A 121,896-nucleotide genomic window follows, 5' to 3' on the forward strand; every position below is an offset into this window, starting at 1 on the left:
CTTGGTCAGGCTCACAGTCAACCAGTGGCCGTTCATCAGAATAAGAGACAGTTACAGGTAGAATAGTTTGTACTGGTTTCAAGTTTTTTATTATTGGGGAAGTTATTGTTTTACCAAGTGAGTTGTCAGCAGTGGGTATCTTGGAATTAAGGGGCTCCGTCTGTCAATCGCAGTCATCGAAGCCTGAAAAGGCATTGAATCTATTATCGACTTCCAGCGGGGTAAACGGCAACAAGTAGTCAATCCTCCCATTTCTATTTCTATGTCTCTTAAATGGTACAGTAACCCACCTGGATAGATTTTCGAAATTCACAGGATTGAATACATGCGTCCTATACGGTTTGTTAAGATGTATAGGAAAGTTAGTCTGCGGGTAAGATAGGGGCCCGGGCCTGTTATTGGAGTCACTAGAGGTCTTGGGTAAAAGTATGTCAATTCACAGGGAACAATTGAATTTCCAGCATTCCCTGGGGACCAATTTAGAATATATCTAACCGCTCCGGGGTCTCTAAAATTGATAACAATTAAGTCCCCCTTTATATCTTTTACTCTAGTTCCCAGCCATTGGAGTCGCCGGACATGCAGGATTTCACCATTAATGTTGTAAGGAAGTGGTCGATTTTGGCTAAGCCAATGCATAGTTTTGTTTTCTAACTGGAAGAACCCTTCCCTTTTCCCTTCTGGTAGTGTAGGGATACCCGTGAGGACAATCACAAAGGGTACCGCTTCAGGGGGTAATTCTACTTGGCGACCCCTGTGGTTACCTACTGGGACGGGGCTGGTACTTCCCCTATCGCCTCGGCTTTCTCCGATATAGGACTTTTTCTTATCTAACTTCTGTGCTAAACTAACACCAAGTGATGCTGATTTTTGGGCAGGTTTGGGTGGTTTTGCCCTAAGCTGTTCAGGATTTGTAGGCTTGTTGATTTTATTTACACCTTTATGGGCAACAGGAGTGGGAGATAGTACTATTGCTGGACAGGATAGTGCCGGCTTCGCAGGGTTCTTAGTTAACCCAGCAGTATTACCAATAGCCAGCTCTAAGTTCTCCAACCGTTGCTCAACCCTCTTCAACCTCTCTATTACAGGTAGAATAAAAGACCTAATTATGTGTTCCAGACTTTCCAAAGGAGCAAGCGACAGTGCTTCCCTAGGCGGATAATGTAGAGGGGTGGCTAGACCTGGTGAGGTTGGTACAGTAGTTATATCAACTTTTGGGGTAGATACAGTTGAAGTAGAGCCCTTTAAAGCTGGCCCAGTTGTTACAATGCCCTTCGAAGGTTTACCAAAATCAGAATGGCTAATCTTCGTTCTTGGCTGGTCACCACCCCTTTTTCTTCTTTTACTAGGTGGTGGGCCAAACACTTTAGGCGTCACAGTGTTCTTGGTCCTCTTCTTAGCAGTCCCAACTACTGGTAAAGATGGCTTAATTGTTCCATTAGATCCCATGGAAGAATTACTGTCAGGGAGAGATATGACATTCGTGTATAAATCAGTGGACACATCGGGTAAAGAGGAAGGTGTGTCGCGCAAGAGTATTGGCACATTATCAGTAGAAAGAGGGTCATCAAAGTCAGTGGGAGAGCTCACATCAGGTGAGAAAGTATGTTTAGAAAGGTCCACGGGAGGTCTCTTTTTCATACCTTCGACAGACCGTCGCCGTTCAACGCGGCGCTCGGCCAATACACTCTCCCTATCAACATCATGAGCAACCTTAGTAAAATAATTATCTAGAATACCTTTACTAGTTCCTCCTGTCTTCACCGGTAGGATTTTATCAATGTTCAGGGCCATGGTCCCACAGTCCAAGGATACAAACCAATAGTCCTCACAAAAGATGTTAGGGGATAAGCCCAGCCCAGCCTCTTCTGGCCTCTGACGGCCACAGACGGCCCGCCCTTTGCCCGGGCTTAGCCCCGGGCGCTCCAGCGTGCTCCCGCAATGCGGGGGATGACGCGCAAATTTATGCACCTCCAGACGCGTTGTCTTGCGTTTCGCGGCTTCCGGCCGCTAAGGCACTTGGGTAAGGTAGTTCCTTACACCCGCACTCTCCCCCCCACGGCGGCCGCGCTCTGTTGGAAATGAGCTGCAGCGGCAGGGGGAGAACGGGTGGTGCAAGGTGTCACAGCAGTCCCCTCAAATAGAGTATTTAGCCCACAGCAATGTCCTCTGTCGAATTCCTCCAATGATAATTTATAACGGGCCAGACAGCAAAAGAGATTTGATGTTCACCGCTCTGCCGGGGATGACGCGCAAATTTATGCGCCTCCAGACGCGTTGTCTTGCGTTTCGTGGCTTCCGGCCGCTAAGGCACTTGGGTAAGGTAGTTCCTTACACCCGCACTCTCCCCCCACGGCGGCCGCGCTCTGTTGGAAATGAGCTGCAGCGGCAGGGGAGAACGGGTGGTGCAAGCTGTCACAGCGATCCCCTCAAATAGAGTATTTAGCCCACAGAAATGTCCCCTGTCGAATTCCTCCAATGATAATTTATAACGGGCCAGACAGCAAAAGAGATTTGATGTTCCCCGCTCTGCCGGGGATGACGCGCAAATTTATGCGCCTCCAGACGCGTTGTCTTGCGTTTCGTGGCTTTCGGCCGCTAAGGCACTTGGGTAAGGTAGTTCCTTACACTCGCACTCTCCCCCCCCCACGGTGGCCGCGCTCTGTTGGAAATGAGCTGCAGCGGCAGGGGGAGAGTGGGTGGTGCAAGGTGTCACAGCGGTCCCCTCAAATAGAGTATTTTGCCCACAGCAATGTCCCCTGTCGAATTCCTCCAATGATAATTTATAACGGGCCAGACAGCAAAAGAGATTTGATGTTCCCCCGTAGCGAATAAATAGAAACAATAGAGAATGTCCATGGCAAGAGTGTCCCATCATCTGCACCAATCACAGGTCCCAAGGGTGCTGATAGTCCTCTGTCCCTGACTATTCCTCCTCTTTCTTCGCTGCTTGCAGCCAAGATAAGTTCTATTTTCTTCTGTTATGCTTAATCCTTTACTGTATTCATGCTGCTAGTTGTATGGTTGTTGTTTACTGGCGCTTGATGCGTTGTGCAGCCTGTAGTGTTGCCTCGGCGCTGTTTCCCTCACTGCTGCGCTTATGTTTATTTATTGTTTATTACGACCCTCGTTGCCGTTTCCTTCGCGGCGGGGGGTTGGCGCGCGCGTCTCTGTAGGTTGGACGCGCGCCCGCCGGTTGTCAGAGGTATTTTCTGCTTTTCCGATCATTCATGGCGTGTTTTCTTAACGAGGAAGTCGCCGCTCCTCGGCGTCTCGCTTTCAACCGTGAGAGCGTCGGAGCTCCCAAATGGCTCTGTCTGTTGCCTGCGGTTAGCCGCCAGAGGGCGCATGTGTGCGCGCCGCCTCGCGGCATGCTGCCAGGCTCAGCGCTGTCAGAAGCGCGCAGAGGTGCCTCGAGCAGCATCGCTGCGAGTGCCTGGTCTTGCCTGCCTGCTACACCCCTGACCTGAGTCTGTGTTTTCACTGACATTAGACAGTCTGGCTATATTTTACAGAAAAGGGGGTGGTGATGAACAGAGTGTCTGAATTAAGCAGACCACTCTTACCCAGTCCAAAGACCAGGGCTTGATCCATCACCGTTTTTTAGCTCACTGCACCATCCCAGCTCAGAACCTGCTACATGCAAATTAGTCTGTTCCTGTCCCAGTGCATGATGGGAACAGGGTAAACCAAACTACCAAGCCAATTCTTATACTGGGAAGGAAACAAGCTTCCGGGGACCGGTTTCTGGCATTTCAGCCGTCGTCGGCCCGGCTTGCTTGAATCCTGATGGTGCAATGAGCAAGGGACTCACATCTGAGTATACCCTTCCACGCTTATGGTGAAAAAAATGATTCAGAAAAGGGGGTGGTGATGAACAGAGTGTCTGAATTAAGCAGACCACTCTTACCCAGTCCAAAGACCAGGGCTTGATCCATCACCGTTTTTTAGCTCACTGCACCATCCCAGCTCAGAACCTGGCTACATGCAAGTTAGTCTGTTCCTGTCCCAGTGCATGATGGGAATAGGGCAAACCAAACTACCAAGCCAATTCTTATACTTTGAAGGAAACAAGCTTCCGGGGACCGGTTTCTAGCATTTCAGCCGTCGTCGGCCCGGCTTGCTTGAATCCTGATGGTGCAATGAGCAAGGGACTCACATCTGAGTATACCCTTCCACGCTTATGGTGGACAAAATGATTCAGAAAAGGGGGTGGTGATGAACAGAGTGTCTGAATTAAGCAGACCACTCTTACCCAGTCCAAAGACCAGGGCTTGATCCATCACCGTTTTTTAGCTCACTGCACCATCCCAGCTCAGAACCTGGCTACATGCAAATTAGTCTGTTCCTGTCCCAGTGCATGATGGGAACAGGGCAAACCAAACTACCAAGCCAATTCTTATACTGGGAAGGAAACAAGCTTCCGGGGACCGGTTTCTGGCATTTCAGCCGTCGTCGGCCTCGGCTTGCTTGAATCCTGATGGTGCAATGAGCAAGGGACTCACATCTGAGTATACCCTTCCACGCTTATGGTGGACAAAATGGTTCAGAAAAGGGGGTGGTGATGAACAGAGTGTCTGAATTAAGCAGACCACTCTTACCCAGTCCAAAGACCAGGGCTTGATCCATCACAGTTTTTTAGCTCACTGCACCATCCCAGCTCAGAACCTGGCTACATGCAAATTAGTCTGTTCCTGTCCCAGTGCATGATGGGAACAGGGCAAACCAAACTACCAAGCCAATTCTTATACTGGGAAGGAAACAAGCTTCCGGGGACCGGTTTCTGGCATTTCAGCCGTCGTCGGCCCGGCTTGCTTGAATCCTGATGGTGCAATGAGCAAGGGACTCACATCTGAGTATACCCTTCCACGCTTATGGTGGACAAAATGATTCAGAAAAGGGGGTGGTGATGAACAGAGTGTCTGAATTAAGCAGACCACTCTTACCCAGTCCAAAGACCAGGGCTTGATCCATCACCGTTTTTTAGCTCACTGCACCATCCCAGCTCAGAACCTGGCTACATGCAAATTAGTCTGTTCCTGTCCCAGTGCATGATGGGAACAGGGCAAACCAAACTACCAAGCCAATTCTTATACTTTGAAGGAAACAAGCTTCCGGGGACCGGTTTCTAGCATTTCAGCCGTCGTCGGCCCGGCTTGCTTGAATCCTGATGGTGCAATGAGCAAGGGACTCACATCTGAGTATACCCTTCCACGCTTATGGTGGACAAAATGATTCAGAAAAGGGGGTGGTGATGAACAGAGTGTCTGAATTAAGCAGACCACTCTTACCCAGTCCAAAGACCAGGGCTTGATCCATCACCGTTTTTTAGCTCACTGCACCATCCCAGCTCAGAACCTGGCTACATGCAAATTAGTCTGTTCCTGTCCCAGTGCATGATGGGAACAGGGCAAACCAAACTACCAAGCCAATTCTTATACTGGGAAGGAAACAAGCTTCCGGGGACCGGTTTCTGGCATTTCAGCCGTCGTCGGCCTCGGCTTGCTTGAATCCTGATGGTGCAATGAGCAAGGGACTCACATCTGAGTATACCCTTCCACGCTTATGGTGGACAAAATGGTTCAGAAAAGGGGGTGGTGATGAACAGAGTGTCTGAATTAAGCAGACCACTCTTACCCAGTCCAAAGACCAGGGCTTGATCCATCACAGTTTTTTAGCTCACTGCACCATCCCAGCTCAGAACCTGGCTACATGCAAATTAGTCTGTTCCTGTCCCAGTGCATGATGGGAACAGGGCAAACCAAACTACCAAGCCAATTCTTATACTGGGAAGGAAACAAGCTTCCGGGGACCGGTTTCTGGCATTTCAGCCGTCGTCGGCCCGGCTTGCTTGAATCCTGATGGTGCAATGAGCAAGGGACTCACATCTGAGTATACCCTTCCACGCTTATGGTGGACAAAATGATTCAGAAAAGGGGGTGGTGATGAACAGAGTGTCTGAATTAAGCAGACCACTCTTACCCAGTCCAAAGACCAGGGCTTGATCCATCACCGTTTTTTAGCTCACTGCACCATCCCAGCTCAGAACCTGGCTACATGCAAATTAGTCTGTTCCTGTCCCAGTGCATGATGGGAACAGGGCAAACCAAACTACCAAGCCAATTCTTATACTGGGAAGGAAACAAGCTTCCGGGGACCGGTTTCTGGCATTTCAGCCGTCGTCGACCCGGCTTGCTTGAATCCTGATGGTGCAATGAGCAAGGGACTCACATCTGAGTATACCCTTCCACGCTTATGGTGGCCAAAATGATTCAGAAAAGGGGGTAGTGATGAACAGAGTGTCTGAATTAAGCAGACCACTCTTACCCAGTCCAAAGACCAGGGCTTGATCCATCACCCTTTTTTAGCTCACTGCACAATCCCAGCTCAGAACCTGGCTACATGCAAATTAGTCTGTTCCTGTCCCAGTGCATGATGAGAACATGGCAAACCAAACTACCAAGCCAATTCTTATACTGGGAAGGAAACAAGCTTCCGGGGACCGGTTTCTGGCATTTCAGCCGTCGTCGGCCCGGCTTGCTTGAATCCTGATGGTGCAATGAGCAAGGGACTCACATCTGAGTATACCCTTCCACGCTTATGGTGAACAAAATGATTCAGAAAAGGGGGTGGTGATGAACAGAGTGTCTGAATTAAGCAGACCACTCTTACCCAGTCCAAAGACCAGGGCTTGATCCATCACCGTTTTTTAGCTCACTGCACCATCCCAGCTCAGAACCTGGCTACATGCAAGTTAGTCTGTTCCTGTCCCAGTGCATGATGGGAATAGGGCAAACCAAACTACCAAGCCAATTCTTATACTTTGAAGGAAACAAGCTTCCGGGGACCGGTTTCTAGCATTTCAGCCGTCGTCGGCCCGGCTTGCTTGAATCCTGATGGTGCAATGAGCAAGGGACTCACATCTGAGTATACCCTTCCACGCTTATGGTGGACAAAATGATTCAGAAAAGGGGGTGGTGATGAACAGAGTGTCTGAATTAAGCAGACCACTCTTACCCAGTCCAAAGACCAGGGCTTGATCCATCACCGTTTTTTAGCTCACTGCACCATCCCAGCTCAGAACCTGGCTACATGCAAATTAGTCTGTTCCTGTCCCAGTGCATGATGGGAACAGGGCAAACCAAACTACCAAGCCAATTCTTATACTGGGAAGGAAACAAGCTTCCGGGGACCGGTTTCTGGCATTTCAGCCGTCGTCGGCCCGGCTTGCTTGAATCCTGATGGTGCAATGAGCAAGGGACTCACATCTGAGTATACCCTTCCACGCTTATGGTGGACAAAATGGTTCAGAAAAGGGGGTGGTGATGAACAGAGTGTCTGAATTAAGCAGACCACTCTTACCCAGTCCAAAGACCAGGGCTTGATCCATCACAGTTTTTTAGCTCACTGCACCATCCCAGCTCAGAACCTGGCTACATGCAAATTAGTCTGTTCCTGTCCCAGTGCATGATGGGAACAGGGCAAACCAAACTACCAAGCCAATTCTTATACTGGGAAGGAAACAAGCTCCCGGGGACCGGTTTCTGGCATTTCAGCCGTCGTCGGCCCGGCTTGCTTGAATCCTGATGGTGCAATGAGCAAGGGACTCACATCTGAGTATACCCTTCCACGCTTATGGTGGACAAAATGATTCAGAAAAGGGGGTGGTGATGAACAGAGTGTCTGAATTAAGCAGACCACTCTTACCCAGTCCAAAGACCAGGGCTTGATCCATCACCGTTTTTTAGCTCACTGCACCATCCCAGCTCAGAACCTGGCTACATGCAAATTAGTCTGTTCCTGTCCCAGTGCATGATGGGAACAGGGCAAACCAAACTACCAAGCCAATTCTTATACTTTGAAGGAAACAAGCTTCCGGGGACCGGTTTCTAGCATTTCAGCCGTCGTCGGCCCGGCTTGCTTGAATCCTGATGGTGCAATGAGCAAGGGACTCACATCTGAGTATACCCTTCCACGCTTATGGTGGACAAAATGATTCAGAAAAGGGGGTGGTGATGAACAGAGTGTCTGAATTAAGCAGACCACTCTTACCCAGTCCAAAGACCAGGGCTTGATCCATCACCGTTTTTTAGCTCACTGCACCATCCCAGCTCAGAACCTGGCTACATGCAAATTAGTCTGTTCCTGTCCCAGTGCATGATGGGAACAGGGCAAACCAAACTACCAAGCCAATTCTTATACTGGGAAGGAAACAAGCTTCCGGGGACCGGTTTCTGGCATTTCAGCCGTCGTCGGCCTCGGCTTGCTTGAATCCTGATGGTGCAATGAGCAAGGGACTCACATCTGAGTATACCCTTCCACGCTTATGGTGGACAAAATGGTTCAGAAAAGGGGGTGGTGATGAACAGAGTGTCTGAATTAAGCAGACCACTCTTACCCAGTCCAAAGACCAGGGCTTGATCCATCACAGTTTTTTAGCTCACTGCACCATCCCAGCTCAGAACCTGGCTACATGCAAATTAGTCTGTTCCTGTCCCAGTGCATGATGGGAACAGGGCAAACCAAACTACCAAGCCAATTCTTATACTGGGAAGGAAACAAGCTTCCGGGGACCGGTTTCTGGCATTTCAGCCGTCGTCGGCCCGGCTTGCTTGAATCCTGATGGTGCAATGAGCAAGGGACTCACATCTGAGTATACCCTTCCACGCTTATGGTGGACAAAATGATTCAGAAAAGGGGGTGGTGATGAACAGAGTGTCTGAATTAAGCAGACCACTCTTACCCAGTCCAAAGACCAGGGCTTGATCCATCACCGTTTTTTAGCTCACTGCACCATCCCAGCTCAGAACCTGGCTACATGCAAATTAGTCTGTTCCTGTCCCAGTGCATGATGGGAACAGGGCAAACCAAACTACCAAGCCAATTCTTATACTGGGAAGGAAACAAGCTTCCGGGGACCGGTTTCTGGCATTTCAGCCGTCGTCGACCCGGCTTGCTTGAATCCTGATGGTGCAATGAGCAAGGGACTCACATCTGAGTATACCCTTCCACGCTTATGGTGGCCAAAATGATTCAGAAAAGGGGGTAGTGATGAACAGAGTGTCTGAATTAAGCAGACCACTCTTACCCAGTCCAAAGACCAGGGCTTGATCCATCACCCTTTTTTAGCTCACTGCACCATCCCAGCTCAGAACCTGGCTACATGCAAATTAGTCTGTTCCTGTCCCAGTGCATGATGAGAACATGGCAAACCAAACTACCAAGCCAATTCTTATACTGGGAAGGAAACAAGCTTCCGGGGACCGGTTTCTGGCATTTCAGCCGTCGTCGGCCCGGCTTGCTTGAATCCTGATGGTGCAATGAGCAAGGGACTCACATCTGAGTATACCCTTCCACGCTTATGGTGAACAAAATGATTCAGAAAAGGGGGTGGTGATGAACAGAGTGTCTGAATTAAGCAGACCACTCTTACCCAGTCCAAAGACCAGGGCTTGATCCATCACCGTTTTTTAGCTCACTGCACCATCCCAGCTCAGAACCTGGCTACATGCAAGTTAGTCTGTTCCAGTCCCAGTGCATGATGGGAATAGGGCAAACCAAACTACCAAGCCAATTCTTATACTTTGAAGGAAACAAGCTTCCGGGGACCGGTTTCTAGCATTTCAGCCGTCGTCGGCCCGGCTTGCTTGAATCCTGATGGTGCAATGAGCAAGGGACTCACATCTGAGTATACCCTTCCACGCTTATGGTGGACAAAATGGTTCAGAAAAGGGGGTGGTGATGAACAGAGTGTCTGAATTAAGCAGACCACTCTTACCCAGTCCAAAGACCAGGGCTTGATCCATCACAGTTTTTTAGCTCACTGCACCATTCCAGCTCAGAACCTGGCTACATGCAAATTAGTCTGTTCCTGTCCCAGTGCATGATGGGAACAGGGCAAACCAAACTACCAAGCCAATTCTTATACTGGGAAGGAAACAAGCTTCCGGGGACCGGTTTCTGGCATTTCAGCCGTCGTCGGCCCGGCTTGCTTGAATCCTGATGGTGCAATGAGCAAGGGACTCACATCTGAGTATACCCTTCCACGCTTATGGTGGACAAAATGATTCAGAAAAGGGGGTGGTGATGAACAGAGTGTCTGAATTAAGCAGACCACTCTTACCCAGTCCAAAGACCAGGGCTTGATCCATCACCGTTTTTTAGCTCACTGCACCATCCCAGCTCAGAACCTGGCTACATGCAAATTAGTCTGTTCCTGTCCCAGTGCATGATGGGAACAGGGCAAACCAAACTACCAAGCCAATTCTTATACTGGGAAGGAAACAAGCTTCCGGGGACCGGTTTCTGGCATTTCAGCCGTCGTCGGCCCGGCTTGCTTGAATCCTGATGGTGCAATGAGCAAGGGACTCACATCTGAGTATACCCTTCCACGCTTATGGTGGACAAAATGATTCAGAAAAGGGGGTGGTGATGAACAGAGTGTCTGAATTAAGCAGACCACTCTTACCCAGTCCAAAGACCAGGGCTTGATCCATCACCCTTTTTTAGCTCACTGCACCATCCCAGCTCAGAACCTGGCTACATGCAAATTAGTCTGTTCCTGTCCCAGTGCATGATGAGAACATGGCAAACCAAACTACCAAGCCAATTCTTATACTGGGAAGGAAACAAGCTTCCGGGGACCGGTTTCTGGCATTTCAGCCGTCGTCGGCCCGGCTTGCTTGAATCCTGATGGTGCAATGAGCAAAGGACTCACATCTGAGTATACCCTTCCACGCTTATGGTGGACAAAATGATTCAGAAAAGGGGGTGGTGATGAACAGAGTGTCTGAATTAAGCAGACCGCTCTTACCCAATCCAAAGACTAGGGCTTGATCCATCACCGTTTTTTAGCTCACTGCACCATCCCAGCTCGGAACCTGGCTACATGCAAATTAGTCTGTTCCTGTCCCAGTGCATAATGGGAACAGGGCAAACCAAACTACCAAGCCAATTCTTATACTGGGAAGGAAACAAGCTTCCGGGGACCGGTTTCTGGCATTTCAGCCGTCGTCGGCCCGGCTTGCTTGAATCCTGATGGTGCAATGAGCAAGGGATTATATTTTTAGCCCCCGTTGAACGCCTGAGTTTGTCTCCGGTCTGTATTCTGCCATTAGGCAGCGTGAGGCAGTTCCTGCCTGGGGGTCAGTTTCTCTTCAATAGAGCTTTATCTAACCCTCAGAGGTTATTGAACTCTTGAGTCTGTATTGTTCGCTGTGTCTGAAGGAACCCTTTGTTGGCAGGCTGCCCTACAGATTATTTGGCACCTGGGCTTTGGGGTCCCGAGCTTCAAGCCCACTCATAATTGCGAGCACTGCCCGTCCTAACTTCAGGCTGACACCCAGCCCCCTATACTTGAGATGCTCCACCTCTCTTGTGCTTTCTGTTGGTTTTTTGCATACCCTCCTACTCTTACTAACCTGTTACAGTACTTCCCTACCTCCTGACTATAATGGCAGGCTATCAGGAGTACTTCTACCAAGACGACCAGTGACTCTGTGGATACGTCCATATATATAAGGTGGTGGAGCAAGCTATGACGCCACCTAGAGGAGAGGTTGTCCAGTAAAATAGATCTAGCCTGTGACAGGCTCTCCATGGCCGCCCAGTCTCTTCCTGCTATTCCTTCTACTAGTGGCACACTGGCCGACTCCCAACCACCTCCACCCAAGCGCGCTAAGGTGTGGACTCAGATACCTTTGAATGTCTTAAGCGGGCTTTTCTGGCCAGCACTGCTGCTCCGGTTATCGCTGGGGATGAGGCCCAGGGTGATGATCTGGAACTCTCACGACCTTGGTGACCGGCCTTCCGCCCGCCCCGGCCGCTGAGGGGCAGAATGCTGCGCCCTCGAGGGGCAGAATCTCTGTGCAGATATGTTGAATCCGCACGATATCTTACACCCCCGGTCCTCCGACTGGGCCCCCTCGGACAAGGTTGCCCAATACGTGGCCAGACGGATCCGTTGCCCTTTTGAGCCTGCTACCCATAACTGTCTACGGGCAGAATGCCCTTGACTCTACCTGGAGGGCAAAGTAGCCACCACCCCCGACATTGACCCCGGAATGGCTACCTTCCTCCAGAAAATTGACTCTTCTCCCTTTTTCCCTTCTAAAGGTGGGGGGCCGTCTGGCGCATTTTTTCCCGGCATGGACTTCATCACGGGAGACGCCTGGGTGTTGCAAACCGTGCGGGGTTTTCACACAGAGTTTCAAGGAGATCCTACTCAGCCCGTGCCGCCTCGCCTGATTCGGTTTTCAGCGGCAGAGGCCAGGTTGGTCGACCGTGAGGTTCAGTCTCTGCTGGACAAGGGGGCGATCACGGAATCGCGGCCGCATCTGGGAGGTTTTCTCAGCAGCCTTTTTCTGGTGGACAAGCCAGATGGCGGCCAAAGACCGGTCATCAACTTGATTGAGTTCAATGCATGGCTGGTCTACCGGCATTTCAAGTTGGAGGGTATCGATCTACTCCGGGATATTCTGCGGCCCAATTACTGGATGGCGCGCCTCAACCTCAAGGACGCCTACCTTGTGATTCCGATCTTACAGCCCCATCGGTGGTGTCTTCAGTTCCGCTGGCAGGGCAGGGTGTACGAGTTGGCCACTCTTCCGTTCAGTCTATCCTCTGCCCCTTGGTGTTTTACCAAGGTTCTCAGACCGGCTATCGAACGGCTTCGGGGCTCGGGCATCCGTCTCATCGTCTATCTGGACAATATTCTCCTGATGGCGCAAGATCCTGTTTCCCTCTCTTGTCACCTCCAGACGGCCGTCAATCTTCTTCAGGGCCTCGGGTTCGTGATCAATGAGTCCAAATCCACTCTGGTGCCCTCTCAAAGAGTTGTTTTTCCCAGGTTTTCCATCGATTCCATGGAATACACCCTCAGCCTTCCCTCCCGGAAACTGACAAAGATCTGTCACGAGATTCGGAGGGCTCTCGTGCATCCTCAGATCTCGCTCAGGCAACTCGCTCGCATTGTGGGCCTTCTGTCGGCCTCCATCCAGGCTATTTTTCCGGGTCCACTCCATTACAGAGCCCTTCAACATCTCGAGGCTTCCCACTTGCACAAGGGCCTCTCGTATTCCCACAAGGTGGGTCTTTCTGCGGACGCCAAGGAAGAGCTCCGGTGGTGGCTATCCAACATTGAAGCCTGGAATGGTCGGGCCATTTTCGGTTCTGTGCCAGATATCATTATTGAGTCCGACGCGAGCAGATCCGGTTGAGGCGCGAGGAGTAGCGACTTCACAATGGGAGGTGTGTGGTCTCAGCAAGAGCAGCAGTTATACATCAACTGTCTAGAGCTGATGGCTGGGTCGTTTGTGATCCAGTGCTGGACCAAGGATTCGATCCGGTCTTGTGTCCTCCTCAAAATGGACAATGTCTCGGCGGTCCGGTATATAAACCGTCTCGGGGGCAAGCGCTCGAAGGCCCTCTCGGATCTAGCAGCAAACTTTTGGCAGCATTGCCTGGACCATCAAATCTCTGTTTCAGCTGAATATCTTCCCAGACAAGACAACCAGGTGGCGGACTTTCAGTCCCACCATTTCCATGACGTGAGTCTTTGGAGGCGTCACCCGGGAGTGTTTGCTGATCTCCAGGACCTTTGGGGACCATTCTCAGTGGATCTTTTTGCGTCCCGACTGGATCACCAGCTTCCACGATTCTTCAGTTGGAGGCCGGACCCTCTAGCGGAGAAGACAGGCGCGTTTCTACAGAACTGGCAGGAGGAGGTGGGTTATGCCTTTCCCCCGTTTGCCATGATTACCCAGGTCTCATCCCAGGTGCGGAAGCAGTGAGCGGATGTGGTCCTCATTTCGCCGATTTGGAGGTCGCAAGTTTGGTTTACGGTTCTTCTGGAACTTTCTTGGGATTTTCCAATCCCACTCCCCTGCTTTCCGACTCTCCTTCGCAGTCCGGAGGGAGTCCCTCATCCGTTGATCGAACAGGGGTCGCTGTCCCTCATGGCATGGTGGATTACAGGGGACGATGGGTGGTCCCGGGCCTTTCGGCAGCGGCTGAGAGGTTCATGGCCAAAGCATGGTTGGACAGCACAGTCAAGGGATATCGTTCATACTGGAGAAGATGGTGTCGTTGGTGTATGCGACGGGGTCTCGAACCCCGTGGCAGTAGATGTGACTTCCATCCTAAACTATTTGGCCTCTCTGAAGGAGGAAGGGTTGGCGTATAGCACCATCAATACCTTCCGTTCCTCCATTTCAGCTGGGCATACCGTTGTGGACGGCTCCCCAGTCGGAGAACATCCGTTGGTCTGTCGTCTCCTTTGTGGTATCCGCCTGTCTCTGCCTCCGGAACCGAGGTACTCCCAATTATGGGACGTCAACCGGGTCTTGAACGTTTTCTTGTCTTGGCAGCCGAACAGATTCCTATCTAGGGAGGAACTCTCGGCGAAGTTAGCCATGCTTCTTTGCTTGGTCTCTTGCAGATGAGTTTCCAATGTCAGGGCCCTGGACGTGTCCAGTAGGATTTTTACTCCTACAGGGGTTACCTTTACAATCCGTTGGCGCACAAAATGCGGAACAACATCGATATCCTATCCTGCCTTCTCAAATTCCCTGAAGTTGTGTGTTGTAGCTGTAAGGCGTACGAAGAAATGTCGGAGGAATTCAGGCCTCCGGGAGAGTGACAGCTCCTCATCGCGCTCAAGAACCTCACAAGGCAGTGTCCTCTCCCACAATTGCCCGTTGGGTCCGGTCGGTGATGGAGGAGGCTGGTATAGACCTCCGTCTGTTTGGGACACATTCTACTAGAGGAGCTATGGCATCCAAAGCTTTTACCCTGGGAGCTCGTCTGGAAGACATTCTGAATGCTGCAGATTGGTCTTCTGACTCTACCTTTAAGCGGTTTTACTTTAAACCGGTTATTGATATGGCTCAGTTGGTTTTGAGCAAGTTTTATACAAGCATAATCCTCGCCTCCGGTCCTGACATAGAATGGAAAATTTCCTAGCTCACATGACAAAAAGTTTCAATTCTATTAAGGACTCGGAGGCGAGGATTATCCCACCCAGGGTGCAAGATCCTTGCTAGATTCCCTCCCTCGTATTGGAGTAAGTAAGTCTGACTTTAGCTATTTGCTTTATGGTCATTCTCTTGTGTTGTTTGAGATGTTTTTTCCCACAGGGTTGATCCTCAGCCACTTCTGTTCCTTACCCTTTGCCTTTGCTCTTTGCAGGCAATTCCAACAAGCAGGATTCTTGAAGCTTCCTTGATGATTGACCGAGCGACGAAAGAGGAGGAATAGTCAGGGACAGAGGACTATCAGCACCCCGGGGACCTGTGATTGGTGCAGATGATGGGACACTCTTGCTATGGACATTCTCTATTGTTTCTGTTTATTCCCTATGGTTCATGGGAATAGTAGTTGTTTTTTACTTATCTACAAATGGCTGCTATTCAATAAAGTGAAGAAAGATTAGCATAATCCTCAACTCTTAGTCCTTAATAGAATTGAAACTTTCCGTCATGCTAGCTAGGACATTTTTCATTACTATCCACATCATACCACTGAACACCATACCACTTAATTCCTCTACACAAATCCACTCCACACCACACAATTCCACACCACACAATACCCCAACTAACAACTCCAATCGGACCCACATAATTCCAAAACACACAACATACATCAACTTCACTTCATAACACAAAAAGAAATAACATATACAACACCAATAACTCTAACTCCTTCTTTTTAGGTCGAGCCTAGCGTTGCAGCGCATGCGCTGCTCGCTTTGCGATGCAGTATTCAGTATAGCGTGGAAGCTTTGTGAAAGCTCCGGCCACTCTCCGCCCATCTTTTTCATTGGGTTGTGTCTTAAATGCTGCCTTCTGATTGGTTGTAGGCTTGTTAGTCCCCCCTTATGATATCCATGTCGTCATTTGTGTCCTTCCATGGCTACTGGCCCCTTTACTGCACAGACTACTTTCTTCCTGTGCCCCCCCTTCCTCAGTCCGATGCCTTCCCGCACGCCCCTTGCCCCCTCCCCTCTTCGTGCCTTGTCACCCGCACGCCCTCCCGTTTGCAATGCAATAGGTCTCACGTAAATGCAAGTCCTATTGCATTGCAAATGCTTGTGTCTGTTGCCTCCATCACGTTTCTGACAGATGCAGAATCGGAGCTGGAAAGTAACTGGAGATGCAGTAGAAACATACAAGGAAGTCCGGCACGTAAATGTTGCTATCTTAAAATTGACTATGCCCTATCAACCAAGGCTGCAAACACAAGTAGCAGCACAAGCAAACCCACTTTATCGAGTTTATACCTTAATTATTGAAATTATTGTGGCATTGTGTGAAGGCTCTCTCTTTACAAAAATTAATATCTTTTCTACAGAGTCCCGCATTAATTAAAAAAGTTAGTAACGTTCAAAGTTCCTTCTTCTGATTGTAAAGCCTGATAGGCATGCTATCAGGCATGCCAATCATCAACATTGTCTTGTTTCAAGAAGGAAGCCCGCCATTGACGAAGCTTCACATATACATGTGCATTGTTCTTTCCATGGGTATCGGTGGCTGCCTTTGAGTAGGTGGCAGCAAGATCTTTGACGGCAATGTCGCCCAGGGAGCAAAGAAATCGACGGAAGGGGAAGCGGGGTAGGGAAAGAGGAGTGCGAAACAGCAATTTTAGGTAAGCCGTCCAGATGGAGACCTCGCTCTGCACTGCAGTCGCAGGCCCATGCCATGCACACGCCCAACTCTGCCAGTTTCACTGCACTCAGATGAATGTATGTGGCATCAGAAGCCGAGAGCGTTTGCTATAAATGTTACTTTTACAGTGCGTAGGACCCAGTTTTCTGACTCAGAATTTCATTAGGTGTTTGGAACCATTCATTAATAGCCATATCTTTTGAGATGTGCCGTGAGCCACCGGACTGTTCGTTATTTGTTGAATGTCAAATCAAATTGAGACTGACTGTTGGAGGTATTTGATACGTTACTACCCTAAGCTTTAAAAGTGCTCTCGTAAAGCGATGCTTTTACTTTTGATATTTTTGGAAACTTTTCTGCTTTATGTTCTACCACGGAGCTTGCCTTAATTTAATATGCAGGGACGCCAAGCTAGATGTTCTAGCCCATGCCTACTTTCTACATAATTATTATTATTGTTTAAATCATCCAACCCGGGCCTCCTAGTGCCTCATTTAAGCAAGGTGCATGCTTCATTTAATATGCACAGTACTTCATTTTGTAGCACAGCGCCCGTGGTACACAGCCCGACTTCGAAGCCGCAGCCAGCTGCCTGGAGAGCAGGGCAAAAGCAGGAGGCTCATCTGCCACGTCCGCCCCGATAATAACCCCTCAACCACACCGGCAGAGTTAACATTACAGCTCTAGGCATGGAAGTAGCACTGGCGGAGGAGCAAAGCTCCTGTATATATGGGGTGCTGGCATCAGCTGATTGATGAGGCTAACAATGCAGCCTCTACTGTTAGCAGGGACCGGTATCAACCCCCCTCGCTCACTTTAGTTTGCAGGCATGCTGCCTATTATTTACAGCCACAAGAACACTGCCTCAGGATGTTGGAGGATGCCCTAAGGAACAACGCACAGGAAGCAGTTTCATACAGGTAAAGTTCCACTGGCCACTGTTTTCATGTTTATATTTTTGTCATCATGGCAGCAGCTTCATGGCCTGCTGCTTTCATGTTTATATTTATATAATCATAACAGCCGCTTCCCAGGCTGCCACTTTCATATTTATATCATCATAGCGATCGCTTCACGGGCCTCCGCTTTTGTGTTTGTCTTTCTGTCATCATGGTGCCCATTTCACAGGCTGCTATGGGAACTAGCATGCAGTTCCCTTTCATATTTGTTGCTGTAGATGAGTGTGAAGTTTGCTCACTGCTTACTTCAGGACTGTGTTCATATCATTACAATATGAAGCCTGTGCATATTCAATTAAGCAGGCGCTGTGCCCAAACGAGGATCTAGGGGGGCTGGGTTGGATGATTAAAAAAAGAAAAAAGGATGTAAGTGGGCGCTGGTCAAGCGTAGCGGGCCTGCATATTAAATTCTAAATAATTCTTCCAGATGTAGGTGCCCCATTATTTGCCCTTAAAAAAAAACGGAGCATCAGACAGATGATCACATCCACCAGGCCACCTGCTAAAAGGGACACTCAAAGTACGATATTTGGGGCAACCCCAGTTAAGGGTCATCGCAAATGCGGAACGTGCTCTGTTTGTGACCTGACCATGGAGGGCTCTCTCTTCACGGATGGCAATAAATTCTGGCGCCATGACGAACATACCTACTGCAAAACTAAATACACTGTTTATGCAATACAATGTCCCTGCAAGAAGCTGTACATCGGCAAGACGACGCAGGAGGTGCGCCAAAGAATTATCCAACATCGCTCAAGAATAAACAACAAAAACCTGACTGCAGTATTGGTTTCCCATTTTCTTCAATACAAACATTCCTCTAATGACATAAGATGGACTGTCCTTGCAACCATCAGAGGGGGCAGTGGGGACCCAGACGTACGCCTTTCCCAAAAAGAGGCGTACCTCATTCTGAAATTCGACACATCCAATTCGGGCCTCAATGAAATGTCTGAACTTGCCAACCTGTGAATTTTGAAATCTCTTGTCCTCCTGCCTAATCACGTTGAGCTGTGCGCTAGCTGTGCTGTCTCCCCTTTTTGTTCACCAACTTTGGTTTTTCCTTTTCTCTAAACACTGGGTTTAACACGGCTACGTAAGCCACCAGCGAGACAATGGAAGTAAGATAGACAATTATGTATTGAATGCACGCAGATACGACCATCAAAGTGTGCCAACAGGCGCTTGTGCTAACTATGATTGCTGACAAAAGTTTAATTTCTATCTCATTTGCCCCGTCTGTGGTTAAAAACGGCTTGGTTTGCCACCAGCGAGACAATGGCATCAAGATAGACAATTATGTATTGAAGGCACGCAGATGCGACCATCAAAGTGTGCCGACAGGCGCTTGTGTTAATTATGATTGCTGACAAAAAGTTCAATTTCTATCTCGTTTGCCCCGTCTTTTTTAATATAGCCCAGGCAGCTATGCGGCACATGCAGGCAGCGAAGTGATTGGCCATACCGCTTGACACGAGTCCCTTTTGTGCCTAGAATAACTTCCCCCCACAGTCCTTGCCTACGATACATTGCACATGCTGTAATCACCACAAATCGAATTGGGCCGAATATTTGTTCCGCTCTATTTACAGTAACCACAAGTACCAGCATTCCTAGCACTTGCCAATTGTCCTTTGTCCCTTTCCATTGTTCCAAAAAAACTTCCTTCCCATTTTCAAATAAACACCGGCGCGTTACACAGACCGGCTCACTATTCACGAGTGCTGTATCGGAAAAGGACTTCATCCTTATCACGAGTAAATGTCTCCTGTTTTCATTGACACGCTTCGAGTCTGCACCAAGAGCGCATAGGCTGCTTGACTCTAACGTGTTCCCTTTCCTTTATGTAGGGGTTCGCGGTTAAAGTGTACCCGCGTGTGCTCACGGATTAGTTTCCTGGGTCAGTCGTTCTCCTGCCTGAGCTTCCTCTGCAGGTAGGATTTGTTTCCTTAATGACAAGTCGCGCCCACATTCATTCTGGACTGTGTGACGCCAGGGGTGCTCATTTGTTTGCCTTCTACCTTTCTGTCAATTACAGCTTCCGCCACATGATAATGAATATGTGAGCCATCCTCGGTATTGAGTGCGCACCGCGTTGCGGTCACTGTGTCATTGATCCGCATTCTACCCAGCACAGGTACGCGCCCGAATTTTCCTTCCCATAACACGCCCATGTTGCTGGTGTTTGTATGCCGTGTTGTAAATACACCTTGTTTTGATTGTTTCCGCTTACCTTTCTAGAAACTCACCTTGACTTGCGGTAGACCTACACTCCTGGAGCCCTTGTGCTCGTTGTGCAGGTAAATTGCTGCCACACTTTTTTGTGTAGAGAGAGAGAGGATGCGTGTAGTGTTACCCTGTATAGTATTGACACCATCCCTTAACTCCCTTTCAGATAAGTCCTTACCCAGTCCCCGTCCTGAGGAGAACCAACAACATCTACGGTTCGAAACGCGTTGACACCCAGCCTGTGGCAAGATAGTAGGGTGCAGCTAGGGAGTAAATAACACCATCTCTGTGGGCCCTTGCTGTTAACCCCCAAAAAACACTCTATCACAGGTGCTGTGCGACAGGCAGGCAACTTCATTCCATCCTAGCTCCGCCTGTCCACTGGATTCTAGTTTATTGGACTGGTTGTTCTCCAAACGCATAAACAATGTGTTTTGTGTAAAGGTCTCCTTACTTTGCAATTGGTTTGAAATGTTATTCATTGTAGCAAAGTACTTTTTTGGTGTTATGATATTTTGATTGTTGATTTTTCACCTTCAGTGTTTGTATATTTGTATATTTGTATATATTGTATATACTGTACACACAACTGCTTGTTTTTGAACTGACTGTGCTGACAGAGTCTTTTTCCTTTATGCCATATGTGAATTCTATGAAACTTTATTGCAAATGAAAATAAATTCTTTTGGAATATAAAACCGCTGGCCACGCAGTACATTTGGGCTGCGTGTGTCAAGATTTTTTCTTGAAAATTTTCCTGATCAGCCACCTTGTTCTGTTATACCAATTGTTGAGATCCAGGCTGGTCAGTTGTAGGATCCATTACCTCCTTTTGGTTACAGTATTAAATTAAGCGGGCACCGTGATTTATGTTCTCTATGCAACAGTCTTGCCGACTCGTGCCACTTAGGCAGTGACGGCGTGAGCCATTCATTACGTTGCTGTGTTTTTCCCCGCTTTGCTGGGGCCACCTGTAGATCTCGAGAGTATTCCCACTCTGTGCTTAGAGGGGCACTGTTCTCAAATGCCAAGAAGAGGAAGGGATACCACTGCTTTGTCACTCCCCAGAGGAGTATTAGTATTAGCCACTGCAGCTGCACCGTGTTGTAAGAGGTGTGCGAACGGCGGCCCCAACCCCTATTGTTGATGATTCTGGACGTGTGGTGAGACCTTGCAGGAGGCCGCCGTTTCACCTTTTGGAAGATTCTCTGATAGCTGCCCTACAACACTGTGCGGGCACCAGAACCACAGACTAGGGCATTGCCGTAAAGAGTCTAACATGGGCACTGCGCCTCCTGCGCTTGGCACCGTAGGCCCCAGAGCTAATCTTGCTGCAAGGCAAAAATGTCTACCGTATGCAAGCTAGAAGGCGCAGAGATATAACCCTAGTGCCGGATAATCGTTTATGGCAATTTGTGTCCATCTTTTGTCATAAGTCATAAGGTTTTATTGAGTACACATGTCACCCAGAGGTGTCTTAAAGCGCTTGTGTGTCTTTTGCTGTCACATCTGGGATGGCTAATGGGTGCCAATGTGATTCATTTACCGGTTTGTTTCATAATCTGAGGCACTACATGACCTAAGCAATTGCTCCTCCTCTTTTGGATTCATATTGTGTTGTTTTTTGCACTATGAGGACACTGGGTGCCCTAGCAGTAGTTGTTTCATATGTGCAGTACCAGTGATATATGTCTTTTTATTCCTGCCTTGACCCTGATAACAGCTGCTGTCTCAACAATTGCCTCACAGGCATAGTGCCTCTGAATAGCCATACCTTTACTATACAGTTGCTATAAAAGCATATATTATGGTATAGTGTGCACTTTTTTATTTAAATAATAATTTCCCTGCAAACAGAAAAACATAAAGAGAAAACATTCTCATTTACAAAGTCAAAAGCTCCAACTCCTAAAATGCGAGACCTATTGCATTGCAAATGCTTGTTTTAAACTCCAAACACACAAATCTGGAGCTTAGCTCCTACATATTTCTTTTTTATCGCAAGTAAAAAAAAGCCATCCACACAGTTCCAGGCTACACAAATCCACACATCTCCAATCTACAACACAAATTTCGACACCAAACCCCATAATGCAACTCTACAACACAATTGAGTTTTCCTAGCCTTGGTGTCAGAAAGGCAAGATTTTATTAAAGACAAGGAGGCGAGTATTATGCAGTCTTTTCTTGCTGCTTATTAATAACAGCCAATCAAAAAAAACTACATTACCCAGAACATCTGAGTCAGAAACTACAAAGAAGGCCTCACAATAGAAACACCAACAGGACATCGAGTTAGCCGAATAATTATCCTGACTGAGAACAGCACATCCTTTTTTCTTGAAACAAGTTAGTCCAGGTGAGGTATGGTAAGAAAGAATAACACCGTGGTAAAAGAAAAAAAGAACAGTCAAAAAATCAACCAGGCATAAGAACATCAATTGAGGTTAAGTCCCATGGTAGATGAAAGATCCATATGGAATTGATCCCAAATACATCTAAGATGAAAGTCCAGATAGATCATGTGGAGGAGTAAGCACCAGAAGAGGGTGCCGGAACTGCAGAAAACAAAACAGTTTGGGTTAAAACGAGTGGTGGGATAATACTTGCCTCTGTGACTTTAATAAAATCTAGCCCTTCTGACACCAAGGCTAGGAAAATCTCAATTATATTACAAGAGCGGAGGCTCATATTATGCTTGTTCAAAGCACTGCAACAACAGAATCAGATACATGAGCAATAGGTTTACAATGACAGTTTTAAATTAATTAACATTTGATAAATCTGCAAATTTGAGGATGTCGTGCAAACTTGCACTGGCCCAAAAGGCAGGAGAAGCCATAGCGCCTCTGGCCGAATGGGCACCAAAGGAATCAATATCAATCCCTGCCAAGGACATGATCCACTTATCACAGAGGGCTAAAGAGGGGGAAGAAACAGGCTTATGGGGTTTCTGATAAGAATTTAAAAACTGATTAAAAGAGGGGGACCTCAAATCTGCAAAGCGTGAAACATAGGATTTTAGGCAGTTTCCAACACATAATTTAGGTTGAGAAGGGAAAAAAGGATAATGAACGGTGAACAAATTAGTCTTGGTACGCCTATGAACCTGAAAAGTAACACCATGAAGAGAATATTGAAAAGAGGACACATCCAAAGCTCTAACATCTGAAACACGTTTCACACAATAACATTGTTAATTTTGCAGATAAGTGTTCGAGAGAAAGAAACATATTATCTTGCCAGGCAACAAACAAATTCAATACCAAATTGACATCCCATAAACCCCTATACCTAGGTAGAGGAGGATTTACATAAAGTACTCCCTTTACCAGATGGCAAACCAAAGGGTGTTCTCCAATGGGTCTTCCATCGACTTGGATATGTTCAGCAAAAATGGCTGACCTACAGGTATTGATTGTGCGATAGGCTTTGCCTTGCAAAGCAAGGGAGGCTAAAAAATTGACCACAAGAGTTACATTCGCTGAAACAGGATATGAATTCCTCTCCAAACACCAGCTATTCCAGGCCAACCAGGCTGATTTATAGAGCCAGGACATGTCAGGGGCCAGGATTGTTGGATGAGGAGGATAGCTTTTTGCCAAATTCCTGGAGTTCTCCAGGAAGACCCAAAATCCTCCAAGCGATGAGAAAGAGGAATCCCTGCGGAATCATATTGTGTTGAAGACCCTTGGGATTGAGCAAGAAATTGGGAAAAAGAAGAAGCCAAACTGGGAAATGTGAAGAAAGTTCCAACAGAGTTTGAAACCAGGGCTGGGACTGCCAAAAGGGGGTTATTAGAACAAGAGAAGACGGTTGTCAATGAGCCTGAGCTAGAACTTGTGAAATTAGAAGAAAGGGACGGAAGGCATTGAGAAGAGAAAGGGGCCAAGACTGAAGAAAGACGTCTGTTGCAAGAGCTTGTGGATCTGGTCTCCAACTGAAAAAGACAGGTAGTTGGGAGTTGAGTCGGGAAGCAAAAGATCTATTGATATGGTGCCAAAGATGGAAGTAAGACGACTGAATATTGAAGGACGAAGTTGCCAATTGCTCGAGTCTTCCAGATGTCTGGAACACCAATCTACCACATCATTCAGATTTCCTGGAAGACAGACCGCTCTGACTGATATTTGACATTAAAGACAATATTCCCAAAGATGTTTGGCGAGATCCGACAAAATCTTGGACCTTGTTCCACACAGATGATTTATGTATTGGACCGCTGTCAAATTGTCCATGCGTAATAGAATTGCATATTTTGCTTTGTCTTTTGTAAATGACTGGATGGCAAAGGAACATGCAAGAATGTCTAAACTGTTTATGTGCAAGAATGAATCAAGAGGAGACCACGTACCTCCAGTCAAGAATTAACCGCATCTTGCATCCCATCCTGTCCAATTTGCATCGGATTCTAAGACAAGATCTGGGGCGGCAGCGAAAATCACTCTCCTGTTCCAAGCGTCTAAGTGGGTCAGCCACCAGAGAAGTTCTTCCTTGGACTCTGGATCTAAAGAAACAGGGTCTGAATAAGCAAGACCTCTGTGAATATGACGAATCTTTAATCTCTGAAGGGCCCGACGATATAGAGGGCCTGGAAATATTGCTTGAATTGAGGAAGCCAAGAGGCCCACCAGACTGCTAATGATTTGAGAGAGAAATGGGAGAGGGACAGAGAGTGTGACAAATTTCTTTTTTGATAAGATTCACCTTTTGGAGAGGCAGTTGTAGAACAGATTGGGAGGTATCTATTAGAATACAGAGAAACTCCAGTTGACGAGTAGGAGTTCATTCTGATTTTGGAACGTTGATGAGAAAACCGAGTCAAAGAACCAAGTCCTGACAAAACAGTAATAGCATTTCCCTATTTTGAGCCATGATCAAATAGTCATCAAGATAGACAATGATTATGATCCCTTGCACTCTGAGAAAGGATACTATGGGTTTGGGGGTCTTGGTGAAACACCAAGGGGCTGACGAAAGACCGAAGGCTAGAGCTTTGAAGTGGAAGAATGAAGTTCCCCTTTGGAAAAGAAGAAACTTTCTGTGGGAAGGATACATTGGAATAGAAAGGTAAGCATCTTGCAGATCTGGCCTGACTATCCACATATCCTGGAGGAGGATATCTCTGAGATGAAGAATGGTCTCCTTTTTTAAATGATGATAGACAATCAAATTGTTGAAAACCTTCAAATTTACGACTAGGCGAAATGTTTTGTTTTTCTTTTGCACTAAAAAGATGGTGCTGAGAAAGCCTGATAGATCGAAATCTGTTTGTTCTATAGCCTGCTTGGTTAGCAGAGAAGCGATTTCATCCTGAATTAAGAGTGATTGTTGTAGAGAAATAAGAAGAGGAAGGATAAGATGGGATTGGATTGGTTTTTGATAGAGCTCTATAAGATAGCCTTGCACCATCTGGAAGACCCAGGGATCTGACGTTAGAGACAACCGAGCTTTTAGACAAGTCGTTAATCTTCCTCCTATGGCCAGAATTTGAAAAGCTTACCTGAATATTGGTCTCCATTATTCCTGTATCCCCTGAAGTGGAAGCCTCTGGAGCTGCAAGGATAAAACTGGGGTTTGAACCCAGAGTGGGAAACAACACTTACAATGCAACTTTTACAACGCACTACCTTTACAACAAAACTTTTACAACGCAACATCCATTACAACGCATGCCATTACAACGCAACCATTACAATGCATGTCACTACAACGCATACCACTACAGCGCATGTCATTACAACGCAGTCATTACAACGCATACCTACACTATCCAACACTTACCCTACTGTTGCACCCCCTGGAGTTAGAATAGTAATTTTTACCCCTACACTATCCAATACTTACCCTACTGTTGCACCCCCTGGAGTTAGAATAGTAATTTTTACCCCCACACTATCCAACAATTACCCTACTGCTGCACCCCCCTGGAGTTAGAATAGTAATTTTTACCCCTACACTATCCAATACTTACCATACATGCAATGTAATGGTATGCGTTGTAATGGAATGCTTTGTAAAAGTAGTATGCGTTGTAGTGGAATGCGTTGTAAAGGTAGTTTCAAAGAATTTGTTGTAATGGCATCCGTTGTAATGGAATGCGTTGAAATGGATGTTGCGGTGTAAAAAATGCGTTGTAAAGGTATGCGTTGTAAAAGTATGCGTTGTAACAACATACATCCACCCAGAGTAGGTATCAACCTGGGACTGATGGTCGAAGGGATTGACCTCTTATGTTGTAACGGACAGCAAAGCGGCTACTGCCTTTGCCAACCCTGGCGAAAACTGGAGGAGAGAACATTTTTTAGGTGAAAGTTGGGCTTTGTCAATTGTGGCAAAAGTAGAAACATATTTGCCTAGTTTTTTTATGAAGGAATGTCCAAATAAAAGGCCATTAGTCAGAGGACCTTCTTCTTTGGTGGCCAGACTGCTGAGTTTAGGATCAATCTTCAGAAGAAGGCCTTTCCTCCTTTCCTGTGAAATATTGGCGTTACCCACAATGTATATATCCCTTTGAGCCCACTTGGATAAAGTATCTGAATCCACTTGAGTGCCCTCCATTTTAGCTTCTTCAGCTAAATCCAAAATCCTGGTGAGAGGACCCACCAAATCCAAAACACGATCTTGACAATTGGACAAGGCCCTGTTAACACCCTTCTTAGGGTCTTTGCCATAGTAGGTGAGAACCATTAACGTTTTAGGGTCAATAGCAGGAGTGGAAGTAACATTATTAGAAAGGGAAGGACGTGGGCATTCAGCCTTTAATTTATTTCGAGAAAACTTGTCAAGAGCATGGCGAATGTAAAAGGAAACGTAATCAGCCACATGCTCTGGGGGAAACCACTCAGTAGAGTTGGGATTGTGAATGAGGGAGGGGTCGAACATAGGTTCACCAAAATGATCAAGCAAATCATCAGACACTGAGTGAGCAATACCACTGTCAGAAGATGAACTTGTTCACCTTTTTACTGGAACCCATAAGATGTAGGATCTGAATATCCATCTAAATGTATCTTATTGGTGACATCATCGTCATCAGTGTCTTTTAGATGGGTAAGAAGTAAGTGAGAGGAAGGGAGCCCCGAAAAATAAACATCTCGGGTGGGAGGACCGGTAATAAGAGAAACACCTTTTTGAGTGACACCAGAGGTGACTGCACGTTTCTTACCTTTTTTAGAAGAAGAAAGCATTTTAGACAGGGATGCTTTTAAGAATTTTGAGGCATCTAACTTGGAAACACCAACAGTTTGTTGGGCAGAATCCTTAATAAAGGATTTAAAATTACCTTTAAATCCATGGGAGTCTTGTTCCTCAGACACAATCAATAAAATATAGAAATGGCCAAAGAAAAATAAATTAAACAAGAAAAAAGTCTGTTTGACTACAAAAACGACAACTAAAGGTTTAAACCCCAGAAAGAAGACTATGAGGTGTGGTTTGGTTAAGGGGTGTGTCAGAGACAGTTGCAATGTGCAAGGGGATGCTGCCCAAGCGTCTGAGGGAGTCGGGTGTGGTCGCAAGAAAAAAGAACAAGAAGCAAGCAGCGTTGGAGACGGCAGGCTGTGATGAGCTCAGAATGCAGGTAGCAGAACACAGAGCAATAATGGACATCGCACCAAAGAATGCGCGAGTGATGAAGACAAACAACTATTGCATGCTAGCACCAGGCACACACTAAAGGGACAGCCATAAAAATACAATAAATAAATAACGAGATAAAGTGTATTACAAAATAAAAGGAATTCCACAGTAATGATAGAAAAAATATACTTATCTAGACTGCGAGCAGCAAGAAAAGAGGATTTGATGTTCTCAGTCAGGATAATCATTAGGCTAAATCGACGTCCTATTGGTGTTTCTATTGTGAGATCATCTATGTAGTTTTTCACTCAGATGTTATGGGTAACGTGGTTTCTTTTTTGATTGGCTGCTATTAATAAACAGCAAGAGCAGACTGCATAATACGAGCTTTTGGACTTTAATGACACCATGGACGTCACCAATATGACCCAACTCTGCCATTCTCCTACCCATAACAAAGGTGCCACCCTCAATGCTATTATGACCATCCATGATCTGGCCTCCCTATCTAACATACTTCCGGTAGACTGGTCCGACCACTACCTAATCCTTTTTACCATGAAGAGACCCTTTCCTCGCCTCACCCCCATTATCACTTTACCAAAGAAACCGACACGCAACCTTCACCTCATTCCCCCTGGACAACTGGAATCCACAATTAAGAACCAATTGCTTCTTCCCCCACTCTCTGACAGCACCACCGATCTAACTAACCACTATAATAACTCCATTCGTGAAGCCCTCGATCAATTTGCTCCAATCAAATTCAAACAACAAAAAAAATTCCTCCTAAGGCTTGGTTTAATACTGAACTAAATACTCAAAGACGGACCCTTAGACACTCTGAAAGGGTCTGGAGGAACCATCTAACCACGGAGAATCTGGCTCTAGTTAGAGCTGCTAGAACCTAATACAAAAAAGATATCTTCAAGGAAAAAGCCTCCTTTCTCCGGACTCAGCTTGATCAGGCGAGAAACCGCCCTAAAGAACTCTTTAACATTGTCAAAAAACAAACTTCCACTGGCCCTCCCAAAATTTTAGCCTCTACCGATAGATGCGAAGAAATTGCAAGCTTCTTTACCAACAAAATCAACTTGATCGAACTATCCTTCTCTTCCCTCCCACTTTCACTCCAACCTCCCCCCATCCAACACACCCTCTCCACCACCTCTAACTCTTCTTCGTTCACTCTCTTACCTCCTCTCAATCCTTCCCAATCCCTCCCTGCTCCCTCCCAACCTGATCCCGTTCTGGAACAAAACCCCCCGACTAAAAGCAATGCCTCTTGGAGCGACTTTAGTCCAGTATCCGAATCTACGATCACTAGAATCATTAACAAACTCAAACCTTCCTCCCACTCCAAAGATCCTCTTCCCGCCCATCTGGTACAAGAACTTAATTCTATCATCGCACCTATATGGACCAAAATCATCAACTCCTCTCTTTCCACTGGCTGCGTCCCTGCCTCTCTCCAACTTGGTCAAATCACACCCATTCTAAAAAATGCCACAACCGACCCCAATGACCTCAACAACCTTCGCCCTATCTCAAACCTTCTATTCCTCTCTAAAGCCCTTGAGAAATGTGTCCTATTACAATTAGAAAAACACATCAGCACCTACAATCTCCTTGATATTTTCCAATCTGGCTTCAGAAAGAGATGTAGTACAGAAACTGCTATGATAAACATTACTGACGACATCCATCGTTCACTAGACAAAGGGGAATCCTCTATACTCATCCTCCTTGACCTCTCTTCTGCTTTTGATACTGTGCACCACCCCACCCTTCTCAACACTCTTAAAGTTTGATTTGGCCTTGAAGGTAATGTTATCAATTGGTTCACCTCATTCCTTAATAATAGATCACAACAAATCAAGCTCAACCACTTCCTCTCTCAACCCCAACCCGTCTCACTCGGCGTCCCCCAAGGATCCATCCTCTCCCCTACGCTATTCAATCTGTTTATGGAACCTCTCACTCTCATCCTCAAACAAGCTAATATCAGCTACCACCTCTACGCTGACGACACCCAACTATACTACAAGATCAATTCCCACAAAGACATACTTCACCTAAATAGCACCTTGACTAAAGTTCAAACCTGGTTCCATCAGAACCATCTAAAACTGAACCCGAAAAAAACTGAAACCATACTTTTCTCCCCCAAAAATAATTCCCTTCCCATCCAACTCTGGATCAATTACATCAAAGCTCTTAACTGTTCACTCTCCACTTCTAATTCTGTGAAATCCCTAGGCATCAGTATTGACCAGAACCTTAATCTCATCTCACACATTAAAAATACAGTAAAAAATGCTCTTTTCACCCTTCTCCACCTCAAGAAAATTGAACCATTTATTCCAGCAGTCGATTTCAAGCTTGTCGTACAATTGCTTGTCCTTTCTAGGATCGACTATGGTAACGCAACTCTGGGCGGCACCCCTAAAATCCATCTTGCCCCGATCAAATCTGTCCTCAATTTTGCTGCAAGACTCATCTCTGGCTGTAAAAAATTTGATCACATCTCCCCCGTCCTCAAGAACCTCAATTGGCTCCCAATAGAAGGAAGATCCATCTATAAGATCGCTTGCATCACACACAAAGCTCTCCACCAAAACACGCCTTCCTACCTTTCTACCAAACTTCACAAAGCAGGATGTTCCAGATCCCTGAGAAGCACTAACTCCTTTGTCCTCATCCCTCCTAGAATCAAATGTCAAAAGACCCAATCCCGTGCATTCTCTGGTAACGCGCCCACAATTTGGAACTCTCTCCCCAAGGATATTCGCTGTAACCCCTCCTACTCTCTCTTCAAAAAAGAACTCAGAGTACTTCTCAACAAATACTGGGGTACCTTATGCTAACTCTGATGATTGCACTGTCATTTTATTTATATGCTTCCTCATGTATATTTGCTTTCTGTATTTCTAGTGTTTTGTACGCACAATCATTCGTTTATCTTCACCCCATTGTAAAGCGCTCTGATACTCTTGGGTCCAGCAGCGCTATATAAAACCTTTGAAATAAAAAAAAAAAAAAAAAAAAAAAATCCTTATAATTCAACAGCACACCATACCACACAATTCCACAACTAATCAGGGCTTTAAGCGGGATGAAAAAACTGTGTGGGGGGGTTCTCAAAGGGGTGTGGACAATATTTTGTTGTTGTTAAAACTTTATTTCGGTCATTCAGGCCATAAAAGTGCATAGCAAGAGGTGATCGCCAAATATTTACACACATAATTCAATAATTACAGTTCCATGACAATATAATTAAGGGCGTGGCTTCGAATATTTATGCAAAAAATGTGTGCTCAGCATAATGTGCCACCCTACTGGTATTTTGCTGCTTCTGTTATTGCCTCCACATATATAATACAACAAGTAACATTACACCTTAAACAAGCCAGGACTATTGGCTTTGTCAAAGGTTGTTAGCTTCATAAGATAAATATACTACATGCACAAATACAACTATGGCTTTCTTATTTATAATATTGAAAATGCTTTAGTTCTTTTCAAGAGTTTACGGCGCAATGGCTAGAGCTGCCAACTTTGGAGCTAAGGAAGCAGGTTTGAGTCTCAGCGGCGGCTCAACATCCTGTGCTTTTGGGCAAATCACCTAGGGTCATATGTATCAAAAAAGAGTTTTGCGATTCTCAAATTGCGATTTTTAGAGAATCGCAATTAGAGAATTGCAAAATGCAATGTATGTAGGATTCGCTAAAAATGTTGCGAATCCTACATATTCCTGGTTTGCGAATCGCAAATTGAGATTCGCAAATTAAGGAATACCTTCCCATTCATTCCTATGGGCTAGGAGCAGCGGCGTCACTAGGGTTGGTGTCACCCAGTGCGAGTAACTCATGGTGGAACGCGGCGGGCCTTTCCCACTACTGTTACGGGGGGACCTTCCTAGGGGCGAGGCCCAGCGACGTGCGGAGCGGGAGCAGAAGCAGCTTTGGAGGCCACCACTCTTTCCAGCCCAGATGGGGAAGCCGAAAGGGAAGGGGGATGGTGCGACCGACACCGAAGCCACGGAAGGAGCGGATCGAGACCAGTCGGCGCTGCAGCGTATGCAGGACCGTATCCTGGAGGCCATCGCCACCACCAAGGACGCCTTGCAGCAGGACATAGCCCAGGTGGCGACAGGCTTGGGACTCCTGAAAGCTGACCACGATAAGCTCAAGGACAGGGTGAAGTCCGTGGAAATCACGGTTCAGGAATTAGCCCCGAGCCATGCAGCGGTGAAGGCGCAGGTGGCGGATGTGATGGATCGTTTGAAGGTGCTGGAACGGAGGGCCGAGGACGCGGAAAACCGGAATAGGCGCAATAACGTACGCCTTGTAGGCCTGCCGGAAAAAATCGAAGGAGACGATATGGTGGGCTATCTCGACAACTGGTTACGAACTGAGGTGGCACCAGAGGGATTGTCCCCCTTCTTCTCCCTTGAGCGAGCACATAGGGTCCCGGCGTGTCCGCCGGCCCCGGGCCTCCCGCCTCGCCCAGTGGTGTTCAAGTTGCTCCATTACAGGGACAGAGACTGGTTATTATAGAGGGCGAGGGAGGCAGGACCCTTTCAAGTGGACAACAACAGGGTCACTATGTTCCCAGACTATACGTTTGAGACGCAGAGGCTCAGGGCCAATTTCCTGTCTCTTAAGCGGGAGCTCCGTGATGAGGGCATCCAGTACTCCCTGCTATTCCCGGCGAAGCTGAGAGTGGTGGTAGATGAACAGACACTCTTCTTCACATCCTCGGCGGACGCTTGGGCCTGGTGGGACACTTATAAAGCGGGAACAGATGGCGCCAAGGCCAGGGAGGAGGAGGCTAAGGTGGCACAACCGATCAGGAAATCTCAACGGATCAGGAAGAACCGTAGGAGGACCGGCAGGCCTTCGGTGTCGCAGACGGAGACGGAGAGGCAGGCGGCCCTACAGGCAGTGGCGGACTTATCCAAAAATACCAGAAGCCAGTCCGGGAAGGGCACGGACTCGGAGGGCCCGGGCACGGGCTCAGAGACGGGACTTTCGGAATTTGGTGGAGCCCGTGGCCCCATCGTGACGCCGCAGACTTCGGAGGAGATACTTGAGGCGTGTTAATCTGGACTAGTGGAGCGGACTCGCTGGTTAGACACCGGGGCGCTGGGCCCATGGCTGCGGAACACTGTTACTTGAGGTTTCGGGGCGCTATGATGTGGGGATTGTGGGGTGGGGTGTGCGGGAATGATTTGCTTTCACGAACCTTTCGCATCGAACCGCGCCCTACTGGCCCTTAAGGTCATCGCAGTGGAGACTGCGAATATTACTGCCTTTCTTTGAGGGGTGGTTGGGAGTGTTGGTTTGGATGGGGATACTTCCAGTTGCGGGGGGCCTGTCCTGGGGGGGTGGGAATTGAGAGCAGTTGGGGTTGCTCTGGGTGTTGTTGTTGGAGGGGGGGTTTGGCTTCCTGTTTGGAGAGGGTGGGTGGGTTGGTCCGTGGTCGCGCAGCGAGTAAGGTCAATGATCTTTATTGTTCGGTCTGGTTGTGCGAAGGGGAATGGCTAGTACCGGGGCATTGAAATGTGTGTCCTGGAATGTGCGGGGTATGCAGTCCATGACACGCAGGCATAAAGTTCAGGCATACCTCAAGCGTAGGGGGGTTCACATAGCGTTCCTGCAAGAAACACATCTTAATAAGCAAGAAGGGATAGCGCTACAGAGGCGTTGGAGGGGGCAGCTGTTCAACACGACGTTCTCGGCCTTTGCAAGGGGGGCGCTGATTTGGATAAGAGCGGGGGTTCCCTTCCAGGTTACTAAAACATTGGTGGACCCTGAGGGCAGATATGTGGCGGTGGAGGGGAGGCTAAGGGGCAGGGTAGTGTCTCTCTGCAGTGTGTACGCTCCCAACGTGGATTTGCCCGCATTTTTGTCCCTACTCTCGGGTAAACTGGCGGGTTATTTGGCGGGCCGGTGCTCCTGGGGGGGGATTTCAATTCGGTTGAGGATGTGGTTTTGGATAGGTCCCATCCCCCACTGCGCGCGTCCCCAGCGCATAGGGTGGCCAAGCGCAGGCTGGAGTGGCAGGAGAGTTGGGCCCTCACGGATGCATGGAGGGCGTTACACCCCACTACTAGGGACTACTCTTTTCACTCGCAATTGCATGATCTACATGTAAGGCTGGACGCGTTTCTGTGTTCCTCATGTGTACTTTCTGCGGTGGGAGGGGCGGAATATTTGGCCCGGACGATGTCGGACCACAACCCTTTGTTGTTGTCCCTGAACTGGATGGTGGCCGTTAACTGCGTACCAACATGGCGCCTGCAACCTGACACCCTGGATGACTTGTTGTTCAGGGAGGCCCTTGGAGATTGCATGGAGTGTTATTTTGAGGAGAACAGTGGCTCGGCCTCCACGAGGGCGGTGGAGTGGGATGCGTTTAAGGTGGTGGTGCGAGGGCACTGTATTGGACACGCGGCTGGGGCTCGCAAGACTTTGTTGGATGATTTGGATAAGGCTGAGACGCGGTTGAGGGATCTGGAGAAGGGACGCCCGAATCACCCTGAGTTGCAGGAGGGGCTTTGTGGGGCCAGGGAGGGGCTGGCAGTGGAACTGGAACGGCTGCGCAGCTTTGATCATAAAGCGTACATGACGAGGGCGCATGCAGAGGGCGATAAGGCGGGGTCTATGCTGGCGTGGCTCGCTAACCCAGTCAGGAGGGGTATGCCGATCATGATGATCCAAGAGACAGGGGAGGAACCCTGCCATACTCAACCCGGGATACTGAATAAGTTTCGGGCGTATTATGAGGGTCTCTATGAGAGTGGTGAAACAGGGGGGATGGATGAGCTGTGCGAGTTCTTGGACGGCCTACAACTGCCGAGGGTGGAAGACTCGGAGGCGGAGGAGCTGGGTCGGCCCATTACGCTCGGGGAGATAGGGTGCGCAGTAAAACAGATGGCTAGAAATAAGACCCCGGGTCTCGACGGACTCCCGATCGAGTTTTACAGTAAATATCTGGAGTACCTTGCACCCCGGCTGCGAGAAGTCTATAATGAGGCACAATCGAGAGGTCGGCTCCCAGGCTCCATGTGTGAAGCCATCATGATCCCGCTCTTAAAACCGGGCAGAGAGGGGGCGGCCTTATCCTCTTACCGTCCGTTGTCCATGCTGACAATGGACTACAAGATCCTGAGTAAAATTCTTGCCAACAGACTGCTGGTGCACATGACTGGCCTTGTTCATAAGGACCAGTGCGGTTTTATCCCGACGCGCAACACCGCCCACAATATCCGCAGGCTTACGAGACTGATGGGGGAAGACTGGCCAGGCGCCGTCTCTCCATTTGTTCTCTCTATTGACATAGAGAAGGCCTTCGACAGTCTTGAATGGGGGTACTTGTATGAGGTGATGCGGCGCTTCGGGCTGGGGGATGGATACATAAACTGGACCAAGGTCCTGTACACTGACGCGGTAGCAAGAGTCCGGGTGGGCGCTCTGATCTCGAGGCAATACCCTGTCCGGCGGGGCACTAGACAGGGGTGCTCCCTATCTCCTCTCCTGTTTGCCCTGGCGATGGAACCCTTCGCTGTGGAGGCCAGGTTGGGCCGCCACTATGCCGGATTATCGTATAGGGGCAAGCCACATTTCATTTCTTTGTATGCAGATGATCTGCTGATGTTTTTGGCTAACGCGGGCCCCGAGCTAGAGGGGGCAAGGCGGTTATTGGAGCGATTCAGCCGGTTATCAGGCCTGAGGGTCAACTGGCCTAAGTCCTGCTTATTCCCCCTGAGATCGGGAGAACCGTGCCCACTCACCGCGCAAGAACTCCGATGGGAACCGCGCTGTCTGCATTATCTGGGAGTCTATATCTATCACACCCCGGCAGATCTGCTGGAGGGTAACATCACCCGTTGTATTAACGCTCTGCGGGGGAGCATGGATTTTTGGTCTACACTGCCGCTATCCCTGGCTGGTAGGATCTCCCTGCTCAAGATGGTGGCCCTGCCCAGGTTGTTGTATTATTTTAGGACGCTCCCGGTGTGGGTCCCGAGTTCTATTTTTCGGCGCCTGAGGTCTCTGGTCATAGCGTTCTTATGGGGTACGGGCAGGAGGCGCATAGCGCTGGATACTCTGCTACGCCCCAAGGATGAAGGAGGGTTGGCGGTGCCTGATTTTGAAGGGTATTATCTGGCTGCGCAGCTGCAGATTTTTACTCAGGAGGTCGCGAGAGTCTATAGAGGCCCTGAGGACGCGAGAGTTGAAGGTACCCCACGACACGTGCTGGCGTACATCACACTGCACCAGAGGCTCCTGGTGAGAGACCTGACGGTTGAGGAGCAGACGTTCCGACTCTGCTGGAACCGCGCACATAAGCGAGCGGGGGTCCGTCTTATGTATGCTCCTGAAATCCCGTTGGGGATGGTCACGGCCCTTCCTCATGGAGGGGACTGGTTGCTCTTGCTGGGATGGGAGGAGGCGGGGATACACATGCTGGGCGACTTGTATGAGGATGGGGTACTGCTGCCGTTTCAGGAATTGCAGGAGCGGTTCGACCTACCGAGGGGCGACTACTTGTTGCACGCAGCGGTCACGGGCGCCATGCAGGCTCACTGGGGGGAAGGATTGCAGGAACCGGGCACCTCTATGGCATGCCAATACACGATGATGGCAGCGGGGACCTTTAAGGCCGTCACCTGCTTCTACTCCAGGATGCTGAGGGAGGCCCTACAGCCTCTGGCGGTTCTGAAGGCCAAATGGGAGCTGGACCTCCAATTGGAGATCCCTGACACGACCTGGGGCCAGCTGCTGAGGCGCGCACGGAAGAGCTCGAGAAACGCCAGGTTTCAGTTAATCCATTTCTACATCATTCACAGGGCGTACCTCACGCCGGGGAAAATACGACAATATTTTGGGGTGGAACACGCTGCTTGCCCCAGGTGCAATACAGTCGGGGCGGACCTGGGTCACATGTTGTGGGATTGCCCCTCTCTGGGTGACTACTGGCAGGAAATTGGGAGGGCCCTCAACAGTGCAACAGACAGGGACATCCAGTACACGAAAGCAGTGGGGGTCCTCCATTGGTTTCCACACACGCCTAGGAATAAGACTACCAGCAAATTTATAGACTTGGGGCTCATCCTGGCTAAGCGGGAGATAACGAAAAATTGGAAATCGAGAGTGGGGCCCACGTATAAAAGATGGTTTGGGGAATGCCTGCGGTGGGCGGCATGTGAGAGCACCTTGAGATACCAGATGGCCTGGAGAACGAATGATGAGAAGGCTCTGGAGAGGGCGACTGCGTGGGAAATGATGGTGCAGGCGCTCCGAGACACAGCTGACAAGGAGCAGGAGGGCGAGGAGGAGCTGGATATAGCTAACCCTGTCACCTTACCGGGGGACACACCTTAGCGAATGTATGTACTTCCTACACCACAACAGACGTTCTTACGGCAGTGATTTAGCATAGCGCAACCACGGGGGGGGGGGAAGGAAGCTGGAATTGGCGGGCTGTTGGGGATCGAAATTATGGGGCGGGGGAGGGGCGAAAATCACAAAAAGCAACCCAGCATTACTTTGGTAATACTAGTGTCGGACGATGTAAGGTATTACAAGGACTACTAATGAACGGAGGTCGAGCTGCGCCCAAGGACGGGGCGAACCTCCCGGACAGGAGTGCAAAGGACAATGCCATGTCTTGTTTTCGGAGAACTTATACATTTGGTTATACTGTCTGTACAATTATATTGGTGATGCAATAAAAATGATGTTAAAAAAAAAAAAAAACAGACAACAGCAGTCCTATCTGATGCTCAGCGGGAAACTGCACATTTCCCCTACAGGGTCCAAGAAGTCAGTAAAAGCACAGGTTACATTTTATGTATGTTTATTTCACCCATGCAAATATACAGCAAATTAATAATATTTATTACGATGATTAGTAGGGAACATGTGCAAACAAAATAAAACTGAATAGAAATATATTCTCAGCATTGCATAAGATTCGTGTCACAAAACCTGCCCTATATTCTGACATACTGAGGAATATACAAGAAAGAACTATGCACCTTTTACCTTAACAGCATGTTTGAGTTCTGCCTTCATATTCTCTGCAGTCCAAGGGCATTATCTAGCTACTTGAGTTTAGCGTGTCTCTCCAATCCGTGGTGGTTTACTGAGGCCTCGTTGAGTCTTTCACTCAGTTCTGTCACAGCTGAGTAAAGGTGTGTTGCCGTATGTTTTTTTATTTGAACAGAACACGCTTTTTCAGCTCCAAGCATGGCCAAGGTTTTAGGTTGCTTATGTGTGACATACTCATAGTTTCAGGGTAATTGAGTGACATTTCAATGATATAAGTGACACTATCGCTACTCTGTCACCACTGACTAGAGTGCGACTTCAACTATGCTGCTTGGCGCAGGGCCCCTGAAAAGTACTGTGTATTGCGCAAAGAAGACACTAGACTGTGTGCGAACGTCCGGGCACTGGCAGGAAGCTTATCATGACTAAGCTTAAACCGCTACTAATATAAACCATTACCAATCAAATTTAGCAGACACTGGGCGAGATTATACACCCTTAAGTAAATAAAGATCTGGTCATAAAACTCCACCGGAGCGCGAGTGAGGAAGTCTTCTGAAAGGACTGCAGGGCCCATTTAATGGCAGAGGCGCGAGGCTGCAAAGTGTGGCAAGCAGCCAACACAGCATACCAGATTGGTGTCACCCCATGTGCTGGTGTCACCCGGTGCTTTCCGCACCCCCCGCACCCCCCTAGTGACGCCACTGGCTAGGAGGCCCATAGGAATGAATGGGAAGACATTCTCAATTTGCGATTACCAATTAGAGAATCGCAAATTGAGAATGCAATTTCAAGGTTGCAAGGGTGCCTAAGGAAACCCTGTTGCACCCCTGTAATATGCATGTATGCACATTTTGGGCACATATATGGCACTTTTAAAAAATCAAAAAAGTGTTATTTTTTTAAAAATTGCTAATTACCACCAACTTGAAGTTGGTGGTAATTTGCAATTCTATCCATAGAGGCACAGCAACCTCCCTTGTACAGTGCACATCTTGCCACCTTTGGAGAAACAAGCATTGGAAATGCAATTGGTCACGCATTTGTTTGAGTTAGTCAGTCAAGTCAGTCAAAGATCTTTATTCGGAATAAAACATCCATAAAAGTGCATTACAAGATACAATGGCAAAGAATACAATACAAGAATAAGAATAAATAAACAACCAAATATATAGTCTGTCTAATTCTACAAAAATGCAGGTACATATTGAAAGAGAACAAAACAGTGAGTACGATTAAAAGATTTTTGTAATCATTTTAAAAATAGCGACAGCTATGAAGTATTGGTCAGAAAACAAAAGTAAAATCAGAACAGATATATGTACAAGATACAGATATGCAAATTGATAAAAATATAAAGTGCAATGTGCAAATTTTATCAGTCAATGTGCAAAGTAGCTCGTGAGCGGACTGGGGCTTTGAGAAAGCAACTCACTCTAAATATTATTTCATCTGATCCTAACATTAATAAATTCCTCAATGCTATCTTAAAATCTGACAGGTCATGTTTCTGACAGTAAGGCATTAAATAATGGACTGTAAACGATTTATAAAAGTCACAAAAGAACAAGAAATGCATAAGACTCTGTTTCATATTCAGGTTACACGGACAACCTAAGGTTTCCAAATGTTTATTGTAGCCCAGAGGGAAATTTTGTAAATTTACAATGCTCCCGTCCCGAAAGCGGAACAGTAAACTCCTGTTCCATCTACCGAGATGTAAACGTAGATATTTCTGGGGCGGGGCAGGGTAACTGGCAGGGGGCTCAAAATGGCCCATGTACTTTATAACTGTACACTTTGAGAAATTTTTCCTTTCCCGCTCCTCTCTATAGAGGTTATACAGAGCCCTTTGAATCAGAGTCTTATGTGAACGATCTATAAGATTAGGAAATGTAAACAAGTGTCCTTGCCCTACACTTATTAAACATTCATTTACGGCTTTCAACCATGGTATACAATGTGCCCTGTCACATTTTAAACAGTCTGAGATTATGTCGCGTGTCAATGTGGCTGCAGGGTTCATCCATATCTTTAACCAGAAAAGGGGCGGCCTTGATCTAACAAAATCCTCTATATAGGGTATATTTAATTCACTATGGCATATATAGTTTGAGGAACAAATGACTCCACCCAACACCTTCCGACAGAATCTATTTTCTTCTGTCTGGATATGGAGACAGTTTGTATGTCCCCATACCTCTGCACCGTAGGTACCTGTAGGGATGCATTGGGTTTGATCGATCTTTACTAATGGCATGATCACGTCTGCATGATTAGGTTGGCGCAGAGAAATTATTGAATTGATCGCTTTACCTAATTTGTTCCTCGCATAGGAAACATGTGGTTGCCAAGATCCAGTGTTAGAAAACAGCAGCCCCAAATATGGGAAGGTGCAGGTACTTTTTAAAACATTTTCCCCTGACATAATCTCAGTAATTTTATACTCTTTTGGACCACAAGTCATAATAAGGGATTTTTTGAAATTAGTGGTTAAACCTAAGTCGGCCATAAAACTAACAAAACCAGAAATTAAAATACGCAGTGCCTTTGGGGTGCGACTTATTAGGACCGCATCATCTGCGTAAAGGAGGGTGGGTATAGGGGTGCCGTTTACATACGGTACATCTTTTGTTAGGATACTCAGGGAACTACTCGGCTCATTAATGTATAAAATAAAAAGCAGAGGGGCCAGGACACAGCCCTGTCTGACCCTCCTGCCAATTAAAATGTCACTAGAAACTTCACCAGTGTGGTTAATACGCACACAGGCTCTTAGGTCGCTATGAAGGTAGGATAAAAAGTAAACCAAATAGTCATCTAAACCATAATTAAGTAGGACGGACCATAAACGGGAGCGATTTACAAAATCAAAGGCAGAACTTAAATCCATGAAACCAAAGTATAAGGGGGATTTTTTTGCGATATTATATTTAGCTATTATTAAATTCAGGTTCGGACATTGTTCTACCGTGCCCACACTACTACGGAAACCTAGCTGGCTCGGGTGTAGAATGTTACTTTCCTCCGCCCAAGTTCTAATTCTTTTAAAAATTACCCTGCCCAAGACTTTCAGGGTGTTATCAATTAATGATATTGGGCGGTAGCACCCAGGATCCAGCCTGTCGCCTTTTTTAAAAATGGGTACAATAGTACTGCTGGACCATGTTTCAGGGATAGATTCATATGTTAGGTTGTTAAAAACATTACACAGCAGTGGGGCCCAAAAGTTGATTTCACATTTTAGTTGGTCAATTGAAAGGCCATCGGGACAAGGGGCTTTATTACCAGCACTTTCTACGATGGCGTCCTCTACCTCAAGCAATGAGATGTTCAGTGGAGTTGGAGGGGGAAGGGTTACTGAGTGGTTGCCAGATACAGCATAGATCTTTGAGAAATGGTCAACCCACACAGGCCCAATGATGTTACAGTTAATTGGTGTTATATTTGAACCAAGAGATCTTAGGTTCTTTACCTCCCTCCAAAACCCTGGGGTACCTTTTAGGGCAGCCATACGTACAAGGGATTCCCAGTGATCTTTGACTAATTCATTGGATCTAATGCGTAAGGTGGTTTTATACCTTGCTCTCAGGAGCCTTACCCGGGAAGTATCCCGCGGTTTGGACATGAGTGCAGCCCTTAAATCCCGGTTTGCTTTTGAGCAAGAGGCATCAAACCATCTTGGGGCTTCCTCAATTTTCCTAGATGCTGGTTTGGAGATGTCGCTTTTTATTGCGGAGCAAAGTTCACTAAATGATTTAATCATGTTGCCCCGGCAGCTATCAATGGCAAGACAGTTCGCGATCAATGCAGGGTGTTTCTTAATCACACTTGCCAAAACTCCCCTGTTATCCACTCCCCTCCAAACAACCCTTAATCTATCCGTCGACGCTTCCAGGTTTGTTGCCCCGATTTCACTATGTGATATTTTACCCCCTGATGATTTCAGATAAATCACAATTGGATAGTGATCACTGTATACATTACACACTACCTCAGCTTTTAAAAAAACATCAGCAAGGGAGGGTGAAACAAATATATAGTCGATTGTTGTTGCACTCCCATGGCCGATGAAAGTGGGGACCGGGGCAATGCTTGTACCAGTACCGGCAAACTCCATAGAGTTTACGAGTTCTCTAGGTGCAAGGAGATCAGATAGTTCTAGTCCTCTCCTACAAGGGGGATTTCTTGAATGAATGTGTGCATTGAAATCTCCTCCTAAACAAATACCATCGAACTTCCCGTATTTCCGTCCTTCCACTATTTCATCAATAAAATAAAACAGGTTTAAAAAATTACGATTTGGATGGGATATAAAATCATTATTGTAGAAATTAATCAGACATAGTTTTACCGTTCTTGTATATATCAGTGCCATAAAACTTGGGTTATTAATTTGTATTGCTTCGGTTTTTACCTCTGCAGTTATCTTTACCCAAATCGATAAACCCCCACTAGGACGGCCCAAGGGAGGGGCCAATACAATCCTATTATGACAACTATACCCTTCAAATAACAGATGAGTTGTACACCAAGTTTCCTGGAACATTAAAACATCATGGCAGTTTACCCAATCCTTCCAGGCTTTAATTTCCACTTTTGCCTTCAGCCCAGCAATGTTCCAGCTTATAATTGACAAGTTCTCGTCAGGCCGTGGACGAACATCCTGGATAGACACCTGGACAGTTGCTATTGGATTAGCCAATGGATTACATTGTAAGTTGGAAGGTGGGTAAAAGTTGGGTGGTGTCAGAGACACCTCAGGCACTACTTTCTGTACAAATTCAACGTCAGGGACCGCTGCAACTGGATCTTCCTGGGTGGCTGGCAGTCAGTCCAAAGTGCCCTGGTCACAAGGTGCCGAAAATCTGTTATGTAGCGGAAACAAGGGGGGTGGTTGCAGCATTCTGTGTGGGGGTCTGTAAAAGTAACTCAGCGGTAAGGGGGTCACCACAGTAGTTGGGCCGTGCTGAGTGAAATTCCTATTTAATAAAAATGTTACTGTGTCCGGGTTCTTAAAGTTGATTGTGATACAGTCCCCGTTGATATTTTTAAACAGAGGTCCGACCCAGGTCACCCGGCGTGTAGAAAGAATTTCATTCGATATGTCATAGCCAACCCCCTTATGTTTGGTTAACCAGTCGATGCATTTATTATGTAACTGGACCCAGGATTCTCCTTGACCCTCCCTAAGCAGTGGTATGCCAGCCAGAACCAAAACATAGGGGCAAGCCTCAGGAGGAAGATGTAGGGCAGGACCTTGATGTTTTATCGGCCTGTTGTCCTCCGGTTGTCCCCTGTGCTGGGCAGGGTTGGAAGGTACCTTCTGCTTGGCTATGCCTCTGGGGGGGTTACTCTTCTGGTTATTGTTTGTGATGCTAGGTAAACTGGAAGGTGGTAAAGGAGTAGATGACGAAGTTGAGGCAGAATGGTTTTGCCTTGTATTTACTTCCACTGGTGGTAATGTAGGTATAGAGAGGGTACTAGCATTTGATACCCCTTTGGCCCCTTTAGCTGTGGCTGGATTACAGTTTTTGGTGGGATCTCTGCAAGAGAAGGCGCTACTAATAGACTCTAAGACTTTTAACAGGCGTTCGCCTCTAATCTTGTCTAGGCAAACCATACCCTTCCTCTTAGCTTCATCATTTTTCATGAGGGTTTCCAGTCTATCAAGTCTCTTAAAAATAATATTAAATTGTTTGATCATTTGACCTTCTAGTTGTTTAAAAATTGTATCAGCAATGGTCTCTATAAGATTTCCCTTTGGTTTGGATTGAAGGCTGCTTTCGTTAGGGAATTCAGTCTGTGTAGAGATGGAGTTTATGCCCTCATTTGCTATAACAGTATCACAGTGATCCCCTGAGTCAGAGCAAACTATTGGGGGCCCTGTTTGTTGTTTCTTCCCCCTAGTCCACAATCTCTGTGGAGTTGGCTGGTTTTACTCCTAGGGGGCTGCTTCCTCTTATTTATTGTGGTCTTAGCTGGACCCCTTTTGCGTTTTGCTCCAGTAGTCTCAGTATTCTCAGTGTTGGTAGTTGTTGGTGGAGGTGCTAATTGCGAACCAGTATCAGGAACAACACCTGGAGCTATATCAGGGGTATTTCCCTCTTGTAATAATTCAGATGAGCTGACCGCAGGGAAACATTTCACCACAATTACTTCAGGGAATAGGGGTGTGGTATGTTTGGGACTGACTGTGATAGTAGGTTGACTGATGTTAAGTGAACCCAGAGAGAGCCTCCTCTCAGTCTCTGCAATCTCATTAAAAGCAGTGTCTATTAGACTCTCAAAGGAGAGTTGGAAAGATGCAGGAACTACAGTAGTCTGTGTGTCTATGTTGGTAGCATTACTGGTAACATTGCGTTTCCCGAGGATTGAGACAACGGGATTACCTTCAAATGAGGGTTAGACGGGTGGCCCGCCCGACCACTGTTGACCTCTGAGGACCTCACAGGGCACGCCCTTTGCCCGGGCTCAGCCCGGCTCCGCCCGCGCGAGTCCCGCGACGCGGGAAGTGATGCCCCTTTTTGTGCGCCTCCTGGCGCGCTCAGCCTCGACGCGACTTCCGTTCAGGTCGCGGAGGCTTCTGGGGGTTGTGGTCTCTAACTCCCCCGCTCGGCGGCAGCACAGGTGGTCAGAGGCTGCGGCGGGGGGAGGAGACCGGCGATGACAAGGCAGCGTTCTGGGCGATCTGGGCGGGCAGGCAAGCTGGCGGTACCGGCAAGGAGATCCGCGGTGGCAAGGCAACACCCCAGCCAGCAACAGCAGCGGTGGACAGGTGAGGGACTCTGTGCAGCCGAAAAGGAACACCGCATTTGTTTGAGTTAGTTATTGGCATTGTAAATGGGAATGGGGTGTGTGGTCTGTAGTGGAGTTGTGTGTGTTGTATTGGAATAATTGCAGGACTTTAGGTGGGCTGGGTCCTTAAAATCAGTTGCCAAGATGGGTTCTTAAAAGCAGGTGCCAAAACGGATCATTACTGGGCTCTCCATTTTCGCCTTCACACTCAGAATGGGAAAGAAAATCTTAACTCTGCAGCAGTTCACTGTTTTTGATGTTTTTTTGTAGTTCTATATTGCAAAACTAGAAGTGCTTTACATGAGCACCAACAAAGACATATTCATTTATTTTTTGATAGGCACGGGCGATTAGGGTCCATATGTATCAAGCCTTTTTCCCGTTTGCAAATAGGCAGATTCTCAGAATCAGCCCGTTTGCGAATTGGAAAAAGCCTTCTGGGATGTATCTTCCCAAAAGGCCACCGCAAAATAGCACATTGCAAAATTTGGGAATGCAATTAAGGAATTGCAAATTGCGATTCCTTAAAAGCAATTCTGGAAGCACCAGAAATTTGCTATTTGGCCCTAAGGAATCCATTCTCCGGATTATAATTTTTTTTAATCTCCCACCTTCCTTTTCTAAAATGTTGATGTATATGCAATGGAAGTAGTCCACTGAGCCAAAGCATCTCTGTGTATGTATAGTATGTATTTATTTTTTAGAAACATGCTTGGTGAAACAGCTAAACTGTCTCAAAACCTGGACCTACAAAGCGAAACCACCCAGATTTCCGGGTTTTTCAGGATGAGACACAAAAGTGAAACGCCCTCTTTCGACAAAGATTCTTATATGTGGACTTAAAACAATGTCTGTCAGCAGCCGCTAGTACAAACTGAGGAGCGTCCTCAACGGCCGACGTATAGGCTCGCCGACCGTCCTTAAGCTTTACTTACAATTGAATTCCTACCTTTGCCTTTGTAGGAAAGCGCATAATTTTACTACAGGCTTCTATTCCGAGACACTAATCTCCTGCACGTACTAATAATACATGACACATCTCTTTTAGGAAGTATTGCACCAATAGAATGGAAAAGGAAGAAGGACCAACTGACAAAAAACATAAGCAGTCTCTCGGTGGGAGTGGCTACATCCCTGTCCAGTGATAGGACTTCCCATAAAATAATTGCAAAAGCGCTATCTTTACATTTCCTAAATAACGGTAAGTTCTTTTAACACGAGTAAATAATACAGTTACTTCTCCTTTGAGGAGCTGAGCGCATTACTGATACTTTTTAAATATGCTCTCTTCTTTGGGTGCGAAAATGATACTTTAGGACAAAACGAAATCCCTTTCAATTCGAAAGGCTTAGTGTTGTTTTCAGGAATTTCCTTAGTACTGTAATGGAAACTCTCGGCTTTCAAGATGGGCTCCGTGTATTGTGCAACCGAGGGGTGTTTTTATGTATGCTGCTCCTCCTGGGTTCCAACACCTTGCAAATCAGTTGATAAGGAGCTTGCTCTGCGTGCTTCGCCCGTCCCTTGGCTGCTGCTGCACTTACGGCGGAGGCGGACTGAAGTTTCGGGCGGAAAATAGCGAAATACATTTCTTAATTAAAATATCGTTCCTGAGTTCTAATAAAGTGAGTACGCATTTAGTGTGTTTTCTGAGCAACACAACTAATACCTATTCTAATATGCGTAATACATATATGCCCGTTCAGGAAGATCGCTTTCTGTGATTCCCTTTTAACCCACTTGTCTGCGTGAGTGAGTGATTCAAGTAAATCACGCAAATAATATGAAATAAGGTTCATATGTGGCTAAAAGACCTGGATTTTAGGGAGAATGAGACGAGGCTAAAATATAATGTGCTCGAGGGTTGGGGGGGGGGGGGGGGGGTGTCATGTTTGATTGTAGATCTTAGTATCGGTATTAGCAGGTTGCCAAAACATGTTCGGATGATTTAGGCGAGATAAAAGGAGGGTGTCGTAAAAACCAGCAGCAGGATCGTTATGCCGTTCAGATCTTTTAGCCAGATTTTTTTTCTGTTTAGGTGAGATTGGGGGTATTTTTAAGGTTCACAAAGTTTGTTTTCTACATGTGACGTGTACCTGGAGTTTAGCGATAACGACACTATCTGTAACAAAAAATTCCTTTGTGAGCTCAAAGTTAATTGATTATTGTGGTAAAGTGCACACACACTGTAAACTGTTTTTTTAAAATCCTTTATAATGGGTCCCTCCTCCCTCTATCACAGTAGTGTTGGCGCGAGATTACCAGTTTAGGATATTTCTAAAACGCCATACTCACCTGGGCCCATGAACATACACACTTTAAACCGGTAATCTCTTTTCCTTGCCTATCAGGAGTTCAAAGTTCAATAAGTACTTTATTCGGTTAAAAAATCAATAACCATAAAAGCAACAGATAAAAGAAATACATTTACAGTGTTGAATAGTGCAGATGTTTGTAAAAGGAGAAGTTATCGTAGTTCATGTAATCCATAATATATACAATATTACATTTCATCTAAAATTGATTTCCGATATTTAAAAACTTGTTTAAAAAACTCAGATAATGAAGCAACAGTAAAAACATTGTCCATTTTTTGCAATTCTAAAAACGCTGGGCGACATCTATACAGGTTCATCTCTTTTAGGATAGGTACAATAAGTTTCCTACGGGGCAGGGTATAAAATTTACAAAAAAAAAGACGTGTATATTAGATTGTACAGATAATTCATCACAAGGGCATACAGGCAATTCATTAGACCAAGAATTCATTTCAGGGAAAGTGAATAATCTAAAAACCATATTAAATCTGAAACGTGTTAAGAGGAATCTATCATAATTAGGCATATGTAGGGTTAGGTATGGCTGTAATTTGTCTCTGGTTAGAATTAACTGATGTGAAGAGACAGTCTTTTTCCTAGTTTCTTCAAGCAGTCTTTTTTCTCTCAGATACTCCATACATAGTTTTTTCAATGTTTTTCTGGAAATGTGTGCCATAGTAGATGGATCTTCGTAATATTGTGAGCGGTCAATTTCTATCAGGAATGTTCTGATGTAATTTAACCATTCAAGTCCATTTAGCACATCCTGTAATATGGCGCGATTTAATACACATTCATTTACAGTCCAGACCCTGTGCCACAAAAGAATGGGCTGTATTCTAATAATGTCTGTAATGTACGGCAACCCCAGCTCAGCATGGCAAATAAAAGTCGCTGTACTTTCTGGTATTGACAGGATATTCCGTAAAAATTTATTTTCAACCGTTTGGAGTGGTTTTATATTGGAGTAGCCCAGGAGCCCTGCTCCATACAATGCCACCGATACACACGTTGCATTATAAATAGTTAAAATTTCCCTAATCGTTTTTTTCCCCCAGTTTTCTTATGAAACTTTTTAGTGCCATTATTGTCTTAGAGAACAGGAGCGTTCTTGCCTTCACCGCATTTGACCAAGTACCGGTCTCGTGAAACAAAATTCCAAGAAACGGGAAGGTGGGTGTTCTTTCTAAAGGGGCGTTATTTATATACATCGTTTTCATTTGCTTTTTGATGCGTGTGCCACAATTCATTGCGAAAGTCTTACTACAATTTATTTTTAAGTCCAAGCTGAGCATAAACTGGTTAAAAGATGTTATCAGTTTTTGCAGGGCCATGGGGGTACGAGCCATTAAGACAGCGTCGTCTGCAGACAACAGTGCAGGGATAAATCTTTTCCAATCTTAGGCATATCCCCACACTCTTGTAACAGACAACTTTCAAGGCCATTTATATAAATAAGGAATAGAAAGGGGGCCAAGACGCACCCCTGGCGTACACAGCACCCTTTCCCAAAAGGCCTACTGCATTCCCCCCTTTTCCATAACGTACAATAGCAGTGGCTCCTGAATATAACTCCCTTAAAAATTGAATTGTAGGTCGCTTATTACCCCAAACTCCTCTGCCCAGTTTTGCAATTTGGCTAAAATGACTCTACCGAGTATCTTTATTGATGAGTCAAGAAGGGATATTGGCCTATAACAGGCCCAATTTTGTCTATCTCCCTTCTTGTAAATAGGTACAATGATTGATGTAAACCAAGATGGACTCAGTCCCTTTACTAGCGCTGCATTAAAAAGTTGTACAAGCATCGGGCCCCAGAATCTGCCGGGATCCCATCTGGACCAGCCGCCTTACTGCCCTTTGTGGCTTCCAAACTTGTTAAGACCTCGGGTAAAGTTACCATCAATTTATGGGCCTCGTCTCCTGACTCATCTGGCGAGTTTAAACCTATATCTTGAACCTCATCTATAGACATATAAAGAGTGGAAAAGTGTGCAACCCAGTCCTCCTCAGAGTTTTGGAGATTATTTCTCCTTAATTGCCGGTCGCTACCTAAACACTCCACAGAGTTGCATCTGTTGATTTATGAGCTTAATCCTGATGCCCTATTTTTAACGGAAACTTGGCTTCAGATTGATAACGACCCGTCCTTGATATGGGCCACTCCTCCAGGCTACACCCTTAAGCACCTCGACCGCCAATCGGGGAGAGGCGGGGGCTTAGCTATTATATATAGGGACACCTTTAAGTGTCGGGTCACTTCTAATTCCTTGCTGACCTGTGAGAGCTTACACTTTGCACTTGATCTCTCCCCTACCACCACTTTTTATGGTATCCTACTCTATCGACCACCAGGCTCCCTCAACAATTTTATCACTCAAATTACTGATCTCACCGCTAACGCAGCCGTGACCTCATCTAACCTCACTCTGCTTGGGGATTTTAATATTCATTCAGATGACCCCCAGGATACGGCAGCTAATAACTTGCAGGCCAACATGCAACTATTAGACCTCTGCCAGAGAGGCTATCAGGCGACCCATAAGAAGGGACATCTTCTCGATCACATATACAGTAATATCAACCTTAATGTAGAGTCCCCTGTTCCTCTGCCTTGGTCCGATCATTTTTTGATACCGTTCACCTGGCTTTCTAATTCTTGTCCCCCTCCTGAAGCCTCTATAAAGTACATGGGCAGGAAATGGTCCTCACTTCCCCTCACTGATTGGACAATGGCCCTTACTCAAGACCCCCAGAGAAAGGCCTTGAACCCTGCCTCAGCTTCTAGCAACTTTGATCACTGGATCTCCAGCACTTTAGATCAAGTTCTTCCCAAACGCCCTTGTAATCTCATCAGAAGACCTAAAGTTGCACCCTGGTACACTCCTGCTCTGAGGTTATTAAAGCTTGACTGCCGCAAACTAGAGAGAGCGTGGAGGAAGGGCCATTCTCAGTCTAGGAAAGACGAATACAGGTCCGCAATGAGGCTCTATAAATCAGAGATTAAAAAGGCGCAAACATCCGTCTATGAAGGTAAAATTAGTGCTGCAGCAAATGCGCCTAGAGAAATCTTTAGGATAGCTAAGTCCCTCATTTCAGCTCCGGCTGAGCGTCCTTCTGTTGAAGGGGCACAAGACCGCTGTAATGAGCTAGCTGCTTTTTTTCCAAGAAAATCTCGACCATATATTCATCTTTTAGTAATCCTACAGTCAATACCCTTCCCGTCCCTCCTAGGCCAGCTGACTCCTCGGTTCCCTGCAAACTGGACACAATTCCGCTTCTTGATGCCGCCAGCCTGGATAGATTGATCTCCAAAGTTTCTTCTGGCTCCCCCAATGACCCGGCACCCCCCGGATCCTTGTCAAGGCACTGGACGTTATTCGTCCTGTGATCCTGGAAGCTTTAAACACCTCCATTGTGTCCAGGTCGGTCCCACTCGCTTGGAAGTGTGCCATGGTGAGGGCGCTTCTCAAGAAACCCTCCCTGGACCAGAACAACCTGTCCAACTATCGCCCCATTTTGTTGCTTCCCTGGTTGAGTAAACTGGTGGAGAGGCACACCAACAATATCTTAACAGACTATCTGGAGTCCAACTGTCTGTTGCGTGCCTCCCAGACAGGTTTTCGCCCTCAACATGGCACAGAAACTGCCATGTTGGCGGTCACAGAGGAAGCAAGAACGACTTTGGATCGGGGAGGAAAGGTGTATGTATATGTATGTATATGTATAGGCATTTATATAGCGCACTACTTACCCGGAGGGTCCCAAGGCGCTTCGACCGCTGCGAAACCCTTCCTGGCTTCCCTGAGAGATGGTCCCTTAATGGGTATCTCCAGGGTGAGACCAGGCATCCCCGGCGGTCTGGTGGGGCCGTTAGTGAAGAGGAGGCAAGCTAATGCCCAGAGTTGCCGAGTGTGATCGCTGATCAGAGTGGGCACCGAGGTGAGAGAATTATCGAGTCCGCTGACCCTGGTCCAGAAACCTGCTGCGCCGGGAATCGAACCCTGGTCCCGGGCCGTCCTCTGCTCTCGGGTCTGCCGCCTCTAACCAGTGAGCCATTATCCTGTTAGACCTTAGTGCCGCGTTCGACACGGTGAACCATGCCACGCTAGTATACCGACTGGCGGGCATGGGCGTGTCGGGCGCAGCTCTGGACTGGCTCACCTCCTTTTTGAGTGAGCGCTTTTTCCGGGTCTTTGAGGGTGAGACAGTCTCTCCTAAACATCCTCTCAGGTGTGGGGTCCCTCAGGGCTCCTCCCTGAGCCCGACCCTCTTTAACGCCTACATGGAACCTCTGGACAGGATAGTCCACCCCTTTGGTGTGCGTATAGTCACCTACGTGGATGATACGCAGCTGGTGGTCTCGTTAGACCACGCAGATGGATCATCCAACACCCTAGGCCCCTGTCTAGAGGCTGTTGCCAGTTGGATGCAAGCTTCCTGTCTCAAGCTTAACGGGGAGAAGACAGACATCATTCTCCTTGGAAATCCCTCCCCGTCTGCTCTTGCACCCGTCTGGCCACCATGTCTTGGCGCTCCTCCTGCGCCCAAGTCCCAGATAAAGAGCCTCGGGATCTGGCTTGACACTGCCCTTGATTTCTCTGTCCAGGCTACTAAGACTGCTGCCACTTGCTTCGGACTAATGAGGATGCTCCGGCGGGTGCTCCCTTTGCTCCCTTTCCAGGCGAGGAGGATCATGGTCCAGGCCCTCATTCTCTCTCGCCTGGATTACGGGAACGCTCTCTACCTGGGAGCACCGGCTTCGGTCCTTCAGAGGCTCCAGGTCACACAAAACAGTGGGGCCCGCCTATTGTTCAATCTGTCCCGTCGGCAGTCGGCGAGGAAGGCCCTGAAGGACCTTCATTGGCTCCCAATGGCTGCCAGAGTGCAGTTCAAAGCTCTGTGCATTATGCACAAATCCTTCCACCGTGTAGGCCCAGCGATTCTGCACCCGCTGGTTATGCCTTATGTTCCAACACGCCCCCTTCGGTCTGGTACCCTGCAGCTGGCCACCTCCTCTAAAATTAACAAAGCCCGTTGGGGTGGCCGCTCTTTTTCTCATTCGGCGACCAGACTCTGGAATGCCCTCCCCTTTGCCATCCGGGGTAACAGCAACCTCCTCTCGTTCAGAAAGGCCCTAAAAACGCATTCGTTTGCTAAATCTCTCTGATCTGCCCCGAGCCTGCGCTAACACCATTTTATCTTCAAGCGCTGCGAGGCCCCAGGGCGGTTATGCGCTATACAAATGCAATTTTTCATTTCATTTAACTTTGATTAATCGCAATTTCCAAGCGAGCTTTAGTGTTTTCATAGGGTAGTGGGGCATTTACCACCCTCCAGAAGGCCAATGTATCTTTAGTTTTTGAGGCTGTACATAGTTCTTCCCATGCCACCCTTTTAATGGCATTCTTCCTATCTTTTAGTGCCTGATTGTAACTTTTCCTTAGGTTTCTTATCTGAGCAATATCTCGGGGCACCTTATGTATTGCGTGTTTAAGTTCTGTAAGGGCCTTAGTGCAGGTCCTGACAAACCATTTTGTACTATTCTTGGACCCATTCTTTGACGCTAATTTCAAGTTCTCTTTGATAGTGGATGCAATGATGTTAAAGTGCTCTATTATGTTTTCACTATCAGAGTCTTCGCCCAGACAAATTTTAAAACTATCGGCACAGGTATTTACCAGCTTTTTAAGAATTTTTCCGGTACCACCTTACTCCACTTGAGGGTATACCCGTTTTGCCTCCCCAGTGCCACATCTGGGGCGACCTATGCTGGGGTAAGATCGTTCCGTCGTGACGCAAAAAGGTTCTCAATCTCAAGTATTTGAGGTAGGTGGTCACTCATTGGTGCGTCCGAAATTTTAAAACTACCTATCTTATGACCGTAACCATTTGAGCAGAGGCTAAAGTCAATGGTAGTGGATGCTCCCCTCCCAATAAAAGTTGAGGCAAAAGGTGTTGGTTGCTGAGTCATTTCATTTACAAAACCCAAATCGTAATCAAACAATAATTCATTCAATAAGTCCCCAGTTTGAGTATGTTTAAAATGTGAGAGGTTAATGTCTTGCTCTAACATTAAACCACAAATGCCTTTGTGGCCTTTTGTACATAATGGACAATTAAAATAACCCCCCCCATAAAATCATTACTTCCTTCTCCTTGCTGTCTAATTCACATAGTAAATCGTTAGCTAACATTTTCAAAATATCCAGAGGCATATTACCTGGGATATTATGATAGAAATTTATAATTACAAGACAGAGTCCAGCTTTAGTATCTATCACTAATTTATGGTAGAAATCACATTTAGAATAAAAACGTGCCTTCTCGTACATTAAACCATTCGAGAGGTACGTAATTAGGCCACCCTTAGGTCTCCCATATGCGCCACCTACTGCTGGGGTACAGAATGTTTTATAACCATTAACATGTATGGGGTCTGTAGCCCAGGTTTCTTGAAAGGCCATAATATCCAGGCCATTTGTAGCGGTTTCCCAGGAAGGATTAGTAATTTTCGATTTCAAACCTGCCACATTCCAAAACATCAAGGTACATATGTCTTTATTTAAGTGCATACCACGATTATCTATTTCCCTCCCCTGATTTACAAATTTGTTATTTCTAGGGGTATTAATAACTATAGCGGTTTGCTTTCCATTGATCCTGGTGTCTACTCCATTACATCTTTTATTCTCCCTCCACAGGAGTTTATTTACCTTATTATAATACATACCTGTACACTATGACTTACCAAATCCTTGTCACTTTTAGGTCTAATTCTTTAGGAAATTGGATCAGGAAGTTAGAATAGTAGGTAGTGAATAACAAATTTACTTTTCTCATGAAATAACCACAGACTGGAAAGTTTAAACACTTTATCTATGCAATATTTTGTGAGTCATGTACCAATACAGAGCAGTTAGACTTTTCAAGTAGAAAAATAATGATCAAAGAGAAAATCTTTAGAGACTTTGCAAAATTTCTTTTATACATTGGTACCTGGGAAGGGTGAGAAAGGGAAACGCTACAAGGACATACCACACAGATTTATATCTACCTAGAATGGTGCGAGGACCAACCCCTGGCCAAGGGCTGGAAAAGGGGCTCCCGACTTATCAGGAGCCAACAGGACACGACAGGTGCGATGCGGGACAGGTAACCTCCGCTAAGTGCAATGAAAGCATCACACCCCTCTCTTCAGCTACTCTTGTTCCCCTTCAAGATGACCGTCTTCTCCCGGACCTTCTTTCAGAGTGCTCGACCAGCCCTCTGAAGTCTGCGGCGTCCATGATCTCCTTCAGCATACGTTGGGTCATTGTGACATGTCGGACAATCTAACTGACTAAGCCTACCATAGTATACCAATTTCCAGGGTATGCACCACCCCCCAATGTTGCAAATTCGTGTATTCCCTTCATTTGATTGGTCAGAAAGACGGGGAGAGGTCATCACACCATACCAGTATGAGATCATTTTCCTTTAATTTAATTGACCTAGGTTCCCGCCCATAATTTACTTTCCCATGATTTTGTTCCACCCAACATTATTTTATTTTATTTCATATACAATGTATAACTTTTCATTCAGTTTCGTCCTTTCTCCGGGTCAGGAGGTGAGTTTCTCAGGCGCATCGCGGGTAAGATGGGACTTGGCAGCTATTCAATGCCATGGATTCAAGGATTTCAAAGTTCCAATGCACATGCACCGCAAATCCAAGATGGAGAATATAGACACCCTTCAGGCCCAAATACGAGCTATTAATAAAGTCAAAGAAAGACACGTTAGAATACGAGAATAAATGAATGCACTGTATTTCTACTCTAACCCCATTACTTTATTTTAACTATTGCATTAGCAGATTAGCAAGACACACAAGGTTTAGTTTAAGCCAGAGTATATGCATTAGCATGTGAGGTTTGAAGCGGCCATATTAAGCATTACTGCGCAGCTGCAAAGAATTCCCACCAAAAGCAAAGTACGTCATACCACGTAGATGCAGTAGACGCATGCGCAGAAGAGTTCCTGAGTTTTCGGCAGCCATTTGAAGACACTCTGGTTACTGGTTAGTAAAGCACATAAGAAAGCTTCCCCTAGATACTGAAATGTCATGTGGCGCAATTATTAGTACTTACAAAACATGTTGGTTAATTTGTCACATGGTATTTCGAGAGGGCTGATTCCAAGCAAGTTTCTTCACGTATGAGACCTTGCTCCATCAGTAGGTAAATGAGAACATAGCATAATATTGCCTGAGATGTTTAGCAGATTGGTTTGGTAGACAGAGACACTGGAAACATAGCTAACCCACATGAATATCTTACAGTTGTTGACAACGCTCAAAATGTTGGCATAAAATTCTGAAATACATATGTTCATAATCGAAATTTGCCTAGCTTACGTAACGGTAAGTTTCAATTCTATTAAGGACACGGAGGCGAGGATTATGCTATATCTTCCTTCGCTTTATTAACATAAAGAAACCACAGCAGCTCAGGAAAAGATATAATAAGAACACAAGATGCTTTAAACATAAAGCATTGACGTAATGTTCAACAAAAAATCAACAACAACTCCCAAGAGTCTCTTTGCTTATAATAATAGTCCACAGTCCTTTGTCTCTGTCCATCGTCCCTATATAACCGGACTTCCCATCATCTTCCTCCTCTTTCTTCGCGCAGATCACGCTTAAGCCTCATTGGTCCTGTTTAGCACCGTCGTTGCCTGCCAAAAAAGGAACAGCATCAGCGAGGTGGCCCAGGAAATGCGACAACAAGGCGAGGAGCATGCAGAGAACAACACAGTACTGACAACGTAAAGGAAAACGCTTTACTTACTGCCATACGGGTGGGTAGAGACACCACCGTAGTCCGGATGGGATAATCCTCGCCTCCGTGTCCTTAATAGAATTGAAACTTACCGTTACGTAAGCTAGGCAAATTTCGATTCTATGTCAGGACCGGAGGCTTCAGATTATGCTAGTTTAAAGCTTACTTACCACCAACTGAGCCAAATCCACCACCGGCTTAAAATAAAACCTCTTGAAGGTGGAATCCGAGGACCAGTCCGCAGCTCGCATAAGGTCCTCCAGACGAGCACCCACCGAGAATGCCTTAGAGGCCATGGCCCCCCTGGCGGAGTGTGCTCCAAAGAGAGAAGTATTGATGCCCGCTTCCTGCATGACCCAACGCACCCACCGAGCAATAGTGGGGGAAGAGACAGCTTTGTGTGGCTTCCGCAGGGCAATCAACAACTGACGCTCGCCCGGAGGGCGCAGATCCAAGGTCAGGTCCTCATAAGCTTTGAGGCATTGCACGACACACAACTTTGGAGTGTCAGTAAAGGCTGGATAAGAAATGGAACGCGACGACGTCTTAGTGCGTCGGCCCACCGTAAAGGTAACCCCATCCGGGGAAAAAATGCGTGCAGAAACATCCAGCGCGCGCACGTCCGAGACGCGCCTACAAGAGACCAGACATAACAACATGGCTAACTTCGCCGACAGCTCTTTAAGAGACAGATAGGAATTGGCCGGCCACGACAGGAACAAATTCAGAACCAAATTGACGTCCCAAAGGACGGAGTACCTGGGTTCTGGCGGCAGCGCGAGGCAAACAGCTCGCAGAAGCCGGCATACAAAAGGATGTTCCCCTACCGGATGGCCATCTATGTTATCATGGCCAGCAGAAATCGCCGATCGAATAGCATTGATCGTCCTATACGCTAGACCCTTGTCGGCCAAATGCGCTAGGAAATTCAGCACGGGAACGAGGCCTGCGACCACGGGATCCAGATCCCTTCGTAAACACCAACGCATCCACTTAAGCCAAGCGGATCTGTAACGCTTCGTCGTACTATCGGCCCATGCTTTGGAGAGCAAGTGCTCAGCTGACCCCGAAAGGCCCGGGAGCGTCCAGCGTCTCCTGAGAGCCTCCACGCCACGAGGCGGAGAGTGTTCTGCACGACGAGAGGGTGAGGTTCCTGATCCGGGCTCGTCAGGAGTAGCGGAAACAGGGGGAGTAGGATTGGAAAATCCCAGGAAAGTTCCAGAAGAACCGGAAACCATACTTGAGACCTCCACAGCGGTGTAACCAACACCAGGTCCGCACCCTGGCGGCGTATTTGAGCCGCCGTTCGCATGATCATGGAGAACGGGGGAAACGCAAACGGTTGTTCCCGACTCCAATCCTGTAAGAACGCGTCCGTGGCCTCCGCCAGAGGGTCCGGCCTCCAGCTGTAGAACCGCGGCAGCTGGTGGTCGAGACGGGACGCGAAGAGGTCCACCGAGAAGGGGCCCCAAAGGGAAAGTAGCCACCGGAAGACTCCCGGATCCAGTTTCCACTGGCTGGCATCCCTGAGATGTCGAGAGTGCCAATCCGCTACTTGATTGGACTGGCCTGGCAGATACTCTGCCGTCACCGCAATGTGACGAGACAGGCAATAATCCCAGAAGTCCTTCGCTAGATCCGCCAAAGCGCGGGACCGAGGACCTCCCAGGTGGTTCACATACCGGACCACCGAAATATTGTCCATCCGTAGCAGGACACAAGCCTTGACCGAATCCTTGGTCCAACAGCGAACCGCGAAGGAGCCCGCAAGGAGCTCCAAACAATTGATATGCAATTGTTGTTCTGCTGACGACCAGGCGCCGCCGGTGGAAAAATCCCCGCACCGGGCGCCCCAGCCCGACCTGCTTGCGTCGGATTCTATGATCAAGTCCGGAGCCGACCCGAAGATCGCTCGCCCATTCCATGCCTCCATGTGAGACAGCCACCATGACATCTCCTCCTTCACTTCGTCCGTGAGGGGAACCCACTGGTCGTAACACATCCCACGGCGCAAATGCTGCGCCTTCAGGCGCTGAAGAGCCCTGTAGTGCAGCGGGCCTGGGAAAATCGCCTGGATGGAGGACGATAGAAGGCCCACCACCTTGGCGACATGGCGCAGTGACGTACGATCCCTCGCGATCGTCTGCCGAAGCAGGTGTCGTATCTTTGCGACCTTCCGACCCGGTAGGCTCAAGACCGCCTGTACCGAGTCCACCACGAAACCTAAAAAGGTGATCTGCTGAGTGGGAACCAAGACCGACTTGGAGCCGTTGACAACGAACCCCAGTCTCTGAAGCAGGCCGACAGCTTGACGCAGCTGTCCTGCCAGCACCTCTGGGCACTGTCCCATGAGGAGGATGTCGTCTAGGTATACTATCATACGGACCCCCTGGCTTCTGAGAAACTCCACCACCGGGTGAAGGACCTTCGTGAAGCACCACGGGGCCGAAGAAAGACCGAACGGCAGGGCGGTGAATTCGAACACCTTGCCGTCCCACAGGAATTGTAGGAAACGACGATGAGGGGGGTGGATGGGAACGACCAAGTAGGCATCCTTGAGATCCAGTCGCACCATCCAATCCCGAGGGAGGAGCACGTCCCGAAGGAGGTGGATCCCCTCCATCTTGAAGTGACGGTAGACCAACCACCCATTGAATTCCTTGAGATTGATCACAGGCCTCTTGCCCCCATCCGTCTTGTCGACCAGGAAGACGTTGCTGAGGAACCCATGTGGGTGGCGCGTTGATAGACGGATGGCTCCCTTGCGCAGCAAGTCGGAGACCTCCCCGTCTATCAATCGCGCGTCGGATTCTGAGAAAACCATCGGGCGCGGGGGCCTCACCTGAGTTGGCTGGTCGTGAAACTCTATATGGAAACCTCTCACAGTTTGCAAAACCCAAGCATCGGCAGTGAGCAATTCCCACTCCCCGTAAAAGCTTGCCAGCCGCCCCCCAATCGGAACTTGATCCAAGCAAAGTACACTCACCGGGGGCATTTCCTCGTCCGGAGTTCTTCTTGAATCCTCTGCCACCATAGCGCTGTCCCCTCGTGGGGTAGAAATTGGTGTAGTTGGCCGAGGTCTGGTACTGACCTCTTCCGGAGCCTTGTCCACGGTTGTTGGTCTGCTGACCACGGCCGATCGCGCGGCCCCTGCCGCGACCGGCCCCTCCAGAAAAACGCTGGTGGAACACCCTCTTGATGCTGGACTGGGCCTTGTCCAGCGACGTGAACGTGTTCACGAACTTTCCAAGCTCGCGGAGAAAAGGCTCACCGAAGAGGCCACCCTGGGCCACGGCACCTGCCTCCGACGAGGCCAGGTCCCCCAGCTTCGGGTCCAGCTTGATAAGGAGCGATCGCCGCCGCTCCGTGGACAGAGCACAGTTGGCGTTGCCCAAGAATACGATCACCCTCTGGGCCCAGTTGGAGAGCACCTCCGGTGAAATGGCAGTGCCATTCGCTCGAGCCTCCTCCGCCATATCGAGGATCTTCGTGGCGGGCCCGACCGCATCCAACAGCTTGTCCTGGCAGGCCCGCCAGGACCGGTCGATCCCCTTCCTGGGGTCCTTCATGAATTTCGCCAGGAAGGTGGCCATCTTGGGGTCCAATTCTGGTGTCATGGCCACTTTCCCCTCCAAAGTAGGCCGAGGGCATTCCCCGCGCAGGCAACCCCTCGCCTCCTTCTCCAGGGGCTTGCGCAACCTGCCCGTGACAAACTTCGCCACCGTCTCCCCCGGGGCCCAGGCCGCGGATCGGGGGTGGACGATCTCGTCCGGGTCCAGCATGCCCGACTCATCTCGGGGCATCTCCTTCCCTGAAGGCACCGGGAGCCAAGAACGGGTCGACTCCCCGTCGTCATCCGTGTCCGGAGAGTCGTAGATCGGGGAGGCGGGCGCCGTCGACAGGCCGCCCGAAGTGCCAGGTTCCACCAAGGGCGTCGGAGGCACCGCCGTCGCCCTGGCCAGGAAGGCGTCACGAAGACGCTCGAAAGCGCCCCTATCCACGCCTTGGGCCTCCGATGAAGGCCCTTCACCCCGGGGTCTCTTCGGAGCGGGCGGCAACCCGCCGGATGTCCCCGGGAGTTCGGGGGACGGCGGCACCTGCGCCGCTGCCAGCTTCGCACACTCCTCCACGATGCGGGCCGAAAGGCGGTCCTCCATGGGCCCTACCACCTCCGTCACACAACGATAAATGGAGTTGTCCACCGCTTGGTAAAACTCATCATCCTGCAGATAGGGGCAGGCCTCCTCCTCGTACTCCCCTTCCATCACGGAACCAAGGGGCAAATGCGGGGCACCCAAGAGGGCGGCAACCGAGAAAGTTCTCGAATGTGGGCAGGCCCAGCGGCTGCGATCACGTTTTGGGCCAGCTGACGTGGCAGGTGGGCTGCACCAACCCCCAAGCGCGCAGACCCTCCTCGCCGGGACCGGGTCTACGTACCCCTCAAGCGCGCTAGGCCACACACTGTTAAAGAGGTGCACAGATCTCGCCTGAAGGCGATTCACGCGGTCAAAACCGCTATACAGACCCCAGAGGGCGTCAAAATTGTGAAAGTACAGACCCGGATCACCAGGTGTCAGAGGGGTACGCGAGGGTCGGCCCCTGCGCAAGCAGACCCCACGGCGCGGCTCCTCGTACTGCGGAGGCGCGCCGGAGGGTCGGCGAGGCGACAGGCCGCCCCCTTGCGGTCTATGTACACACCGCACACGAGTGGGAATAAAGTCGCGTAGGAACGATAGAACGTTCCCGCAACCAGGGACTCTGAAAGGGAATAAACCATACAAGGAGTCCCCAAAGACCGCAAGACAATCAATCACAATAAAAGAAGACAAAATAGAAAAGCACTTATCTGGCTGCGGGAGCAGCGAAGAAAGAGGAGGAAGATGATGGGAAGTCCGGTTATATAGGGACGATGGACAGAGACAAAGGACTGTGGACTATTATTATAAGCAAAGAGACTCTTGGGAGTTGTTGTTGATTTTTTGTTGAACATTACGTCAATGCTTTATGTTTAAAGCATCTTGTGTTCTTATTATATCTTTTCCTGAGCTGCTGTGGTTTCTTTATGTTAATAAAGCGAAGGAAGATATAGCATAATCTGAAGCCTCCGGTCCTGACATAGAATCTATATTCCCTGTAACATTTGCATAAGAAATAATCGAGCAAGAAGGAGACCAATTAAATACAGAGTTTTATATTTACGAAACGAGTAACCAGGGAACCCCTTCCTGTTTTGTCCTTGCTCTGGGCACCTCTACCAATCAACCTTAACAAATCATACTGTGGGCAACCCTGAAGTATGTTTAGAGGTTCTGGACTACCAGCAGATTAGTCTGCCTTCTAACCAGCCCCATACCCAAATTGAGCTCTCATAAAGAGGGCTGAGTTACAGCAGAGAATGTAACTAACAACGCGCCCTACCCCCTGCTAAAAAGGTGCACTAATAGATCAGGTTATTTTCTTGGTTGGCAAGAGGAAGAGAACCCCAGGACTGTACTCCAATAATACTGGGGACCCTTCGTTTTAGCACTGACCTATTGCACAATTAGGGAAAGCTTTGCTATACTGTTCTAGCCAGGGGCCCATTGTGGTCCATCGCTGACTTAGACTCGTTACTGTCCAAGCAAGGAGCAGCTCTGATGTACAGCTGTGCAGTCAGAACCAGCAGCAGGCCAGTGCCCACCCAACCCACTCTGTGTCCCAGCGTGACATGACCTACCAAGGCAGAGCTTAAACCCATATGTAATGTCACTGCTCCTGAAGGAAGAGAACCAAAGAGCATTACCCGGGTGCAGCATTGGTTTAAAAACCCTCACCTCTCATTTACCCCGCCCCCTGCCCCCAACCTAAGTACTTTCAGAAAGCATAATACCTCAGGAGAGGCGTCCTGTGATGCAGAAATGCAGGTTTCAAAAGAAGGATGAGCAGAGGTGCCCCTCATCTCTGGTCCCACTTCCCTTTATGAAGCGCAAATAAAGGTGGCCTTCTGCACTTCGTGGGTAGTGCATGCCATCACTCTCCACCAATGCTAAATGTTATCTGTCTTTTACCTTTTCTAATCCTGTTCCCTTTACCTTTGTCCATTGCATTCTTTCCAGGGCTTATAACTCACTTCTACCCATCCTGCCACCTACAGCTGGTTCTTCTGTTCTCTGGCAACTTCCCCCACCCCCAGATTCTTTGTAAGGTGTCTTCCACCTGCCATCCAGGAAAAAAATACATAAGTCATTTACCTGCCCTCCAAGTGCCTTCCGACTTACACCCTCCTGGAACTACTTTATCTACCCCCAATATGGTTTCCACAATATTTGAGCCATCATCTCCCTCAATCTCACCAATCTGTTTTGCCTAAAAATTGCAAATATGCTCACAACCTAGCAGGTTCTGATTATCTCCTGGTTGTGTTTATATTGTATTCTGACTATTATCTCAAGCACACTAAAATCCTAATTTCCATATTCCGTTTTCTGTGGTCTTTTAAATGGCTGCTGTTTTAGTAGCCCCCGCAAAGTCTCCTCCCTCCTGAATATGTCCATATTGAATGCATTCCTTCTCAAACCTTTCCTATTTCCCGTAAGCCCTTTTTCATAGTTTAAAGCAACATGATGCTGATCAGCAACATTTGGTTGTTCTCCCCAAGATGACCCTCCAATAAATCTAGGCACTGGTGCCTCTTAATCAGCTTGTTCAACATTGGCAGCAACTGTCTCCTCCTCAGACCCTTCAGTATGTGGTCCTTCTTCGACCTTGCCCCTTGCACCCCCAAAAGTATCTGCACACTTGATCCCATCCTAGTCAATGTCCTCCCTCCGTAATCCCTGAAACCCTAAATGCCCCCCCCAAAACAACTGGACTATACGCAAATGAAACAAACACTCTTTAGATGCCGAACCAGTCAATCCCAGGGTCTTGACACACTTGAATAAGTCAGACAGCTAAGTATAACAGTGCGGAACAACTTTTAATTCTTCACATTGTTACCATTCACCAACACCATCATCTCTGCATTGTTAATATAACCGGTAACTTTTGCAAAAAACAAGTGCCCAAAGTTCTTTAAAGCAAGTAAAGTCAACACTCCAACGGTTATGCATCCGATATGTTTCTGCAAGTAAAGAAACTTATGACAGAAACAAGTAACATTACATAATAACTCAAAATTTAAAGACCATGTCCCACAAAACGATAGCCAAGCCACTTCGTAAAACCAACACCATCAAAGCCAGTAGGTCTTGGCGATGTGTAACCTATTGGATTTGTCAATGTCAATGCTTTTACCTATTTATGTTAAAGTATTTCAATACTTTCTGTGTTATAAGCATTATGAAACCTGCCAAATAAATATAAAGTTAGGCAACCTTGTGTGTCATCCAAGAAATTATTCAATAACTTTGAAAAAAGCTTCCCTCTCATTAATCAGGGGGCAATGATCTTCAATACTCTGATGACCTAAGACAAACATAACTAAACATTTGTAAGGTAATCTTTCCCTAAAGCGTGCCAAACAAAATAGTCTGTGCCTAGGGAAAAGCGTGCTGCTGAAATATTTATATTTATGTAAGTTGCCTAGAGAATATACTGAGCTTCTATATTTACCACTACTTCGACCCGGGAGAATAGAATAAGGAGATTTTTTAAAAATCCTGTAAACTGAAGCCTACCAGGAAGAGTCAGCAATGATATTATTTAGCCTCTTCCGTGCTCCTAACTGCCCCCGGCCGTCATGGTGGGTGTGTGCGCACGACGGCCGAGGGCCATCCGAGCCATGCCTGCGAATGGAATGTCCCAGCAGTGCGGCAGAATTCGCACCACTGATGCAGTGGTAATTTCACGGTAATTTCTCAATGCAAAACCTCATTTACCTCTAATTTACCACTGTAAAGGTACTGGACCCTTGCTACTGTATATTACCTTCAGGAGACTTTACATAAACATGAAAAATCAAAAATGCAATTCATATTTAAGCCAATAAAGAGAGTTGGTGATTATTTTAAAGGGTTTTATTTTCTTAGTTAAAAGTTAACTTTTTCTGACCCTTTATTCATTAGTCAAATATCAATCCGGTTACAGAATTTTGAAAACAGGAAAAATAAAATGAATACAGAACATATTATAGGTTGCATACATAGCATTCCATAAAGGAAAGGAATAAGGCATCAAATGTCAATCAAAATTCTTTAAAGAGTTCAGGAAAAAATAATGCAAGAATGCGTTTGCAAGGCTAATCAATAATTAATTGGCAAAAATCTCCCATAAAGAGAAATAAATACATAAGACAAATAAATCTTTTCAAAACTAATTAATTAGTCAAAGCATAAACTTAGAATTTTAGCATCTAAACCTGTTCTAATCAGCTGCACTCTCTTCCCTGGTCTGATCAATCTGAGCGAGGCTGCTCCTGAAAAGGCCCCTCCTTCACAAGTCCACAGTGAAATGTGATTTGCCTTGCCAAAAATATGACGTGCAAGGACTTCTCTGTAAAAAATATGAGCAAGAACCCCTCCTGTCTCTCCTCGGACGCAATCTCCTCCCAGGCTGCACCCGTGACGTTTCTCGTACCTAACTCATATGATGCCTGGTCTAATCTGCTCCGTCTCTAGAGCTCACATGCCCCCCTAAAGCTAGCACGCCTCCAAAGAGGTCATTATTTATACTATAAGTCTTGGCTGACTATACTAATAATGTTTCAGATTCAGAAAAGCTTGTACCTGATTGGTTACCATATATGACATGCGGGCCTCGCCATTCTGTTCTCACTGCAAATTCCAAACCATACCAGTTTTACAAAAGAAGCGTTAATGATTAATATGGTTAATTAACACACATTATAAGATGTGTTATGAACTGAATATATTTGTCTAAATATGCAACAGGTCAAAGTCTCTTAAGACAGGAATAAGGAGTGTAGATTACAAAGAAAATGAGCTGGGAAGGGAGAACACATTCCATGATTATATTCAAAGCTAAAAAGGCCACTGAAATTACGAGTTTTCTCTACACTGCAAAAACACATGTTAATTCAGCACAAGTATTTCAGACTGACTAGGCCTCATTTCATGTCTCATTTCCTATGTGTGCTCACCTGCACCAAAATGTGCGTGTCAATTTAAATGCAGTCTGTCTGTAGCACAAAAAGAAAGCAATGCCTGACTCCAGATGAAATCTGAGCTACATCACCGCAGTGAAGAGGTTAAGCGGAAGTATCACACGTTCTCATATTTGGCCACAAGATGGCAATATGGGCTCTAGTGCCTCCAGAATAAACGCAAAGAAAATATCTCTATTAACTTAAACACATAGTTTGAATTTTACTTGTAATCATTGGAAAAGAGCACTATATGTTTCATTTTTTTTATTAGCAAACTTGTTAAAGTTGCTAAACAAATCAAATTAAATGCTTTTGAATTTTGCCGATTCATTCTGAACTTTGCTGACTCATTCTTAGGTATATTAAACTATAAATGAATTTATATAATGATAACCTGCACCTGAGGTTGTGCTCAATAAATTAAGTATTGTAAAACAAGTGAGAAGAAAATGTACCTTATGTCTTTTAAAGTTTTCCTGCACAGATAAAGCAGTGTTTCGATGTGAGAGCGATCTGGCTAGGGTTGAGATGGGGTGGGTGGTAGGCGGAAAGTGGCAACAGGAGACAGAGGACAGAGCGAGTGTGGACCAAGGACTGTGGAGTGCTAAACACAAAGAAAACAGTAGCTCCTAAAACTGGAGCAGTGGATGACACAAGTCCTTGGTCCATGCTCTGGGGGAGGGCTAAACGCAAGAAGAAGCATGACGCATGCATGCCATGGACCTATGGGGACAAAAGATATGAGAGCGACGATAGTGCGAGCAAATGGGAATTGTATTGGCGGGCCGAAGCCCACAGATTGAAAACATGTTTCTTCAAGACCACGCATATGCTGTCTAGCCAGTCCTAAAAACAAATCATCCACAATTCTAATTTCATATCTGTAGTTGTAAAACGGTCAGTATACTGTAAAGAATAAAGTGTACCTAAAAAGTGGTTAGATTGAGTCACCACCAGTCTATAAACCCTTCCATGTAGCTCAACAGTCCAGGGGCCATCAACCCGGTTAGAGTTTTAACAACAGATTCAACAAGAACCAGGTAAACCTCATGACACGCCCAAAGTAGCAATGATCAACATACCAACAAATAACATTGGCCCTGATTATGATGGCGGTGTGACCGCCACTGTCAAGTGTCGGTGAGGGTCCCTCCGAAATTGGACCCTGCTTGTCCGCCCGCCGTGTTATGATGACGGGAAGATGGAAAGTGGGCTACTTTTATTGAGTTCAGAATGCTATTTGATTCTGTTAGCCTACTTGAGAGTTTCTTATAGCCTACATGACCACTTCATAGCATTATATGCAAATACCTGGGTAAAGGTCAAGCTTGAGAAATCTCTGGTACCTAGGGGCCATATTTTCATGAAAAAAAGGCTTAAGCAAGGTTGTTTGTTTGGTGCAGCTACATTTTAACCTGTACACTGCTGATCTAATCGGTGTTTACTTAAAAAAAAAAGATGAACATAGCAAAATTAGGTAGGTAACAGCTTTTAGTACTTCAGTGTATAGACAACACCATCTTGTTGGACATGACTCGGGCCTGCTTTCAGAGATTGCTTTAAGTCAATTTTGTGCTATGCATAATTTGTCTGTAAATATTGACAAAACTAACATTCTGATCAATTACGATTCATGCCAGGTCAGAGCACAATGCTCAACCTTAGACGACTAAACCATGTGATGCGTTGATATGAATCCAGTGCAGCCCTATGGTATTGGTAGTGCTGAATGTTGAACAGGCATTTGACAAAATAGCATGGAATTACACCTGGCAGGGCTTCGGTCTGATGTTTAAAAAGTTGATGAAATTATTATATACATGTCTATGGCTAGAGTGTGCTTGATATGGCCTGGTGTTGGAAAGCTGGGCACTGGAATGGGACACTCTGCACTGTTGTCCCTAGTGTTCATTATTATTTGCCCTTGGTCCGGAGCCTTTAGCTGTAAAAATCGGTAAACAGTCCTTATTACGAATCTGTCACCCTGCATGTTGTTACAATGACTGCGTTGTAACAACGCATACCATTACCCCGCAAGGCGTTACAACGACTTGCGGAGGGGGGAGAAGGTGTTGGATTTAAAATCCAACACCTTCCCTACAGTCCGCACGGACTGGAGTTAGAATAAAAAATTAGCTAGCATTCGCGCCAAGAATTTTCAATTCTACTAAGGGCAAGGAGGCGAGGATTATGCTTCTCTTTCTATTTTATTGCCACTCGCAGCAGCCAATCAAAATGTTTTTGTATGCAAAAAAATACACATCCCATGATGCTTTAGGTATACAACACTTCCGGTATGACCCTATAAGAGCCACCATATCCATTATGTGAGCCTCTTTCTTTGCTCGAATGTTTTAGTCCCAAGAGTAATACAGGTCCAAACAAACATCCTCCAACGTGTAAAAAAAGAAACTGGAACGCTAACATCTTCTTTACCAGAAGTACTGCTACTCCATCTTCTCAGAACTTGGAAGGAAGCAGATTCAAGAAACCCGTAACTTCTGCTGAAACAGAATAATCAATACATACGGGTGGGTAAACATTACAAATATTGTAAAATAACCAGGTGGGATAATCCTTGCCTTTGTGTCCGTAATAGAATTGAAAATTCTTGACGCGAATGCTAGCTCATTTTTAAGTCTCGCCTAGCGTTGCTGCGCACATGTGTAGCTCGCTCTGCGAGATTTTTTGTAGATTAGTTTTAGAAAAGGGCTTGAAGAATTATTTCCATTGGTTTGCATCCCTGTTTATGTTAAACAGTGGCCTGCCATTGGAAATAGGGTTCCTAGTGTTCCTCCATTTGGCTTTTTTGTCCAGCCCATCCGGACTGGATCGCCTGCTTCACGGCTGTCATAAAGCAGTTTCTTATCGTAGAAGCGTGTTATGTTAACAAGCCCTGCGATCCAGTCCGGATGGGCCGGACAAAAAAGGAGATATGGCGCCGCGTGTTTATTTTTGCATTGCGCTTTCACTCTAAAGAGAAAGCGCAATGCAAAATCTAAACAGCGGCTGCCTGGCGAACGCTTGTTTTTAACTTTGAAACTGAGCGCAGCGCCGCTTCACGGACACCGCGCTAGTTTATTTATATATTTCTTAACTTTAGCACTGAGCGCAGTGCCCGCTTCGAGGACACCGCGCTCAGTGTTAAAGTTAAGAAATATATAAAGAAACAGAGTGCGGTGTCCGTGAAGCTGTGCCGCGCTCAGTTTTAAACTTAAGCATTTGCAATGCAATCGGACCGATTACATTGCAAATGCTTGTTTAATAAGGAGCTGTGTATTATCTGTGTTATGAGAGTTTGGTCTTTGGAGTGGTTGAAGCAGAAATGAATCCTCTTCAGCGCCGCTTATTACAACACTCCAATATCCAAATCTATACTCGCCTAATGTATAATCGCCGACAGCCATTAAAAGCCGCCGAGTCCTCAACAGACACAGAGAATAGTCTGGATCAGCTGCTGCTCGGGCAGGACGGACGATGCCCCTAACTCCATTTCGCATCATGGGCACTGAGGCCCGCGATAGCAGCTGGCACTGTTTGAAAGGTAAACACGCCTCTGTACGCTCGGCTCATAAGGCAAAGAGAGAGGGGGCAGAGCATAGGCAGAACAGAGAAGCGGAAAGAAGTCTTGTACATTTTCAAGTGCTTAAAACTATTTTGGAGGGCAGTGGGCTCTAATTATGCAGCCGAATAGAAAAAAAGGCTTGTTGCCAGTGTTTACTGTGCGGATAAGGCTTATCGGGGGACATTTGCACCGCACTCTAGGTCTCTATACTAACATGCACTTTGCTGGTGTGCTTTTGGTGCACACGGGAGAGTTCCCAGCAAGCGCAAAGATAGGTATATGGATGACTTCTCCGCTAGGCAGGGCGGGAGCTGCTCGAAAGGGCCTTCAATGTCCGGTTTGCATATAAATAAGGTATTTGCGGCGCAGTACACAGAAAACCCTTGCTTTTAGGAGGATCTCCCTGTGAATCTTGGAGATACCATTAAAAGATGCACACTGCGGTTTTTCTGAGGGAGAATCCTGCACTTCCAACTTTTATAGTTTACACGAGAAGTAAACAGCGCTCTTGCTGGGAGGTGATGCGCGCCAGCGGCAGATCTGCGCCTGTTACATGCGCAGCCCGGCATGAAGGCATCAGCAGTGGGTGGATTTACAGCATATTATAGTCGGTGCTTGAAATGGGAAACTAGAACCTGCCTATTTCTGAGAAGTGCCCGTACTCTCCAATTAAAAGTATTTTGGCTCTCTTAAGAAGTGCAGGTAGTCTTGTCTCAAAATACAAAAGTGCTGGTACTCGGTACCGGCCCATTTAAAGCACTGATTATAGTATTAACATCCCCGCAGCCAATACAGTGATTTATTTGCACAACGTGTGAATGAATGCCGGAGTGAGCTTGCACTGACATTAGATGTAGCGCAGGCAAAAAGGTGATGAAATTAGTTAGATAGAATATATTATTTTGTCAAAAGTCATTTGCGATTGCTTGCAGGGAAGGGACGCATATATGACATCTGCCACTTGGCGAAACAGTCATCTTTATACAACTTTAAAAGCCAGAGCGCTATAATTCTTAGGTGAATATGCCAGACAGCGCCCATCCCATGGTCACGAACGTTTGGGATAAAGCAATGTTGGATTGAAACAAAATAAACACCGGTAATGAGATTAGGGTGCGGGGGAAGTCTGGAAATTAGGGACGCGCTCTTAATTTTTTGCCGTTTGCAGCCGTGATTTATTCATTTAATAGAGACCATTTTATGCTTCTCCCTTAAACACTGTCTTACTGTGTATCTTCAGCTTCCATTGTTATAAACATCCCCTCTCTGCCTCACGGATGCGGATGGGTCATCCTTCTATCCAACCATTCACACTCTTTCTTTCCTGCTTTCTCTCTTTCTTTCTTTCTTTCTCTTTCTTTAGTTGTCTTTCTCCCCTTCCACTTCGGACCAAGACCCACTTTTACCTGGACTAAAATCAAATGCAGCGAAAACCTGCCATTCATTAGCTGTCCTTGGTTTTGGAGGATTCCGATGAATGTCTTTTGGAAAGCTCATCCTTCCAGTACTTGAAATGGAGATATCAGACAAAATCCTGATTTCGGAGGGGAGTAGAAAAGCCGCCTTGCATTCACCAGCACAGCCAATAAATCACCCACAAAAAACTTCAAGAACGCAAAGCAGCTGAAAAGTGCAAACATGCAGGCGGAATTGCTTTTTACGCACAAGCATAATCTACCCGCCTTGCGGACCACCCGTGAGATCGACCTTCGCCCACCCTGCACCTTCCACCTGCAGCCACACATGCAACCACTGTTGTGTCCTAGGGGAAGGGACACACTCCATGCACTCGGCCTGACACGTGGGGACACTCAATAACACACGGACACCAGGCTGCTGGTTATTGGTCTGCCCGGTGTCACCAACTGGCGTACGTCGGGGCGGGGACCCTTTCTATCACACCACGTGACCTGACGTGTCACGGACGTGCAAACGCTAGAACACAACATTCCTCCCCAACCAAAAAAAGCAAAGATAACAGTGCCATAAACATTTCTTTCAGAGCAGCAGTCCCAGTGTTCTTAGGGCTATCTTTGACAAATGGGCATTAAACAGTACTGCAAAAACATATAAGGAACAGTCTTACGTGAAATGGTCTCTTAGGCGACAGGATGGCGCTGGGTTCCTTCTCAGCCGTTGGTGGGAGGCCCCTCGGCCCGGAGTGGCGCCAGCCTCAGCCGTGGACGGCGCTTCGTAAGGAGTGGCCTCTGGATCACCCACCAGACTGTCCACCTCAGGATTCTCGGCTCCCTCCGGTCAAGAGCCCTCGCCGGCGGTCTGATTCAGGTCTCCCCGGAAGCATTCTGCATTCCGCCATATTGGGAGACGGTCTCCTTCCGGGCTGGGTGTCATCAAGGGTTCTGGAGCCTCAGGGGAGGCGGCAGCGCCTTCTTCGGGATGATATTTTTTTAAATGCGACACGTTGCGAGCCACAGTCTCTCGGCCCCTGACAGCAATAACCCGGGTGCCTTTCACATTAATTACAGTCCATGGCCTTGCTTCATAAGGCAGTCTGAACTTTCCGCCGGTGGCTCGATTCTTGAGTAGTACAACGTCTCCTCGAGTGACTTGTGGCGCTCGGGCCCTCCTCCGCTGGCTGACTTGAGCATACGCCTTTATCCGGCGGGCTTCGACTTGGCCTTCGTCCGAAGGGTCAGGGCGCAATCAAGGATGATGGGGTATTGAGTCAGCGACCACACGTCTCATGAGAATATGTCCTGGGGCGACCCCTGTGGTGGTGTGGGGTGTCTGCCTATAGCTCCTTAAGAATGTAAAGATGGCCAGTTCCAACGACTGCTTCTTGTCGTGGGCAATGCGGATGATTTTAAGTGTTCGCATGAACCTTTCTACTTTCCCATTGGCTTGGGGCAATCTCGGTGTTATCCCGCGGTGTTGGATGCCCAGCGCGGTGAGATAACTGGCCAGTTCTTGTCCCTGGAAGGGAGGACCATTATCCGTCCTTAATTCACGCATCAGTCCATGGGCGGCCATGATTTTCTCCAGTTTGGGAATCACCTCCGTGGCGCTTGTGGTGGACACTATTTCCACTTCCGGGTACTTGGAGTGGTCGTCTATGGCTACCAGGGTGTGCCTGCCGTCCGGAAGGCTGCCGAAGTCGAGACTGACGCACTCCCAAGAGGAGTGTGGCCGGGGCTCCACGATTATCGGGGTCGCTCAAGGCCCTTCTCCGGTTACTTGACAGGCCGCACAGGATCTTACCATGGCCTCCACGAGGTCGTCCATTAGGGGCAACCAAACTTTAGTCCGCAGTCGGGACTTCGTCTTGACCATTCCCTGATGGCCTATGTGGGCCAACTGCGCCACTTGAGCTGTCATGGCGGACGGTATCGCCAGCCGGTGACCGCGCAATAGACATCCGGTGTCGTCTTCATTGAGCTCTTCTCGAACGTGATAAAGGCTGTCCATGATCTTTTGGGCCTCCGGAGTCAAGATCTTCCACTCTTCCTTGGCTTTATGCCAATTTCCACTTTGGAGTGCCATCCTAGCCCTTTTGTAGGCACTCGTCCCTCCGGGTGGCTTCCGCAATGTTTTCGATGGACATGGGCATAGGGCACGATCTGGCGGTGATGCATCTCACGTATTCTTCGGCGTCTGCGGCTTCCTCCATTTCTCCTGGGGTTGCAGCTCGAGGATGTCGGGATAAGTAGTCGGCCGGGTTTCGAGATCCCGGTTGGTATTCCACCTTACAGTTGTAGTCTTGTAGTTGTAGCATCCATTTTTTGATGCGCGGTGGAGGTTTTTGGGAGGTTCCCGAAAACAGGGCTACCAGCGGCTTGTGGTGGGTGGTAACCACAAAGGGTTTTCCATATATATATATATATATATATATATATATATATATATATATATATATATATACACATACATATGGAAGTGCCGGCACCCCCAGTGAATGGCTATCGCCTCCTTCTCAATTTGGGAATATCTTTTTTCGGTGTCCGTGAGGGACCTGCTGGCGAATGCCACCGGAGTCCAGTCTTCGTCCGCCCTCTGTCTTTGCATCAGCACGGCACCTAGTCCCACGGGTCTGGCGTCTACAGCCACCTGTGTGAGTTTGCGGGAATCAAAGAAGGCTAACGTGGTGGCCTCAGAGAGAGCGTCTTTATTCTCTTGGAAGGCTTTGGACTGTTCCGGGTCCCACTTCCAGGGCGTGGCGTCTTTCGTGAGTTCTCTCAGCAGCAGTGTTAGGTTGGCCAGGTCCCGGATGAATCGTCCACAGTAATATACCATGCCCAGGAAGCTCCGGTGACTGGTGGGGGCTGTTGCTTCCTTGGTATCCTTGACCATATCCGGATCCGGATTGACACCTTCGGTGGAGAAGCTGTATCCAAAGAACTGCAGCTTTCGTTTGAGGAATTTGCACTTCTCGCGATGTAGGGTGAGGCCTGCCTCCCGCAACCTCTGAAGTACCTGGGTCAGTCGACTGGTGTGCTCTGGGATGGTCCGGGTGATGTAGGGTAAGGCCTGCCTCCCGCAACCTCTGAAGTACCTGGGTCAGTCGACTGGTGTGCTCCGGGATGGTCCGGGCGTGCACCATGATGTCATCACTGACATTGCTTACACCCGGTATATCGGCAATAAGCTCCTGTATGATGTTTTGGAATACACTCCGAAGCGGAGGCCGGTGTATCGGCGAAGTCCCAGATGTGTAGAGAAGGTTGTGATGTTACTTGACTCTTCGTCCAGCACCAGTTGATGATAGCCAGAGCGTAGATCCAACTTGGAGAACCAGCTGGCTCCAGCCATCTCCCCAATGAGGTCATCAATGGTGGGTGTTATGTGTCGCTCCCTCTTGATGGCTGCGTTGGGGAGTCGCATGTCCACGCAGATTCGCACGGCTCCTTGTTGCTTGACTTTTCTGGCCAGATACCTTTTCTATTATCCTTGCTGCTTCCAGCTTTTTGAGTTCTTCTTCCACCAACAGCCTGAGGTGAAAGGCGATTCCGCTGTGCCTCAGGGCTACCGGCTGCACTGTCGAATCGACGTGGAGATGCAACTCCTTCCCGGTGAACTTCCAGATGCCTTTGAAAACGTCCGAAAACTCTGTTATCAGCTGCTGTATCGACTCCTGGTGCACCCCGAAGGCGAAAGTGACCACTCCGAGGTCTTCCGCTGCTCGGCAGCCTAGAAGCATTCCTTGTCATCTGCCGGGCTCTTTGGGTGGTGTTACTGACCGTGTGCACCTTGTGCACCGTCCGCTCCTCCTCCTCCTCCTCGTCATTGTCCATGTCACACTGGCTGTGATTCCCCTCTGGTACCATGTTCACCACCTGACGCGGCTTGCGGAATTTCTTGGATCGGCAGACCTTCTCGAAGTGGTTGAAACGCCCACACCCTGAGCATCTTTTTCCTTTTGCCTGGCATTCTGATGCGGGATGTGGTAGCCCTCCGCAGTATCCACAAGTCTTTGGCGATGTCCTCGTGACGGCTCCCGTGCTCTTCTCGGTCCACGTTGTTGGGGATCTGACGGTCACCTTGTTGACCGGCTCGGCCTTTACTGGCGCTTGGAGGGCCGCTTCCATGTGGGCCGCTCGGGCTTTTGACAACTCTTTGGTGCGTCCTAGGGTTAGTATGTCGGCTAGTGGTTTGCCGGACTCATATAGGATCCGTTCCCTTAGCTTTGCTGAGGTGCAACCTTGTATTATTTGACCACGTATTTCGTCGGTGGCATCCGTGAAACCCACACGTCGAGGCTAGGTTCTTTAACCGGGCGTGGTACATGTCTAGTGACTCCTCCGGTAATTGTCTTGCCTGACGGAATATGAACCGCTCATAGTCTTGGTTGGCCATGGGCTCAAAGTGCGCGTTCAGGGCATTTATGAGCAAGTGGTGATTTTTTTGGCGGGACTTCCACTAGGGTATTTGCTATGTTGTGGACATCTTTCCCTCCCAAGTGAAGGACCATGGCGCGTTTCTGCTCTTTGTGCACTTTGGTTGCTACGAAGAATAATAATAGGCGGGCTACCCAGTCCTTCCACTTCAGGGCCAAGGACGACGGGGAGCCCTCCATCACAAACAGCTCGATGGGAGGTATGGTGGCCATGTTCCCTAGGGTAGTGCACAGTGCACCCGTGCGTGGCTATGGCCGGGCGGGGTTCCTGCTGTCCTCTTGGGCTAATATAGCATTCGATTGTGCCACTGCTTGTGGAGGTTTTGGGCCGTGTGTGTGTGTGCCAAGGCTTGTTGATTATTACGTGCTTTCCCCTCTCTGGTATTGTATCCTCTTGCTGTCAGCCTGATGCAGCACTTGGTTGTGCCAATGCTTGGGAGTTCTGGGTACCCGTCTGTCTTATTGGCAGTCTGGAGCTGCCTCTGGGCCACAGGGCACGTGCTCCCACGTGGCTGTGCACGTCTTCGGCCTGATCGAGGGCTACCAGCAGCTCTCCACGGCATGAGCGGTGCCTGGGGGAGTGTCAGATGCCTGAGGGCTCGGCGCTTCTCCTCTCCGTGCTAGCAGAGCCTCGCGCTCCTGCTGGGGTGGGGCGCAGCTCGGGGCGACGTGCTTCCGGCCCAGGCAGAACACCTCTGACGGTGTCACCGTGTCAGTGAGGCCCTGTGAGGTCATGGCGGGTCGCGGGGGCACAGCGGCTCATCTCTCTCTTCCGGCCGTCAGCGCGGCTTAACTGTGGGCCTCCCATGGCACAAGCGCCTCGAGCGGTTGTGGTGGCTCGCGACTGCCCTGTGGCTGATGATGCACGTTGCAGCGAGGGGGGGGAGGGGGGATCCCACCCTCGTCGCCAGGTGTTGTGTCCTAGGGGTGAGGGACACACTCCATGCAATCGGCCTGACACGTGGGGACACTCAATAACACACAGACACCAGGCTGCTGGTTACTGGACTGCCCGGCGTCACCAACTGGCGTACGTCGGGCGGGGACCCTTTTTATTCTATTACGCCACGTGTCCTGACGTCCTACGCCCGTGACGTCACGGACGTGCAAACGCTAGAACACAACAACCACCACACCCACCTTCACCGACGCCACCATCTGGCATGGAATGAGCCCACCGTTTTTTGCTAGTGGTTTTGATTAAGCTGTGTGTTCAAGCCACACCTTTTTGGGCTAAGTTAAGTCCTCTTGGTTGGAGTGTTATGTCCAGATGTGCGTTGGGACTCAAGCTGAACCCCACTGATGAGGCCCAACGAGGCCAAAATTGGTTGTGCTCCTGTATTGAAGGTACTTTTGGTAAGAACTTCTCGTTTTGCAGTTGCACTGTCTCTTTTGAGTCAGGCCAAGACTGATTTGCATAAGGAAACAAGGGACCATGGTCAATGTGTAGGAAGCCAAATATATTTTATTGGCCAACCAAACCCATTTGTTCGGCTTACACAGAAGGAGGTATGGAGAAGTCACCCTTTCAGCTAGTTCCTCAGGCCTTGGTGAGGACTTGGGTATGTAGTCAATGCGACTGCAGAAAAAGGGGTATCATGAAATAGAATGTAAAAGATGGCAGACAGCATCCGCTCTCTGCCACCTGGCTTGGCAGTTCGGGCTGGACTGTGTCCATGAGGCATAGTGTCAAGACTGATTTGCATATAGCTGGGTGTGAACTGGGGTGGCGAAGTGAGCTAAAGAATGATGATGGATTCAACCCAGATCTGTGACTGGGGGTGAGTGTCTGAAACTTTTCAGCGCTCCGTCCATCATCTCCTTGTGTTTGCACAGTTCGGGATTTCCTGTCCGAATCCTGGCTTGTACGCATGCGCAGCTGTCTGCCTGAATGGCAATACATATTGGGGCAGTGGTGAAGCCACTCGCCACGTCCATGCACTACTAGTCGCATGCTCATTTGCGCCTTGAAGCTTACCTCACTGTATATTAAGCATGTCATAAAATAATAAGGGAAACTAAGTGTGCTTGTAGATGTGCTATTAGTCTGAGTGCAGAGGCGTTTGGTGCACCGTGACTAGGGACAACAACTTCGAGTCCGTCCAACCATTGAGTTAAGGCTTGTATGAGGGAACCCCGTTTGTACCAACAAAAATGTAGCCCTCTCTCTGATTGGACGGCAAGATCAGTCCTTGAATGACCTCAGGTATTTGCAGTTTAGTTTCCAACAGAGCCCCAGAGGCCAATAATAATCTCATTAAAAATATTAAAAGATCACTCCTGTCTGGTATCTAAAATATGTCTCTATGCCCGACTTTCTGGAGAAAGCGCTGTGAACCCACACATGACTACAATTATCACAAAATGGTTTTAGGTGGCAGTTTACCTGCCAGTACCTCTTCTGCGATTCTCTAATAATCTGCATATTATGGCGGATAAAGGACTCTCGTTGGGCGAACACTGAGGTGGGTAGGCTGGTAAGCACAGTGAAACCTCTTTTATGTGTTATGTGAAGTAGTATTTAATTTCATATACTCCCAACACATTAATAAATGGCGTTGGTGCGTCTTTGGCTTAAAATGAATGCAAGGGTGATAACTTCACTTATAAAAAAAAAAAACTCACGGCCCAGTCCCGATGACGTCATGTGAAGTAGGCAGTGCCACTGCAGTAGCACCAAGCCTCGAACTATTTCTTGAGTTTCTTGCAAAAGTTTTGGCTCTCCAGCCACTAACCAGATGAACTTAAAGGCAAACCTACTATGACCTTGAAAACAAGACCATGTGGAGGTCTCTATATGCAATAACATAATGACCCTCCGATTGAAAAGGATAGCCCTATCCTGGCAGGAGGTGGTCTCCTCTCCCAAGACGGTCGCTATCCCAGCGAGACTCAGGCGGCTGGTGCAAATGAAAATCCTTCACAGAATTTATATAACTGGTCCCCAATTGGTACATATGGGTGGGATGACAAATGGCTCTTGTAGAAGGGATGCCCACAACTGGGCACATTCATACACATATTATGGCACTGTGAGCAAATCCAAGAATATTGGTGCAAAATCCACACGGTCTAAGGCCAAGTGATGGGGTAGAAATTAAACCAAAAGCACCCAGGTGCCTCCTTAACATCTGGGTACCTACCGACCTTAATGCCTATACTATGAAATGGGTCACGCTTGGCAGCATGATTGCCAAAAGAAATATCGCACAGCTTTGGGGAGCCCGCACCTGCCCACTGTCGTAGCCTGGGAGCAAGATCTAGACTGGTGTATGCTGAGAGAAAACAGTCAATGTTATTCGGGGTTGTCCCCGCAAATGGTCTAAGGTTGGGACCCCCTGGAACGCATACCGGGGAGATATATTTGCACCTCCCCCGTGAAACCAATTATGATAATCCCCCATCCCCTTGAATTTCAATGAATTGTGTTGCTGAACTGCGTGTAACTTGATTTCTACTGTGACCCCAATTGACTCTGTGATTTGTACCTCATGTCGGTGCTGTTTAATAAAAAGATTTACCAAAAAAAAGAAAGAAAAGAATAGCCCTTCTATTGTCCTTGCTGACATGCATCTAGCCTGCAGGTCACTCCCTGACCCACTTTAGGTGGCACCTCAACGTCCACCATCTAGGATTACTCAGACACCAGCATGAAGCCTCCCCATTTGGCTCTAGGTTGGAGTATTGAACTTAAAAGGCAGTTACACTATCGCACAAACTGCGCGGCGCAATGATAGTTTGCAAATATCATTAAAAATGTTTTCTCTTATTAAAGTTTTTATTTAGCATTTGCGTAGCTTGACCTGCAATTTGAAAAGGAGCATACACCTTTATGTAAAAAGTGCACCCTCCAAATATTTCTTAAAAAATATCAAAGCTCATAATGCTCACTTAATGTTAGCGAGCAGTTTCATTCTTGGGAATAAGCTTTGTGTAGGAAGTGGATGCGCAGAGAAGTAAATAGGGCACCCATATAGCTCCTCACACGCCATACAGATTATTCACGTATGCGCAGTGTTGCAAAACAGAGACTGTATTGGCGGCTGAAGTGGAACGTTTCACGCCCTACCTCCCCCGATGGATTTGCATGCCATTTTCACTGACCAATATAGAGGACCTCCAAGGGAAGTTCATTTCGAAGTGCTAACACTTCCAGCTACCCTTTAACAAGCATTGAAAATGCAATAGGTCTAGCCTTTGATTAAGTTAATGCCATTTGCTTTGCTAATGGTGTTGTATAGCAAAGCAAATGGCTTTTACTTAATGAAAGGTGAGACCTATTGTATTTTTAATGCTTGTTTATTCTATTACAGGACCGGAGGCTTCGGATTATGCTAGTTTAATGCTTATCAAATACAACTGAAGCTATATCACCCAACGGTTTATATTAAAACTGTTTAAAAGTTGACTCAGAAAACCAGTCGGCAGATTGCATGATATCGTGAATAGTAGAACCCAACATAAAGGTTTTCGAGGCCATGGCCCCAAGCACAGAATGAGCTCCATACACTTGGGTAACAACTACGGCTTCTTGCATGACTGATTTAACCATCTGGCTGTAGTAGCCGCAGAAACTGGTTTATAGGGTTTCTTCAGTGCAATTAACAATTGAGCCACACCATCAGGTCGTATAGATGTTGTACATTCTTCATAAGTCTTTAGACATTGAACTACACATAGCTTGGCATTACCAAGAAAAGCATGGTACTGCACGCTTCTCGACAAAGTCTTAGTTTTGGCAGTAATGTTAAAGGAAACTCCTTCAGGAGTTAATACTCTACCTGTAAGATCCAGGGCTTTCACATCGGAAGATCGCCGACAAGCATAATGGCATAGCTAACTTACACGATAGTTGTTTTCTTGTTAACATGTTATTATGGGGCCATATGTCAAATAAGGAAAGAACTAGAGACACATCCCACAGAGAGGAATACTTTAGTTTAGGGGGGTTTGCTACCATAATACATTTTAATAACTTACAAATCACTAGATACATACCTACCTGCTTGCCTTCTATCTAAGAATGACCAGCCGAAATGGGCGAACGAAAATTGTTAACCGAATGGTACGCCAGACGTTCCAACGCTTTTTCAGACAAAACATTTACAACATGGGGTAAGTCTGCCCCCATGGGATCCACGTGTTCCACGCACCAACGAACCCAGCCCTTCCAGGCCGAAGAATAGCGGTTCCTGGTGGAGGGAGCCCATGCTTGGTTGATGAAAGCTGCAGCTTTGTCAGAAAATCCTGGCATTTCCCATCTTTGCCTGAAAGCCTCCAGGCCATCAGACAACTGTCCCGATAACATCACCAGGTGCATTTATCCATGAGGGTCCTGGAGTATCGTCGAGGATGACAGGATAATCCTGGGGGAGTCACAGCTCATCTCTAATGATATTGGGAACCAAGGCTGCGACTTCCACATGTTACTAAAATCCCTTCTGCCAAGTAGCGAGTGACTTATGTCGTCACTCTGGGAATCAGTATGAATGGGCGAAAGGCATAATTCAGGCCCGTGGACCAGTCCTGAGAAAAAGCATCCGTCGCCCGCGCTAACAGATCTGGCCTACAGCTGAGGAACTTCTCCATCTGTAGATTCAGCCTGGACGCAAAGAGTTAAATCTCGCAACTGCCCCAGATCGCTTGCAACCAACTGACTCTCTGGGGATGGAGTTGCCATTCACTGTAATCCTTGAGGTGCCGTGAGTTCCAGTCCGCTATTATGTTCGACTGCCCCGAGATATATTCGGCTATCACTGATATCCGCCGACTTGGGCAGTAATGCCAGAAGTCCTTTGCTATCTCTCGTAGCATTGAGGAACTTGTGCCTCCCAATTTGTTGATGTACCTCATTGCAGAGATGTTGTCCTTCCGAAGTAGAATGCAACACGAGAGTTGTTTGGGTGACAGTGTCCGGATCGCAAACTATCCCGCTAAGAGATCTAGGCAATTGATGTGAAGATCGAGTTCGCACACGGGCCATCGCCTGCCTGTGGAGATATGTTCGCAACGCGCACCCCAGCCCCAACGGCTGGCGTCTGTCTCTATAACTACCTCTGGCTGAGACCAGAAAATAACTCTGCCGTTCCATGCCTCCACGTGGCTCAGCCACCACTATCTCTTCCCTCACTTGCTGGGAGAGAGGGACAACGTCTGTGTAAGAGAGACCTTTCTGAAGATGTATCTTTAATCTCTGAAGGGCCCGATAATGAAGAGGACCCGTAAAGATTGCTTGTATGGAGGATGCCAGAAGACCCATGATCCTGGCAATCACTCTCTGTGGGACTGTTTGCTTGGACAACAGCGTGGAGAGCTCCTTTCTGATGACTTTCAGTTTAAAGCAGGGGAGACTCAACTGGGCCGTCTGAGAATTTATGACGAACCCCTGAAAGTCCACAGTCTGAGAGGGAGATAGATCTGATTTGGATTCGTTGATCACGAACCCCACGTTTTGCAAAGTAGTTATGGTCATGTGTAAATGCTGAACAGCTACAGCTGGAGACTGCGCCATGATGAGTATGTCGTCCAGATAAACTATCATGCAAATACCTTGTTCTCGTAAGTGAGCTATCACCGGATTCATCACCTTGGTGAAGTACCATGGTGCTGAGGAGAACCCGAAAGGAAGGACCAAGTACTGAAACCCCCAGTTCCGCCATTGAAATTGTGGGAAACGGTGAAGAGGAGGAAAAATAGTTATTGACAGATAGGCGTCCTTCAGGTTGAACCGGACCATCCAGTCTCCTTCTTTCAGAAGATCTGCCAAAAGATGGATGCCCTCAATCTTGAAGTGCTTTTAGGTCATGAACTGGTTGAACTCCTTCAAATTCAATACTAACTTGTGACCTCCGCCTTTCTTCTGTACTAAGAAAATATTGCTGCAAAAACCGCAAGGTCCCTCGTTGCAGTACGCTATCGCGTGTTTCTACAGCAATTAGTCTAGTTCGGATTCTATAAAATCGCTTTCTAGTGGGGGAAAAAGAAAGCTGCCTGGGCTGCTTGTCCTGATAAGGATTCTGGTAGAAATCTAGATGGAATCCCTGAATTGTCTGTAGGATCTATGCATCTTGTGAAATTTTAAACCAATTGTGATAGAAAAACTGAGTGCGTCTTTCCAAGGGTATTAGAAAGTTGTCAGGAGCACTTACCAGCAGAGTCTCGGGCTTGGAAGCCCCCTGGGTGGCTACCTCTGTGGAAACGCCTCCGGTTAAAGCGTTGTCTGGTGGGGTAGAAGGTTCCCCGCGAGTGGAATCCCACTCTCCACGGCCCCTTTGAGTCTCCCCGCGGAGGACCTTGGGAAAATTGATGGCCTGGCGAGCGTCCTCGGCCTCGCCCGGCTCGGTGAAAAAGGCCAGCCTAAAAGACTCGTTTAATGCCAGACTGAGCCTTATCGAGTGTCGTGTACGTGCCCATATACTTGGAAACATCTTTGACAAAGCGTTCTCTGAAGAGATTGCCCTCTGCCAAGGGGCCCGGTTCCGCTGCAGCCAACTCAGTAAGGTTGGAGTCCATCCGCATGAGAAGCGACTTGCGCCATTCTGTAGATATAGTGCAATCTGCGTTGCCTAATAGGCATGTGGCCGTCTGGGTCCACCCTGAAAGGACATCTGGGTCCACCGCAGTGCCCGACTCTTGTGCCTCTAAGGCCATTTCTAGGATCTTGGCAAGAGGGCCTGCCACGTTCAGGAGTTTTTCTTGGCAGCCTCGCCAGGCCCGATCAATACCTTTCTTTGGGTCCTTCGCGAACTTCTTGAGGAAGGTAAGTAGATTTGCGTCGATATCCGGGGTGTCCGCAACTTTGTCAGGAATATCGGGCCTGGGGCATTCCGAGCGTAATCTATTACGCACCTCCTTATCAAAACTCCGTCGGAGATTGTCATGCTGATACACCACCACTTCTGGCGCAGGAGCAGAGTCCAAAGACCTAGGATGGACTATGTTGGCAGGGTTGAAAGTAAACAGGGTAGACCTAGTTTGGGATAGGTCTTGCTCCATGTGTTTTGTCTTCCTAGCTTTCGTCTTCGGGGGAGCCTCATCAGGGGTGTCAGTCCCTGTGGTATCCGTGTCCGTGTCTGTATCAGTGTCAGGACGCTTGGCCTTACCAGAAGGAGGTAGTAAAGAGAGAGCATCAGCATGAGGCCAAGTCTTAGACTGGAGCCCACTAGTCGTGGTACCCTTAGCCAGCTCAGCAGGGGTAGTAAAGTCATGACGTTTGGCAAATCGCTCTAGTTGTTTTGTTATCGGCTGCAACACAGCAGCCAGCACTTGCTGCACAGTCCCAGGGTCTGCCTTCTCCACGGCCTTATTCACTGACTCCTGGACGGTAGCGTCCAGAGCCTCCACAATATTATCCTCCAAGGCAGGGGTTGTCACTTCCTCTTCAAATAGGTTGTCATCTTCATAAGTCACCCAATCTTCCATGGCCGGGCAGAATTATAATTGTATTGGCCAGGAAAGAAGAGTAAGAGGGGTAGCCAACCGATAGTACACACCAAATAAAGTACCTAGCTCCTCAGCAAAGCTGTATAAACATTCTTACAGTCCACAGGGCTTAGGGGGAGTCAAGAGAACAAAGATTTCAAAGGAGTCTGTTCACACTTCAAGGCCAGATAACTCTTTCAGCCACATCAGGCGTAAGCAGGGTCTCTTTTCCAAAAGAACTCCGAGCTAAATGAGCTCTGGAGTAGTTTAGGGACGAATACGTTGTGCGTAACCCAATCCTACCAAAAACTAGCCCAATTGGGCTAAAGTGTTTGCCAGGTTGAGTTTCTTGAGAAGAGGAAGAATCTGTGTCAGTATCAGTGTGGGGGGCCGGGTACAGGGGTAGCGAGGGGACAGGGGGGCTATTGGGTTCACACCGTAAGCATTATCTGCAGTAATCCCTTCAGTCACTTTTGTAATGACTTTCACATGTGGCCAAGCAGGGGCAGAGGGAGAGGGCTGGGGGGATGTGGGCGAAAGGAGAGGGGGATGACTCACTCCCCACCAACTTATCCAAGCGTTGGGGAAATGGGGAGGAGGGCTGAAGGCAAGGCTTAGCCTAACTTTTTCTCCTCCGTTTTGTCAATCATGGATTCTATGCTCTTGTCATAGAAGTAATATTCATCTTCCCCCGGGCCATAAGCAGCCAGATCCTGGTGGTGGGTCTCATAATCAGACCTTTTGCAAGGGAGTACAGGGTCACTCCAATCACAACATTCCCCAGAAGGGAAGCCAGTATTTGCAGCCATGTTCAGCTTATAAGCAGGGTGCCAGGAGGGAGCAATTAGCTGGTGCAGGAAAGCTAAAAAGGTACCAACACTGTCACCTTCAGGACTTCAGGAGGGGAGGATTCCATAGCAGCCTGCAGGACCAGTAATCAGGATAAAACTAATGAACCTGAAAGAGTTAAATTGTAAAGTCTTGATAAGGAGTAATTTTTCTGAATGGTAACCAATTTTATGAGGCCTGGTACCGGCAAATTCCTGCAATCCCTTTTCTTCCAGCCTTCCAACCTGGGGAGAGACGGCTTCCAGCAATCTAACTTGGAATCTGCTCTGCGTGCAGGCTTCCGTAAAGTTACGCGACTGTAGCTCAGTTAGGCTGCACCCGAAACTTGGCTCCTCAGAGAGGCCAATTCCAATGCGGCTGAGCAAGGATTCCGCGAGCCGCAAGGCGGCGGAGAGGCCACGCGGATAGAGAAAAAGGGAGATTAAACCTAAATGGAATATTAAAGTGGAAAGGCGCAACACACACAAAGCACCTAACCAGGAGAGAGACTTTGCCGCGGTCTAGGAATAATGGCTCATACGGGAAGCTCCGATTGGCCACCTGCAAAATAAAACAATGCCGGCAGCGGTACAGAAGGGGTCGGGTGTCGCTGCAAGTAATCATCATATAGCAAAACAATAAATATGTCCATCACATGTCGTATGTCTAATAGTAATAGATATGCAAAATAGAGAGGCGCTTAACTTAACTGCGGAGCAGCAAAGAAAGAGGCAGAAAGGCGGTGCTTCTCTATTTGATATATGCTGGTCACTGTTGATTGGTGGTTGATGGAGGCATGGTTCAAAGCCAAATGGGAAATGTAGTGTTTTTCATGTTTACTATCGTTTGATTGGCTGCTTTTAAGTTGAGTAGTAAAGATTGAGAAGCATAATCAGAGCCTCTGGTCCGTTCATAGAATTCCCCCGTACTGCAGGGATTTTTTATTTTTATTGTATTCTTTAAAAAAAAAAGAAAAATACAGGTGTAGGGTTTGTCCAGCATGGGAATGGCTATACCCCCATTTCAACTAAATGGGGCACAACAATCTTTCTACCTCTGGGGGACAGGTGGGGTAATTATCCCTGATCTGCTGCCTCAAAGAGGCGGAAAACCTACTAGATGCCATGGAATGTTAGATATTTTTTTTAATGTGTGTAAATGTGTATGTATACTTGTAAAGCGCACTATCACCTGACAGGCATCTTGGCGCTGTATACCGCTGTGGAACCCATCCTGGCTTTCCCTGTGAGATGCTCCCTACTGGGCACCGCCTAAGGTGAAACCAGGCATCCCAGCGCTTTAGGGCCGTTGTGGAGATTAAGGAAGCTATTGCCCAGAGTTGCAGAGTGGGGACCCATGATTAGAGTAGGCACCGAGGCGAGAATTATCGAGTCTGTGGCCATTGAGCCCAAGACCCTGCCGCGTCGGGAATTGAACCCTGGTCCCGGCCAGACCTCTGCATCCAGGTCTGCCGCTCTAACCATTGAGCCACACTTCTCCACAATATAGGGATGGGGCTGCCCAGCATGCGCATTGCCATGCCTCCACCTTAAATGAATGGGGCAACACTTTTGCTGCTCTCCCTATCTGCCCCTCCCCCAGAGGGGGCAGATAGCCCACTAGATGCCAGGGAATGTTTTTATCCAAACCGAGTTCAGTGTGACTCCCCTCGCAAGGGCTCCAATTGACCTTGCTTTGATATGTTCCTGTCTCTGCCACTAGGCCCTGCCACACAAGTGTCGCCATGTTTTTATTGGCACAAGTGGGATAACGCTTGGTGGTAGGAGTTTTGCGGATTCATGCAGCTTCCAGACATTTCAGTCACAGAAATGTAAGGAAAATTCATGATTTCAGGCAAAGTTTGAGGTTTGTAGGGCATTGTGGGTAAGAACACCTCATGGGATTCACAGAAGGCACACCACTCTAGAATCCTGTGATTGTCTAGTTTTCAAAAATATGCTGGTTTGCTAGGTTTTTCCTAGGTGCCCGCTGAGCTAGGGCTCAAAATGCACAGCTACACACTTTGCAAAAATGGGTCAATTTCGAGTGGAAAAATGTGAGGTGTCCATGGTGCGTTTTGGGCCGTTTCCTATCGCTGGTAATAGATTAACCCACACAAGTGAGGTATCATTTTTAACAGAAGACTTGAGGGAAATGCATGTTAGAAGAAGTGTGTGGCTCCCCCCAGATTCCAAAACATTTCATCACAGAAATGTGAAGAAAAGTTTTTTTAGTCCAAGTTTGAGGTTTGCATGGGATTTGGGGAAAGAAACCTCATATATGCCACACGTCACCCCATCCTGGATTCCCCTATGTAGCTAATGTACAGGTTTGCTGGGTTTCCTTAGGTGTCATTTGCGCAAGGGCAAAAAATCCATATTGGAAAAAAGGTCGGTTTTGAGTGGAAATATGTGATGCTTCCATGTTGTCTTTTGGCTAATTTCCTGTCATAAGCACTCAGCCCAGATCTCTGTACTGGGGTGAATGTATGACATTGTTCTGCATTCTGTTCATCAACTGTTGTTTTTGCAATTGTCACCCCGAGTGTAATGGGTATGCTCAGACGTGAGTCCCATGTTCTCCACACCACTGGAGTCAAGCTATCCTGGCTGATGACGGCTGATAGCCAGAAACCGGTCCTAGGATGCTTGATTCCGGTCCAGGAGAGACATGGCTTGGCAGTTCGGGCTGGACTGTTCCCATGATGCACAGGGTCAAGGCTGATTTGCATATGGCCATGTCAGAACTGGGGTGGTGTGGAGTGCAAAAAAACGAGGGATTTAGGCCCAGATCTCTGTACTGGGGTGAATGTATGACATTGTTCTGCATTCTGTCCATCAACTTGTTGTTTTTACACAAACACTAGGCCTACCCACACAAGTGAGATACCGTTTGCATGGGAAGGAGCATCAAATAGTAGAACATTTGTTATTACCAATTGCATTTTGCTGCATTTGTGCCTTCCAAATGTAAGCTAGTGTGTATGAAAGAAGATATTTTGAAAAATGCTCTCTAAATCTTATGCTAGTTCGAGTATCCACAAATTCAGAGATGTACACATAACTACTGCTTTTAAACTCCACATCTTATGCTTATTTCAGAAATACATAGTTTTCCTTGAGTCCCATTTTCACTCCACACATTTCACTACATGAATTGATCTATACATGGTACACAATAAAAAACATTGTATGGTGCAGCTCAGTTCTTGGCTCTGGGTGCCTTGGGTTCTCGGAGATCCTACAAACCCTATAATCTCCGCAACTAGGGCTATTAAAACCAGCAAAACCCAGTGGGAGGCCAGCATATGGGATGATCTATTAGAGGCTGTAAGGCGTAGAGACAATAAGCACTTTTGGCAGTTAGTTACACATGATGGCCATAGAGATTTATCTCACCAAGACTGCCATATCACCCTAGAAGCTTGGGTGAATCACTTCTTGACACTTTGTGAGGAGGCAAGATTAGGAGATGAGATATTGGAGACCCTGCCACCCCTTCCTACAGATTCCCATGGAGAGGAGGGCAATCCATTCATTCTAAATGAAACTCTTGATGCAATCCAGGCCCATAAATCCGCAACGCCCCAAGTTTGGATAGAATCTCAGCAGATTTATTCCAGAATGAACTCCAGGTCTGGGTAGCCTATATACATTCCTTGTTAAATGCATTGATAACTGGAGTACCCATCCCTAGGTCTTGGAAAGGAGCAGAAATAATCCCTACTTATAAAAAAGGGTGATGAATCCACACTGGGAAATCATAGGCTAATAAATCTATTAGACAAAATCCAGAAAGTCTACCTCATCCAAATCCTATCTAGGCTACGGGATTGAATTGCCCAAGCCAAAGTGTTGTCTCACTTACAGGCCGGATTTAAATCCACCATCAGCACCATAGACTGGATTGTCCGATTCCTGTCCATTAAGTGGAAGGTAGTAGACATTGATAGGGGACTGATGTATGGTGCCTTTGCGGATCTGCGAGCTACATTCAATCTTGTCCCTAGGGCAAAACTTTGGATGGCTCTGCACAAGATCGGGATCCCGTGCGAAATACTGTCCCTGATCCATGCATTATACACGGAAAACATTGCAAGGGTTAGGTGGGGCCCTGCAGGGGAATTGAGGGAAAACATTCCAATCAGAGGAGGTGTTAGACGAGGGTGTATTTTGGCCCCCACACTTTTTCTGTTATACATAAATGGCTGCATCCCCCATATGTGGAAACGATTCCCGAAGGTGAAGGATTATAAAATACTGTGTCTACTTTTCGCAGATGACACTTTGTTACTATCAAAGTCTTCTCGTGGTCTATCTATTCTCTTGGATAAATGTAATGCTTTTTGTCTAGACCACGGTCTGGAAATTAACAAATACAAAACCAAGTACATGGTCTTTCGTAAGAGCAGGAAAATACCCAAGAGTAAGGTGTTCCTGGAGGGGGGTGGGGAGGGGGGCTCTTAATAGGGCCCATGAATTTGACTATTTGAGTGTAAGACTAAAAGACTCCCATAGATGGGTAGCACAGGTCCAGAAAAGTGAAATGATTTCAAAGCAAAGAACCGGGTCCGCCTTAAGATTTCACCCACCTTCGCCATCTCCCCTCCCTTGGACATATACAAGATTCAATCCTGTGGTAGGTCATGTATGGGGCAGATTTATGGGGGCACTAATCTTAACACCCTTGAAAAAGCTGAAAATATCTTTATCAAGAATCTGTTGAGACTTACAAACAGTGCACCAACCTTGCCTATTAGATTCGACCTGAACCTAAGATCGATTTCTGGCATTGCTATGTGGCGACCTATCCAATATTGGCTGAGGCTCTGGACAAACAATGATCCAGGTCCCTATAGAGACTGTATTAGAATTATACTAGATGGCCTCCATACTAGGATTATCCCCAAGCTTGCACGTATCAAAAATTAGCTATTCAAATTAGGATTGGAAGGTTTCTGGCTACAACCCTTTGCATTACCGAAAGGTGCGCGAGAAAAGCTGAAAACGTCCTACTGGAATTATGTATTCAGCATAAAATGTTTTGCAGTTTCTCCTGGAAGCCTGGTAGATCACATCCTGATGTTCAAGTGTGCACCTAAATATAAGCAATACCTGAATATGGTTACCAACCCTGCCACACATGCACTTTATGTTAAATTCAGATTGAGCATATTTCCTTTGGCTTCTTTTACCCATTCCTGGACGAAAATGGGAAACATAACAAACCTCTGTCTGATGGGTTGTCAAGTCCCAGTGAATAACGAACATGTGCTTTTTTTGTTGTTATAAGGCATATGCTAAACAACGCTTCAGTTGGATTATACACCTTTGTAAACTACTTGGGTTTCGAGATATAGCGCGCTATGGTCCCAGGCCAAGCCCCCCACTGTGCAGAGGTAGAGACTGGGGCTGGACTAGTGTGGGACTCAGGAGGAGCCCCTCTTTGAAGCCCGGGGCTGCGCCAAACTTTTCCGAAAGGTATGGGGCAAATGGTTCCACCTGCTATCTTGAGGAGTGGATACGTGTCGTCTGTCTTTTGGGTTAACCCTATGTATGATTTTACCCTGCAAATTCATTTGCCGATCTTTGTCGCTCTACGTGTGAATGTACAGTATGATAATATGCTTGATTTTGATGCCAATATGAATTTGTGGTTTGGAAAATTCAATAAATTTGACTATAAAAAAAAACTTCTTGCGTTTAGGGAGCACCATACAGCTCTCAGGATATGCAAAACCAACACCAGAGACGGTGTGGTGTATTCATATTCCTAGATACCTGTTGACAATATGGTACATTAGGTCGAATGGTCCTTAAAATAGCACCTTCATTTATACTTAATGAGTACTGCTCCAATTGTTTTTATGACAGGTTTTGAACCCCTTTATTTAGGTGTTCACTTGTCTTTCTTGTAAATCATATTAATTTTTGGGATGTTTAATTCGAATCTCTTTTATCCTTTTTATAATATTATGGATTTAAATAATGGATTATGAGTAGTGTATTGTTGGGCCGAAATTACCCACACAACAAAGTTGTACTTAGAAATAGTTTTGCACAATGAAATTGTATGTTTTCAACATTATCCTTTTAAATGTTTATATTGTACTTTTTATGGTTTTATTTAACCAAAATAAAGGAAATATGATGAAAATAAAGGATATCAAATCCTCACCATTTTGTATGATTTGAAATACCTGTATTGGTCATATATTGCCTCCTCCATTGTAACTTTATGTAGCATTTGCATTCTTCGCACCATACTACATAACAAAGTAATTTATGTATCTTTCATTTACATAAAATCAATATTTGTGTAATAATAGTGCCAACACTTTCCTCATTCCTTTATTGCTGGTGAAGAACCCAGCATAATAATTTATGCTTCAAAGAGTGAAGTTCATATTTTTGGCAATTTAGGACCTCGTGACATGACATGAAATTCTGTCCCTTGCCCTCAACACCCAAGTATTCATCCTCTTTTTGTTAATTTTGGATTATCTTTTTTTGTTTTAATGCAATGTATATGGGATGTTATACTGCATTTGTTTGTAGGTAGTATTACTCAGTGGCGAGGGTATCCTGTTCTTGTGCACATTGCTCTAAATCATGTTTCTACCAATTCAGTAGATTCTCACCCATTTCTTACTTTTAGTTAATCATTCATTCATAAAAAAATCTACAAAGGCCATGACGATAGGGAAGCTGAAGTTTCATTAGTGCCGTTATCAAATTAACAGCTTGTAGTTTATTTGTTATTATTATTCATCCTCTACATGGGCAGTTCTTAACCTGTTCACTTCCGTTGACCTCCACAGAATGGCCTAAGCAATTTCTACATCAAGCTACAGAAGTATAAATCACACAGATATATAAATGATTAAATATTTTCCTTAATTCAAGAACAAAAGGAGACCAACAAAAAATTCTTTAAAGACATGGTTGGAGCTCTTCAAAAATGTGGTTTTATTTATAAAAGACCATGTGACATGGGAGATCTAGCGTATCACTTTGTCTTTTTAGGTCAAGGGACCGTAGGCTTGGCCGTGGGCCAAGCCGGAAGTCCAGAGAATTATTTGTTGTTTCTTAGAGTGGCTGCTTTATCCCGCCTCTTTTCGTCTCTCCTCCATTGGCTGGCCTCCTAAACTGAGGCCAGACATTGGAGGAGAATGGAGTCACTCCAATAAAGCCCCGTCTCTTTCGGATTCGGGGTCGTGTTTTTTTCGTTCTTTAGCCCTGTGACGTCACCCGTCATTCAGAACCCAAAAACACGCCCCCGAATCCGAAAATTTCCGAAGCTTGCGTCCGCCATGTTTTATTTGGGGGTTGTTGGTAGGAACAGCCGCACTGGCCCTGACTAATATCCAGCCAAAAATCTGCTCCTCCTCGCCGCTACGCTGAGCCCTTGTTTTTAGTGCAGGTGATCGTCTTTTGTATCTCTTTGCTGTTTTTCCACTCCCCTTTCTCTGTGACGTAACACTCCCCTTCCCAGAGATTTTGCAGCGGCTTCTTTGTGCCTCGCGCATTTATTCCTCCTTTTTACTTTCTAATCTCTAAACGGAGCAGGCAGGAAATGGCGTCTTGACGGCAACGGCGAGAGCAAAGTGGCCAAGGATGGCATGAAGAGGTGAGGCGACTGAAATGCGGCCAGAGGCTAGGTGGCGGAGGGTAGCGGGGTAAATTTAAAGGCCGGAGGTGTGCGGCGCAGCTGGCCTTGTGGTGACGAGGCTTTAACATTTGATGGAGACAGCAAAGGTGAAGCACCAGGCGATTGCCATCCCAGTGTGCGCCATGTGTCCTGCCATCTCCATGTGTGCTATGTTGCGCCCTGTGCCTCCCACCAACCCCCATGTGCGCCCCGATAGCGTGTGCACCCAGTGCCTCCCGCAACCCTATCCAACCTGTGTGCGCCCAGTGCCTCCCGCCAACCCCTGTGTGCGCCATGTAGCCTGCCGTCCCCCGTGTGCGCCCCTGCCTGCCGTCCACCATGTGCGCCGTGCAAAGGGGCCAAGGATGGCATGAAGAGGTGAGGCGACTGAAATGGGGCCAGAGGCTAGGTGGCGGAGGGTAGCGGGGTAAATTTAAAGGCCGGAGGCGTGCGGCGCAGCTGGCCTTGTGGTGAAGAGGCTATAACTTTTGATGGAGACAGCAAAGGTGAAGCACAAGGCCATTGCCATCCCCTTTTGCGCCGTGTATCCCGCCATCCCCGTGTGCGCAGTGTGTCCCGCCATCCCCGTGTGCGCCATGTGTCCTGCCATCTCCATGTGTGCTATGTTGCGCCCTGTGCCTCCCACCATCCCCCATGTGCGCCCAGATACCGAACCCGTCACGGGCTAACTGGCACCCTTCGCCCGTCTCGTGCTTTTAATGTAGCTCCCGCTCCCCTCTCCTAATCTCTTGTAACACATTGTGAGCGCAGCCTCTCTCCCCACTATCCTCTGCCTTGACTTCCCCCTCACCCTCTGCGACGGTTCTCCCTCCTTTCATCTCCTCTTCCTCACTTCTATCAACTCCTCATACACTTTGACACCATGCGCCCTCTGCTCTTCCCCTCTTCTTTCTCTCTCCCTCTCTTTACTTCCACCACACTTTGACAGCACACCGTCACTTTCTGCTTGTCCCCTGTCCTTCCTAATTCTCTCTGTTTGTCTCTCCTCGCCCTGTCACAATCTGAGTGTGCTATCTCATCCTAATCTTTTATCTCTCCGCTCTCTTTTCACCCCAAGTGCACTGTGGGGCCCGGGCGTCCTCCCAACCCCCTTTCTTGCATTTTCCCTTGCTTGTCCCCTGCACTCTCGTCACACTGTTGTCAACAAACCCCCTTCAGATTGCGACTGGACTCGTTCGTTTCCTGCTGTCTCCCGACCTCCCATCCGCGACCCTCTCGTTACTCCCTGGTATAACCTCTCCCTTTCACTCTCCCCCCTACTCTCGTACCCGTACCAATTTAGCCGGGCGCCCCTCTACTCCCTGCTCTTGCCCTAGCCTACCCCTTCCCGGGATTTCACCCCCTCCCCGCAAACCTTGCCCGCTCTGCCAGAAGGACAACTGACAGACGGGAACATTGGCAGGCGAGTGAGGGAAACGAGGCGTCGTCGCCACATGACGGCGAGGGACACAGAATCTCAGAGGCTAGGAGATGCCGCAGGTTTACACAGTGACACCCAGCACCCAGGTCGGTCTGCTACTTGGGAGAGAGAGCTATGAAAAACATAGTGCCACAAACCGCTTTCGAGCCTTGCCTCAGAGCTGTGAGAGACATGAATTCATTAATGCAATTGCACAACGCTGTGCTGCCTCAAGGCGCTGTGTGGTAGGAGAAGTGAAGGTGGTGAGTCACAAATGGATCAAAGAAGCGGAGTTGTTTCCCTGACCCCCTCGCTGTGCTTGCTCTTCTGTGTGTGTATGTGGCTCTGTGTGTGTATGTGGCTCTGTGTGTGTATGTGGCTCTGGGTGGGTGTGTGTGTGTGTGTGGCTCTGGATGTGTGTGTGGCTCTGTGTGTGTGTGTGTGGCTCTGGGTGTGTGTGTGGCTCTGTGTGTGTATGTGGCTCTGTGTGTATGTGGCTCTGTGTGTGTGTGTGTGGCTCTGTGTGGATGTGTGTGGCTCTGGGTGGGTGTGTGTGGCTCTGGGTGTGTGTGTGGCTCTGGGTGTGTGTGTGGCTCTGGGTGTGTGTGTGGCTCTGGGTGTGTGTGTGGCTCTGGGTGTGTGTGTGGCTCTGGGTGTGTGTGTGGCTCTGGGTGTGTGTGGCTCTGGGTGTGTGTGTGTGGCTCTGGGTGTGTGTGTGTGTGGCTCTGGGTGTGTGTGTGTGTGTGTGTGGCTCTGGGTGTGTGTGTGTGTGTGTGTGGCTCTGGGTGTGTGTGTGTGTGTGTGTGGCTCTGGGTGTGTGTGTGTGTGTGGCTCTGGGTGTGTGTGTGTGGCTCTGGGTGTGTGTGTGGCTCTGGGTGTGTGTGTGTGTGGCTCTGGGTGTGTGTGTGTTTGTGTGGCTCTGGGTGTGTGTGTGTTTGTGTGGCTCTGGGTGTGTGTGTGTGGCTCTGGGTGTGTGTGTGTTTGTGTGGCTCTGGGTGTGTGTGTTTGTGTGGCTCTGGGTGTGTGTGTGTTTGTGTGGCTCTGGGTGTGTGTGTGTTTGTGTGGCTCTGGGTGTGTGTGTGTGTGCCTCTGGGTGTGTGTGTTTGTGTGGCTCTGGGTGTGTGTGTGTGTGGCTCTGGGTGTGTGTGTGTGTGTGTGTGTGGGGGGGGCTCTGTGTGTGTGGCTCTGTGTGTGTGGGTGGCTTTGTGTGGGTGATTAAGCTATTGGCATTGTAAATTACAATGCCATTTATTTAACAATTAAGCTATTGGCAATGTAAATGACAATGCCATTTATTTATGATTTAAAAAAAAATGTCATGAGCAATGCCAATAGCTCTACCTTTAATAATGCCGAGACCATTGCATTGTAAATGCTTGTTTTTGTTTCTAATGGATCCTCTTTTAGTCTGCAAGCACTAGTGCTTCATTTGAGGCCACCAATCGAAAATACTATGGTTAGCTCTACTTGTGCTGCTCCCACAAATCAAGCTAAGGATACCAACTTAGTTTTTACCTTTTGGTTTCAAATTCCTCCAAATTTACAGTGGTTTTCAAAAGTTAAAATTTTTCATTTTGCTTTCTTATATGGTAGAAAAAGTAATGATATCGGATTAAACTGGTGTGGACTCTCTAAACAGGTGCAGATAACAAGTTAAGAACTGTTCCTCTTGTATTGTCCTGGAATACATTACTTTTAGTACTCTTTATATGGATGGTTTGAGTTTTAATGTCATGGTCCAAGTTGGCGCAAACTTGAAGGATTAGAAACGGACAAGTACTCCTCAGAAATGTGCATTTATTGGTACTTCTCCCCCCATGCCCCAACCCATTCTGGTCTCCAAAAACCAGTTGTGGTGTAAAAAGAGTTTATAAAGGCAACCTAAAATTGGTACGGTTTTTGCCAGTAGCGCACCATGCATACCCACACAAAAGATGACAGTTCAAGCAGGTTCTACTGTGGTAGAGGTGCATACAGCACATGATACATCACTCTTTTAAAGATTCCAGTTCCAATGATTTGTGGGTTAATGATGAATTGGGAGGAGGCGATAGAGAGAAAGATGGTTTGGGAACCCAGGTTATTGCAAGGACCTCCTGATAGGGCCATCAGGATGTACCACGGACAGCAATCAACTGTCATTCGGCTTAATGAATGGGAATAGAAGGAAAAAGTGCCAATATTTATAAACCGCTTGACCACCCAGAATGGCCTGCAGTGTTCGAGTGGAAAATGAGCTTTGCTTCAAAGTGAAAGATTAAGCAGACCTCTAAGAGTACTCCCTCATGAAGTTATATTTTTGGATACAGCATTGTTTTGCCATCCACTGTGCTGCACTGGTGTCACCAACACATTGTGGAACTTATCGTACATAAAGTTCCTAATATTGTACAAGAGAAGAATTTTGTGTCTTTGTGTATGTTGGAGAGTGGGGCCCCCTATGGTCCCTAACGGACTCCGTAGTCTAGTAATGTAAGTGATTGGGTGGGGTTAATAAAATTCATGACTCAGTACGTGTCAGTTAATGGCTACACTCTAGTGAATAAAGATGTGTAATGCAAAGCTCAGTGTGTGGCGTAATTCATTTGCATGCTACAGGACTGGGTAGGACATTACAACTTCTGCCAAGATAGGGGATACATAAAACCCACAACTCAGAGTCAGGAGTGCTCTCCCAGAGAGTTTGCCGAGGTCCAGCTACCTGCTCATGCATGCCACATGCCCCTCAGTTAAAGTAAAGAATCGACCGTTGGCATATATGGAGTCCAAGTGCAGCTCCAGCCCAGTACGATACCTTCAAAGAAAGCGAAGGCCCTATGGAAAGTTTTATTTATCATTGGTCAGGAAATTGCTAACAAGACCAAGATAAGAAGTGCAACGCCACAATTTAGCACAAAGCCATCATTCATACAGTACAGCAATGCTAATGGCTATGGTACAGAAAGCGCAGTACGTGTCGACAGCCCGGTGCAAGAGAAAGCTGCAAATGGAAGTGGAGAAACTCCAAGGACTGCTAAAGGTGGTGAAAACCAGGTATAATTAAAAAGGTTCAGAGTGGGGGGAGGAGCTACGCTAGCAACCAAGATGGCCGCGTAAGCTCCCGGCTCCGCCGACCTCCGCCAGTAGCTCATAAATCCTGATATTGATCCTGAATTCGCACCAGACTCCCGTATGGCTGAAGTGTTGCTGAGCTTAAAGGTGTAATCCCGAGATTTCCATCCTCTCGAAATGATGAAGCTTCGCCGTGTTTTCATTCTCGGCCTAACCCAGCGTGGAAGGCGGGACCTCGATTTCTAACCCATCCGGGTTGGAGTTCAACAACATCGGCAGCGGGACTTGGGCGGCGTCCGGTCTCCCGAAGTGGAGAATATCCTGACCGGTTTGGATGGTGGTACTGTGGTCAGGTTGATTCCAAGGATACGGCGGCAAGACGCACCGGTTGCTGTGGACAGGGGTCCGTTGCCCGAAGACCCTGCTGAGCCCCCGCGGTCGACGGGCCTGGATCCTCGCTGACGGCGACTGTGTTTAGACCGCGAGTATGACGGGTGCCCACCGTTTACGTCCGCCCCGCTTGTGCCGGTTACCCCGGGGTCAAAGATCGGATCTGTCGCTTCGCGAGAGGATATGGAGCGGGTGGAATGTACGCCGTTGTTGCAGACCGTAATGGCCGCCATTGGGGCGCTTCACTCGCAGGTCACCGCCATCATCCATTAAATAGTCGTAACAGCCGAAAATATGTGTCTGGGACCGGACTACGACCCTTCGATAGATTTGAAACACGTTGTGTTGCCCGCGAGGCAGGGCATGCCTGAGACAGAGGGCCCCATGCGGAAACCAGATCTGGTGTTTTTTGTCGGCTCCCGAACAACAGCTAGCGAGCCTGGAACTACCAAAAACTCATCATACTCAATGCCGATACCGCCCAAGATGGACACAGCCGATCTTATACTCCAGGATGATTTCCTCCGTGACTATCGGATTGATTTATCATTATTTTCCTCCCAGATGGTTCAACTACGTTCTCGTGACTTACTGTTGGTGGACAGATATCTCCGTTTGACTTGTGGACTTCGAGTACTAATACTTTGGATTCAATCCTACCGTACTGACTTTGACTTTCTTGAACGTTTTGATTCTCCTGTCGAGATGGCGGTTCGAGCGGAGAGAGCTCGCACGAAAAATCGTAGTGGCCAGGGTTGAGTTTGATTGTCTGGGTTTGATGAAAAGGCTTCATTTGATACGGGACTTGTAGCCTATAATGATGCGGGAGTCGGGCGGTTTTCCAAAACTCCCCTTGTTGTTTTGTAATTGCTGCGTCACAATGTTTTGACCATATTTAGGGGTGGTTGGCTCGGGCAGGGAGTGAGGGGGACCGGGAGCCTGTATGACATCTCCTCCTCCACTCTTTTCCTTCTTTTAGGTTTTAGTTGTTGGGCGACAGGCACGCTGCTAGTGGGGTTAGGCCGTAGCCATTGCATGGGTGCAGGGTGGGGGGAATGTATTTTTTTTTTTTTGTCTTTGTTTAGTTCTATGGCCTTTTTCTTTCCTTTCCCCTTTTTGAGAGGTGGGTCGCTTATCCTGAGTCTATCTTTTTCACATATCTGGGTGTCTACTCTGGTCTTAGTTATCCTGAATCGTGACTGGATGGACCTTGCTGGCGTCAGCTTAACGGGGTTGTGGATCGTACTGTTTCTCCTTTTTCATATACCTGTTCATGTCGACGTCCCACTCCTGTGCATTGATTTTACCACATTGGCTTATTCGCCTACTCACCGTCGTAATATATTCTATTGTATGACACCTGATATGTGTAATATTTCCTCTTGTTTTTCTTCTTTCAATAAAAATATATATAAAAAAAGGTTCAGAGTGGTGAAGAACAAGAGAGCGAGACAAAACCACCACTCACCTTCAAAGAGGAAGATGGTGCCTCATTCTCCAGTTTTGCACAATGGTCCGAGCACTAGTCAGCGGGCAGAAGCTTGCAGTGGTGACACTGGGCCAGAAGATGCTGAAAGTCACATGCAACTGGAACAGCTTATAATCCGGACAGCAGCTGCAGAAACCAACACAAAGTATGATGCTGCCGTTTTCTTAAAATAGCCATCTTGTATGTATGTATGTATTTATTTCTTATGTAGCGCAAACCTGGGTATCTTGGCGCTCAGATTGTCGCACAAAGCCCCCATTACAGTAACATGGTCAGAGAGAAAGAAAGGAACTGGACTTAGCTGCCTCTAGGAAACAGCCAAGTTTTTAAGCTTTTCCTAAACGAGGTCAACCTGTTAGACTGTCTAATCTGGAGTGGTAGCTCGTTCCAGAGTCGAGATGCTGGCACACTAAAAGCCCGGCCTCCCATCCTTGATCGCTTAAATCTAGACGTCGCCGCTAGGTTTAGCGAAAAGGAGCGAAGCGTCCTCTTAGGCTGGTACCAGTTAAACCTGTTAGAAAGCGACCTTGGGCCTGAATTGTGTAGTCCATTAAACACTATACACATAAATTTAAAACAAATTCTTTCACAAATTGGCAGCCAGTGTAGCTCTTTCAGAGCCAACGAAGTAGAAGAGCGACGCTCCCAGTTCAGGGCTAATTTAGCCGCTGTAGACTGGACTCTTTGTAAGCTCTGAATGATATACTGCGGGGCTCCCAAATACAGAGCATTACAATAGTCCAGTCTACTAAGTATCAGACTTCTGACCACCAGGGGGTGAGTCTCACTCGGGAGAAAAGGTAGAACCTGTTGCAGCATTCGTAGGAGGACCATACAGACACTGATTGTCTTGTTGGCTTGGGCCTCCATCTGAAGGTTATCCTCCACCATAACCCCTAGGTGCCGTACCACCTTGATCGGAGTCAGGGGTTCTTCTTCCGATGTAAGTCTGAACTCCAGTGGTAGGTGGCAAGGTAGGGTGTTACCCGGGCAGAACATTACCTCCGTTTTACCACCATTAAATTGAAGTTAGTTATCCTAAGCCAAACGGAGGTATGACGCATACAGTCCTGCAGGGTACTCAGCGACACCGCTTGCTCCCCCTCCAGGGAAAACACCAATTGGGTGTCCTCGGCATAGTTAACCAATTCAATCCCAAAAGATCTAATCAGGGGGAGTAGAGGACGCAGATAAATATTGAAAAGGAAAGGGCTAATAGACGAGCCCTGAGGCACTCCGTGGGGGACTGGTGACTTATTTGATGTAAATGGTGTTAAGGATACTGTCTGTTGGCTGCCCGACAGATAAGACTATAACCATTGAAAAGCGATCCCGTTCACCCCAATCTCTGTTAGCCTCTCCAACAAGATACAGTGATTCACCGTATCCAAAGCGGCTGACATATCCAATAATATCAATACAGTGGGTTCTCCATTGTCCGCACGCCTTCGAAGACTGTCCATGACCGTTAATATTGCTGACTCCGTGCCATGTTTGGCACGGAAGTCAAACTGGTCCTCATCCAACAGGTAATTTTTCTCCAAGAAGTCAGAAATATCCCTGATTACTAATTTTTCGAAGACCTTTACTGGGAAGGGTAAAAGAGATATAGGTCTAAAGTTAGCAGGGACACTAGGGTCCAGCGAAGGCTTTTTGAGCAGGGGGGGGGTGACCATTGCATGTTTCCAAGCATCCGGCACCACCCCTGCCACCAATGATTGGTTGCATAACTGATGTAGCCAGGGTAAGGTTGCTTGTCCCACTTCCTTCCATAACCTCGGGGGAAAGGGGTCAAGGGGGGAGCCAGAAGAAACCTTACATACTAGACTGCGAAACACTTCCTCCATCAATTCGGTAAATTGGCTGAGGGAAGGTTTCAACCCCGGCTTAATTTGATACTGCCACAAAAGCTGAGTCTTGGTGCTCGATGGACTGCTTGGATCATAACCTTTGATTTCATTGATGCACTAGAAATAACTTAATGGGAGACAGAGAGAAGGTGAAACGATAAATGAATTTGTTGACGTGAAATGCTCATCAAACACTAAGTTCAACTAATTCAATGATGAAGCCTTTTGTCTCAGAGTAATAGATGGTTGTCTGTCTGCTTCCTTCAGACGATGAGTGGTGAGAGAAACACTCAGTCTGGAGGATGTGCTCATGGCGGCCAGAGTTGAAGAACGTGATGACGAAGAAGCTGCTAAAATGGAGTCCAGAGGAGCCCAGAATGAATCCGCGCTGAGTATGAAAAGCAAGAAAATACACAAGGTAGAAGGACACAAAGTGCTGTTTCAAAAGAAAAAGAGGTGTATTATTGATGGTAATTTTCCTTTCCACTTGAAGATAAATGTCCCGCCATTGGCCAAATATGTAAAGCTGTGGGAAAGTGAACCAGTTTGTAACAGTTTGCAAGGTGAGAGAAAAAGTGAATTTCTCACATCATGAAGACAAAATGGCTGCCAGCACATCACATCTTGAAGACAAATGGGCTGCAAGAAAGTTCCAGAAGTGTTCCAGTCACGCCCACCGAAGTAAACTGCAACATCATTTGAGGCAAGTAGAAACTGAAAGGCCAATTTGTATCTAATTCTTTGTCGAGAGGTTCTTCGATGTCCCTGTCGAGCAGCAGTGAAGAAGTTGGGTGTGCGACATCAATGCTGACTGCTAAGACATTCACATGTAGGTTTGGCTTCTTGTAAAGAAGAATACAAGTCGGAAAAGGATCGACCTGAGAAATCACAAAATTAATTTGGACATGGTTTCAAAATAAAATTGAAAGTTAATGGTTGGTATATATTGTTTGTCATAGACAAGTGGTGTGTCGGTAATCATGCCAGTAAAAAAAGTACCATGAACTGTCTCCAAAACCCTGTTCCACACCATCAAATACCAAAGTGGACAGCCTTGAAGCCATTACAAAGTCCAGATTCATTCTTGGCGACCATGAAAAACAAAAGACTCCTTCAGAGTACTTTGTCAAATGCATGTTTACTCCCCTTCAGCACTGCTGCTGATATGGGACTAATTTCTGTGAATTACAATGTCCATGCTCATTATGACACTGTATATCAGTTTCCATTGTTGTTCCATGGATTAGGAAAAGTTAAGACTATGAAAGTGCATCTACACATTAATGAGGACATTCGTTCTGTTGCTCAAGAACATCGTCAAATTGCATTTCATCTCCAAGAGGCTGTGGAAAGTGAAATTGAGACTTTGCTAAAACAAGATATCATTGAGCGCTCTATTGGTCCAACGCCATGGGTGTTGCCCATAGTGTCAGTACCTAAAAAGGACAGTGGAGGGTCTGTGCACATTTGTGTTGACATGTGTCACGCAAACATGGCGATTGAAAGAGAACATCATCCAGGTCCTCGGGTTGCTTAGCCAGTTGAACTGTGCTTAAGTCTTTTCACGATATCAAAGGTTCTCAGCTGCTCGAGTGGAAGAAAATTGCAGGTACATTAACCACCTTTTCAACTCAAGCTGCCAAACTTTTTCAAGATGTAATTCGTCACATTAAACATCCTGTCACGCATGCTTTTAATTGCTAGTATTTAGGGCCACCTGAAAGGAGCATGATACAGATCTTCCCCAAGCGTACCATCAACTTGCTGATGCAGGTCTTACGTTGAATGCTGGAAAGTGCGAGTTTCACAAAACTAAATTCTAATTCTTTGGGCACTTTTTCAGTGATAGGGGGACGACTCCAGATCCACCAAAGTTCAGGCTTTGCCATCCGCCTCCTCTCCACAAGATGTAACCATGTTGCATTCTTTTCTTGGTATGGCAGTTACTGTTCCACATACATCTGTGACTTTGCCACTGTGAGTGCCCCATTGAGTAGGTTAACAAAATGGAATGATTCATTTCAGTGGCACAGGAGTTTGATCACAGCTTCAAGACAATTAAGCATTCAATTAAAAATGCTACTGAAATGGCTTACTTTGATCCGAAATTGCACACAGAGATTGTTGTGGGTGCCAGCCAGTGGGTCTGGGTGTGATTCTTGCTCAACATACTGAACATGCAAACACGCAAAGGCATATTGTAGTATATGCTAGTCGACGTTTGTCACAGACTGAACAAGCTTACTCGCAACCTGATAAAGAGACCCTAGCTGCTGTGTGGGCTTGTGAACACTTCATGTGTTTCTGTATGGGAAACATATGCTTGTTACTGATCACCAAGCACTGCTTACTGTGTTTGTTAATCCAAAGGCCAAAATGCCCCCTCGCACTAAGGTGGAGGCTGCAACTGCAGGAATATGACTATACCATTGTATATCAGCTGGGAAAAGATGAAAGCCCTTCCGACTACTTTTCTCAAGTGCCCATATAGTATCAGGGTACCCCTTCTCAAGTGGCTGAGGACTACGTTAACTACATTGTGAGATCCAGCACTCATGTGGCTGTGTCCATAGAGCAATTCAGTGCTACTACCAATGCAGATAGGAATATACTCATCCTCAAAGATATTATGCATCAAGCCTTGAACACATGCTCGACCTCTTGATGATGACAGTGAATATCAGAAATTCAAGAATGTGCGTGATGAACTGTCGCTTACACAATAAGGGAAATATTCTTGCGAGGGCCAGGAATTGTCAAGCCTGGAAGTCTGACAACAATTCATTGACGTGCCATGTGAAGGGCATCGGGGAATTGTCGCTACAAAGCGAGCCCTTCCGGGACCGTGTATGGTTTCCTTATCTTGATGTGCAAGTTGAGAAGTTTAGAGCTCGAGGCTTGTCATTTGTGTAACTGTTTATCTCCCAAAGCAACATGGCATTCTTTGAACATTTCAGATCTTCCAAAACACGTAGAAAATTGCAGTGGACTTCTATGGCCCCTTGAAAATGACCCTTACCTCATGGTAATTGTAGATAAATACTCCTGGTTTCCTCTGGTGGAAGACATTTTCTCAATTACTCAAGATAGAGTAATTGAAAGACTAGAAGGCACCTTTGCGAACTGAGTGTTTCATTCAATAGCCCACCATTCAATTGCCAAGAATTCAAGCTTTTTTTCCTAATTTGAATACCAAGCATCAGAAAAGCACACCTCTATGGCCACATACTTATGGCATGGGTGAACGTTTTAGGAGCACTCTTAAAAAGGCGGTTCAGCGCGCTGTTCTACAAATACTTGAAGTCAAGTCAGTTGTTCATTCTGCTCTTTTTGCATACAGATCTACCTCCCATTCTAAAACCTGCGAAAGCCTGGCCAACCTAATATTGAGGAGAGCCATGGGAACCAAGCTGCGCCAGTGGACCCCTGAAAGCAAAATTGATGCCAAGACAGTTCAAACCACCGATTCATCTCACAAGTCCAAAATAAAGACTTATGCCGACAAGTGTCAGTGTTGCTAAGGACATGACATTTCAGAAAGGGGATAGTGTCTGTGTCTAGCAGAGGCGAAAACGCATATCTGACGCTCCATTCAATGCCGATCCGTTGCAAGTTGTGACTAGTAAGCAGGGCCTGACTGGTAATGCCGGGCACGGGGCAATCCCCCGGTAGGCTGGATGGGGTGGGGGCCGGTTTTGTGACAGGTAGTCGGTTTTGTTGCTTGGGGGCCGATTTGGACCCTGAGGACGGCGTGACCGAGCAAACTAGCACAACTATCTCTATCTGCATAAAATGCAGCTGCTGGCAGGTTCTGTCCATATCCGTGATGTCATGTCACCCAAATTTTATTTTTAGCCAGGACTAATTATTGTTTATAAAAAATATGCACTCTGCACCATGATGCGCATGCACCGTGCGCAGCGCTTTCTCTTAGTCTCTGCTGCTGCGTCTGCGCGCCACAGTACATACAGTCATTCACCCTTCGGGTGGGGTCTGGTCTGGAGAAGTCTGGTGATCAAGCGCATTGGGGGTTGCGCAATAAGAAGTGCGCATAGACTGGAATCTGCAAGGTAGAGGACGCCACTACGCCAGAGAAAGAGAGGCTGGATAGTTTAATTATTTCTAGCCTAGCTGCCTGCCCCGTGTGTCTGCCGCCTGGTGCCCGCAGGTGAGTGTCAGGCAAAGCCTTCCTCACTTCTGCCAGAAATTGAGATGAACTAGGAAATGAAGGGGTGGGCTCAGCGTCTGGACTTTCTTTTGTTACCTGCTGCGTACTCATGATTCCAAATTGGACCTAAAAAACTTTAAGAAAAAAACTCATACGAGGACTCAGCCCAGTTCTGGCAAAGAGAAAGCGAGGGTCCAGAAGTGTGAGAGCAAGGGAGCGTGAGGGAGATAATGAAAGCAAAAACGTCACATTGAGAATGAAGAGCAGCGACTCGTGCTGTTTAATGAGGCAATTAACGAGACCCAGCAGAGGGCTCTTGGACTTCTGCTTTCTATTGTCCCATTCTTAAGGATGAGCTTTTCTACTCTGTCCGCCTTACTTTCAACAGTTTGGGATAACAGTATTTCCCTCCGCAGCACTCTAACCTTCTCCTTCTCCTCGTGCCCTGCTGAGTTTGTTGGGACGCCATCACAGTGCACTTCCTCCCCCCAAAGCCCCACTTCAGTGCTGAGAGAAGCCACAGGTGTAGTGGAAAGAAAGGAATCCTTTAAATTGACGTTATCCCGTGGTGCTGGCACAGTTTTCAGTGTGGGATGCTGCCATCAATCTTACTTCGCCCAAGTCCCTCAAACAGGAGACTGGTAAAGGTGTGGTACGCTGCATGATCGTTTGATCAATTTATGGCCATTGGACTGGGGGCATCGTGACCGGGCGCATCGGGACCGGGCCGGATTCAAAAGTAAAAGCCTGGTTGGTAATGCCCTGGCCCGGTTCCGCGACCGCAGCGCAGTAGATTTCATGAGCAGTGCTCACAAAATAAATCCATGGTGCTACGGTCGCGGAACCAGGCTGGGGCCTAAGTAACCAGGCTTAGGAGGGAGGCTCGGAGCGAGGTGGTGGACTATAGATGTGTTGCTCCAGTGCAGGGAGACAAAAAGAGCAGAGAGTAGTAGGGCAGGGTTGCAGTGTGTGGTGCACAAACGGGTGACAGCAGTTGCAATTGCCCGAGTGCTGGATGGAGTTGTGGTGTGTGCAAAAGAGATTGGGGATTGAGAGAGAGAGAGGCGTGGATCTCAGTATGTGTACATTCACACTGAAAAAGAAAGTGGCATTGACGGGGGTTAGATTTTGACTGATTGTTTTGGTATGATAGTTAGGATTGGCTAGGTTAGGCTGTGACAATCTGTGCAGTTGCACCGCAGCGTGGGGACACACTGGCCGAGTGTAACCATGCGCTTTATAAATGTGCCTATTATTATTATTATTATTATTTGTTATTATGTAAGAAGGGGGACTATAATCGGACATAAGTCCAGGCACTTTACTGGCATGACAATGCAGACATGCATGCCTAAGTACACACATGCTTGCTAATATAAACTACAGTTTATACTTTTAGTGGGTTTTTTTGTCTTGCTGTTTGTGGGCAGTATGTTTTCGATGCTGCCTTTCTTTCGCCCTTTTGAGTCTGCTAGTCCTCTGGTCTGTGTTGGTGCCTGTGGCTGATGTTGTCTGTGAGCAGGCTGTTTCTTGGAACCTACTATTTTAGTTTAGTTTAATGTGTGCACATGGAGGTTTTATGTTTAACAGGGCTATGGTTAGTTTGTGTTGATTTGTTTCATGTGTCCGTGCCCCTTATCCTGTGCACCCCCTTCCCTTCAGCATCACCATTTTGAAACTTCACCAGCCGCCACTGAAATTAGATCAAAACATTTGCACCACATTACATAATGAAATAATCAGTTTCACGTAAATAACTAAATATCTAAGTGCACCTTGACTTTAATTATTATCTCTCTAAGTAATACCATTATTTTATTGTTTTAGCACAGTGTCTCTCGGATCTCGCTCTTGTCGACTATACTGTATAAATTTACAAAGCAATCGATGTCCGTGCTCAATCACTGCAAATGACTTGGCGGGACTCCCTCTTCCTCTGGAAGTTACAAGCTATGCAATACCCATATTATTAAATATAGATACTGCTGACTAATTTTGTACATGCTTATCATTGCGCAGTAGAATCAGATGTACCATTCTCCTGACATTGCAACAACATGTATCCGACATGTGGAAAAAATGCAACGTCACAGATTTGACTGCCTGACCTCCTGGTCCAACGACGACGAGACACGCAAGAGCATGAACTCCAACCACGCAGGATCTCCGTCAGACCCGTGCCCACACCACGTATTCAACAAAGCAGGCACTGCCATCGCACCCCAACTACGGAAGGTCATCAACATCTCCTTCGAAACAGCGACATTCCCGGAAAGCTGGAAACACACCGAAATCCACACCCTCCTCAAGAAGCCCAAGGCGGACCCCAAGGACCTCAAGAACTTCCGGCCCATCATCCTGCTCCTGTTCCCGGCGAAGGTCATTGAGAAAATCGTCAACATGCAACTGGCCCGCCACCTGGAAGACAACAACATCTTAGAACCGTCCCATTCCGGATTCAGATGCAACCACAGCACCGAGGCAGCCCTCATCGCCGCCACAGACAACATCAGGCACCAACTAGACAACGACGAAACATCAGCCCTCCTCCTGGACCTGTCAGCCGCCTTCGACACGGTCTGCCATCGCACTCTAAAGACATGCCTCCTACAAGCCGGAATCCAAGAGAAGGCCCTTGACTGGACCACGTTCTTCCTCTCCAACAGAACCCAGAGTGTCTGCCTCCCGCCCTTCCGATCCGAGGCCACCGACATCATCTGCAGCGTCCCCCAGGGTTCTTCCCTCAGCCCGACGCTGTTCAACTTCTACATGGCCCCCCTCGCACAAGTGGCCCGCCAGCACGACCTCAACATCATCTGCTACGCCGACGACACCCAGCTTATCCTCTCCCTCACCAAGGACCCGCACACCGCCAAAACCAACCTCCACGAGGGAATGAAGGCCGTTGCCGACTGGATGAGGAACAGCCGTCTGCAGCTGAACTCAGACAAGACGGAGGTACTCCTCCTCGGACCCACCCCTCCTCGGACCCACCCCCTCAGCCTGGGACGACTCCTGGTGGCCGACCACACTGGAAACAGCACCGACACCCACTGACCATGCACGCAACCTGGGATTAATCCTCAACTCCTCCCTCTCCATGTCTAAACAGGTTGGCGCTGTCTCCTCCTCCTGCTGTAACATCCTCCGCATTCTCCGCAGGATCTACAAGTGGATCTCGACCGAAACAAGAAGAACGGTGGCACAGGACCTCGTCAGCAGCAGACTGGACTACAGCAACGTACTCTACGCAGGAATCCCAGCCAAACACCTACGACGACTACAACGCATCCAAAACGCCTCCGCCCGACTGATCGTCAACGTCTCCCTCCACAGCCACATCACCCCCCACCTAAGAGACCTACACTAGCTCCCCGTCGACCAGAGGATAACCTTCAAGCTCCTCACCCACGCACACAAAGCACTCCACAACGCCAGACCAGCCTACCTTAACAGCAGACTCCGCTTCCACACCCCCACCCGCCAGCTCCGCTCCGTCAGCCTCGCCCACGCTGCTGTCCCCCGCATCCAGCGAACAACCTCCGGCGGCAGATCCTTCTCCTACCTTGCCGCCAAGACCTGGAACACCCTCCCTACCCACCTACGGCAGGCGCAGGACCTGCTTGCCTTCAGAAAACTCCTCAAGACCTGGCTCTACGAGCAGTAGCGGCACCCCCTCCCCTCAGCGCCTTGGGACCCTCACGGGTAAGTAGCGTGCTTTACAAGTACTCTGATTGATTGATTGATTGATTGATTGATTTGTTAAGGGACAGGTTGTTAAGGCCATGAGACAAGCTGTCCCTATCCACCCCGCATCTATTACAATTTGAGGTAACATTTGCATTTCATTACAGAGATTGGCAGATGTTTTGTATAAACGACGTACAGTAAAATGCTACATCCGCAGATTTGACGGCATCAGCAGGCTTCTATGTTATGAAATGCTCTTGATGAACGACTTTGTAATGTTGAAATCTTATTTATTGCTTCATTTATTGCAGAAATTTTCTATATAGTTTGTGCAGTTATATAAAAAAAAAGCATAAAAAACTCTACTAATATTAGGCTCTAAAGGGGTAACAATCTTCTCACAATGGCACTTTTAAGTTACCACTCATTTCAAAGGTTGACAAACAGAATCTGGAGATATTTAAAAAAATATACCTTTGGGAATTTGGACTGAACAGCACATGACCCAGGGATATATGTCTTATGTGCAAAGACTTCAACCATGGAAGTGTAGATCTCCACAAATGGAGGTATATGTTAAGTAGTAAAAGTGAGAGGGATAAAATGGGGGTGGTGGCTGCACTGGCTCGGGCCTCGGCTGGGCTGGCCTCCTGGCTCTAGTCTAGGCTATGAGGGCTGACTCGGAGCAGAGCAGGCGTCGTATTTGCGCATTCTAATGGAATAAGAGGGAGTTTGTTATTGGATTGCCATACTGTACTCGCTACTAATTGAAAACAGGCAACTAGCTTGGACTCCATTAAAGTCATTTGGAGATGCTTTCCTGCTGAGTCAGGGCTCCAGGTGTTCACATTCACCACATTCACCCGATTTGTATGTCTAAATGTAGAATCCCCAACTAAAGCTGCCATGGCAATACATATGTGCTGTAGTTTCTAAGCTTTCCCCTCGGGTCACATCCCTACAAACAAACGGTCCCTAGCAGCCACTTCTTCTATGTTTCCCCAATCAACTATGTAGGCCTTGTACAGTGCACTACTTAGCTGAAAAAAAATAAACTATCAGATTTTTTATTACCGCTCTGCACTACATAGGGACTAATGACGTAATTTATGGCTGTCAGAGCATCCAGTGTGGTTTGCGCTCCCCAGGCTCACTGCGCAGATTAAAAGCACAATATAGGCGACCACTCCCACCCTCAGATTAGAGGGAACTGTGCTCATAAGTACACTCTGCCTGTAGAATAACATTCTGAGCCCGGGCTGAGCTAAACACAGTACCACTGCAAATAGACTGCAGGCTAGATGGCTGCTTTCAGAGCAGGATGGGCTCCCTTTACCTGCACATAGCTGCATATCCCAATTACAGTTGTACAGTTGTGACCCCCTGTAGTTTGGAGCTGGTTTTAACATCTTCCAGTCCAGCCCTGCCTGAGTTCTAAATCTATATCTGTGCATAACCAAAAGCCAGAGTACTTCATTTTTATGATGAGACTTGTAGGTTTGAGTTGAGTTGTTGTTGGAATGTTTCCTAACTGGAAAAGGGAAAGTGAGAATGAATATGGCTTGATTTTGGGAATTTAGAATGGTGAAGGAATTTGGAATGAGTGGCAATTGGAAGTCAGTTGGAAGATGGCCTCTTATCCTGCACTAATTTCTTCCGTTTTAAATTTTGAAGTACTGAAGGGGTGCCAAAGGCAAGGCTGTCTGCGCCCATCCGTGTCTGTACAGTACTCAGAACCTGGGTCTGATCACCAGGCGAGCGGCATGCACAGCAGTTGTTTTGTGAGGGCAAAGGAAGCCGAGTCCATTATCCACACTTTGAATGGGGACTGAGAAGTGAGAACAAAAAGGGATAAAACGGAGCGAAATGCCAATAACATCCTTTCTTATTGCGTTACCAAAACATAGCGCTTTAAAACCTGGGGGTGGTGCAGGCGCTCAAGGCGCGCACGTTCCATGCCAAGCAGGCCAGGAGGAGGACTACTCTAGTTGTAGTTTTAAGGGCATATGTTTGATGACCTTAAGCAAGACACTTCATAACATTTAATTGAGTCACACTCACGGCTATGAAGATGTGCTCAGGTTAAACACAAGTTAGGCCTCCCTCTCTGTGTTAGAGGCTGGTCTGTTTGAGTGATCTGTGTTGTGTCTCTCTAGTAACACTTCTATGCATTGATTTTTCAAGACCTGATTTTACTTCATTTAACTTTGTTTACCCCCTATTTTTTTGTTTCTACCTTAATATTGATTACACACTTTCTTTGATATACTCTGTTGTACGCATATAAGGTCATTTCCATGCTATGGATTCTACGGAGTAGTCAGCCTGTCTTTCTGTCTGTCTCTATCCACATTTAAATGTAAACATTATGGGTGTTACCGGAGTCAGTCAGGCTGACTGTCTAGTGTCTATCCACATTTAAAGATACATTTTATTGGTGGTGCCAGACTCGGAGTCACTTCTTCTGTCTGTCTATCTACCTACATGACTACCTACCTAATCCATCTATCCAACAAGCCACCCACCCAACCATCCATACCTCAATCCATCCATCCATCCATCCACACACATGGGGGGCTGTTCTCACTTTTCCTTTGTTCACTACTTGTGTCTATTTTTGGTGCTCTCTGAAAGAATGTCTACAGGTACATATGACCGGGTGGGTAACCTGGTGCTCTTTAAGGTCATCATCTACTATTTACTGTGAAAGTTGATACATGTGAATATGTAATGAAAAATGTGATGTAAAATTCACTATTTTGGTCTGTCTTTTTCCAAAATTGTCAGCCATCCAAAGTCTGACGGTCATCAGGGGGCCAGGACTGCTTCAGTGGCTAACTCCCCAGTCCCTGCTGCAGTTGTTTTTCCTGTGTCTTTTCCGCATCACACCACAAGATCTGGCAGAGTGGTTCGAGCGCCTTGGCGACTCATTGAGGAACTATGATGTGTATGTTTTTTTATTTTTTATTTAACAAAGGGGTAGATGTAATCTCTTGTGTATTATTGAGTGTCTCTAGAGAGGTAACTGATTGGTTGTGGTTAATAAAATTCATGACTCAGTATGTGTGTCAGTTAACGGTTACATTCTAGAGCACGGGTACTCTCAAACTTTCTCTCGGGGCCAAATTTACAGTGCGGTGTGTGGCCGAGGGCTGCACCCGTGTTGGCAGGGTCAGAGGGGGAGGATGGGTGGTGCTAGAGAAAAAAGAACTCTCCTTCCCTCCCTCTGTCTGTCGCCCTCCCTCTGTCTGTCGCCCTCCCTCTGTCTGTCGCCCTCCCTCTGTCTGTCGCCCTCCCTCTGTCTGTCGCCCTCCCTCTGTCTGTCGCCCTCCCTCTGTCTGTCGCCCTCCACCTCTCCCTCTGGTCTCCCTCCCTCTGTCTGTCGCTCTCCCTCCCTCTCCCTCTTTCTTCCTCTGTCTCCCTCCCTCTCCCTCTTTCCCTCTCTCTGTCTCCCTCCCTCTCCCTCTTTCTCCCTCCCTCTCCCTCTTTCCCCCTCTCCCTCTTTCTCCCTCTGTCTCCCTCCCTCTCCCTCTTTCCCCCTCTCTGTCTCCCTCTTTCCCCCTCTCTGTCTCCCTCTTTCTCCCTCTCTGTCTCCCTCTTTCCCCCTCTCTGTCTCCCTCTTTCCCCCTCTCTGTCTCCCTCTTTCCCCCTCTCTGTCTCCCTCTTTCCCCCTCTCTGTCTCCCTCTTTCCCCCTCTCTGTCTCCCTCTTTCTCCCTCTCTGTCTCCCTCTTTCTCCCTCTCTTTCTCCCTCTCTTTCTCCCTCTCTGTCTCCCTCTTCCTCTGTCGCCCTCCCTCCCTTCCTTGGTCTGTCTCCCTCCCTTCCTTGGTCTGTCTCCCTCCCTCCCTCGGTCTGTCTCCCTCCCTCCCTCGGTCTGTCTCCCTCCGTCACCCTCTGTCTCCCTCACCCTGTGTGTGTGTGTGTGTGTGGCAGCTGGGCTGAGACAGCTTCCCGGCACACACACAGCTGCACCCCAGTACTTCACAGGTCTTTAAAAGACCATTTGCTTGTTAATGAGGATTTGTTGTATTTCACCTCTTCTTAGCGCCCCTGCATCTCTACTCTGACTATCGCTGGAATCGCCCGCCCCCATAGAGCAGAGCCTTACGGAGTCCGAGCTGCCGCAGCGGTGTTTTCTGACACTCTTTAAAAAAAAAAAAAAAAAAAAAAAAAATAGGTACGGGGCGTGGCCAAGATGGCGACGGAGTAGGACGTGCCAGCGAGCTCCTCCGGCACCCCGAGCCCTTCATCGCCTTGTATAGCTGTCCTGGGGCGATTTCTGCTCCGGAATCTACTTTATTGGGGTTACTGAGGTGCCCCGAATGCTTTTGAGCCTTTTCCCGACGAGCTACGACCAAGACCGGCGGACTTAGCCGAGGTGTTGAGGCGGCGACGCACATGCACTAGTGCGGCCTACACTGCATCGCCCGGAGAGCATCGGCTGCCATTACCCGGGGGACCCTGGGCCACAGCGACGTGCGGAGAGGAGCGATCGCACTGCAGGATACCCTGACTGGGGCCGTCACGAACTTACTCTAACCCCCTGTGGCTCATCTTGGCTCACATCGCCTGGACGGAGGTGGCGAGGAGGCGCCGACCTGTCTGGCGGCTGCTGGACAGCGCAGAGAGACGGGGGGAGAGGAGGTGCTGATCCGATCCTACCCCTTATAGCCCTGGGGTGACTCAGCGGACATTGAGTTTGCACGGCTTGCGGGAGTATGTGGAGGACCTTTTCCTGCAGATTCTAGCAGAAACGGACCTCTCGGAGATCCGCATGGACAGAGTGCATCGAGTTGGGCTGCCACGTGGCGCGCGCTCGCCGCCGCCGGACATTTTAGTTTGTGTCCACGACTTTCAATTAAAAGAGAGGATCCTACGAAAAGCCAGGGATATTAACAACCTGCAGTTTCGGGGACACAGCCCCCAGCTCTTTCATGACTTGGCGGCCTCCACATTGCAGAAGCGGCGGGACTTCCGCCCGGTCACAACTTTCCTGCGGGACCACGGGGTGTCATACTCCTGGGGCCACCCCTTTCGGCTCATCTTTAGATGGCAGAACAGACTGGTGCAAATACGATCCCTGGCGGCTGCCAGGGAACTTCTGGGCATGGAAGAGGAGGCCGCGTTGGCTGGCGCCAGCGCTTCCCCAAGAAGACGACGCCGTTCCCGCTCCCCGGCATGGCAGAGAGTGGGCCGCCTTGGAGTGGCGGAGGGCCCGACTCCCTCGGCGAGCCAAAATGAGAGGGGAGAGGTCCTTGCCTCTGTGGCTTTGGTGACTGATTCGGGCCGGATAGACAGCTCTTCGGCAGCCTAGGCTCCCCCAACGGCGGCCCGTGGGGCCGAAGGGGCTCTACCACCTCAGGTACATTAAGGGACCGTGTTCCATTGGAGGGTTACCCCGACCCTGAACTCGAGGGGGGCATTACCCGGGTCTTCTACCCCCGACCCTAATGGTCATGTCCGGCTGCTTCTTTTCTTGGTGTACTTGTTCTCTTTCCGGTTCTAGAACTGTTTTTTCTACTTATCTTCTTGGGGCTCTTTTGGTTTGGGGGGGGTTGTTTTGGACTGGGCTCAGTGGTGGTAGCGGTGGATCTGGTGTGAATGCGGGTGTGGTCGGGTTGTTTATGACGCTACAGGGGGCATTATGTAGAGCGGTATGTGGGAGGGGATGTCTAAATGATGCCTGTTACGATAGGTTCCTGGAATGTTAAAGGCCTTAATTCCCCCCAAAAGCGTCGGAAGGTGTGGAAATATATTATAGATCATCAATTGGATGTGGTGGGAGTGCAGGAGACTCATTTGGCCCGCAGGGACAAAACCAGGCTTAAGAATAGGCAATACCCACTGATATACAGGTCTTCTTCCGCCACTAAGCATTGGGGGGGGTAGCACTTCTGTTTCTTTCTACACTGCAATTTCAACCCATGGTGGTGCGCAGCGACAAGGAGGGTAGATGGCTGATGGTGAAGGGGATGCTCCTAGGCAAGCTCTACACATGGGTAGTTCTCTATACGCCGAACACGGGCCAAAATGGGTTCCTTGAGGCTTTCATGCGGGAGGTGGGAGATTTTGGGGAGGGTGCTTTGATAGTGATGGGGGACTTCAATTTGGTGTGGGACAAAGGTCTGGATTGCTCGCACCAACAGGGAACGGAGGCGGGCCTCTTCTCCCCTGAGTTGCGGGATGCTATGGACAGTCTGGGTCTCATTGATGGCTGGCGCGCCCTCCACCCACACACTAGAGACTACACGTTCTTCTCCCATGTTCACCACACGTATTCGCGTCTCAATCACATCTTTCTGAACCAGTCATTACAGGGGGACTTGCGGGAAAGTAGGATATTCCCACTCTCTGTATCAGATCACAGCCTCTTGGCAGTATGCTTGACTTGGGCTCCGGGGATGTCCCCCCCACCGCAAATGGTACTTCCCTGTCTCACTTACACGTGATCAGGAGTCGTGCACTAAACTCAGGGCGGCCATTGATGAATTCTTTGAGTTTAATAAAGAAGGGGACACCTCGGTTTTTACCCAATGGGACGCCTTTAAGGCGACGACACGGGGCACGTGCATTGCGCTGAACTCCGCCCTGAACAAACTTAGGCGTGAGGAAAGGGAGGCGCTGGAGGCGGAGTTAGCGACGCTTGAAACTGCGCACAAGCAGAATTCTTCTCGAAGGACGCTCCGTCCACTTGCTGCAGTGCGGGGTAAACTCAGGGCCCACTATAATAATCGGGCGGAGTATACCCTCCTGCGCTTATGACGTCTTTCTTACGCACAAGGCAATAAAGTGGGGAAACATCTTGTTCGACAGCTTCGCGATAAGCGTGAGAGAGAATATGTGGGTGGCATCCGGGCGCCCTCGGGCGCCTTGGAGCATCAAGACGCAGCCAAGGCGGAACTCTTCGGCAAATTCTATGCCGCCCTGTACTCGGCGGATAGCCTGGTGCCGGAGGATCAAGAGGAGTACCTGAGGGCTCATCTGCTTCTGCAGGTTTCCAAGGAGTGGAGTGACCTTCTGGAGGCCCCCTTTACTAGGGAGGAGGTGTTGGCCGCAATTAAGTCCCTTAAACCGCTTAAGGCGCCTGGCCCAGATGGCTTCACGGCGCCCTTCTATCAGACCTTTGCCTCTGAGCTGGGGGACTTCCTGGTGACCCTTTTTAATGGCATGAGCGAGGCGGGCCAGACTACGGGCTCCATGGCGGAGGCAATGATCTCGATTATCCCCAAAGCCGGGAAGGACCCCTCGAAGTGTGAGTCATACCGGCCCATAGCTCTACTGAATGTGGACGCTAAATTATACTCCTCCATCTTGGCTGCACGGCTCCAACACCTTATGCCTGCCCTTATCCATCCCGATCAATCAGGATTTATAAAGGGCCGCCAGACCCACGACAACACCAGAACGATCGGGTAGACTGGACCTTTCTCTTTGGTACGCTGGCGCCCTTTGGCTTTTCCCCCAAATTCATAGATATGCTTCGGGCCAACTACCACAGTCCTCGATCAAGGGTCATGGTTAATGGCCATGTTTCACCCTTCTTTGCACACTCCCGGGGTACGAGGCAGGGCTGTCCCCTATCTCCCCTACTCTTTGCGCTCAGCATTGAACCCCTACCCCTTAGGGTGCGGGAGGACCGGACATTAGTGGTCTCCCCTTCTCAGGAGAGCAACATAAAATCTCCCTTTTTGCTGATGACGTTCTACTGTCACTAGCGGACCCGGGAAACTCCCTTCCGCGGGTACAGGAGGTACTCTCTCAGTTTGAAGCTGTGGCGGGTTTTCGGGTCAACCCTACCAAATCATACATCCTTAACCTCACGCTATCGTCTGCTGAGGTGGACCGTATCCGGCCGCTCACGCCCCTGTCATGGTCTAGCTCCTCTTTACAATACCTCGGGGTCCGGCTGACCTCATCTGTCACCACTCTGTATGCGGCCAACTTCCCACCTTTGCTGGCCCAGATACAGACTGAGCTTAATCGGTGGAAGCACATGTTCATTTCTTGGCTGGGCCTCGTCCATGCTGTTATAATGACGATGCTCCCTAAGCTCTTATACCTGTTTCAAGCGCTCCCTATTGCTTTAGATGCGGGCTTTTTTAAGCGTGTTAAGACCATGATCCTACATTACATCTGGCAGGGGGGTCGCGCTAGACTTTCCTTTCTCACGCTGCGACGGCCTTTGAAGAAGGGTGGGGTAGGCCTCCCAGATATGCATCTCTATTATAAGGCGGCGCAACTCCGAGTGCTGGTCGAGTGGACCCAGATGGAATCGGAGAAGCACTGGCTGCATATGGATAGGAGTGTGGCGGGGAGGTCGATATGGGACCTGGTCTGGAAGGCGAAGGGGGACCGCCCTCGGAACGCCTATATTAGCACGCCTACGAGTACCACCCTAAAGGTCTGGGACTCCGTTTCTAACGATGAGAGGTGGACTTCCTTCCCGTCCCCCTTCACCCCTATACATTTTAACCCGGCCTTTCCAACGGCTCTCACGGAGGGCCCATTTGATGGGTGGAGAGCGGGGGGATGTTACGCGCTCACGCACCTGTTTCATGGTTATGAGCCACTTACCTTCCACAACTGCATGCGTGATTATGCGGTGTTACCATCCGAGTGTTACCGACATGCTCAAATGCTACACTGGGCATTGTCTCCGGAGGTGCGAGATGCAGCGACAAGGCCTCCCACTGATTTCGAATCCTTTATCACCCGCACCACAACCATGAGAGGGGTGATCTCCTTCCTCTATGACCTTCTGCTGGCCACGGCTATCTCGCCTCGCCCTAGATACATGAGTTTGTGGGAAGAGCACTTGGGTCGGGATATCTCTGATGAGGAGTGGACTCACCTCTGGCGTGACCTGCACAGATTTAATCATTCCATTGACCTTAGGGAGGCCCACATGAAAACGATGATGGACTGGTATCTTTACCCAGCCTGGTTGAAAAAGATCTTTCCCTCTACGTCGGATAGATGTTGGCGGGGTTGTGGTCTCTTGGGGGATTTCCGCCATATTTGGTGGGACTGCCCTGTCATTCGCCCCTACTGGGAGGAGATACTGCCAAAAATCAAGGATGTGTTGGGTTACCCGGTTCCGGACTCGATAAGCTTCGTTCTCTTGGGTCTCCGTGATCCGCTCCTGGAGCATCAGACCATAGCGGATAAACAAATCCTTTGGCTCTGCATGGGTGCAGCCAAGCTGACCTTGGCGGCGGCTTGGAAAAAGAAGGAGGCCCCTGCACTTTCCCTCTGGTATGCTAGGTTGTGGAAACTTCTGAGTATGGAACGCATGGCGGATGTTTTCAGAAGAGATTTCAAAAACTTCATCTTCAGATGGGGTCCGCTAGTTCGCTTCCTTTCTCAAGGTCTACCGTCAGCGGTCTGCCCGCCCACTTACGTGCACTCCATTTGTTCCAAGTGTGAGAGATTGTTCGGATGTGTGCCTGTTACTTGGCTGCCACCACTGGAGGGGGGGGTTGGAGGGTTACAGGAGTTTGGGGGGAGGGTGTTTTGTTTTGTCTATCTCTGTGGGGGGTGGGTCTTTGTGTTTCACCCCGCAGCATTGTGTTCTTATGGCCGAGAAACGAGGAGGCGCAAATTAGACTGATCGAATGAGCCCCAGGTTTGGGCGGCTTTTGCCTGGCGCCACTGTGAACAGATGCCTTTCTATGGACTCCCCACTGGGGACAACAATGTTGGCTGGCGGACTTTGAGAATCATCCTGGCTGGGGTGGCCGCGTTGTCCAATCTTCAGCAATATTGAACTCCTATGCCATGTAGAGTGAGCTCCTGCGAGGGCTTTTGTAGCATTTACTGTGTTTCTGTCCTTCCCTTACTTCCCTTTCTCTTCCTTCTTATACTTTCAATAAAAATATCTTTAACAAAAAAAAAATAGGTACAATGTCTGCAAGGTCTGCGGGCCGCCATTGGAAGGCTTGCCGGGACCCGAGCTGTAGAGAATAAAGACTTATAACACCGAGCTCCGTGTGTGGCTAGATTAATGCTACATGGCTGGGGAGGATGCTACAAAGAATACAGTCAAATGAGAGGACCGAAGTGGAATTTGTGTCCATGGACCACAGCTTTAGGAGGCGGGGTATTTAGCCATGGAGTAAGACCTGTTCCTGCAAGAGGTGGGTTTTTAGTTCTTTTCTGAAGTGCAGGAGCAAAGAAGTAAAAAAAAAACAGAATGGATCTCCAGACGCTGGTTGCATAGATGTAAAAGGCTTGTTTCTTAAAGTTTTGCATGGTATGTTTCTCTGTACTTTATGACTTTGAGTCTCTCAGTGCTTCTGCTTCTCATTTTTCAACAGTCTCCCTAGATAATAAGCTCTTCTGCCAGGTATAACACTGAGCTGGCACACGTTTGTTGCATGTGTTGCAACAGATCTTGACAGTGACGCAAGGCCTGCAGGGTAGATATTATTAGGACGTTGGTGACAGTCAACTGACTTGAATCTCTTGCTGAAACCCACACAGACACAAAGAACACCATTCAATATATCACTGCTGAGTAAGGGAAGTCAGTGAGTAGGGTATAGTAGTCATCCGGGTGGTAGAGGACCAGTGTTTATAGGTGGCTCTGAAGTCTGTTTTAACTAGACAGCTTTATTTGCTGCAACATTGAGAACTGTTATGTTATGCGGATTGTATGTGTATTATATAGTATTGCTGCATTTACATTGTATTTAAAACCTCAGAAGACCACACAGCTTGCTTTATGGATCGTTAAGTAAGTTGATTATCCATTTAATTGTTGGGCATGTTTGGTAGAGTTTATGGCACAGCCTCTATTGCGTGTCAAGCCTGAGCTTTAGACATGTTTTACAATTATGCTGCAAGTAGCTTGTTTAAGCAGAGCTTGTGCCTGAAGAAAATTAGTCCGATATAGAATGGTGTTGCACACTTACCTTTCCAGCTTTCAAGCTGCGCTTGAAGGTTCGTATGTTAGGTAGAGCCAGGTCTTGCTTTCTGGAAATCTTCATAGATGTAAATTATCACTATTGATGCAGGGAAATATTTCTGCAGCTAAACTTTCTCTACAGAAAAATAACTCCCACTGATGCTATACTTTCTGGATGAATGAATAATAATGAGCTGGTCATTATGACTCAAATGTTCCTGTTTTGAAAATAAATTAAATGTTCTGTCTGAAAAAAGTCCTGAGCAGAGGATCACCCATTGGGCGAAACACAGACTTTAAAGAAATACTTGTTGCAGTTGTAAGCTATTTCAGAATTTGAGAGGCATTGGTGTTTTGGTTGGCCAGTAGGATTCCTAATCACTTCTCTATTTCGTTTCATTTAGTTGCCCGTTTGTGTATGGATATGACATTGGGAGAATGAAACTAGGCTTGTCCTCTCTTGCTCTCTCTGTGTGAAGGAAGTGTTTTGGTTGTGACAGTGCGGTCGTAGGAGTTCAGTTGAAAACTTGTCTGTTTTTGAAAAACCCATGTGGCAACCACATGTCCACGACATCAGCTTGAGGCAGCTAGTTGTGAAAATGGCATTGCCCTTCGTCCTCTGATGGAAGGGGAATAGTTTTTGTCACAATGAACTTGCCCTTGGCTGGACGATACTGAATCATTTGTTTCTACATTCAGTACATACTGTAGTGCACTAAACACCTGTAGATGGTAAGATATACAACACCTCTCAATTGCTTGGTATTCATTAATGTGTAGTCTGGTTTTTATTGGTGTAGTGCTGACCTAGCTATAAGAGGATACATCACATCAAGCTGTTCCCCATCAGAAACTCTGGATGCAAAGGTCAGCTCCAATAATAGCGCATTAACATAGAGGAAGATCTCTCTTTAAGAAGTGAAACTCCAGTTACAAGAATGAGGGCTATCTTTGTTTGAAACTTCAAAGCTGCAGGGATTGCCTAATTTATTGTTGACAATAGAGTTGTTCTGAGGAAGGCAAACTGTGCTGTTTCAAATCTGTTGAAACATATATCAATGCAACAACCTAATCTAGCTGGTTAGATCGGTCAATACATTTATGGTGGAACTTGTGTTGAATGATGTTGTTAAAATTGATGTACAGGCAAGAAGAGAATCAATCATTCATGCTCTAGCCAACTCCTGCCTGGAGAGGTTGGTTTCAATAGCAGTATATGTGGGAACTGAAGTGCAAATAGGACTTGCTATTCAGTTTCAAAATGTGTGGTTAATTTTATTTGCCCAAATGCATTTTTGATGAAATGTAGAATATCACATTGTGTGCAGTCTGTTATGAATGTTTCTACCCTATAAAAAATCAACATGGTTGAGATCTTGTAAAGTGTATGTGCTACATTAATATATTGATGTTTTAATATTCTTTAAAAAATAAATTGAACTTTTATGTTATTATACATCCGTAACAATGTATGTCAATTCAGTCTAGTGTGTAAGTTGTAAAAACCTGCAGAAGCAAAAGCAGATGGGGGTATCTTAGTTATTGTTTTACTTTCTTTGTCTTTTCTTCAATGCATTTACTTATACATGTTCTCAGAATAACACTTTTCAATTCACTAACTTAGTAACCTGCAGCTATCAGTAAATTAAACCGTTATGAAATGTTTACTGTCTTAAATCATGACTACTCATACAGTGGTTCCCTTTGGTCACTGTGTGATTGTCGTTGCCGTGTCTAAAATTGTACTTCCTCATTGTGCTAAGCAAACTATTTTATAAAACACTACAGCCAACCGCTTGTACAATCAGGGAATTCAAATCCTTCCGTTCAGTGTGATGGTGCTCAATTTGTACCCTAATCATTCTATATTTCATTGCTTGTTTGGGAAACTAACATTATAAATTTCCTTTTATTGCAACAGATAATCTCAACTATGAACACAAACGTGAATGATTTAGAGTTCATAAAATGCCCTAAGAGAAACCTTCAAATTGGAACTAAATTTGGAAAAGCCAAAGTGCAGTTATCGCAGGAGTCAAAGATGGAAACAAACTGCAGAACTCAAGTGTCCTCAGGAATTAACCGAGAACTAGGAGGAGGAAAAATCTCTCAATTTGAAAATGGCTTCCATAATCAGACTTATTACAGTAGACATCAGAGGAAACACAAAATAGAGATTTCCGAGAATCATACTGAAAATAAAACTGACAGCTTTGTAAAGCTTCTTGCATATCAACCTGACACCGAGCAAAAGAAGGCACGCTATTCATGCGCTGAATGCACGAAAACCTTCAGTGCAAAGACAAGTGTTACTAGGCACCGGAGAACACATACGGGAGAGAGACCATTTCAGTGCACGGAATGTGAGAAAAAGTTCATTCAGAATGGTGACCTTATTCGACACCAGAGGTCTCATTCGGGAGAAAGACCCTATACTTGTGCTGAATGTGACAAAAGCTTTGGTCAAAGGGGGCATCTTAGAAATCACCAGGAAATTCACAATAAAAACAAGAACTTGGGAATGTTAAACATAAGACAGGGTACCACAACTAAAGAGCAAAAAATGTATTTTTGCACTGAACAAGAGGACAACATCAGTGAACAAATATATATTAATGATCACCAGAAAAACCACACCAGTAAAAAAACACATTTGAGTTCTGAATGTGAAAAAGCACTCCAATGGAAAGATGATGTGATTACACATTGCATTACAACAAGTGGAAATTTAACTAGCTCATGCAGACAAAATGATGAAAGTTTTGTTCAAAACGTGAATCTTCTGGTAAAACAAAAAATGCTTGGGGAAGACCAAACCGGGAAGACACACACAATCATGGTTAAACTTATAGAGGTAACAATCATCAATGACTATTTTGTCCAGCGCATTGTAGATTCAGAAGAATGTCAAAATGGGCAGAAGGAATCGCCAACAAGAATATTGCAGAAGAAAATACTGATATAACTCAGATTGCATGTAATGCTAGTAGCTCTTCAAAATGCTTTGAGTCCTGTTACTTATTACAGGATGTCACAATCCGAGAAGATTTATTGCCTTAAGACAACTTTCAAGAAATGCATTTGCACTTAGTATGAGACAATAATGCCAAACGCTGTACTATCATGCCTTACTTTCAGGTCCCAAAAAGGTCACCAAAATTAGTTTCATAATGAAGCAATTACTGCAGGAGAAAAAGTGCTGTATAAAACTATGCAACTAACACAAAAGCCCTTTTGAAACATTGCTTAACGCGAGAAAATTAGTGAGGAAATGAGTGATAACAAGCCTTAATGTAGCACACTGCTCAAAACACTTAGATTTATTTGTTTTATGTTGGATTTGCAAAAAAAATTAATTGCACTACTTGAGATGTTAATCTAAGCATACAGGGTCATTAGCATCTGTGTACCAAATATTAAACACTTCTTGCACTGAAATCTGTTCTTTTCTTTAATCCCTGACTTGTTTTTTTCATTTGCTGTTGATGCTGTCTGTCTAATACCAAGTCTGTAATTTCTTCTGTTCTCCAGTATTAGGGGTGTCTTTCATAGATTCACATGCTTGAATATTCCCCGTCATCGAAGTGGGAGTCCCACGGTAAATAAAATAGCAATAATGCTAATATATATACATATGTAATATCATAATACATAATAAAACAGATAAAATATATACTGGAAAAACCTCAACAAAGGTTCCTACATAGGAATGCATTAGAGAGAAAAAACTCATTTGCAACATATCAGTGTCATTATGTTAGTCCAAACTGCAGCCAATCGGGCTCAAGCACCCTCTAGAACCTTCTCCTCAGAAGCTCAAGCCCTCAGATTTTCTACCGCACGTCGTGTGAAGGGAGTCTCCCTGAGCTCTGCTCAGTTTTTTCTTCATATCTACTCTTCTCTCAGTTTTCACAAGATGTCCAGTAAGAAGTCTTTATTTAGACCTTGTTCTTCCTGTGGGAAATTGCGTTTATTTGAGAAGGACCCTCACGAAAAGTGTATTTACTGCCTGTATCCTGAACACAAGGTGGTTGACTGTAGGTTCTGTAGAACTTTCAATCCTAAAACCCTCAAGGACAGGGAGGGTCGTCTTCTTTTATG

The 121,896-nt window shown here is 47.3% G+C and overlaps 1 protein-coding gene and 1 pseudogene across 2 annotated transcripts; one reads left to right on the forward strand and one right to left on the reverse strand.

The window, feature by feature from the left end:
- Window positions 1-26,083: 26,083 nt before the first annotated feature.
- LOC147708594 (uncharacterized) lies at window positions 26,084-72,390 on the reverse strand (annotated as a pseudogene).
- LOC147708595 (uncharacterized) lies at window positions 45,383-121,233 on the forward strand. 2 transcript variants are annotated; one of them, XM_086927269.1, is made up of 2 exons: window positions 45,383-45,493; window positions 119,717-121,233. In XM_086927269.1, exon 2 carries the CDS (start codon window positions 119,729-119,731, stop codon window positions 120,758-120,760), a length of 1,032 nt encoding a protein of 343 aa, XP_086783395.1. In that variant the 5' UTR covers window positions 45,383-45,493; window positions 119,717-119,728; the 3' UTR covers window positions 120,761-121,233. The 2 variants fall into 2 exon arrangements, with proteins under 2 accessions (XP_086783395.1, XP_086783396.1); XM_086927270.1 differs by lacking the exon at window positions 45,383-45,493 and adding an exon at window positions 45,766-45,914.
- The last annotated feature ends 663 nt before the right edge of the window (window positions 121,234-121,896 follow it).

The sequence above is a fragment of the Lissotriton vulgaris genome, chromosome 6 (assembly GCF_964263255.1).
Source record: "Lissotriton vulgaris chromosome 6, aLisVul1.2, whole genome shotgun sequence".
NCBI classification, from domain to species: Eukaryota; Metazoa; Chordata; class Amphibia; order Caudata; family Salamandridae; genus Lissotriton; species Lissotriton vulgaris.

Coding starts and splice junctions, on each gene's coding strand:
- LOC147708595 (XM_086927269.1), top strand. CDS start 119,729: ATGAACACAAACGTGAATGATTTAGAGTTCATAAAATGCCCTAAGAGA.